The 144,179-nt window shown below is 42.5% G+C and overlaps 1 long non-coding RNA gene across 1 annotated transcript; it reads left to right on the forward strand.

Moving 5' to 3' along the window:
- The first annotated feature begins 17,241 nt into the window (after window positions 1-17,241).
- LOC109285759 (uncharacterized) lies at window positions 17,242-100,430 on the forward strand. The gene is made up of 3 exons (XR_002093588.2): window positions 17,242-17,475; window positions 95,677-95,767; window positions 97,701-100,430. It is a non-coding gene; the product is annotated as an uncharacterized LOC109285759 (long non-coding RNA).
- Window positions 100,431-144,179: the final 43,749 nt, after the last annotated feature.

Consider the following 144,179-nt stretch of genomic DNA (forward strand, 5'->3'; position numbering starts at 1 on the left):
AAAGGTCAGTGGTTAAGGGGCCTGACTTTTGGTCCCAAGATGATGAGCAGGGGGTGGGGCACCTGTCAAGGGGCGGGGCTACCCTTGCAGCCCTTAATGGCTTGCCAAAACTTGGGAAGCAGCCCTCTACTTGAAATAATTGCCTGTCCCTGATATAGAGGCATTGCAGTTACAGGCTGGGGGTGGGGGTGGAGTTATCAGGATGGTCAGGATATAGGCAGTTGGGTATAGGAAGGATCTACCATCTTGCTTGGCAGAATGGAAGCCTGGAGACCCTGTAACGGTTTCTGTGTTTCTTTCAATGCCAGACCTCCGGGAAGAAGAGGTAGGTTTCACTCTCTACAGTTTTAACCCTTTCACTACTAACTAACTAGCAGTAACTTTAGGCTAAACAGCTGTAAAGAGGTTAAACCTTAGTTCAAACTGATGACAAAGGAGTTGACTTCGCTCTTGAAATCAGGATTCAGCCATGACTCTGGAAAAGGCTTTTTTACTTCATTTTGCTTTCTCAAAGTAAGGCATGTGTCTTATTTGGGGTCATGTGGTGTGAGAAAAAATATGGTATTTGTTAATGGAAAACAGAACAGGGAAAATATATGAATGAAAGTCACAAACATTTCTGGTGGTTCTGAGAGCATTATAAAGGGCTTCAATACCTGTTTTCTGGGTCTCTCCAGGCTACTTTCTTGTTGCATAAAGAACACATATGGGAAACACAAAGCTGATAATATAAACCCTAATGAACTTCATGGAGTTCAGAATTCATAGCCTCAGAATTAATAGTTTCTTCAATATTATGCCCAGAAGCAAATTGTGGCTTTTAAGAATATACGTTTCCTGCTTTATAAAGGCTGCAGACCAGCACTGCAGAAGTGGTGGCTCCCAGAGATGGTCTACCTGTGGAGAAGAGTAATAAGAGAGATCTTCTCCATGAGTATGAACAAAACTACAGTGTGGATTTCTCCCTGCACAGTGGTGCAAAGTCAGATGAGCTAGACTCAGTGATGAGATTGGCTTAAAAATCATGATATTAAAAAAAATAAACAAGCTGCCTTCAGTTATTTAAACTCTTAGCATTCATATTTTCAAGCTGGGGAAAAGAGAAAGGCTTCCCCAAATTGGACTAAGAAAGCTCCTAAGATTTCATGTTATGGTATAATGCAAAAAAAAAGTGCAAAAGCAAAAACATGTGGTTTTAGAAGAACAGCCCCTGGAGGTGGGCTGACAAAATGCAGAAACTTTTCTGAGTCACCTGCATTTTAATCCAAGTGACATGGGGCATATGAATTAGGTGGACATGTTGGAATGGCCATTGGCTCCTCCTTCTTTTTCTTGAATAAATGTAAGAAATACATAGAAAATGCCAGAAAAGTAGAGAATACAATATTAAGAAAAACATATATTTAAATATATGTTGTAAAACCGCTAGATCCATAGACGACACGGAGGGGAGGCACGGGTGGGCACATGGCCCCCTGAGATTGGCTGAAGCTGCTGCCAGCTTCTGTGGGTGGTCACTGCTTGCTACCCGCCCCCTCCCCCCACCACTGACACCGCCACTGGCATTTGCGGGCAGTCCCTGCTAGCCGCTTGCCACCCCCTCTCATTGCCGCCAACACCGCTGCCAGTGTCTGCGGGCAGTCCCTGCTCACCGCCGCCAAGAACACTGCTGGTGTCTGTGGGTGCCCCCCCCCCCCCCCCCCCCCCCCCCCCCAGTCTTGGGAGGCACTAGTCGTTCATGTCTAGATGCCTCAAAATATCCTAAATATTTCTCCCAGTCATGAGAAGTGTTCCCAGGAGATTTCAAACATAACCAGCCCAGGAATAAGAAATAGCCCTTTTCAGATTTTGGAACCAGTCTAGTACCCACACTCATGGCAAGTTTAGATCTGGGAATTTGAACCCAAATCCATCCCCATCATGTTGAGATTCCAAATGTTTCAGATTTGAGGTCCCAGTTTTGGTTCCTCTCTATTGTAACACTTACTGAAGCATGTTGTAAAGCGCTATATAAAAATGCAGGTTCCTTTCAGTCTTTTAAACCACAGAGAATATGAATCCAGAGGGTAATTGAGTGGATAGTGTTTTTCCCTGCATTTCTTATGAAACTATTGGAAAAAGCTTAAGAAAAGCAAAGAAAAATGTTGAAACCTTTTCATCTTCTAGATTATTTATTTGCTTTTTTCCCTTTCATTTTCACTCCCAGGATAATAATGAGTTTTAGGAATGTAAGGTGTCAGCTCTGGGCTTTTGTGTTGAAACCTCTAAATTTATTATTCCTCTGGACATTATAGGCACAGATAATACATAATTTACAAACAGACTTGGAGCTTTCATCTTTCCTTTCCCACTCCTTTTCAGAGCTTTTTGTTCATGCTGTGATTTGTTTTGCTATAGTGGAAACCATATGCACTTCCAAATGTCAGTGGAGTGTGGAATTATGCACTATTGCCAGACTTTGACACTGAAATTTCACCTGACAAAATAACACAAACACCTCCTTTTCAGTCAAAAGAATTCAGTTTGCAGGGTTGTTCCTAGTCTGCATTTTTTCCGCTGAAAGTAGTAAGTATAAGATGATCAAATAATAGCCAGCACACCCAAAAACAGAGGTTCCTAAAGTCTGTGACATATTTTTGCTGTGGGAGTAGTTGGAAACACAAGGAATACAAATCATGGAAGGAAAATCAGATGTTCTTAAATTTGGTTTCTGAATCTGGCACTGATTGTGGGTTTGGGCAAGTCACTTGGGAACATAAGAATTGCTGTTCTGATTTGAACTCTTAGTCCCATGTCCTGTGTATGATAGTACCTAATACCAGATTGTGGCTAAGGAGCCTTCTTGTGGCCAGTCACCATATTGGCCACTCCTCCATCTAGGGCAGTTTGCCCAGTCTTGTCTGCCACAACTTGTTGAGATATACTAGATGTAATAAGCGGAAGGCTGCCCATTTAACACCCAATGCCAAGGGGTATACACAGGGCTCTGACCTCCCCTTTACTGTGTCCCATGCCTTGCAGATGGCATCCAAAATTGTTAGTTGCTTTGGCCAGAAGCCAGGCCAAACTCTGCCCCTTGCTGGACCTCTCACACACTAAACATACACTCCGCCCCCTCTCACAGGACCTCATTTACTCTGCCTCCATTGGGCCACTATGAACCTGCTCTGCTTCTCTTGAGTGGCCCCTTTGGTTTGCTTACTTTCACTCCAGGTGATCTCCCCACAGTCCTTCGGGTGCCTCCTGCAGCCTGTGCTATGGGTGACAGTCCTTGTGCTTAACACTAGGTCAACTCTAGCCACTAGCCCCTCACCAGGCACTAGGCTCTTCCTGCCCTCCTTCCTGGGACCACACTGTACCCCCTCACTGGGGTTAATTCTATACCCCCTTCCTGGGGCTTGGGGTCTCACCCTCCAGGAACTCAGGTACCTTTCCCTTGGTGTGCCCTGGCCCCTCTCTCTGTTCTATCACCACTCAGTAGTGGGGGCTAGGGTTATAAGGTGCCCCTACCCACCTTTCACTGGTGGAGGCAACTGGCCTGGCATTTCTGGGGAGCTACCCTGCTACAGGCAGCCCCACTAGGCCATCCTTCCCCAGCAGGGTTCAGTGTCAAGTCATACCCAGGACCAGGAGCCTCCTGCCATCCCCATAGTTCCTGTCCTTACCTCCAGAGTATTCCTGAGCATCTGCTCAGCCAAGTGTTATTCTGCCAGCTGCCAGCAACAGACTGCTGGCTCAGTCCTGAGAGCCTGATCTAAAATGGAGTCTGCTCTGCCCCCTCCTACAATCACATGGCACTTGCAGGGTCATGTGACTGCCTGATCAGGGCTGGCCTAAACTTGCTGGCTGTCCTGCTGCCACTCAAAGCCCTTAAAGTAACAGGCACCAAAGATGCTCTGTCACACACATGCTTAAGAGGAGAAACCAAGGAAACTCACAGGGGGATGGACAATAGAGGAATTAACCTCTAACAGAACTTTGAAAGTTCTTGTTCTTATAACTACTTAATTATTTAATGAAGCCCTCTTGACTTTATTATCTGGTGGCAGTGAGTCCCACAGATTAATTATGCATTGTGTAGGAAGATTATGGCTATGGCATCCAAACCCTGGTGACTTTAAGGAATCTGCAAGAGACAACAATATATGTGTGAAAACTCCTGCAAAACAGGCCTTACCATCACTTGATTGTGTTGCTTTTAAAGCCTATCTTCATTTAAATGGAGATTCATAGATCACTTGCCTGCAGCCTTGTATTAGTGATTTCTGCTTATGCTACAGCTAAGCTAAGAGTTCAGCAACCCAAGTCTTGTTAACAACATGGTTTATCCTTGACTCCCCAAATACTTAAAGCTTTGTTTCACCATGGCATGCACACAAGAACTGTGCCTACTTTGCTGTGCCACACACTGGGCATGGTTAATTCATGTAAAAGAGAACAACTTCCCAATATCAAGGGCCATTGTGTTGTAACTAGGGGTATTTATACATGTGGTCTGGGGGGTAGGGGTGGGGGGTGGCTCTTTAATTAAAGTGGCTCTCAGAGATAATTAAAGCACCCAGAGCACCACATGAATCAGCATTCCCACACTGAAAAATGGCAGTGGGGGCACTTTAACTAAAGCTTGTTGAACCAGCTTTAGTTAAAGTGCCTCTGTTCCCATTTTTCAGTGTGGGGCACTGATACATGTGATGCTGGAGTCTGCTGGAGTACGGTAATTACCACGTTCCAGCAGACTTGATTAATCAATTAATTGAGTCTGCTCCAATGCACTGTAACTACAACATGTTAGAGCAGCCTCCCTGCACATGTATAGGAACCCTTTGTGTCCTAATATGATTTTCATCACAGAGTCCCCTTTGTTGGCAGCTCACTATGTTGTTGAGGGAATCCATCCCCTAATCTTCTGAAGCCTGACCAGATGTGTCCCTGCTTGGGCTCTCAAGGTGCAATCCCTTTCTCTAATACTCTGTCCTGAGAGCTTGAACCAGTGGTCCAGCTGTCTGATGTTTGGGGCAAGGACCGACCCCTCAAACTCTCCCCAGGGCTTAAAGATGCCCCTACTAAAACTCGAGCCATATAGGTATTTTGGTTATGGTTTAATCCGGGGTGGGCAAAATATGGCCTGCGGCAGTACTGGCCGGGTCATTCAGGGGCAGTAGGACCTTGGGAAGCCAGCAGCAGGACCCAGGAACAAGGCTGGGCCAGTCTCGCCCAGCCCCCTCCACCCCTGCCCCCTGAACTGGAAGACTCTGTCTGCTGCTGCTTTCACTTCTTCCCTACCCACCTGCCGGCCTCCAGCAGCACGTGGCCCCCTGCTGCATCACCAGCCCACGAGAGCATGGGGCCCACACCGGTACACCAGGGTCAGGAGTGGGAGTGTGTGTGTGTGTGTGTGTGTGTGTGTGTGTGTGTGTGTGTGTGCGTGCAGTGCGGGGGGGACAGGGTGTGTGTGTTCATAGGGCAAGTCCCACATGCACACCCCACCCTATACATGCACCCACACACCCCCTCTCACTGCCATACATGCAGACCCACACACCCACACTCCCTCACACACCCTAACCACCCTCTCCCCGACACACATCCCCCCACAAATCCTATACCCATCCACACTCCACATATCCACACACACACATGCACATGATCCCTCACCCCATATCCATACCTCCATACCTATCTATCTTCCCACACACACCCACACTCTCCCCCACACTCCACATACCCACACACCAGCAAGAGTAAGACTTTATTTTAAGCTGTTGTATAATCACCTCTATGTACACTACACAAACACTGTACATCAGGACAATTTAAAAAAAAAATCAAATTAATGAATGTTGTAGATGTTCAAGTTTTAGAATATAATTTGGTATTTTTCTGGTTCTGAGATGGCAAAACCCCTTGCTGAAAGTATTTCTAGGGGCAAGGGGAGGGACTTCTGGTGGTAAAGGTCAGGGATTAGGGAGCAGGACTTTTGGTCACAAGTTGGTAGCCAGGGGGTGGGGCACCTTCCAAGGGGCAGGGCTACCCATGCAGCCCTCGACAGCTTGCCAAAACTCAGTAAGTGGCCCTCTGCCCGACATAATTGCCCGCCCTTGGTTTAACCACTTGATGAAGTGGAAGCCCATAACACACATACATATTTTGCACAAGATACCCTTGTACTCCTAAATAATATTCAGAAAACCACAACCATTCTAAATTCAGTGCCCCTCACTTTACCTTGTCCGCCCAGCTTTTTCCCTCAGAACGAGAAGACTTCCTCTTTCTCATCCCACCCTTTCTGTGTCTCTGCACCCTACCCCTTTTTCTAATACCTGGGTGCCTTCCGTAAATTTCCACCACTGAACCCATCTCCTTGCAGATGAGCCTAGTTAAATGGTGTTTCCTAGAATTCAGCTAGCCCATTGTCCCAAGCTCTTGCTACCTTAGTAGTTGTCTATTCGTATTTAATGTTTGACTCCAGTTCCTCCTTTGGAAAAGATATGACCGGTCTTATCACTCCTAAAACAGATAATCTTGGGCAAAGAGGTATTACTGATACCACCATTTTCAGTGGAACTATCCATTGGATATTGGTAATATCTAAATCTAATATCTATTTATGAGTCTAACATAGATTCCCCAAATCAAAAGTATGCTGTAAGTCTAAACTGTATGGTTTAGCTAAAAACAATTGCATGTTATAAATGCATCTGTTCACTTCGTAGAAAATATATTGTGTATGAGAACTGTCTCTCTTATTAAAATATGTAATTTATATGCAGGGCTCTCCCAACATATAGTTTCATTGGTTTTTTCTTAATTTAAAAATAGGATAAAGTTCTATAACTTTAATAAGCTTAATAGCAGTGTACTCAAAATACACACTGGAAATAAAGCACATCAGCACAAATATTCGGCCTGTCATAGTCATTTTTGTATAAAATATGACCCACAGGTTTGAAACATATGGTTACATGAGTTTTAATTTAAGTGGCATCTTCTTTAGTCAGCAAAATAAGGTCTGGCTTGCCTGTGGGAAGTGGAGTCAGCACCTTCACCTGCTGAAGTGAAAAGCAGCCCCAGTGGATCAGTGTAGGTTTCCACCGCTGGTGCCTGGTCAGAAAAAAATTAAACCCACATACTTGATATATGCAGGGAAAATCTGTAAGCCTTTCCTTTCAGTACATGAAAACTGCTGGAGATGCAACTACTCTCATACCTCACTGTCACACACCCTGTGGTCCTGCCACATGATGGTCACCATGTGGATAACCATATGCACCTTTATAGAAGCACTAAACTTCTCTATTAACCCTTGTGTTAAACTCTGTCTCTGTGCTGAGGATGATCTCAGACTCCTCTGTCTTAAAATATCTCCTCACAGCTCTTAACCTGGTTCAAAATAGTTTTACTGAGACATTGAAAAGATTAAGATCCTACTTAGTACTCCTTTGGTCTCAGAATGGAAACCCTATCTAATGCCCACACTTACAATAGACAACTCTTATCTCTTCTAAGGGGGAGGAAACATGACATGTTCTCTCAGTCCTGAAAACTACTGCTCAGAGACATTTTCTGCTGTAAAAGTGTCTTTGCAATCAGATTCTCTTTCAGAACTTCATTGCTCAGGTCAGGAGGTTTACATAGGGCAGGTCTGTCTCCTTTATCACTTCCTTTATTTTGTGTCTTGCTGTCTTCCTTATTTCTCTCTTGTCATCCTCTCTTCTCCATTTTTATTTCTATTAGACCATTATGGTGTTCATAATGGCAAATACCTTGAGCCACATGAAACATAAGCCTATTGTAGGCTTTGCCGCAGGTTCTGGTAGGGTTGGAATTCACTGTTGGGCCATTGAGTACTAGTGGAGCCATTTCATGAGTCACAACCCTGGAACTTTTCATGAAACATCTGCCTATGCTCCCCAAATTGCTATTCACATTGTGGGGAAGTGAGTTTTCAGAATCCTCTTTTGCAGTGTACAGGGGAACACAGTTTCCTAACACAGTTTGTCTGTGCCTGAGCAGTTAATTGAAAGCTCTGGGATTTGACTGTGTTTAGAGTTTTTGGAGCCTATGCTTAGGAGAACACGGAGAGATTTATTTCCTTCAGAGTAGCCAGAATTAACCCTGATATGGGACAGTAAACCACTTACTACTGGTCTATTCTGAACTCATAGTTGCTATTAATAACAAAAGGACATATGTTGTACAGAAGACTAAAACTATATTTTCTGCATTTTGTCATTTTTCTATTTGCATTGCTGCAATTAATACACACTTGGATTAATTTTAAAACTTTGTTTTTAAATTGTTGTCAGAGGGAATTTTATCAAATTTCAGAATCAGGCAGAGGCAGAAAGAAGTAGCTTCTCTTTGCTGCCTTTGTCCCTTTACTGAGCTGTGCCCTGTCAGTGAATTGCATAGTATCTTAAAATGACCTTTCCATTCAGTCTTTATTGAGATACCTTTAGTCAACTGGTTGGAGCAAGTGACCCCTGACCCCTCGATATTCACTGAGTGCATAGTGGTATTTTCTGCTGCTGATGGGTGGTCCCAGTAGACAGTGGCCACAGATGTCTGCTCCTGATAAGTCCAAAGTTCAACAAATGGGAGGGGACCTGTCATTGGCTTCAATGGAGAATGAAATATGTAAGCTAAAGGCAAGTGTTTCCATGGGCTTTTAAGCTCCATCATCAGCTACTAAGAATGATAACATTTATAGTAGCCTGCACTGGTAGGGGATGAATTTCACCCAGTCTTTAAAGTTTCCTTACAGCTGTTCTATTAGTGTGCTGGGAACCTCAGCACAGTGAATGCTACTTAAGATTATAAGGTGCTACCCTTCCTTACATGGGAATGGCCTACAAGTGCCCAGACCCTGCACAGTCCCAGTAAAGGGGCTTCCATTTGATGTGAGGGAAAAGGGGAGCATGCTGTAGTGGCAGCATTCTGTGTGCTTCCATCCAACAGCATTTGAGAAATGTGGGCTCCTCTCTCTTCATGGAAGTGGAAGGCAGTCTGAGATACAAACTTAACCAGAGCAAAGCATCTTTGCATTTATGCAGATTATACTTTTGCAGATCATTCACCTAAAAGACAGTTAAGAGCCTTGATCCTGCATAAACCTGCACAAAATACTATTCACTTCAGTGAGACTAGTCATGCAGGTAGAACTGAGCCCATGCATAGTTGTTTACAGGATTGGGGCCAAAGACATGAGCACCTCTCCTACTTTCACTGCATTTCCAAAACTCTTCATAAACTGATTTCATAATTCTCTGAGTCTTGGTAACTTGGAGCTGCCTGTATCAATGTACAAGTGAGTCTGCTACTGATTTTACTAGATGGCTTGTTAAATTGGCCAAAAGCAAACTTGGCAGAGACTGCACAGTTACTAATTAACCTGATTTATTTGAAATAAAGGTTTTCTTACAGTTGAAACCATCAGCTGAGAGCCCACTCACAGAGGGAGTTCTGCTTCTTTGATCATAGCACCTTTTCAGAGTACTTGGCCAAACCTAATAGCACTGCTAGCCAGCCCAGCTTACTCAACTCTCCCTGTTCCTCTTGCTGATCCTATTTTCTTTCTTCTTCTTGGTGCTCATCTCCTTTCTTTTGGTGCCAAATATATTTCTAGAGTATATTTTATGTTGCCCAAAGGCAGTAAATATTAAAAAAAATATGGATATCACTTTGCTGACTGGAAGAATAAGAGAAAAGGTGAACAACAATCATTTACTACTTCAGATGCTTGGTTCCCTTTGGCTCTCCTCTTCCTCCCTGACGAATTGCCAAATTATACTCTAGTTTCCCTTCCTAGATGAACTATATCCTCACATCTGTCTGGCTTGTCTCCAAGAAGTGCTAGTCAGTAGGAGTTGGGAGAAAATTTAACATGCAAATTGAATATGTCAACTTTTGGCTGTATTTATTTCTTGATGGTTTTGTAGAAAGAAGAAAGTTGGAAAGACTTTCTGATAAAAGACCCTAGTTTACTGCTTTTCTTTGAGAAAATGAAGCTTCTGACACACAGCAAATGTGGTAAGAAGCTAAAGGAGAAGAGATGTAGAGGTCAAAGCTGTGTTGGGGTTCAGTTTACAAATCGGTGACATGGATAATTGCACCTTTAAATTGTTTAACTTCCCAGACTTAGGAAGAATAGGGTATGGGCACGTTACAAGCAAATGTTATGTTAAGCAAAGGGAACTGGAACTGCTTCACTGAGTAAAAAACAATCTTTTTCAAGCATCTGGGGCCTGTAGTGATTCCTGAATACTCTTTAGAACCGAGGCTGAAAAGAAATCAAATGAAATTTCTGGAACAGCGCTTCCAGAAATAACCAATGCATAAAATGGACTAGCTATAAGTTCCACCAGTGCTGAAACTAAAAGATGCCTGGAAGAGATTCAAACAATGCTTCTCTCTCTCTCTTCAAGCAATGAGTGCTAGCCAGCCTTATTTCTGTCATTAGCAAGGTCTGACACATTTGATGTGTTTAATGACTTTTAATAAACTCAGCCAGCAGAAGTTAAGTACAGAACTTTCTTACAAAAATGAGAGGATCTGTGCATTAGCCTTCAGAATGAAAGACATCAAAGGTATGTTTTTCAGCTTAGAGTCCTAAGGAAATTAAACTATTGAAGGAACTGTAATTTTTCTAAGGTTAAGGACCCAATCCTGCAATTTTGAGGGTGGTAACTGTCTCCATATTAAGAGACAAGATTGTGACTGGAGAAAGGAAAAAAAAACCCTCAGTTGAGTCTACAGAGTTTTTTTGAATTGCAAAGCACCAGAAGTCTTCCTGCCTAAGAAGTAGCTTATTGAGGGTGAACAATGCTCTGATACTGGGAAATGAGAAATGATCGGGAATCCAAAAGCCACAGGAAAAAGTTACCTGAGACAGAAAGGCAGACAGAGCTCAAAGTCAAATAGCACATGGAGCCAAATGAGCTGTGGCAAACACAACTAACCAAGAAACTTCACATATGTGAAAAGAGGCATGAAATGCAATGGATTGCAGCAGTTTGCTGAAATTCACACAGCATGGACAGAGGGGATGATGACAACACCACTGGCTCAGATGATATATGCATAAAAGCAGTGGACTGGATGTCATCAGAAGAGGAGTGGATTGTTAAGCAGAAAGCAAATGCATCATTTATTAATTTTAAATTAAACACAGGTATACAGGCCAATGTGTTGCCAGAAACAGTACTATTGACATTAAAGGAAAATCTAGACTGTGGAAGATGAATGGGCAAAACTCAGGGATTAAAGTTGATTCTCACTAATATAATATTCTAAATAAATGCAATGATACATAACTAGCTAGGAAGATAAAAGTTAGAATAGTAGCCAAAGAAAAGAAACCATCAAAGTGCTAAAAGTGTAACCACTTCTTGATCTCGTGAAGAGGTGCGCTTATTGGATAGGAGGCCAAAACTATTGAGGAAGAGAGTATAGAATAAGAGTTGAAAGGGCATTTATTCAGGCGCTCCATATCTGCTCCAACGTGTTATAATTAAAACGTGTCAGATCAGACTTGATTAAACAAGTCTGCTGGAGCATGCTAATTAGTATGCTTCAGCAGCTTTGGTGTTATGAGTATTTAGCATGCCTGCACTTCAAAATGGCAGGGTGGGGGGGATGCTTTAAAGCTCAGTGTCTCTGCATGGGGTGAATTCCTTTCTTAAGTAAATTCGCTGGAGTTCTAGAGTTCACAATCCATTTTAATCCATATCTGATCATATCAGTTTATCTGGAGCTGTAGCCCATGCAGTACTGAAGTGGGTTGAATATTTATAGCCATCTATGCGCATATGAAAATATTTGCAATGTGACCTTTGATTGCTTCACTTGCTTCTGTAGTAATTATTTCTTTCCTCAGTCCAAACAAAAGTGAACCCACCCCTTCTTAAATAGCTTCAGTCTCTGAGCCAGGTATTCTCCCATGTCTTCTCCACCCTCTGCTTCCACAGCTGACAGGATGTCCTCTTTGCTGCCTCTGACAGGCCAGCGATCATCCCTCCTTATCCATAATACCATTACCAGAAGTCCTCATTAGTCTTGATGCTGACTGGTCTGGCAATCCACTGCTTCATTTCTGACTCTGCATTCTCCAGGGACAGTCATGGTCAAATCAAAACCATCTGCTTGCCTTCTAACTGATGAACATAGCACACAGTATGGTTTGTATTAATGGGAAACTTTTCAGCCTTGTGGAAAAATATTTGCACATCTCATTTTTCGATGTACTGTTATCTTTGTCTTTCCTGCAGCTGTTGGAGCTCCATGTAAGAAGACCCTTATTCTCTGCTATTTTACTCCATAATTTGGAAAACAATTGTGGGTCCATCCTTTGTTCCAGTGCTTTTTGCTCTAAATAATTTTTCAGCACTTTGGACGTGTCATTGTGTCCAGTGATACTAAGACTGATAACAGTGATACACTATGATTTGGGGAACTCACATTTTCCTCTGAAGCACGTGGTCACTGTGGGAGAAATGGTATGGGACTAACTGCGCTGTTGGTCTGGTCGAGTGTTGCAATTCCTATATATTGACACTCAGCCTAACAAAATGGGGCGAAAGGAATTTGTATCTTGTTGCATGTGAAAATACAGATTTTTGCTCTACCAATAGCATGCATTGTTAATAGCATTTTATAACTATGTAATTAATATAATCCACCTGGAGAAGTAAATTAAATGTCAAAAGAAATTAGGTCTTAAAGAAGATGCTGGATGTTTTGGTTGTGGAAGAGGTGGTGGGTGTGTGGACTGATATGGAAAGCATTGCTCAGCATGTGGTAGATCGTATGCAATCCAACATGAAAGAATGACAGTTGAAGTGATACCACCTGAAGCAACAAGTAGATTCATAGCACCTTCTATGGAAAGTGAAGTACAATTACTATCAGACAACATGATGGAGAGGGTAGGGAGAAAGAAGTGGTTTGCTGGCCCTACCTAGTAGAGAGGTCAAAAAAAGAACTGTCAGATTCAGAACATGAAAAGTGGTTTCCTTGTCCAACTCCTTGGCAAAGCAAGATTGCATGTAAATAGAATGATGTAACAGAACACTTCTGCGCAGTGCCATCACTGTTTCAAGCAGAAAACAAAGTTATATGGAACAGATCCTTGAGTCCTTCCTCCCCATGTTTAACTATTGCTGCATTGGCAGCTATCAACCTGTAATGCAGCTAAGTGCCAATTCTGGGTGCCCCACATGAAAAATGTTTTTGAAGTGTTTTGGTTTGGTTCTCCCAACCAAATAAACCATCAAAAGTGTCCAAGTTAATTTACCTGTACTAGGCATATGTTAACAGGAGTAAGACACCTTGGGCTGTTGTAATTTATGTGATTACTTTAAAAATAGAAAACTGTTCGTGGGGCCAGTTCAGGCTTTGGTTTCTTTTGAGATTGTCAACAAGGGTGCTAACTAATGCCATTTGTGATGGAAGAACTTGACCTTGTTATGCCTCTTTCTTCTTGCCTGCAGGACCCTAATTCAGGAAGGCACTTAACTAAATGCCCAACCTTAAACAAGGGTGTAGGTTGTAGCCGTGCTACTTCCCACTGATTTAAGCACATGCTCAAATGTATTCTGATTAGGGATGCTTTCTGAATCAGTGCCCATTCACATCTTGGTCCATTTTCTCTGGGTAGAGCCCACAGACATAAAAATGGCTATTTGATAGAGCTGTTTGTTTACATTTTGCAAAATATAAACTAAATGGGACATTTTTGTGACATCTACGTTTTTTCTGTTACTAACTCTGTTGTTTAATTTCTCATCAACAAGGTAAAATGGTAATGCAGAGGTTCCCAAACTTTTTCTTATTGTGTACCCCATTCCAGATTTACCAGCTGTCAGACATAACCCTGCCAACATACTTCTATAATTTAACCCCTTAAATGCCAATTATTATTATAATGAAAATTCAATCTACCATTACACAATTTCTTCCACATACTCCCAGACATGTCTTGTGTATCCCCCAAGGGTACATGTATGACAGTCTGGGAACTCCTGGTCTAATGGATAAGGCCACTATCTTGGACTTGGTAAGCCTCAGTTCAAGTCCTCACATCAAAGACTGGAAAGTGGTCAAATGCTATAGGAATAGGAGCCAGGTACATTTTTTTAGACAAAAGAGTATGAATGTTGCTCCTCTTCTCTGCCCTTGGATTAATTTTACTGTTTTTTTCTTAGATTATCACATGACAGGGAGTTGGTAACAAATGATGCTTCCTTCTCCCTCCTCGAATGAATGGAGTTTACTTGAAGGGGGTTGTCTGCTTCTCCTACAAAAAAACAGTTTTGTGGTTTGGATGAAAGAATGAGTTTTCACTTTGCTTCTGACTTTTCATTGATCTTTCTGTTTATTTTGCCTTTTCTTTTTTTGTGTGTCTTTTATGGCATTTTTAACATTCCTCCTCGTGCATACTATCAATACAAAGTGACTTGGCAGAAATGTGTGGCTCATGATGCATTATTAAATGAAAATTGCTGCTTACTGCACAGAGTTAAAGCAGTTTAGTTTGTTAGGCTAGGAACAGACATTACACATAAAGTGGTTTAAGTGATCAGAAACTGGTTTAAACCTGCAACAGAACAGACATACAGTGCACATAAACCAGTATCAAAATAGCTGAAACTGGTTTGAGATAAATCTGGTTGAATGTAGTATCAGACTTAACTGATTTGGCTCAAATCGGTTTATACAATGTCTGTCCCAGACCCCTTCCTGCTTTAAGTTAAACCAGTGTCCCCCAGTATCCTGGCATGCTCTCTGGGCTGGGATCTCTGCTTCAGCCCACCCATGCTGGCCCTGCTGCTCTGCTCCCCAGGGGTTTAATTCCCCTCTCTCTATCTCACTGGCAGGGACCTGAGCCAGGTCTGCTGGGCGCTCCCCCCGCATTGCTGCAGCTGCAGGGCAACATGGCCTCTGAGGCAGAGAGGGGAAGGGAGGATGGTTAGTCTCCACGCTATCCCCACTGGCAGCTGGGGCTGCCCCGTCGCCTCTGCGCTCACTCCCTGTGGCAGTTTAAGGCCCCTGCTGGCCCCTCCACTGGATGCTGGAGGGAGGGGGAATAACCCCCTGTCCTGTCCCCCCCCACATCCAGGGGCCCTGTCTGGCTGCAGCAGGAGGGGTAGGGCCCTTGTTGGGGGCAGCAGCCCCTGTCATAATGTTGGGGGGTGCAAGCCCCTTCCCTGTGGGGGTGCTGCATTGCGGGGCGGGCAGAGCTGCAGCAGGCTTTGTGTGGCAGCACCGGGGTCTGGAATGGGCCAGAACTCTGCAAGCTCCCCGCAGCTCCACCGTGCTCTGCAGCAGCTCTGCCAGCCTTGCAGTGCAGCCCCTGCTGGGAAAGGGCTCACACTTGGGGAAACAGGGATGGGGGCTGCTGCCCCTGTCATGGTGAGCTCCCCCCTCGCCACTCCAGTGGCTGGGCGGGGGCGGGGCCAGATGCTGCTGCAGGGCCCCTGGAAGGGGGCAGGGAGTGGGATTATTCCCTGCTCTGCCTCACCAAGTCGCTGCTCAGTCTTTACTCGGGGCAGTGTACGGTGGAATAAGTGCCCTTCTGCCGGGAGGGGGCTGGCCCTGAGCACAGAGTGAGCAGTGACTGCAGACTGAGGGGCAGCCAGACTTGGTCTTTGCTCAGGGCCAGCCCCCTTCTGGCAGGAGGGGGTTTATTCTGCCCCGAGTGCAGACTGAGTGGCGGCTGTAGCTGGACTAGGCAGATCTGGCTGCAGTGCCCTGGGGAAAGTGGGGAATAACCCTGTTCCCTGCACCCCAGGAGCCCTGCTGGTGGCGTCTGGCCCTGCCCCCGTCCCTACCCAGCTGCTGGAGCAGTGAGCAGGGAGCCAACCATGATGGGGGCAGTCCCTGTTTCCCCAAGCACAAGTCCCTTCCTGGTGGGGACTGTGCTGCGGGGCCGGCAGAGCTGCTGCAGAGCGCAGTGGTGCTGCAGGGGGCTTGGAGGGCTCTGGCCCACTCTAGACCCTGGTGCTGCTGTGCACAGCCTTCTGCAGCTCTGCCTGCCCCACAGCGCAGCGCAGCGCCCCCACCGGGAAGGGGCTTGTCACCCTAACATTATGACAGGGGCTGCTGCCCCCAACATGGACCCTGCCCCCTCCCAATGCAGCAGTGGTGTGGGGGCATGGCCCTAGGGGGAGAGCAGGGAGGGGGGTTATTCCCCCTCCCTCTGGTGTCCAGCGGAGGCAACAGCAGGGGTCCTATTCCACCGCAGGGAGTGAGTCTGGTGGCGATGCCAGGCAGACCCAGCTGCTAATGAGGATAGAGGGGAGACTGATTCTTCTTCCTGCCCCCTCTGCCTCAGGGGCCATGGTGCCCCGCTGCTGCAGTGGTGAGGGTGGAGCACCCGGTAGACCTGGCTCAGGTCCATGCCAGTGGGAACCCCCCTCCCCACAGTCAGTTCAGCCCCCCCAGCACAGCTTCCCTGCAGCTGAGGGCATGCTCTAGCACCCCGTGGCTCCTGGCCTGAGCAAGTGCAGGCATGTGGCTGCATTTCCTCAGTCCAGAGAGAGTGTTTGTCCTGTTACAAAGTGGTTCAACCTAGGCAGGTTAGACTAACCTAAAAAGGTTGACTCAGTTCAGGCTCCAGCTTTCTGAATGTCTGTCCCTAGCCCTGAAGTCAGTGGGAGTGGGCACTGGATTGTGTTCTGAGAGAAAAGGTCAGTAGTACCAAGCTCTCTTACCTACTGCTATTGAAACACACTGTATCCTGTAACTTGCTGTCCCTTTAACATTTAAAAGTGTAGTAGAATATTTTTCTTAAATTTCTAATTAATGGAAAAAAATCCAAAATAATTGGTACTTTGGAAAGATTAATATATACCAAAGCTATCCCCATGCAATTGCAAGAAAGGGTAGGGAATATACCACAGAAGATTGCTATTCACTACCTCAGAAGATGATGAAATCCTCTCATAGGTCAGAACGCCCTGATGATGAATCCAGACTAGCAACTAATTCAAGTCTGTGATTAGCCGTCTCATGTCTCCTTACCTGCTCTTATACTTGTATTTTTCAAGTCCGTAGCTTCTTGTTTGGATCTGGACTTCACAAGTCACTAGCTTCAAACAAAGATGGGAAACAGTAACAGTCCTCATCATGGAAAAGCTCTTCCCTTTGATTACTCAAAGAAAGGCCCCTCACACAGGCATGAATCACCACAGGGCAAATGTATTCATTTAGCTAGACAGAAAATCCTAATATGTCATCATGTCATGTATAGCAGTTTATTCCTTTAATAGTGTTATTCTTTTCTCTTTTTAGAAAGGAATTCATTACAATGAGCTTGGAAAGTACAGTCTACTGTATTATACATTTCATTATTCACAGGGACAAAAAAAGAAGGATCTTTCCACACAAGATTAATACTTCAGCTGAATACCAGAAGAGTTGACCGTGTGCTGGATGGGGGCCATCCATCAGCAATTTAACATCTGTGATCTAGCTACGGTGAGTCATTGTTAACATCATGAACAAATCATGGATGCTCTATAGTCTTAACATGGTTTATAGGCCTTGTATGAATAGAATGTGTGTTCTGTCTGGGGATTTCAAAATGAGGATGGTCTAAATTAGATGTAAAGAAAGGCTAGGGAAAAAAGAGGCCCAGCAGTTCTTAAAAAGTAGACCCATTTGAGAACTGTTTGCAAATGTTTTGGCCTTCAGCCCTTCTGTACATAGGAGAGCGGTGAGTAACCAGAGGAAGTTAAAAAAAAATTAAATAGCAGTTAAGAGAAGAAGGAGGGTGCTCAACTCCGGTACAGAGAAGTAGGCTTTAATCTATAAAGTCATTTATAGCTTTTATACTGGGCGTATCTACATGTGTATTCATACACTTTAGTTAATGTGCATCAAGTCCAGTGCCTCCATTGTGAGGTACTAGGAAAATGTTTGTTAGCCTGCCTTAATGTGAATGAGCTAAAGAGCATTTTTTTTAGTGATGCTTTAATGCACAATAAAATAGGCTAATGTGCATTAAGGTGCATGTGTAGATGTGCTGTAATTCTATCAACACAGGGGAATCTCTTACATGTACACTTTTGTATATACTCCTCCTCCCCCAGTACAGGGGACTGGTGTGGCACAGTGTAGTTCACGCTCATGGAGAACAGATGATGTTTTGTACAGCTGCTTATTCACTGCTGGGGTTCTGCCAAGTAAGGGCAGTTTTAATGTGGTAACGACTTAATAGGAGACCTGCTAGCAGGTGCTGCACAAGGCAGTGACTGGGTAATGCCCATCTCCTCACCAGCAAGGCCCTGATCCCTGCTGAATCCTGGGAGACTCTGTATGTCTTTGTGCTTGCCTTCTAGAGAGACTGTCTGATCTTAAAGGCCTCTGTCCTAGCATATGCTAATGGAAAGCATCATATCTCAGCATTGATTCCTTTATCCCAGCACTTTGTATCCATCAAAACACTCAAGCTAGCAGTACCCTGATTTGTGCATCTGGGTATTGAAAGAACATCTTTAGGGGAGAGACTTTATCTCTGGAATTTGCTTCCTTCCTTGGTCTGACAGGCAGAATTTGTTGACCTTCAAGCCGTTACAAAGTCAATCTATTCGCTCAGGGGGAAAACGTTTGTTCGGGAGTGTCTCCTTTTCCGTGGCTCAGGGAGTGTTATTGTGGATATTGTGTCAGTTTAGATTTATTTTATAATAGGTGCTTTAAAATATTGATTGCTTCTGCATCTAAGATTTTATTGTAGGCTTTCTGTATAGAGCAAATAAATAAATAAGTCAGGAGGTACAAGGTGCTGTTTGGGGACACTGAGCTATAGTAATTCATAATTTACAGCCTGTTCTGTCCCTGATGAATGAGCACCAAGTTAATCCAAGCTCTGGGTGCAGTTTTATCTGTGCCTTCGTTGAAAAGAAACAAGATATTTGTGTCAGTATACACTGGTCAGGATCACTTTCTACAAGTTTAGTTGAAGGGCAGATTCTGGTGGGGAACATGAATAGCTTTATAAATTGCCTTCAAAAGTAGCACAGAATCTTTCAGTCAGTTTTAAAAGAACTGTTTACCATTGCATATGGCAGTCATTATTTGGAATAATAAACCCTCTGAGAATCTGAACATTCATGGGCCAACAGATGGGTCAACCGGCTTAGCAATTTAACAAAGTAATTTATTTCAATCACTAGGACAGAGCACATGAAGATTACTAATTCACTTCCAAAGCTCAAGCAACAAAACACCACCGTCTCTCTCTCTCTGAATCTTGCAGCCATTATGGAAATGCACACCTGTTCAATTGGGTTTGGGACAGTTCTCACTTGGCTTAGATCTCTTTGCTCTCTAAGATATGCAGCAAATTGCTTTTGATACTTTCACAAAAGCTTGTTTGCTGATTCCCGTTGAGATGAGGTAAGAAACCCAATGACAGTCTAAGATACATAGCAGAGTAAGGTCATATGGGTTATATGTACTGTACAAAATGTGAACAGTAAGCAACAATAATAGAGAAATACTTACACTATTTTGAATTCTTACTATGCAGTCCATCTTTTTCCCAAGTCATTAAGGTTTTGTCAGCCAGAAAATATTTGCAATTATTTCTGATGGCAGCAAAATAAAACCTGCTACCTGTGTTTTACCGGCAATATTACCCATACAATACCCCACCTTTTCTCTTTCCAAAAGGTGTCTTGTTCATGAAAGCTGTTGAATTGACAACTTGGGGCGGGAAGCGAGGGAGGTGGAGGGAGGGGGTGGGGAAGGTCCCCGTTAATCCATAGAAGAGGTCCATGATAGGCATAAGTGGTTAGTGTTTCTTTACTGTAGCACCGATGTGCCTCTATCTTTGAGCTATTATCTCCAATTGCAAAAGAACAACTTGGTGTCCTTAGCTCTTTCATCACTTGAAGTTTCATCTGTGGCTGACAAAGGGGCCAGTTATTTTCAATTGTGATAATGTGGTTTTTTTGTAGTATGTCTTTACTATCGACTAAGAGCTGGCCTGACCAAGATTACCAACTCCTTGTTAGATGTGTGGGCTTGTAATCATAAGGAAATGCCAAACTACTTTAAAATGGGTCTGCTTAATTGACATGGGATAATTTCAGTGACAACATTTTAATAAAGTACATGCATTTTGTAAGAGAAAAGGGGTCTGTTTGAGATTGACATTGGTCTTGCACATGAGCCAATTCATGCTTTTGGCAGGCTGTAGAGCCAGCCTGGTCCATTGAATAGGAACTGGACTGAAATGAGACAAGAAATCTATGCTGTACTCTTAGGTCCACTACTGACAGTTTCTTCATCTGTAAAATGGCAATGATACTTACCTTCTGCTGTAAAGGGCTCTGAGATCTGTCAGTGCTATGTACCATGTAAGAATTAAGCATTATTATTAAAATATCACAAGTTTAATAAAGTGAGAAGTAGAGGATGTAAAATAATGCCAAAATGCAAACAGTGTTGCACAAAATTCCATGAAAATGTAACCCAGGTTCACCCAAGTAATGTGCTCCGTTCTCCAGATAGAAGGAATGGGTGGCAGGCAGGAGTGCTGTGAGAGGGATCTGCAATATGCAGGGCAGTTCCCTCTGCTCCCTATAGAGTTAGGCCAGGACAAGAGATGCTCAACTATATACAGATTTATAAATATATAAAAAAATCAATGGAATTGATATTAATGAACATTTATATACAAATATACAATTATCATATAATACTATTCCCTACAGATAAAAGCTGAAAGATTACACCCCTTCAAGTAGCTCCAAGCATTGTGTTGATAATCAGTTGATTTAAAATAGACAAACAACAGGCAGGTGAGCACATATAAATTCAATTAAACAACAGTGAAAACACAAATATACATAGGTAAGTATATATAACCATCAGGGAAGGGGTTCCTGCAAGGTCCCTTTGCAAGTTTATACTTAACACTCTATTGAGCTATCAAATACATAGATAAAAATGTTCACAACATATAAGACAGTCTCTCACAAAATGTAAGGCATTTCAATAACAGGTCAACCTCAATTCTATAATTACTCCCATGGCCCAGACTGGCTGTGGGGGCATGGGGTGTGCTCCGGCCTGAAGTGGGAGGAGAAACCCTCTGTGCTTCACAGGCCTGTGGTGGGTCCCAGGGATGCCTCCCTCAGGTAATTTCAGATCCTGGGAGTTACCTTTAGCTCAAGCTTCCCTAAGGATAACTGCGTCCCAGCTGGGGTAGCTCCCCTCTCCTGTGGGAATCCCTTCCCCAACAACTCGCAACTCTGTGGGCATGAATAGGTGGTCCTCGTTCCCTTAACCAAGACACTCCTCATGTGCGGGGGCTCCTAGGCCATGGGCTGTCCTTGGGCCAATGCCCGCAGCTGGCCCCATGCACCATCGTGTGCACTGAGGGCTCAGCCTTCTGCTCATAGTTGGGAGCTCAAGCCACCTTCTGTGGCTCTGAGGCCTGAGTCCCCACCTGGGGCCAGCCAAGCACCGAGTGTGCACAGCAGTCTTGACTGCGTTCCAGGAAAGGGTGGACATGAGCAGCCTCGAGCGACTCCCAGGGTTGGGGTCCCACTGGACCTTGCTGTGCCGCACTGCTGGCTCTGGGTTTCTGGCCTCACACTGGGGGTTGTAGACCCAAGCTGCCTAATGCAGCTTTCAGGGTCTGGGGCTCCATGCACCATTGCATGAACCGGGGTCCCAGCTACACACTGTGGTTTGCAGACCTGAGCTGCCTCATGCAGCTCCCAGGGTCTGGGTTTCCATGCACCACTGCATGCACTGGGGTCCCAGCCACACACCGTGGGTTGCAGACCTGAGCTGCCTTGTGCAGCTCCCAGGGTCTGGGCTCCATGCACCAGCCCGTGCACTGGGTCCCTGGCCTCATGTCAGGGGTTGCAGACCCCAGCTGCCTTGAATGGCTCCCAGGGTCTGAGCTCTGTCCACCAAACCACTGTCTCTCTGCAATCTCTTGGTTCTAATCCTCAAAGGGAATTTATAAAACACCTTTCACAGACAAACCTACAAACTTCACTTCATCAACCTACTAAATACAAAAAGTCATGGACTAAATATAGACATTGGATTTATGACACATTATAACCTGCCTAACATTTGATTCCCCAGGTACCTTTCCACTATGTACCAGCTACATTCATTCCCCTTCCCCACAACCTGTCTCTCACCCACTGACTCCTCAATTTACTTTTTTATGGACTGCTTTTCTTGCATGCATAGCAGCCTCTGTCTTCTTTACTCCTCATTCCATCCAGGAAGAGCACAGACCAAATTCAACTGCAGTTGCTTCCTCAGCCTAATGAAGGGTATTTATACCTGAAAGCTTGCAAAGAAGATTTTTTCCAATTATTTGAGTTGATATAATAAAAGATATCAGATTTACTCAAAGAACCTTGTTTGCCTATGAAAATTTCACACATTTCTACCCTATTTCACATATTCTATGGCATGAAAAAGCCATCAGTTGGTAACAATATTTGATCGCTACCAACTCAGGCCAGATTCAGACTGGTGACTAATCAAGTAACCATTTAAAAGAAAGTTCATTGTTTCGTAAAAAAATATGATACTGTTAAGCACACTAAAAATAGTGTTCTAGTAAGAAATCCATTTTCAGAAATAAGTAGGAAGCATATTTAAATCCATAAGCTGGTACAATAAGGATCAACTTAGTAAATCATTCAAAATCTGCTGGTCAAAATCAAATATCAATTTCTTAATTTTATATCACTAAGATGAACCCTAACATTGCAGTAATTCACTTATCAGGTTTTCTGCTATCTAAAACACAGGGGCATAAATCTAGTCCATAGGACACAGCCTCTGTAACTTAAGAAGGTCATCAGGGACTTGGATATAAAAGAATCATTCCTCAGGCTATGAAATCTGTGGTCCTTACTGTGGTGATGAGGAGAATGGCTACTGGAAGCAAGGAAGCAATAGGGCCACCAAATTTGGGTGAAATTTATTATCAAAATCTTTTGTTGAAAAACGCAGTATTGGGTTGACCTAAATGTTTTGCAAATTCATGTCAATTTTAGCAAATTTTTTTGGTCATGGAAAAAGAATCTGAAAGTCTAACATGTTGTGTTATGACATTTTCAAAAGGAAAGATTTTAATTTTTCTTTTCAAAATGTTTTGTCACAAAAATTACTTAAGCTTAACTAAGTAAAACTAAAGCAAAAGACAAAAGGTTTGATAGTGTAATGTTTTGTATGATCTGAAATGTTACTCACTTTTTGGTTTACTGGAATATTTCAAAACATTTTTGTTTGGATTGACCAGAAATATTTTTTTCTTCTTTTTTTTCTTTTTAGTCTGGTTACCATATGCAATAATCAGTTATGTGCTTACTTTTGATCTGCTAGCTCTGGTAGTCTCTCATTCTTTTGTATGCAGCTTCCAGATCTCAGCTGCATGCTGGTTTGTAGGGAGCTCCATTGGCCCTGCATTCTGTAGTTCATCAAAAGTCCTACTGCCAAAAGTCCTACTGGAGCAAGACTGGATTATGCCCATAATAGTGCCTTAACTGAATCCCATTGCAATGAAATCAGTTCCCAATGACATCAATGGATTTTTGGATCAAACCTTTAACATATTAGTAGGCTAGCCTTCTTTCTCTTTCACTTCTATTATTCCTACTATCCTTACTGGGCTTTCTGAAGTCATTCAGCTACTACACTAATTTACTCATTGATTGGCTCCTCATATTCAGCATTGGAGTTTTCTAACCCTTCCATTCTGAGTATAACTTCTTAATGAATTTAGAAGAGAAAAAGTTCCAGATGTTTAGCAAAATATCAAAATACATTGGTTTTTATAGGAAATTATTCACAAACCAATAAAAACCTATTTTCTTAGCAAACAGATTATGTTTCAGTTTGAGGTGTGAGACCTTAATAGAATGGTACAACATGCCATTTTGAAAAAAAAGGTTTCCAAATGTCACTACATGCTATCTAAACCCCTCTCACATAAATTCAACATCTAAAAATAAAATCAACCCAAACTGTGTCAAAGGACTGGTAGCAAGTATATTGACACACTTTTTTCATTACTTTTTTTGGTACAAGAGAGGAAACTTACCATTCACAAGGGCCAGACTTTTTTTTTCTCCAAATTTACACCAACAGAAATCTTTAGAACCAATGGATAAACTGTGCTTTACTTACTGAAAGCCTAAAGCAGGAGTTACAGCAAGGCAGAGGACAGGAGTTATAGTAATACAGTTTCCTGCATCGCTGTTATTAAATGTTAAATGACTGGTATGTTGACTTGGCAAAAATTACTTCTAGATGAATGTCTTATATAAGATTAATGAAAGAAAAGAACCACTTCATGGGAGTACTAATAATGCCTAGCTGTTATATAGCACTTTTCATCAGCAGCACTCAAAGTATTTTAACAAGAAAGGAAATATCATTTACTCCATTTTACACATGGGAAACAGAGGTGCAGACATTTATACAAGGTCACCCAACAGGTCAGTATTCAAGCTGGGAGTAAAATTTAGGTCTCCGGCATCTCAATCCATTGCTCTATTCATTATATGGTATTATCTAAAAGAAAATACAGGTGCACTGTGAAAGATGCAAGAGTGCTCTATGGAGGTGGCTCAGCAATATAGGACTTAGGTTATTTGTGCATAGCATATATGTGTTGTTGCTTTCTTATAGTTTGCAATTCTTCTGCTCCACTTTGGGATAGTGCATAGGTGTGGTGATGAATGCTCACTCAGAATTGAACCCGAAAGCTTGCTTAATAACTATTCTCCAACTATTTGGGTTGGTCTAATAAAAGATATCAGATTCACCCAAGGAACCTTGTCTGCCTATGTCCTTAGACCAACACGGCTACAACCTACACCCCTGCACTCAGAAGCTAACACTCGAACATAAGTCAGGCTCATTAGGATTTAGCATTGTCACCTCTGCCCAATATAACAAAAAGGATCCTAAAAAACCCTCTTGAAAGGGAGTTACCAACAATAGGTACACTGACTCAGGCGAGATCCTAGCATAAAGTCAACCTTCTTAGGGCTTTCCCACAAAAGAACTGTGTGGTATTGCACCTTTAAGATGCTCTGATATGACCCATTCTGAACCTCTGGTCGTTTGTGCAGAAGTTAATGTTACGTTCCACCATGTGATCAGGCAGAACTCAGACACAGGGAAGCAGATCTGTGTCACACTCCTTAGCTGTGAGAGGTTGCTGAACCCTACATGGATCCTTTCATTGACAAAACCTCATGAGTGGAGGATCAATGCCCTGAGTGGTAGCTGGAAGCCTCACCAGAACTCAAGTTCTTGGATATGTAAAGGATAACAGGAGTAGGTTTAGTAGTTCTTTAATCTTCATCAGCAAGCAAAGGGAGCCAGCAAAATGGAAAAGGGTCAGGGCATATGTCTACACCAGTGGTTCTCGACCTTTTTGGACTCAAGGGTTCCCTTGTTAGACTCGAGGCACCCCTCAGAAACTGCCAGCTCTTAGTTTTTATTTATTTTTTGACTGGAAAAATAATTGAATTTTTCTTCTGTTGCAAGAGAACTCAAAAAGAGCACAACAGGAATGTTTTTAACACTACGGCTTCCTATTTGAAATCTCTGGGTTTATCCTGTGCATCATGTTTGCACACTTGGAGGTTGTTGTTACATGTTGCAAATAGCATGTACTAACTCTAAGGAATGTTAGGTGTGTTAAAGTTAGCAGATGCTGTGAGTGGGCACAGTGTTAAGTGTTATAGATTCATAGATGTTAGGGTCGGAAGGGACCTCAATAGATCATTGAGTCTGACCCCCTACATAGGCAGGAAAGAGTGCTGGGGTCAGATGATCCCAGCCAGATGCCTATCTAACCTCCTCTTGAAGACCCCCAGGGTAGGGGAGAGCACCACCTCCCTTGGGAGCCCATTCCGGATTTTGGCCACTCTAACTATGAAGAAGTTCTTCCTAATGTCTAGTCTAAATCTGCTCTCTGCTAGGTTATGGCCATTATTTCTTGTAACCCCCAGGGGCGCCTTGGTGAGTAGAGCCTCACCAATTCCCTTCTGTGCCCCCGTGGTGAACTTATAGGCAGCCACAAGGTTGCCTCTCAACCTTCTCTTGCGGAGGCTGAAGAGGTCCAGGTGCCCTAGTCTCTCCTCGTAGGGCTTGGCCTGCAAGCCCTTAACCATACAAGTGGCCCCTCTCTTGACCCTCTCCAGGTTATCCACATCCCTCTTAAAGTGTGGCATCCAAAACTGCACACAGTATTCCAATTGCGGTCTGACCAGCGCCCGATAGAGGGGGAGTATCACCTCCTTCTTTCTGTTTGTCATGCATCTGCTGATGCACAATAAAGTGCAGTTAGCTTTGCTGATGACTTTGTCAGACTGCCGACACATGTTCATCTTGGAGTCCACTAGGACTCCGAGATCCCTTTCCGCTTCTGTGCTGCCGAGCAGGTCATTTCCTAGGCAGTAGGTGTGCTGGACATTTTTCCTCCCTAGGTGCAGCACTTTGCATTTCTTCTTGTTAAATCGCATTCTATTGTTTTCTGCCCATTTGTCCAACCTGTCCAGGTCTGCCTGTAGTTGTTCCCTGCCTTCCAGTGTGTCCACTTCTCCCCACAGTTTTGTATCATCCACAAACTTGGATGGAGTACACTTCGCTCCCTCGTCCAAGTCACTGATGAAGACATTGAAGAGTATTGGTCCAAGGACTGAGCCCTGCAGGACCCCACTGCCCACATTCTTCCAGGTCGATACCGACCCGTCCACCACCACTCTCTGGGTATGACCCTCTAGCCAATTCACTACCCACCGGACTGTGTAATCATCCAAGTCACAGCCTCTTAATTTGTTCACCAGTATGGGGTGGGATACCGTATCGAAGGCCTGCCTGAAGTCTAAATAAACAATATCTACCCCTACTCCTGCATCCAGGTGTTTTGTAACCTGGTTATAAAAAGAGACTAGATTAGTCAGGCATGATCTACTTGCTACAAACCTGTGCTGGATTTCCCTCAGCATAATTTTTCCTGCTGGGCTCTCACATATATGAGCCTTAATAATCTTTTCAAAGACTTTACCAAGGATGGAGGTGAGACTGACTGGCCTGTAGTTGCTTGGATCCTCCTTCCTCCCCTTCTTGAAAATAGGGACCACATTGGCCCTTTTCCAGTCCTCTGGGACCTGGCCCGTGAGTCACGTGTGCTCAAATATTCTTGCCAGTGGCTGTGCAATGACATCAGCCAGTGGCTTCAGTACCCTCGGATGGAGCTCATCCGGGCCTGCAGAGTCCTTCCAAGTGACTTTGCACTATCTCAGGATCAACGCTTGATGGTCTGGTGCCCTGTTGTTGTCTCTCTACGATCCCATTGTGAGACTTGTCTTACCCCTTGTTTAGGAACAGTGAGGCAAAGTTAATACTAGGCCTGTGTGAAGGAGCAAGTATTCAATTTGGCTTTGGATTCAACCAATTCGGAGGGACAGTGATTTGATTCATTGATTCAAATCACTGTCCCAATTCAATTAGGCTGATTTGGATTCGGAGGTTTGGCCACTGAATGAGGCTAAATCTCCTGTGAATTGAACAGGTGGTGGTGGTAGTGTTGGTGGCGGGGATGTAGCAGTGGTGAGTGGGCCCCCCCCACCTGCTTCCCCAGCCTCCCCCCATGGCTGCCCCACCCAGCCCCAGTGTCCCGGCTCTTTAAAAAAATAAAATAAAAGCCTGGCACTCACTGACTGCAGCAGCGGTGATCGGGGCCTCTGGGGGCTCATGGCAGAGCACCCCATGCAGCACGGGGCAGCAGGAGGCAGTGGGGAATCACACCCCCACCTGGCACCTGCACAGCAGCTGTCGCATCGTGCAGGTACAGTGCAGCTCAGCAGGGCACTGCATACTGTCCTGGAGCCTGGCAGTGCTCAGCCTGAGCAGCCCCAGCTTCTGGACCACGTGCGGAGCGCCACGGAGACCTGCCGAGCTGCACTGCACCCACGGGATGTGGCAGCTGCTGCACGGGTGCCAGTCAGTGGGGGCGGGGCTGATCCCCACTGCTCCCCACTGCACGGGGGTGCTCTGCCACAAGCAACCAGAGGCCCAGATTGCTGCTGCTGCAGCCAGTGGGGGCAGGGCTTTTTTTTTTAAGTGCTAGGATGCTGGGGCCAGGTGGGGCAGCCATGAGGGAGTCTGGGGGAGTGGGCAGGGGGTGGGGTTCCCCCCATGGGCCCCTCCCCACTCCTCCATTTTCCCCACTCCCTACTTATGGGCATGGAACCCAGGTCCAGCTCCCTGCGGCAGCGAGCAGGGACTGCCCGAATCTCCGAATTGATTCAGAGGCTCTCTGCCGCACTGACCCCTCCGTCCCTTTCCCCCTTGCTCCTCTTCCTTCCTGTCCCCCTCCCCCCACTTTTCCCTGCTCCATCCCCCCTCCCCACTAACCTATGACTGCCCAGCTGTCCCTGGCTATCAGTTTGGGGCTGTAGAGTTCTGAATAATAGCTAGTCCATGTTGTGCGGGCCGCGCCCCGATCCCACCTTTGTCGCCATATGTGGCAGTGATTCCGATCTCATTCCTGTCGCCATGTGCGAGCTGGGGGCGAGCCGGGCCCGTCTTTGTTGCACATGGGCTGTGGCCAGCAGCCTGGGTACGCGCGGCTGGAGAGAACCGCGGGGCGGTTTAGCGCACGCGAGTTAGAATTAGTTATGGAGGCGTAATGGTTGATTGAAAAGATTGTTTACTTACACCCAAAGATGGTATTGGTGTAGGCTGGACAGGTTTCCAGGCACAGCTCCCGCTTAGATCCTCGCTAGAGGAACACGACAAATCGATTGCTCTCACGGAGTTGTTCAGGCTCCGCGGGTCCGGTTCGGTTAGGTTCGAAAAGTTTCCCCGGAGTTACTTAGGCTCTGCAGGTCCGAAGTTACAGGAAAGGGATACATCTGGGATTGCGCTCGGTGAGGGGGAGAGGCTAGAAGCGAAAGCTCCATAGGCTCGGTTCTATTGCCTCTATTGCCTGCTTAGGGGAGGCGCGTTGGGTCCGCGAGGGTCCACAGCGCTTGGAGATCTTCACACAGAATCTCTCTCGTCCTCCCTCCTCTGGCTTGGGCGGAAACTACCCAAGCCTTTTGTACGGCTAGCAAGCCAATTGCTAGCCGCCACATGTGCCTACATTAGGAATTGGCCAATAATGTGGTGCGAATCCTAATACAAATGGCGGGAACTCCTTTGCAGCGTGTATCACTATAATGCAAAAGAAATGCACCCTGCAAAGAAGCTGCAATTCGGCGGGAAATCCCCGTTGCACCAGAGTTCTCTCTCGCAGCAGAGAACTCTACCGTGCAAAGAAAGCGACAAATTGGCGGGAAATAATTTAGCGGTGCCGAAGCACACACACAAACAAAAATTACACCTTTGGGTTGTGACATCCCCCCTTGCTGAGAGCATAGCTAAATTATGCCATACTCTTCCGAGCAATCTAGAAGTTTGTCGGGATCATCAAACGAGTAAACAAGCCATCAAACAAATACACAAACATAAAATTTGCTGTCCTGGGATCAAGTTACATAACAATCGAGAAATAATAATCAACATAAACACATAATCTGATTCATAACAAATTTGCATGATCAGGGCTTCAGTGGGCGTCATGGCGAGGTCACACGTCTCCTCACTCTTCTCAGTGATGTCATCTCTCCTAAGGCTCCTCTTTGCCATACGCTCTGAATTCCAGATCTGTAAACAGAAAACTCTCAAAACAGATTAATAACCTAATTTAACAAACTTAAACAATTTTAAACGATTCTTATGGCTTAATTAGACGAGATCGTCAAAGATTCATCATCTGGTTCTTCCAAATAACGGAAACTTGACTCATAAGCTAAATGCCATTGGCCTGCGTCCCCTAAAATCCAAAGCTGCCGCTTGTTAAGTCCGGAACGCTGTAGGAGAAATCCAAACATGTATCGCTCCTCTAGGGTTCTTGGTGGCAGTGGTGGGAGATCAGATCCACGTCGTCTGGTGCCTTGGGTCCTGGTCGGGTGTTGACAGTCCCAATCAAAAGACAATCTTGGCTCCATCAGGATACGCAGTCTTGGCAATTGACAAAGAAGATTACTCTTTAATCATGTTTAAATTCCGTAGCCATAAGATCTAGCCATGAAATTATAGCTTCTTCAGATTCCATCTCAGATTCTTTATACCATTGTTGTAGATCTGTCCAAGCACAAATGCGACTGATGGCAGTATCTTGTGTATCACTTGCTTGGTTGACTGTGGCTGTAGGGCAAGCTGCTTTTTCGGGAGTCGATGTTGTTAAAGGCTGAACTGCTGCCGCGGGGGTTACTGCTGCTGTCATTGCTTCAGGCAGGAGGGGCGGATGCTCTCCTCCGCTTGACTCTCTCCTTCATCGGCAGGAAGGCATGGTCGGCCGAGACGCTGCTGCGTTGCTAGGCGGGGTTGCCGGCGATGACGCTGTGTTGATGGGCGGAGTAGCTGACCGAACTCTCGCGGTTTCGTTAGAAGCTCCACCCTTCTTTTCTGGTTCTTCCATGCGGTCTCCCTCTTGATCAGCGCCATCTTGAACTGGCGTTTCAGGCTCCTTTTTCTCAGCCGCTTCTTTGACCGATCGGATCGCCATCTGCATCTGGGTTTTTAAACTTAAATTTTTCTGCGTTAGATTCATTATAGTACGAATGGTTGCACTACCTTCTCCCCCCTTGTCGTACCGCAAGGCCACTCTTTCATCCGCGGGGCATTCCTCCGTCTCCAGATCTTCGCGGAGCTCAGATGGAAGCTCGCGACCCCTTAATCCAGACATTATCATCCCCAGGGGGAACGGGCCGATGGGCTCCGGTTCTTCACTCTCCCGAGCATATCGTAGGCATCGGGCACACTCCTGGGTGAAAGTCGGGTTCATTTCGCCCGCCGGGTTGGGGTCGGCAAGGGACACAGTATCGAGGGGCCTAAACAGGACCCGCTCATCTCTCATTATACACCCGAACGCCACAGGGAGCAAGTACACTTCCCTTTCTCTCAGGGCTCCATCTTCGGTGATTCCCTCTTCTCCCTTTAGCGACAGACAGCCGCTTACAAATCTTTCACCCGTTCCACCCGCCTGGTGGTAAGCGATATGTATCTCTAATTCTTCAAAGCTTTTCACTTGGCATTGGTTATTGCGCCAAGGGCAGTTCCTAACCAATTCTAACTCTAGCGTATTCTCTCCTGATCCCGTCTGGGTTGCTACATGCGCATTCTCTCCCGATCCCACCTTTGTCGCCATGTGCGGCGGCGATTCCGATCTCATTCCCGTTGCCATGTGCAAGCCAGGGGCGAGCCGGGCCCATCTTCGTTGCACACGGGCTGTGGCCAGCAGCCTGGGCACACGGGGCTGGAGAGAACCGCGGGGCGGTTTAGCGCACACGAGTTAGAATTAGTTACGGAGGCATAATGGTCGATTGAAAAGATTGTTTATTTACACCCAAAGATGGTATTGGTGTAGGCTGGACAGGTTTCCAGGCACAGCTCCTGCTTAGATCCTCGCTAGAGGAACACGACAAATCGATTGCTCCCACGGAGTTGTTCAGGCTCCACGGGTCCGGTTCGGTTAGGTTCAAAAAGTTTCCCCAGAGTTACTTAGGCTCCGCGGGTCCGAAGTTACAGGAAAGGGATATGTCTAGGATTGCGCTGGGCGACGGGGAGAGGCGAGAAGCTAAAGCTCCGTAGGCTCGGTTCTATTGCCTCTCTTGCCTGCTTAGGGGAGGTGCGTTGGGTCCGCAGCGCTTGGAGATCTTCACACAGAATCTGTCTCGTCCTCCCTCCTCCGGCTTGGGTGGAAACTACCCAAGCCTTTTGTACGGCTAGCAAGCCAATCGCTAGCCGCCATGTGTGCCTACACTAGGAATTGGCCAATAATTGGTGCGAATCCTAATACAAATGGCGGGAACTCCTTTGCAGCGTGTATCACTATAATGCAAAAGAAATGCACCCTACAAAGAAGCTGTAATTTGGCGGGAAATCCCCCGTTGCACCCGAGTTCTCTCTTGCAGCAGAGAACTCTACCGTGCAAAGAATGCGACAAATTGGCGGGAAATAATTTAGCGGTGCCGAAGCACACACAGAAACAAAAATCACACCTTTGGGTTGTGACACATGTCAGGGGTGGGAGCGCACTGGAAGTGGTGCCTCCTGGGATACCTGAGGACAGGGCTGTCCCTGGGGGGCAGGCAATCGGGGCGACTGCCCCAGGCCCCATGCTTTGGGGGGCCACATGGAGCTGGGTGGAGTGGCTGCGGCCAGTGACTCCACATCACTGCTGCCGTTGGCTTTGCATCCAGCTTCTTGCCACCCCCCCTCTCCCTCCACCGCCCCCACTGCCACCGGCTTCTTCACATCCAGGCCCCACACAAGCTGATTTGCCCCGGGCCCCAGGCCCTGCACCCTGCTAGGGTTGTCTCTGCCTGAGGACTGCAAATTGGTGGAATTAGCCTCATGGAACAGACTGACATTGCTGAAGCACAAACTCCCTAACAGCAGTTGAAGATAATTCTTGCCTGAAAAAGGCTGTCTCTGAGATGCTGAGGGAGTATTTAGCTCATCTCTTCCTGCCTTAGTGTTCAGACACTTCTGTCTTAAGAGCATTTAACACATTTGAAAGGTAACATGTATACGTTGTACCAGTGTTAGCATTGCATGGCACCTCACAGTACCCATGGAAGGATCTCAGGGCACCCTAGGATGAACCATCCAAGGATCCTTTGAAATTGGTCCTCATGACTATGATTTGGGACAGCTAGCCGTTTGGGATTTACAGAAATATGAAAGAGCAATGTGTGTGGAGAACATGCAGGAAGCATACAGGACAGTTTTGTGTGACCTTATGCAGGGTATGTTTGTCCTCCTAACCCCAAGTAAACAACAGTGTTTCAGAAGCAGGAGAACCAGCACAGCTTGTTGGGACCATGAGAAAACCAACTCGAGCTCCAGATCTTCAGGATGAGGAAGCAGATATTCATGGATCTGTGCAAGCAGCTTGCCTCAGTCCTCCAGCATACAGCATATGCTACAGCATACAGAGCAGTGGTTCTCAAACTGTGGGTCGCAACCCCAAATGGAGTTGCAACATCAGCAGATGGAGTTGTGGGGGTGGGGGGCTGTGAGCTGGAAGTCAAGGACCATGCTGAGGAAATGGAGCCATAAATGGGGTCATGCTGAGGAAAAGTTTGGGAAGCACACTGGTATAGAGCCTATATCAGAGCAGAAGCACATTGCTATCACAGTCTGGAAACTGGCTAACTGCTATGAGTCCACAGCTAAGCAGTTTGGTGTTAGCTATCAACTGGTGGTCTGGTGGTGCTGGTAGTTTGCAAGGTTGTCATGAAAGTTGCTTACCTGTGGGTAGTCAGTATGAGGCATCTGCCTGAAATAATAACTGGATTTCAGCGTGGGGTTTCCCAGATGTGCCAGGTGCATACATTCACACAGTTGTCCTCTGATGAAACCAGAGACTATATTGACCACAAGGGCTATGACTGCTTGGTTTTGCAGGGCTTGGTGGTTGGCAGGTGCAGGTTTATGAATGTCAGTATGAAAGGCAATGGCAGGGTGCATGATGACATATTTTCACGTTTAGAACCTTATGCCCTCCTATGACATGGCTGTCAGTGGCATGTAGGTGTCAAATACTATCTTTTACGCCTTGCTTATGAAACTATAACCAGACAACATGGGGCCATACAGAACATGTAGTTACACTCTTAGCAGTTCCAGGATGGAAATGTATACCCATTGGGAAGACTGAGGGCAAGAGAGCATGGCACCCAAAATTGGATACCAGTGTTAGAAATTTGATATGTATTAATTGTGCCCACATGATATTTCCAGAGCTACACGTGTTTGTTTCCACAAGGAGTGGAAGCTGGGCACTGATGGTCTCCTTAGTTAATTTGCAAAATTGGAAAGCACCCCAAGTATACCGTAAGTACCCACAGTCAGGGGAGACAAAGAAAATTAGGAATGTCCACTGTGCTTGCAGCCATGCCATACATGGGAATATTTAATGCATAAGTTTCTGCTCACATGTGCTGTTTTACAGATCATAAGACCCCTTGGAACACATTATTCTGACTTGTTACAGGGTTTAGAATTGCAAAACCTCGAACTCGCATTTCTACATTTTTTACAGTGAAGTGGCTGCTAACCTGCAAGGGGTATCTTGTGCCTGTCGAGTTTTATGGCCAACTGTAAGCAAAGGGCTGATTTTTTTTTCTTGGTCAGTATCTACTGAAATGTAACTTTCTCTGCATGCTATTTTGCAGTCACACAGTGCCATTTCAGTGGCATATCTAGATTGTTGCCTGTTTCTTTGTCTTTCAGCAAAAATTTTTGGCATACCTGCAGCTTTCCATTTCATCATGACTGGATGGACAGCAATAAGTGGTTAAAAAACACAGAATCTTATTAAACTTGCAAATATATTTAGTGAAAAACTTCAGAGTGCAATCAGCCTGGTGATGGCTTACCAAAAGTTAGTGTGCTTTAACTTCAAAACAATGCATAAACAACACCAAAGAAGGCCCACATGAAACAGAATTAAAACTAAGTGCATTGTTTGAAAAGCTTAAAAGGAGTATCAGATGACTTCACTACCAGTGATGCCTGATGCTTGCGCTGTACCTCTTGTTTGGCTTTTCTTGTATCTGTGGTGTGGGAATGGAGTGAAAGGGGATCAGTTGGCTCCTTGAGTTGCTAGAAGTGTTCAAGTCCCATGGGCCTGTCTGTCTGCACTGTCTGCATGTCATGGCAGCAATACAGGGGAGGCTAGAGGAGCAAGTACTTGAAGAGATCCTAGTGCCTAATTCAGATCCTGGAGAAGTACCTATCTATGTAGCTGGTACTGCTTAGAGATCTACACCTCCATATGGGCTATTTCAAGCATCAGCATTAAAATATGGATATGTTTCATCAAATTTCTGTCATGTTTCATTAAACATGTTTCATCAGCTCTTGTCCCTGTGAGGCCCTCAGTCCCTGTGAGTGCTTGGATCTATTTATCTGCAATGTGAACAGTATCTTCAAGTGTTCCTAGTCCCGCTCCCTTTGTGTATTTTCCCTTTCAAGAGAAAAGCCTATTATTCCTCCAGTGTCAGCAGTCACTCTCAGCATTCTGTGCCACTTATTTGTGACGCCATTGACATTGCTCCTTCTTTTCACCCTCTGCATCTCAGGCCAATTGATGGGACATTTGGCTCAAATCTCAAACTGCTTGTGATGGAGTCTCTTCTTCAAGCACGCAAGCACCTCTTTGATACAGCAGGAATGCCCCACTGTATGGGTGGGGCATTACCAGGTCTCTGATTTATATTTTTTGCTTTCTGGTAGAGTTGTTCCATATGTATGATGTGCTTTTGGTATCACAACCTGGTCCAGTGCATACCCAGTTGAGTATGCTGCCTTAAAATTATATTGTGGTGCTGGACATTTCTTGTTCTCTGTCTTAAATCTTAATTTTGCTTGCTAAATTTTACTCCAGAGACTGACCAAGATTCAATTGTGCTCCTCTGCCTGCTAGTTCCCTGCTGGAAGCACATATTTGAATGGGCAGAGCTGTGCCAGAGTCTGGGGAAGGCCACAAAAAATTAGGAGTTAAATGCTGTCTTGGGAATGATAAAGTGCCGACCAAATTCAGGCAGTAGATGGAGAAAAGGGCATGTAGGAGGGTCAGAAGACACACCAACAGGGAACACAGGAATAGTGGAAGATTATGTGCTTCCAGCAGGCAACTAGCAAGCAGAAGAGCACAGTTTAAAAGCTTGTAAGTTCTGTGTCTTACAACTACAGGGCAACCACACTACAAATTGGCCATGTACAGAGGCAAGTCACAGATAATGTGGGCAGGCTGGAGCCTAAGCAGAGCCTTTGGGCTGGGAAAAGTGTAAAGGGATGTCTAATATGGGTAATTCAATGGCATGGGCACAAACATGAGCACAAGCCCACAGCTAACTATCAGCATAGATGTACCCAACAGGTTGTTTTATTCCAGACCATAGTTAGTTCTGAAGCACTCAGTGATTTTAATAGTCTTCAGTTAACTCAGGCAGAGGAAGCTAACTTTGACTTTATTTCAGAAATGTGAGGAGCAATGCACTCCAGATAACGATGAAACCTATGAGTGATCTTTTTTTTTAGTCGGAGGGTATAAAAAGAAGGTCAAAACAGGGAGAAGGTGAAACAACCAATCACACAATTCTGGGGTTTAACTGAGCCCTTCATTAGACCTGCTCATAACTAGAATGTGGGACAAAACAGTAAGAGAGAAACTCCCAAAAGACACAGATTTAACTTTGACAAAGCACACAGAATTTGCTGAGTAAAGGAAGTCACCCATTCCAAAATGAAGCTTACGTAGGGTGAATAGTGTTCTTGCATTGTAGAGGATCAAAAAGTCTACAAGAGGCAGAAATTCTTACAGATCTCAAAGTGCAAGTGCAGCTGCAAATGCAGTGGCAAACAACACAAGCCAAGACAATGCCCATCATTTGGAGAAGGATGCAGGAAAAATGGAGGACATTTTCCAGGGAATGAAGAAACACTGGAAAAGAAGCTGAAATGGTCCAACTGTCCCATGATTCACACCCCTGGGAAAGTTTCTCCTGTTCTAAGGGAGTAGCTAAATGTGGAACTGGAGTGCTACTTTGCTCTGGAAATCAAGAGAATGAACTGACAGCGTGATCCTTCATTGATCAATGTAGAGAAAAGGATGAAACCATTCACTTATGTAAAAGACGAGCAGAACAGGAAAAATACACTACAAGGGGGCATACTTCGCTGCCTGTAAGGATAGATTATTAGCTATGTTAGTCTGAAGTCAGGCAGAAGGCTAGGCAGGGTGGCACTTTAAAGACTAACTTGTACAAAAAGCCATAAGTAGACTGTAGCTTATAAAAGCTTAGGCCTTTCTGAATGAGTTAATTTTTAAGGTGTAACCATGCCTTGCCTTCTATAGGGAGAAATTCGTGCAGAGATGCTTAGGGCCAGAGGCATAACTAGCATCTGAGAGACGGGTGGAGGCAGGATGCCAAGAAAACCCTGCACCCTGCCTGCTGCTGACATAGTGCGGACGCCCCCTTTACATCTGCACGTGGGGCTAGTGCCCTGATTGTCCCCCCTTGTTATGCTACTAGCTGTGGCCAAATATTTTTCCATGCTTGATGCTTCCATGCAGGGCTCTGGCATGTGCTCTTGGAGAAGCAGAGCACATACCTGTGAAAATTTAACACCCCTTCTGGAAATGTCTGTTTCCTCAGATTGCCATTTGGATTGTGTTTCGTGTGTCACTGGAAAACACCACAAACCTGTGATGGTTTAGAGAGTGTTAAGGTTCTCATAGAGGATGTTTCAACCTGGGGAGAAGCCATAGAAGAACATGACCAGATGAGAGCCTGGAAAGAGTCAGAGCCATTGGAATAAAGCTAAACAAACAGAAATGTAAGGTCTGCCTCTCAGAAATCATACAGCTGGGAGACAAGTGATGCCAGCAGTGCATATGGGGCAAGCACAGTAAGTGTGAGACCACTGCCAGCACTCCTCCCTCAACAGGCAAAGAAGGGTGCAACAATTCCCCAGAAAGGGGAACAGTGTAGGGAAATTTGTGCCTTATCTAGCTGCCCAAACGAGCAACTAGAAAGTTCTTGAAAGCAGTTCTTTTTCATGGACGTGGGATATAAATCTCAATGTGAGGAGCTGAAGATTTAATTACTGAAGTGTCAGTCCGGAGGGAAGTAACACTCTGCATTATCCAGGGATGGTCCCAAGGATGGTAGGGGCAAGGATGGTAGGGGCAAGAGGTTTACTGTCGCCTGACAACAGTTGTGCTGAGAAGTGTCTCACTGTGTTAATGCTGTTTTCATGTTTGCTAATCGTTACAGTTACACTAGCCTGTGAAAGGAAGATGTGAGGAACTGTCCCTTAAAGTGGTTCTGGCCTGAGCCAGTTTCAGAGGGGGACTATGTTATGCTGAGGCCATTTTTCCAAAGCTGTTCAGTAAGAATGTAGATACACTGAAGCAGACCTCAGTACAACTCCTTGGCTCTGAGTGATGCCTGAAAAACACAGGAATATAAAATTGTTTTAGGGCCCATATTAACTGACATTGTATTACAAACCGGGCAACACTCACTGTAGATAAGGATTGTTATGTTTAACATGACGTCAGATAGCTAGAGTTAGTTCTATACAGCTGGGAGGGTGGAGGGTGTAGCATATTCCATACGTGCATTTAGCCATCTCTACACTGGCTGTTTACATAAATTCTAATAATCTGGAAGAATTCCCCTGGTTTGTTCTCTTGGTAGAAAAATTTACCCAGAACCTCATATACAGACATTCAATTACTGAAGCCATGAAGAGTAGAGAGTTTGCAGTGGTGACACTGTGCAGCCAGGGTGGGAGGAAAGCCCTGTGCACATATCTCAGGCTGCTCTCAGCCTCCCTTAGCTGACCCAGACTGCCCATGCCCTAATTCGCTGACTCAGACTGCCCATGGTCAGCCTGTGTTTCCCTGCAGCACAATTTAGGGATTTTAAGGGGGCATGTTATGCTCCCTGATGGAGCAAGAGTCCAATGAATGATACACTTTCTTCCTGAGAGAGTGGAGGACATGATGCTAGAGGATTATGTTCTCGTCTGTGAGAAGCCACAGCATGTACAGACATTCACTCTCCTGGGAGTGATTTAGACCTGGTTATCACCATGTTATTTTTCTCCTGGAGCATCCATTTTTACTCTGGGAGAAAAAGCCTGAACATATATATACTCATGATTTCTCCCAAGAAAGCACTGACTCTCCCAGGAGAAACTGAATGTCTGTACAAGATCACTGTCTTTCACCTTCCCCTTTCTTGAATGTTTCTGGATCAAACTAGTCTTTTGAATGTTATTCACTGTAAAACCCACCCCTGCAAACACTTATTATAGAGCCTATTGTTTTCTACTGTGACTGGCCTCGCTGAATTCAAAGGCTCTGTTCCTGGTATCAGGTTTAGCGTTTGCTTATTCAGTGGCCATAGGACTAAATCTCTGTTACAGAGTGTACTTCTCTGGATCATGTGAAGTCATTAGGCCTCAGATCCACTGGGGTGGCCTATGTCCAAGTCTCTTTCCCTATTTTATAGAGGCAAGGACCAGAGAGGAAAGAGTTAAAGGTGGGGGAGCACTTCAGCTGAATGCAGCATCCTATCAGGCACAGCTGCTGAATATAAAAGGAGGAGAAAGGAAGCAGTGGTTGTTGGGTGGGGGAAGAGATACTGATAAAGTGTGTTGCATGCTTCAGAGGGGAGTTTTTCTTGAGCTATAAACACTCATAATGCTGTGAGCTGGCAGGCATACATACATACATACTGGGTGGATTTGTCTTTGTTAGGTCTTAAGCAGGAAAAGAAATGCTTGTTTTTCTTGTTTATTTTATCTGCTTGTCTGGTGGCTCACACTGCTAGGGGTGCAGTGCAATGACAGGCTCTATTACATGGAATCACTTGACTCCAGGAGCTGGGGCTTTTAGGAGAGGTCCAAACCCCATTAGCTACATGACAGAATCTCGAGGGTCACTGATATTGTGAAATGTAGCAACTACTTAGGAGTGCAATGTAACTCTGCATGGTACCTTTAGTGTAGGAAGTGAGAGATATATCTTTCTCTCTGCCACTTTGGATGCTTCTAGCACTGTGCTATTTGAAACTTTCAAAGTCTTTAATATCTTATTCCTTACAATGCCCTTCTGAGGCAGGGGAGAAGTTATCCCCACTTCACAGATGAGAAACCTTGGCACAGAGTGGGGCTAAGTAAATCACCCAAGGTCATGTAAGTAATCTGTGGCAGAGATGGGAACTGAGTCCAGGTTTTCTGAATCCCAAGCTAGTGTCTATCCTTGGAGCTATGTTAAACTACAGAGGGAATTTTGAATGAAACTACAGAGTTGGTCTAAGGCCAAGCCACTAGGGCTAACACCTCTATAAAACAAGCAGATGGCTCCTACCCACTTCCCCCACGAAAAAATGTTCCTTGTTGTCTTCTGCAGCTGTTCTATGACTTGGCCTAGTGACTAGGGATGAAGCCAGTTTTAGCTGATTTACTTTGCTTATTGTAGCAGAAAGGATAAGTGTTAAAGGGGAATATAAGACAAAGAAGTTGACAGTGTTGCATCTTTTGAAATGTACACATTAAATGTAAGCTGATGAGACTATGCTGATAATGGGTACTCTAACCCACCCACTGTTGGCAAAGCCTAGGTACTAATACAGCTGCTGTCCTGGCATATGTCTCCACAAAAAGCACTAGGGGCTCACACTCCTGAAAGGAATACTGCCCTATTCTTGTACATTACATACTACTGGGAGAGAAGGAAATACTCAAGAAAACTGGGGGAGGATTAATAAATAAGATAAGAATTTGGCCAGGGAAATCTAGGCATGGGAATCCTTTCCTTAAAGGAGTTGGAAAAACATTCTTAGCATGTCTGGATTTAATAACAGAAATACTTGTTTCTATGCTTTAAAAAAACCCCAAACTTTCGCTTTTTCCAAGACACAGTTGCACTGACTCTTTCCCCCCTCTCTATTTTAGATACCCACTGTTAGCCATGAAAAACTGATCAGCACCTTTCTTATCTGATGTTCCCACCAAATTATTCATATAATATACTATAATTATTTATACTGCTGTCAGACCCAGATGCCCTATTCAGGTTCAAGGCTCCATCACCTTACAGGCTGAATAAAAATACAAAAAAAGGCTCTGCAGGGCCCGGGCTCTTACACTCTTTGGCCTTGATCCCACAACTTTTGCCTAGTGCAGGGTTCCACTTATCCAGTTAATTTTATATGGATACAAACATTTATGTATAAACAGTGTAAAAAAGAGCCAACTAGTTTTATCTGCCCTTCAACCTAGCCATCTTTAATTTTTTAATGTGCCTTATGACAGAGAGAAACGTGGAAGAGGGAGATGGAGGAGAAGCAGTGAATGGTTTTACAGATCAGCTGAGGGAGGGCTTGGGAAGATAACGGGGAAAGTGGAAGAACGCATGATGTATGTGCCAATGAAACTGGTGCCACTGGTGCAGGGAAAAAGATATTTAGGCAGCAAGAGGCAAAAGTAGACAATAGAAAGAGGTACAGTTTACAGATGTAAGGATGAAAACATTGTTTTCCAAAGCTGTGTCAGATTCAACTCAATTTGAGAAAAGACATATCTTCTTATGATTATTGATGGATACCAAGTAAGTAACTATTTATTGGGTTAATGCCAAGATAAATCACTTCTGCAATACTTACATGAATAGTGTTTACTCATGGAAATCATTCCATTAAATGTCATTGACTTCAATGGACATATTTTTAAATGGTTAATATATCCCATTATTTTCAAGATGATGATGATTTTCCCATATGAAGTCCTTGTGCCAGAGGGACTTCCTTTGCAATACTTGAATTTTCCTGGTTTTTCATTTTTATGGATTTTTTTGTTTGTACGAGAGACATAACTATAAAGAGTAGAATTCACTTTGTGTTCACAAGTAACAAGCAGTCCAGTGGAATAACTGTTAAGAGTGATAAACAGTTTGCAGTGAACAAAAAATTGTAGGGGAGTGCTGACAGAATGAAGGCAACTGTTTGCAGTGTTTGGTCAAAGTTTCATGATAAACTCATTCATAACACTGAATGACTGGAAAGAGGTCTGTGCTCTGATGAATATACAGAAGACACTGTTAAGTTAGGATCTGGCAGAAGCATCTAATTTAAAAGCAGTCTTTTATACGACCTATTTTGTAACCCTAAAAAATTTCATCACAAAAGACTACTGATGTTTTACTTAGAAAAATGTCCAATCCTTCGGAAATTTACGGAAGGAACAAAGCCAAAACCTGATTCACATTTGCTTATCTTTTGAATTTTCAAATGGCCAAAGCAGAAGCTAACAATATTATATGTGGTAAACCTTTCACTCAGAAGTAAGATAGCTGGTCCTGAACTAATTTCTCATATACTAAGGATCTGTAGTTTAAACTGAAGCATGAATAGTAATCTAATTTACATTTTTTTCCTGAACTCAGGAAACCCACATCATTCTTTTTTATACCAGCGAATTGAAACCTTTAGATAATACTGTTGTTTTCAGTAATCCAGATGTTAGACATGCTTTGCTGCAATGTGATTATGTGTGAATCTATTTAAGAATAAATTAGACTTTGCTTCTTAGACTTGTGGGTTATTCTTCAGGTTTCACCAGGGAGCCTGCTTAGTAGCATGGAAATGCATTATGGAAATGTAAGGTCTCTGTTGGCCCTCATGGAATTCTCAGCTGTGTTCCCTTTCTCCTTTTGTGTTAGAGGTCTGTTTGTAACGTCGTAGAAACATTTTAATCTTAGACTGAAAATCCCACAGCAGCGATTGGCTACTAGCTAGGGAAAGTCCATGTTGTTCCTTGTAGAAGATAGCAGTGAAGTGCTCATGTTCAATCCTAGAGACTGAAGTTGAAAATTCAGTGTATGCACTCTTCATAGTGTCTGTTGCTGGCCCTTCTAATTCTTCCATTTTGGCTAGAAACAGACATTCAAAAAGCCTGAGCCTGAATTGATTCAATCTTTGCAGGTTAGTCTAACCTGGCTAGGTTAAATCAGTTTGTAACCCAGAAAGACATCCCAGAAATGCAGAAACATGCCTGCAGTGGCTCAGGCTAGAAACTGGGGGATGCTAGAGCAGCCCTCCCATTGCTTCCACAGGGCAGAGCTGAGGGGGAGGGTGGCTAGGCCCTGACAGGAGGCTCTGATTATTCCCCCTTCCTTCTGAGCTGCCCAGCAGGGAACGTTTATAATCCCTAACTCAGTGTTTATCAACTCATTAAGAAAACAAAGCTTTTCTGGCTTCATTTGGAGCTCTTCTTAAACAGCTCTTCCAAGGAAGGACATTAAGCTACCTGTTGATTAGCTCCAAAAAGCCTGGCTGCCTCTGCCATCTCCCATAGCACAGACCATAGCTAGCATGTGGTCTGCTAACTAATGCTGAGGTGTCTGCATAAGGCAGAGGAGAGGTGAGGAATAATCCCTGCTTAGCAGGAAAAAAACAGGTAGATGCTCTGTGCCTGCAAGTCTTTGCCAAGCTCCAGCCAGGGAGTAGCGAGCCCTGCCCAGCTCTGCAGTGGAACAGAGCGCCCCGCCCAGCCCAGTCCAGCGAGCACACCAGGATGCTGTGGGTGTGTGGTTTTTCTTCCACCAGCAAAAGGTCTGGGACAGACATTGCATAAACCGATTTGAGCCAAATCAGTTAAGTCTGATACTACATTCAGCTAGGTTTATCTCAAACTGATTTCACCCATTTTCAAACTGGTTTATGTGCACTGAACATCTGTTATGTTACAGGTTTAAACCAGTTTCTGATCACTTAAACTGGTTTATGTGTAATGTCTGTCCCTAGCCTTAAAGGCTATGGGAGTGCTGCAATTGATTTAGATAAGGGTGGAACATACTCCTGGTCTGTATTTTATGTACTCTGCAATAAAGAATGGCACTGATTAAAAAAAAAAAAATTGTCATCCTTGTTTGAAGGACACTACACATGCTAGTCAAAATAACAGTTGGGTTTTCATGGCCTTTACACACAGGAGCCTTTCATGAGCTCCCACTGGCTGTTGTGGATCCTAAATAGTGAATAATGAATCCTAAATGGCTAAATCAAAATGTTTCATGCTTTGTATACTCTATACAATCCAGAAGCAAACTCCTAGAACTATATGACTTTAAAATCCTATATGTTGCCTAGGTTTTTATACAAAAAAAAGTCTTGACATGCCACCTAGTACTACCCTATCTCACACTGCGTCTATAACCAAAGATGCATAAACAGTATGTTATTGCCTTACTTTCTAAATGATAGCACTGTAAATAATTTATTCTCCTCTGTTTTGCTATTAAAGAGTCACCAAAGAGGCCTGAGCACTTGTTTTTCTCTGTTCTAAAATAATGTGGTATTTTACAAAGCAGCATTTGGCTCTTATTAAAGACATACTTGCCATTCTGTAAAGATCCTATCCTGCACTGAGGATTATGTTTAGAAGGTGCCAAAAGTAAGTCAGAATTGTTTGGACCTTTTTTTTTAAATATTTAAATTTTTCTTTGCACCCTGTTGAGCATTTGAATTGGTACTACCATGCATATATGTAGATCATCTGTGGACTCTGACCTCTTTAGAAACTAATGAGGTGTTCTTGGAATCCTAGTTCCCATTCCAGATATTTTTAAATGAAGATTCAGCCAGAGATTTAATCAAGTAAGATGCTCAGAGTTTTTGTTATTTCTAGCTTTTGACCAAGGGTTATTGTTAACATATTTACAACACTCCCCCCCAGGTTTCTCATCTGGATTATTAATTATATTTTGAACATTTCCCAGGAACGTGCTCTCACACATTTTAAACAGAATTTGCTTTGGCTGTATTTATGCTCCTTTCAGTGTTTTGTTTTCTGTGAACATTCAAATAACCCAAGTTTTATTCCCAGTATAACTGATGGCAAGTGAATTAAATTCACATGCTTAGGTATTTGTATTAGAAATGATATATTTTATATGGGAGGAGACATCAATGACACAGCAATGGATCAGGCTTCCCAAGCCACTTACAAGAGCTCAGGCACAGAGGCAATTAAAGAACACATACAGAAATCTGAGTACATGCTTCTCAGTTAGGAAACCAAACACATGCACGATTATTTCATGTCAATAACTGAGGTGCTGACAAAAATTACAACCAGTAATGTAATAATGCATCAAGCACATTGTATATGAGATGGGACACTGCTTATTAACAAGCCAAGGGTAGAGGGGTCATACACAGTAAGAGAAAAATACATTTAAACTCTGTTCCCAGCTAATAAATTTTACAGTAGCTTAATATTTGTAGGAATGTTGCTTCAGGCAAGGTTTATGTGGCTCCAAAAGGAAAAGGTTTTAAATGTTCTAAAATTCCCTAATCCTGTTTATTTGCAATCCCTTCCATAAGGTTGTTCTTCCTCAGTCAGAACCCTAATGGCTTATTGTAGAAGTAACTCATCTAGTCAGAAAACAGACTGAAAATGATTAATCAGTACAACTTTCAGATACCATTTATTAAATTCTTGGGCTATTTATAGCAAATTGCAGTTAATTCAGAGGTGAAATGAGTTGGAGCATTTACTGTGTAACTTTGAACAGCAAATGCATTCAAGGAAATCTCTAAGCAGTAGAGGGTAAATTTATTTTAAGAAAATAATTCACTACCAGTCATTATTTTCCTTTTAGCCCAAGAGCTTAGCTAGTATTTAGGGACTTGCAGGGCTGTAAGAAAGATAACTTGATTATATGAATCAGGTACATTCACTGATGAAATTTTTGTTTTTCTCCAAAGAACATATATACAAAATCCTGTTTCTCTAACCACAGTTAAAACAAACAATAGCAAGCACTTTTCTTGCTCAGAAATACCCAACCCTGCCTCTAGCAAACTCTGTACCAAGAAGTTCTGTCTCTTAGCATCTATTCAGGGTCACGCTTGTATTCCTGCTTAGGCTGGCTTCTGGTGCCTTACTTCTAATACATGGGGACACAAAGCCAAACACACAGCTTTGCTTGGGTGACCTCTTGGGGTAGGGCGGAAGAGAGGGGCACAAATCTTAGACCGGGTTCCACCATTTCTAAACTAGTCTTTCTGTGCTGAACTTCTGCTCTGTTACTGGTATAGATTGGTTTTCTGTGCTGAACTTTTCTTCTATTAGACTGGTGTAAGTGATCAGACTGGTTTCTGATCACTTATACCAGTAAAAGTGTAATGTCTATACATAGCCAAAATGTCATTTTACTTTGAGCCATTGAGAACTTCCAGCACATCATTATTCATCCATCTCCTAGAAATGACTGCCTCTAGATAGGGCCCAATCTTGCTAAAATGTAAGAATGTACATTTGTTCATGTGAGTGAGTAACAACTTCTACCATTAATGCTAATTATTTAGTTTTCTGTATTATTTCTAGTTCATGTTTGTCTCGGTGTTACTTATACACAGTTCATAGTCAGTGTCACTTCCTCTCTGCCATATACAAATAATTCTGTAGTGTCTGGGTGAGTCTGTCATGAAATGTTTCAAATCAAACAACTCGTCTCAACTGAATTGCAAAAAAGAACTTTTCACATCATGCCTGTGAATTCTGGGTTTTTGTGAAGTATTAGTCTTACCAAACCTAAATGAATCTCTAAAAGATCCTTTAAAGCTAAACTTGTCGTTATTAATATCTCGAAGTGCAGAGGGCACCTGACATTTTCTTTGAACCTTGGCAACAAGATTGAACTGGACTTGATTTGAAGGTTCTGGTCATTTGGAATCTAGCAGAAGACAAGTACTGGTTTTTTCATTCAGAGGCATTGTATTAACTATCTCTTTGAACAGGTGGATTTGGGAATCTCTTACCTTTTTATCTGTATGACACGAGTAGTGATAGAAGATATAAATTAGAGTAGCTTTCTTAATTTGAAGGCTATGGATGTCGGCAAGTAGGGTGTGGCCCCTCAGTAGTTAGGCCCCTGGTTCATGTTACATTTAAGGCCTGGTTAATGACACCATAAATAACAAAAGTGGTATACATGCAACTGATATATGGTGCCATAAAGTGGCCTCATATGTATGGCATCATAAATTGAATGTGTAGTATGTCCATTGGCATTGGAATATAGAGGTCTGTACTGGGACCTGGGACCCAAGCCCTGGCTTCCCTGCTGATCTAATCCCTGATCCCAACAATCCTGCCTCCTGCCACGCACATATGGCATGGCAGGAGGCAAGATTGTTGGGACTGGGGAATTAGTTCCCTTTGTGCTATTAAGTGAACATCTTTCAGCCCCCTTAGAATAAAGGACTTTACAGGCTTTCCTACCGCTCCACAATAAAGCTTGTTTAATTTTTTTTTATTCATGCCTGACTTTGTTCATTGAACCCAATGGTCACTACAGCATTTGCTTTTAAAATTCAGTCCTTGTGAATTGTGAATCTCACAATGTCTATATAAAACACTGGAAATAAAGTTGTCTACTGAACTTGAGGATATTCCTATTCAGCAGTTAGCCACGGTAGTTCTGGAAGCAGATGGGCTATTAACGGCCTGATTCTGAGATTTATATCACTGGAGTATGGCTATATGACACAGTAAAGCATTTTGCAGAAATACCTGAGAGAGCAGCTACCTTTCTAGTGGGACTGATTAGCCTACATGGAGCATCATGCTAATGTCGCTGTACTCTTTCTTGTACCTGAGCTAACTTGTAACCCTGGATGTTCCTATATGGCTCGGTACTGCACCATGGAGAGATTGCACCATGCCCTGTGAAGGGGGTTAGGATGCTTAGTGAGGATGGTTTTTACTAGTTTTAGCTGCTACAGTCAGTCTGCTGTTTGTATTTATTAATTTAATCAAATTTGAACAGGTTTTTACAAAGGCAGTGAAAGGCTCTTCCTTCTACCACGGCCACCCATACTATATTTCAAGTCCCTGTTCCAAATCATGGGAATGATTGGGGAAAAAAACACAAAACAAAAATAACACAACAAAAATAATTTTGTAATACAACATTTTATCCTAGCTTCATTCACAGAAATGTCTAAAACACCATGGCTGAAAGACAATATATACCAGTCTGTTTGAAACATCCAGCATGGAATGTTTCATCCCTAATAGTTATAAGTATGCAACTTATAAACAACTGAAAACAGGAGCTTATAATGTGATGTGTCAGCTCCCTTAATAATGGGCAGAGAGGTACTTTGCCCTGTTAGTCTCTAACACATCACCCTACCCTGACTTCTGCTTGCTTTCAGACTAACTGGTTCAGAGAGATTTGAGACTTTGTAGGCGATTTAGCCTCTGAGCCAGAGTGTCACCCTGCCCTGAGTGTAATTTGTATCAAAGGAGATTTGCCTAAGCATCAAGAAATCTGACAGATGCCACTTGCTCACGAGGGGCATTTGTAGACAACACATTAAAGCGGGTTAAATGACCTTTTGCACTGCTTTAATGGTGTTGCTGTTCGCAGGAGTTTACAAATTTGGCTGTGTATTGCGCGTTAATTCCAGCTGCTGTAGCAAATCCAGCAGTGTAACGCACCTTAAATTACTTTGAGGAGCAGCAAACTAAAACACCTCCGAGGAGTTTTAGTTTGGTACCTTACGGTCACAGAGGGAATCACTGGGCTCTGTGTGGCTCAGGAGCTGTGCAGACAGCCCCAGCCAGCAGCCCAGCAGCAGTCCAGGAAGGCAGGCTGCATTGAAGGAAAAAAAAAAGCTGAGAGCCTGATCTTATTATTTATTTTTTTTCCTTTTCCTGGAGCCTGCCTGCCTGATCTGTGCAGAGGCCCGGTGCTTCCCTCCATAGCTGCGGTGCCCCCTGGAACCGCCTGAGCGGGGTGCCTGCGGGCAGGTGCTGCCTGGGTGGGGGGCCCTGCTGCTGCTGTGGAAGGAAGCACCAGTGTCACTCCCTCCCCAGCAGCTCAGGGACTACTCAGCCCTCCAGCAGCTCACTCTCCCCTCCCTGCCGCAGGAGAGGCAGGTAAGGACACAGGCATACATGACACGGGGGTTTACTTCACCTTAAATGGAAGCAGTGATTTTTAAAAAACCACCGCTTCTGTTTAAAACTCCATGTCATCTACAAATGCCCAAGGGTGAGTAGCTGCAGTCTTAAAATTACAACTGAAAATTCTTTAGATGCCAAAATGGATATACTTTCTTTTTCCTTGCAAGAATAATTTGCTTATCTTGTTTGTAAGCATTTTACAATTGATTCTTGTGACTGATACAACATTAGTAAAAAAAAATCAAGTTTGAAATGTGGCTTTGCAGGACAGTGTTTCAGGATTTGGAGACTATAGTGCAACTACAAGCAGGTGTCATTCTAAAAAATCACCCTGAAAGATGCAGCACAATATGAGGTTAAAACGTCAAGCAATATGTAAAAGGCTGTTCCATTGGGTAATATATGGTAAGGTAATATATGTTGGTGCAGCACTGACAAAGGAGGCATAGCAAGGTAAAGATTGCCTTTTTGACATACGGTGCATTTTATATTTATTGATCTCTTGCTCTCTTCAGGCCTGACTTTCCTGATGTCTCCATTTGTAATAGCACAAAACCTATCACTTCAGCGTGAGCTTTGGTGGCAGTATTTTTCTTAGTTTTATTTGTTTAGGTCTGTGAGTAGATTATCATGTGGATTTGTCAAGATTTATGGCTGCAACATTTTATGTGTTTTCTTTGACAGAGCCAATAGCAGGGACCTGCACCAGAAGTAAACCAGTTTTCACATCTTAGTAGGCATGCATTAAAAAGTTTGGTCCCATCAGCCCACTCACTGTTCACTCCGTATCTTTCTTTTCATTGACTTTGACAGTTCATATATTTACTAGGTGGTCTGTAATGCTACAGTTCCCACAAGCTTAGACAATGGAGTTCTGCAAGTTTTATTTAGTTGTATGCAGCTTTAATTTTATTGCTGCCCAAGTTCAGACCACAGACCTGAGAAGGATGCTAAGGGTTCAGCTATTCTGCCCTACTTCTCACTCCCCACAAACGCAGAGTTCACACAATGCACAAGGTGCTATAGCCTCTGCAGCAGAGGGAGAGAGTGCAGTACATAAACTTGCTGGCCTAGCTCCCCTGCTATTGCTGAGAGGGTTTTTTGAGCTCTCCTACCACACAACCCCTTTCTAGAGAGAGGCCAAATCCAGATTTGGAGACAGGATTTAATTCAGAGAAGAGCTAGCTGCAACATTCAGATCTGGATCTAAGCTTTTCAAAAAGGTATGGCAGGGAGAGGGGAGGGGGTCAGTTGTCACTCAGGCCCATTTCTCCCAGCCCAGCCTCCCTGGCTTGGTGACTGGTGCCTCCTGGGTCTGGGGGAGCACCCAGGGTCCCCCTGTGGCTGATTGCCAAGCCGGGGGGCATGGGGAGGCCCCCCAGTGCACTTCCTGGCAGACCCAGAAGTGAACTGGAAGTACTTCCGGTCCACTTCCAGGTTTGCTGCCGAGCACACTGGCGAGCCCCCCTCGCTGCTGTGGGATGCTGCATCTGCTTCAGCACAACAACGATCACAAGCCGCGCTGCTACATCAAGGTATATAGAAAAAAGTTTTAAATCTGTGCCTGTGTCTGAATAGCTGATTTGCCAAATCAGCATCGAATCATCAGATTCGGATTTGGCTGAATTGAATCAGGGACAGTGATCCGAATCAACGGATCGAATCACTGTCCCTGATTCAGGCGGAATCTGAATCCGAATTGAATAGGGCCCATTTCGCACAGCCCTATTGTCTAGTTGCCTTTCCATGATTTCTGATTCTGAAATTGCCACGTATCAGTAAAGAGTCCTGTTTTGCAAAACTGCCATTGACTTGCATGAAGCTTGGGAGACAGTTGTTTACTGTATACACTTCTGTGGGCAAAATGAAGAATTACCTCTGCCAAAGAAAACATAATTTGTCATGAAGGTGTGGTCTGGGTTGGGTTTTCTGGGATGCTGAGTTCCCAGAATTCCCATTGACTTCAACTGGAGCCATGGGTGTTGCATATAAAATAGGATACTTAGTGCTTTAAGAGGATGGACATGACATTTCCATTGAAGTTTAGCAGAAAGGCTTTATTAATTAGATAACAAGTTTGTAGGAAAATGACAGGTAGGCTATTGCACTAAATGAATGAAGCAAGCTGTAACAGGTCCAGCATATCTCTAGCTGTAATAGTGTTTTTCTCACCAACACAGGCAAGGAAGCCATTCTGATCGTTGCAGCTTTCACTAGGCGTGGATCCATGGCCGAAGGTGGTCAGCTGGGCACAGGTTATGATGGGTCAAAATGGTTCTATACCCCTGGGACGAGTGCACATTGCTGGCAGCTTCACTCTTATACCTTTTCTTCAAAACATATTTTCTTGATGGACTGACAATCAGAGCCCAGGCAAAGCTGACTGTGTGGAGGATCATGGTCCTTTGGTTGTGCTGTGATAGTTAATGGTTCAGATTCAGCTTGGGTTGTTGTTGGTAAAACTGACATGCACAAAACCCTTGATTTGCTCCAGAGGTTTACCATTTGCTTAACCATAATAGAGCTTGAGTACTTGAGTCCAATATCCTGAGCTGGAGGTTTACCATCTACTTAATTGCAATAGGGCTTGATTAATTGAATCGAGCACCTTAGACCATGAATTGTGAGGCACTGTAGAGGTCATTGTTACAGCAGGGTAGATCCCAAAATATTTGCCAACTGGCATAGGCACCTAGATTGGTGAGAAATGTAGTAACAAGGGAGAGGGAATCACTTTGAAAAGGTAACCTATTCATAGTTGATCTGGGGTAGTTAGACCTGGGGTGTACTTTGTACCAAAAGCCAGAGATGCGATTAACTATATGGTATTTTTGGGTGGTCCCAATCATGAGCTTTCATTCTTGTGAAAAAGGCAATGTCATTATGATTTAATCATTTACATTTTGATGTAGGCTCAGACAAGCTCTATGTCCAGCAGTCCCTGCCTTGATGTTAATAAAGTATTTATGTAGCATCACCGAGATGTTCCAACATTACCATCAAGGCAGGTAGGTGCTACTACCTCTGAGGTTGCATCATCTTCTCCCCAGATACACCTGTGTGCTATAATTTACATTAATTATATTTGAGTCAGGAGGGCTTGTAGCTCCTTTTCACAAGTGCAGGACTCCATTCTTATGAGTAGCTGCCAGGTCCTACATGTGATGATGCATTGTATCATTATCAACAGCATGCCAGTGCTTAGAACCAATTGGGTCCAGGGCCACATGCAGAATGTTAGTCACAGTAGGGGACCACTGGAAGAGTCTTTCCCACCACAAAGAGCCTGTGTGGCATCTTTGGCAGTATCTAATAATGGATTTTAGATTTACTTGCAGGTTGTATAGTGACAACAGTGTGCTTGACTGAATCTTGGACTTCTTGGACCTTTTTATGCAGGTCCAAGTGTCTGATTAACTTCTGTAGTTCATCTGCTGACATTCCTAACTGAACATCATTTAAATCAGTCTTATTAAAAATGTGAAAGCCCCAAGTAAAAGACTGGTGCTCTAATGTTTGTCTCCTAAAATTAAAATCACACCCTAAAATTTCTACTATATTACAAAAACAATTAGACCTTTCATATAAAGATACATTTTGTGAATTAATTATTAACATATCACACAGTTCTAAGACTCACACACTCCTCCCCAATATCAACAATAACGCTTGGATTTGAATATTCTTGGTATATAGAATATTGGCATTCTGCCTGTTTGTTACTTAGACATACATCTTTATAATACAGAACATAGCTAGGATACACAAGTATGTTGCTTAATTTTGCATGAGTGAAAATTATTTTTTTTCCAGTGGCTTTGGACTTTGACTGCCCATTGTGATGATAATATGGGCATAAGGGTGGTTTGGTTGATAGTGCCCAGGGGCACCAATGGGCTGGCTTTGAGAATTTGTTGTGGCTGATACTTAAGAATGGCCAGGTTTAGCATATTGGTAGTGATGTTGAGAGTTGATATAATTAATTTTGCCCAGGGGCCAGTTATGTGCTTCCTTATGATTTCAGGAATATCTCCTCTTATGGCCTGGTTAATTACATTGTTAGCAATAATGTATTGCTACACCTGTGCCTGTATGCATATGAGGGCAGATGAAGTGTTCACTTCCAGCCATAAAATTGCTTTTGCTAGGATGGCGCTATCTGCATCTGCAGTTAGGGTATCACTTAAGCTCTGACCAAGATCTGCTAATTGCAGCCATAAATGACTAACTACATGCAGTCCTTCATGCAAAGGGATACCCATCTTTTGTATAATTGATCCCAAATTACTTAGTTTGTTGGCTATTGTTTTGGAATGAATGGAGTTAGGTATCCCTAAACTAGTTCTTGCAGTCACAAGGACTGTGTCTTAGGATCTTTTCCTTCTTTGCCCCACATGAGGACTTTCCCTTCTAACCATTTCTCCCAGCCCTTTTGTAAGGGGCACGTGAGACTTAAGCATTGAGGCCTTTCTTACTGAGTGACTGTGGAAGATAAGTTGATTGAAATGTTAAGTATATGAACTGTGGGTTGGATCTCCACATCAAGCTGCACATTAGTTTTTACCACTACCAGACCTACTGCATTGGAAAATGCATTGGATAGATCTAACACTGAGAACCATCTTGCCCCTGCTGTGATTGAAGCCATTACTTCAGGAAATTTGCCCACAGCTGGAGCATGAGTATGTGTGACTTTATTCAGGGCACAGTAATCAACAGTTAGATGCCAGGTTTTCCCATCTGCCTTTTGCACTGGCCAGATAGGACTATTATTAGGACCGGCTTGTTTCACCAAAACTCTCTGCTTAAGCAGACTGTTAATGGTCTCCTCAGTACTAATCTTTGCAGCTGCTGGGAAGCGATACTGCCAGTGAGGAGGTGGATCAAGTCCAGTTACTTTCTCTTGGGCATTAATACACCCACAGTCCAGTTTTGATTTTGCCCAGACCCCTGGGACACTGTTTGCCATGTTATCAACATCGGCAAGCCATTCCAGTCATTTTTAAGGGTTCTGGTGCTTTAAGACCTGAGCAGCAATGCATGGTGTGAATCAACACTGCTTCTGGCTTTTGTTTCATTGCATCACCCCCGAGCTGAACATAGATCACTGAATTAGGCAGGTCTATTGCAGCCTGGAGGGTGCTTAAGGTGTTCTTTTCCAGGATTCCATCTCCTCCTAATGGGGTGAGGGCAAATTTGACATTGCCTGCTGACAAGGCAGCCAGTTTGCTGATCCAAAATAGCAAGGGAAGGAAACAGGGATGGTCGTTGAATAACCATTAAATCCTTTGAGGTTTACAACATGTGGTCCTTTAAACTGAGAGATTTGGAACCCCACACAGCTAAAAATGGACAGTGATGCACCTGAACCAAAAAGCATTTGCTGCCTCAGTTTCCTCAGGGAGGTTGATCTTGTAAAAATGCTATAACCTCTGGGCATCCCCATTGATCATAAGTTATAGGCACTTTAATGGTTATAGGATGGACAGAGGAGACCGGGCTGACTTAGCATTCAGTGCAAGGGGACATATTTGCTGGAGTATTATTGGTGTTGCTTTGGATGGCTTTGCTTTTCATGTTTGGCCAGGCATCAAAGGAGCTTGCATGCAGGCAATCTATCAACAGCTTGTCTAGGCTCATATTGAAGTAATTGATGCCATACCCATGCTCTTTTAGGGTAAGAATCATTCATTCTTGACCCATCCTGGTTGGTTGGGTGGTAGTACCTACATCCATGACCACTACCATGGTAAGCACTAAGCAGCAACCTTTCCTCTGGGCTTTTGATTGCTCATTAAGGCAGAGGATGCACTATGAGTCGAGTAATCATTTTCTTTAGAGAAATGCCTTCTGGAAAATGAATAGCCACCAATTTCATTTTATTATTTTAAGGAATGTCTTACAGCTGTTTTGAACTTGGGGATATCATAATTATACTGTCTGTGAGCTGAAACAGAGACAACTCCAGATAGTTTGCTAATCATTTCTTTTTCTCAATAAAGGGTCTTGGGTGTTCACCTGGCTTCTGCTTTTCAGCATAAAATAACCCCAGCATAGTATCTCCTGGACAGAAATACTGAATTAATTGCTGTAAGATTTCTATGTATTCACCTTTGGTGGCAAACTTAATTCCATTAGGGTGTCCAGCATAATCCATAGGGTACATGGCTTCCCTGAGCAAGCAGGGCAAATCAAGCTGATAGTGGAATGTGGGCTTGCTATGAATGGTGGTAATCCAGTTCATAACTGTAGAGCTATTTAGGGGTCCTATAGTTTTAGTAAGAGCAGCTGCTTGGGCAGGAGAAAGGGGAGTTTTCCTTTCTTGTGGGTGCCTACAGTGGCATTGCTTGCATTGAAAATTTGGGTGCTATGGGTAATAATAGGGGCTACAGGCACACCATTGCAGGAGCAGAGGGAAGCATGTCCAACACCAGCGGGGTTAAAGATGTCAGTACTGGTGGGGTTTATGATATATAGTTACAGGACACATAGGATCTGGGGGATCTAGGCTACATAAAGGCAGGCTTGATTCTAACGTACCATCATTTGTATTACTTCAGGGTGGACTGCTGCAATGATTCCCTGAGAGCCTTTTAGCTCCTGCTTGAGGTTGACAATCTTTTGATTGCATTTAGTGTCATCTGCCCCCTGCTACCGTATCTGACAACTCTTCTCCAATACTTGTCTAATCCCATCTGCTTCTTCTGCCTTTGATCTCCAATGACCTATCTGACTTTCTAGCCCTTTAACTTTTTCCTCTGCTAACTTTGTTTTTCCCTTTCCTTTTTTGGCAGTGCGAATGAGGCTGAGGTTTTGGGCTGTGAGCATTTGTGCACTAAATTTCTAATGCTTTGCCTCCTTTTTAACAGTTACAACTTCTTCTGCAGCTTGATCTGCCATTTTGGATTGTAGCATCTCTGCCTCTTTTCTGGCAGCTACAACCTCTGTCTCCTGATTGGTAATTTTGGATTGTAATATCTCTGCATTTTTCCTGGTAGTTACAATCTCAGCTTCCTGATTGGTGACTTTGGATTGTAATTGAATGGTTTCCTGATGCAGGGCACCGCATACTAAAAACATGCCCTGTATCAATGCTTTTTTCTTGTTTTTCTTTCCAAGCTTGTGCTTAACTGTCATGGCTAGGGCTTCCCATTGACAGCACAGATTTTCCCAAGCCATGGGGCTAGCAAATCTTCTGGTCTCTCAAGGACCTTCTCTGAATTTTTCCTTTTGTATGAATTATTTAAGTGCAGCCCCCATGAACAAGTCAATTGGTGCTGCCATGGTACAGTAAATTTAATCAGCTTCCTCAGTAACTTTTCCAAGTTACACCAACGCTCCTCCCAAAGTGGGAACTGGATAGATCTTCTGAGTGTAGGTTGCTACCCTTTTGCTTCAAAACTAAAATACTTGGACTGTATCTGAGGGCAGGGAGCAACCCCACACTCCAGATAATAGCTCTCACAAACACTGCCCTCCTTTCCCTAGACACTCACTCACTATAAGTATAAGCAAAAGATACAATGTTGCAAGCATTTCCATAGGTCTCTCCCTGACCAGCCCCCAATTTGTTGCATAGAAAAAGGGATATTTGGTGCTTTAAGAGGACTGACTCGACACTTCCATTGATATTTAGCCGGAGGAACACTACTGAAATTAAATCAGTTAGAACTTGGTTAATAGAATTGAGTACCATACACCCTAAATTGTAAGACGCTGTATAGGTTATTGTGATAGCAGGGCAGAACCCCAAATATTTTCCAACTGGCAGAGACACCTCGATTGGCGAGGAATATGATAGCAAGGGAGAGGTAATCACTCTGAAAGGGGAGCTTGTTCATAACCAAATGAGAATAGTTGGTCATGGGTTGTACTCAATACTAGATCCAGAGATGAGATTAACTGCATTGTTATGCTTCAGGTGGTCCCAGTCATGACTTTATATTCTTGTGCAAAAAGGCACCGATATTATAATTTAGTTATTTAAATTTCACACGTAGGTCTGGACAAGCTCTGTGTCCAGCAGAAGTGGTTCTGATCATAGCAGCTTTCACTGGGTGTGGATCCATTGCCAAGGGTGGTCAGCCGGGCGCAGGTTACTATGGGTCAACATAGTTTTTCTCTCCTAGGATGAGTGCGCACTGCTGGCAGCTTCACTCTTCTCTTATACCCATTCTTCAAAGCATATTTTCCTGGTGGACCGATGATTAGAGGCGGGACAAAGATGACAGGTGGATGACAGTCACAGTCCTTTGGTTATTCTATGATTGTTAATGGTTCTGATCCAGCCCACGTTGTTGTTGGTAAAACTGACATGCACAAAACCCTTGATTGCTCCAGAAGTTTACCTTTGCTTAACTATAACAGAGCTTGATTACTTGAGTCCAATACCCTGAGCTGGAGGTTTACCATCTACTTAATTGCAATAGGGCTTGATTAATTGAATCAAGCACCTTAGACCATGAATTGTGAGGCACTGTATAAATCATTGTTACAGCAGGGCAGGTCCCAAAATATTTGCCAACTGGCTTAGGCACCTAGATTGGTGAGGAATGTAGTAACAAGGGAGAAGCAATCATTTTGAAAAGGGAACCTATTCATAATTGATCTAGGGTACTTAGACATGGGGTGTACTTGATGCCAAAAGCTGGAGATGGGATTAACTATATTGTATTTTAGGTGGTCCCAATCACAGTTTGCATTCTTGTGCAAAAGTCACTGTTGTTATGATTTAGTCATTTACATTTTGCACATAGGCTTGGACAATCTCTGTCTCCAGCACGGAGAATAAAAGCCTTTGGAACAGACTTCAAAACAAGGAAGCAGATGAGGGCACAGTCCACAGGCATTATAAATGTACAGGATTCTTCATTACTGATCGCTGTATCTTTGTATTGCAATAAAGCTTCAAAATCCCACTCAGAATGAGGTCTCTATGTTGTGCATTTCAAGATGTACAAATACACAGGAATACTAGGCTCCTGCCCTGAAGAATCTGCAAACAAATTCAAATGGCAATTCAAATCTTAGGGGCACCTGATCTGCAGAGGTAAAAAAAGCAGTTTGCTGGGAATGCAGGGATTCCCAAAATGAACTGCAGTCCGCTGGTGGGTTGTGACATTACAAAGCACCAAAATATCTACTTCTGCATTTACCTCCACATCCTTGATCCAGAGTGTGTCCTGTAAAGAGGTATGCCTGCTCAAGCATTCAAAGAGTGAAACGGTTTTATTGTAAACAGCATGAGTAATGCTGTTCCAAAGAGACAGCTGAGGGAATCAGTCCTTCACACTTTATTTTTCCTCAGGAGACTAATTCAATACACTGCAAATAGAAGAGTGAGGACAGAAAGGAAAGACTTTAAGAGAGGACAGTAGAAGTTTTGCTTTCCTCATTTTCTCTGCTTGTAACTGTTTGATACCAGAGCCCTTGGTGGCAAGTCAAAGACTTTGTTCAAACTTCCCTAAGCAAAGATGAAACATTACAGTCATAGGGGAGTGTTTGTTTTATCCGATTTACCTTCTTCCCTTGCGTTTATTATGGAAGTGCTGTGACTAGTGAAGTGTCTCAGACATGGATGTCCTCCATCCTCAGAACACATACAATACTCAGATTGGTAGTTCTAGCCACAACACTTTTTGACAGCTCTTTTAAGGTAATTAAAAGACATTATTTCACATGTTATATCATATTCATGTGCAAAGGTGACTATTAGAGAATGTGAGTGACTAATTCCATTGTAAGTTTGTGCTTTTAAGTTATAGTGATAATTGATATCTGTATTCCTTTCCTTTCCTCCAGATGTGTGCTATTAAATTAACTACCCTTCCATCTGGAACAGCAGATATTAGCCATTGCTATGGCTATTACCTTCACTCCAGTTCATTGTGAAAATTCCTCTTGTTAGGTTTCCTGCACTATCGAAGCAGTTACTGGGGAGAGGGTAATATAAAATGAGTTATGGTGACATGAACAGGGCAATAAGGATTATTTTCCTGTTTTGCTAGCTTGGACAAACAATAGTTAACAGATGAAAAGGGGTGATGGCAATGGAGTTGGAGAGGTGTGCAGAGGATATACACAATGACCAAATTCCTCCAAGGCAGCTCTTAACTGTTAGCACACACATTTACCCACAGATTGGCCGAGGAAGCTCCACAACACCCCAAAACCTGAGTTTAAGCTACCAGTCTTTCTACTCTCACCACAAATGAGACAACTTTTTCACAGCCTCCATACTCCTCTGCCCCCAACCCCCTAGAAAGCACTTCTCTGTTGCTTTACCTTTCTCATGCATGTTCCCTGAATTTATTTGGTGGTTGGCCTCTACTCCAGTTCCTTGTTTGGGTCCTCCCTTGGTCTTCATCTGCTGCCCGATCAACCTGTCAGATTAGGAAGTGGTAGTAGGTACTTGCATCACCTGTTTTGTGCACATTAGAGAGAAGGGTTGATTTAGTTAGACACATCAGGGCTCACTCTAAGATATACTGCTTCCTCAGTCCTAACTGCTGGACCTCCTTCTTTGCTTATTACTTGCAAAGCTTCTGGGTTTGCAAGACTGCCATGGGTGTAAACTGGAAATCTTAATGACTTTTCTAGTTGCAAAAGCCTTGTAATTCTTTGGAGGTGGTTGCTGTCTGCCATAAGAACTAAGGAAAAGAGCACCTATGATAAGAAAACATTGGATTTATGAGAATAGGTTAAAAATTAAGGAGAAAATTAACAAAAAACTAAATTGTTTCCCTCCAAGGGCACATCTTCAGTCAGTTTTCTTTCAGTGAAAATGTTGCATTAGTGAGATGGAAGACAAACAGTCTTGTCCAGGAAATAAAATGGATTGCAACTCATTTTGATAATTCCTGTGTTCAACCTACATAGGAGTGTTGATATTATTACGTGCTGTGCTTTGGCAGAGGCTTTCTTTATTGACCTATTCTGCCTTTGTGTTTTTTTTTATTTGGTTTTCAGCTTGAAAAAGGAACAAAACTGATGATTTGGGCAAATGTCACTTGAATGATGTGAATGATGTGAGGAGGGAGGAGTGGATTACAGATCTTCAGCAACAAAGCATTGATGTCTCATACAAAAAATTTCAATTTCTTCAGGAGAATAAGTGTGATGAGTTATAGCTTTGCTTGCTTTTATAGTCTATTGCTTTGGGGGACAAGGAGGTTATTGTTTGTTTTTAAGCATATATCACTTTTCTGTTCAATAACACACAGATCCCAAGCTAGATTTGTATGTGTAGGTGCATCCTGTGAGTCACTGCCCATCCTCTAGGCTTAACAGAGCAATCTCTCTGCAGTGTGCATTTACCACAGGTCTATCATATTATATCAGCTGGTATTGCACACTGGTGAGTTACAGCTCTTTGGTGCATTAACCTTAACTCTAGGACATTTACCAAAGGAGTTCTGATCATCAGATCCCATGGGAGACATTAGTATTATAATCTATATTGCAACCAGCATTGGAAATGTTACTGGAATGCCAAGTGATATATCTAGATCACTCAAAAATGAATCATTTTTGCAATTTGACTTTTAAACCATTAGAACATTGTTACCATAAACATAGCTCTATGCATCCAATAAAGAGCATCAAACATGTAGCTCTTTGGACACTCAAATATTTCAGTTTTCAGCATAAAAGGTTTAACAGCAATAAATTTGAATTCTATGCCCCTTGTCCTTCCCTCCTGGGATTTTTAAAATGTTTTTTATTACACAGCATCCAGTCAAATGGTTGAGGATGAAAACAAAGTTGGCATTTGGTCCCTCCTGTGGAGAGAGAGCAGCAGGTTAACGTTTTACATATTTGAAAAGTGTCTGTCCGTCTGTCTAGACTAGGTTTCCAGAAGAGCTAAGTTCCCTTTTAGGTTCCAAAGTAAGTGGACGCATTTTTCAGAAAAACTCAGTACACTAGATACTGAATTGTTTTAAAGATATGCCCAGAGTTGTTACAATGGGAGCTCAGAGTGGTGAATAATGGGGCTTAAAAAATCTGCCCCATTTATGATTGATAGCAGTCCTATAACTACACCCATATATGGCTTTATATTAATAGACAGACATGCATATTTCAACTATAGCTCATGAACAAATTACCCTTGTAACTCGCATGGAGTTTGACCAATATTTCTCAGTTACTTGGGCTTTTAAATTCAGTCTTTTTTTTCTGCACAGGTGAACTTTTCTGAAAGTTGTCAGTAGTTGAAATGCAAATTAGACGGAAAATGTATTGGAACATTAAGTATTGATATTTTGTTAATATAATCTAAATCTATTCCTACAGTGGCAAGATCAGTTTTATGGGTTTTTTGTTCTAATCTTGTTTCTTCATCTGTCTGTATGGTCATAATCAGCCATAGTTTATGAATGCATAGTCATCTTGAGTAAAATCTCCTCTTTAGATGCTTAGAGGTTTCTCTGCAATCAGGGCTTTATTACAAACTTTAACTTCTGCCCCTTACATTTCTGCATAGGAAAATCATTTTGTGTATTACTTTCAAAGTTGAATAGATCATTCTTGAGAGTCTGGAAGCAATTGATCCAATCAATATTAGGGATACTGAGTCATTTTGAAATTTTACTCTAAGTGCCTGCCTTTTTGAGGTCCCTCCCTCCTCTCCCCCAAACACAAAATCTTGATAGTAAATATCAGGCTTTACCTAGAGTTTCATACTATTATAATGTAGGCAATAGACTAATAAAAAACTTGTTTAGCTTTTTCAGATTAGTCAGTGCTGAAGCTCTCTTGGTTTTGTAGATATTAGAGAGCCTAGGTTGTATATTGGAATATGAAAGCTGTCATGTAGTATTTTGTATGTTGCTGGACTGCTTTTCATTTCAGAGGCTACTACCCTTCCACAGTATTCTTTGTGTGCTCAATGTTTCTCGCTTCATGTGGTAGAGAACAGAGACAGAACTGGGCAATTCTGAGCCTTGGGTACAGGGTTGCCAACCCTCCAAAATTGCCCTGGAGTCTCCAGGATTTAGCTATAAATCTCCAGGAGACTGCTGAGAGTCACCCAGGAATAGGGCATTCATTAAAATAAATATTAAATGTTGAATCTGATTTATACAGTAGTCCCATGGGTTTTTAAAGTGTAATAGTAATGTGCTTTTGCCTCCCTAATGTAAAGTCTATATACCATAATCTGTAATTGATATACGCAAGCATGTGGGCATGTTTGCGTTGTGTCACGGTCGTGTTGGCATTCCAGAAACCTCCTGGAAGAGATTCAGGGTTGGCAACCCTACCTGCGTGGCGGCAGTCCAGGGGGCAGCAGCTGAGATACTGACAGTGCCTGGAGGTGGTGGCTGATAAGTTTGCACCTCCCTTAAGTTGGCACCTGGGGCTGGTACCTTTAGTCACTACTCTTTTCCCCCTTGCCCTTAGTTATACTACTGGTAGAAAACATTTGAGAGAACTGTATTCTTAGAACATCTCAGGAATTTGATCTAACCTAATGTGAATGAATAGTAATGTCTCCTGCTTAAATGGAACAGTGTTCATATACATTTAGTAAAAATTTAAAGAAATTTTTAATAATAAATAACTACCTGTTGCATAAGTATGATGATATCCTTAGCTTTGGCTGTTGGGCTGATGCATTCTGTTGGTCCTAAGGCCTTGTTACCACCAGACTAATACTACCAGACTATGCAATTTTGGCACATAATTTCCAATTTTCAGCAAACCAGCCTAGATTCCAGTCTTTTGAGATAGTTACTGCATCTATCAATTTGCAATTAACTGAGGGCTTTTTAAGGTTTTTTTTCTTTAAAAAAGACCTGGAAAATAAATGTGGAATCTCTTGGTTAAACTCTGATAGGCTGCAGTGGACTTTGCATCAGGCCTGTAGTGCACTGGAATTCAGAAAAATATTAAAAGGCTAGTGTTTGACTGCTGAAGATTCATACAAAAATTCTGTGAATCAAACCATAGGAGTTGAAGTCCAGGGGAAAATGTAATGAAACAGCTCATCCACAGCTACACTCATGACTTGACCTTCAGTAAAACAACAAGAAATGCATATTGAGCTTGGCAATTAGAGTAGCATAACTACCACATACAATACTTAAAAAAAAATATACAATGATGTATACATGGGCCTAGAAGTACAGAAAAACTGTGTTGATATCATTGACTGTCCCAATTCTGATGCCCTTGCCCGTGCTGAGAAGTGACTAGCTCCACAAAGACTCCCACTGAAATCAATGGAATAAGATACTACTAAACCAGAGTGATGGTATCAAAATCTGGCCCTATAACAAACATTGATCTTAAAGTGAAGAGAAATGCACCTTTTCAGAGCTGTGAGCTTCACAGTGTGTCTGGCCAGTGTTTATTTTCTATGGAGCTAATGTTTCTCCGGAATGTCACTCAGAGACCCAATTTCTGGATATTTCATGGAATAATAGAAAATTAGGGTTGGAAGGGACCTCAGGAGATCATCTAGTCCAACCCCCTGCTCAAAGCAGGACCATCGCCAGCTAGATCATCCCAGCCAAGGCTTTGTCTGGCTGGGTCTTAAACATCAGGGAGAAGAATGAATCATTAAACTCTGTTTGTAATAAGGCAAAGGTTCTGCCCTGTGATAAGGAATGGTGTCCAAAATGTACAAAGTGATACTCTCCCCCTCTCCCCCCCCCCCAAAAAAAGTCAAAAGAGATAAAAAGTTAACCTATGACCTTTGAGAATATAAATAGAAGGATTTGACATTGGGAGCGCTATTCTGAAGTGGTTGTCTACATCCATATTTAGGCATTTAAATGAATCACCTGATTTTTGGAGGTGCCAAGCACCCAGAAGCCCCAATATGACCAATATTTAAATTGACCACATCCCAGTTTCTAAAAGATTTATTGTGTATAAAAACACCATTGAAACACAGGCAATGTCACTAGTCACATTGGCTCAAATGTGGATATGTGAAGTTAGGCAGCTAAATAGATAGCAGGAGATGAAAATCAAGTTGCTTCTAGTACTGTAAATGAGGGGAGTGGGGGGAGGAAGGGGGGTAACCAGGGAACAACCCTGGATGCCACCTTGTTTGGGGCAGTGAGGGGAGCAAAAACAGTTGCCAACACAGCAGCAGCTTATTGCATTGCTGTGGTTGGCACAGTGGCATGTAGCTAAACTGCCCCAGGTATGGAGCTGTTCAGCTATGCCTCTGGCTGCTTCCACCATGGTAGGTAACTTATCACAGATGACACGTTAAGAAATTACAAAAATACTTGAAGTTGTCATGAAATAAAGATGATTTTAATATTGTTTGTATAGCTATATGAAACATCTCATCTCTCTTGCTCTGGGTTCCAGCATATATGATACTCATCATCTTCACATTTTATGGATCAATAAAGAGTTTGTACTGGTTTAATTAAGAGAGAAATATGCTCCTGAGATGTCTGTCAGGAGCTGATTTTAAAAAATGTACATATAAACACCTGAAAGATCTGATGTTTGGCCTCTTAGGTATTACATAGTACCACATTCAGAGAAAATTGCTGGGTGCTGAGGACTCTTGAAAATATAGCCATGTATTGATGACTAAATTAAAGATTTTGTGTGCTGAGGTCTCTTGAAAATCTGTCCCCTACCCTATCTAGTACATTCTTTTGTTGGCAGAAGTTAAAGGTGGAGACATCCTATTGTATTAGACCATCCACTCTGTCTCTTGCTAGTGAAATCATTCCCTACCGTATGTTGTCCATTCCTATTATTAGAGTTCCAAATGATGGGACTTCTTCCACGGCTCCCCTTAGGAAACTATTTCAAAGTTTAACGGATTTCACCGTTTCATGAAATTTTTGCACTGAAGTGATTTGAAATTATCAGAGGGAAAAAGAAAATCCACAACTGTATGATCGAAGTCAAAGATGACAGTTATTTAGATTTACAGTGTCTGAAAACTGATAAAGAGAACAAGAAAATAAACAGATTGCCAGTGGTATTAACTATACATGCCAAAGGTTATGAGCGTGCATTATGTGACATTGAGGAGCAGAAGAATAAAATTGCCTCCACCTGGAGGATGAAACTTTAATAACTCATAGTCGATAATATCCAGTGAGACCATACAAGACCAAATAACTTATGAATCTCACCCTCAGTAGCAGTGATAAATTCATTATTTCATTCCCAAAGCTGTATATTCCATATGTGGCTAAACACTTCAGCACTTGAGACCACATCCTTTCTGATTTCATGATTTTCCCAACAGAGAGAGTATTAAAACCTGAAGGCTTGGATAAAAGAGAACCCTTGGCCATGTAGAGCTATAAAAGTCTAGCTGCCTGTGGTTCAAAACTTGGAAGACAATATATCCATTTACATTTTGCAGTTTCTGGAATCCTCATTCAGTGGATTTGAGACAGTGTTCTACAGTATAGAAATACTCTTTGCTTACCTACCCTGTGCCTCTTCCTCTTTCTAACTTCCCATGTAGAAATGCAAAAGCTCTTTTATTTTCCCTGAAAGCAAAGCTCACCCTTTTTATTTAGCAGTCCATTTTTCCCATTATACCATCTGCTGAAATCATATATTCCATGTGGGTTTTTAATCTTTTTTATTTTTTCTCAGAGTTTTCAGTCTTAGGGGGCACATCTACATGAGCTGCTACATCACCATAGCAATGAACTACGGCGATGTAGTATTGGCAGGCACTAACCATGACACCACTGCTACTGCACAGTAGCAATGAGCAGTCTGTAGTAGTACTGTGCAGTAGCTCATTGCTGCTGTGCCATAGGGTCAGATCTGGGCACTGGTGGGTACTGTATAATAATTTAGTACCTGATTTAGTACCAACTGCACAGTGGGGCACATGTGTAGACGTGCCTTATGTGTATCAGAATTAAGGAGTTGTAAGTGCAAAAGCATCTTTGGAAAAAATGGTTAGATTCATGGTAGTTTTAAATAGGTCTAATTCCATAGGGCATCAGGGCTACTACAAGTATCATATAACATAATGGGTGAAATGGTGGTCCAGTTGAAGTTAGTGGCAAACTTCTATTCATTTCAGTGTTTTACCCAAGCATTTGATGTGGTGGTGGTGGTGTGTGCCTGCTTAAATACTAGATGTAGGAGTGTAGCCTGCTACAAATTTCCTGTGTAACCTTGGGCAAATCACTGTTTTCCCTTCTGCAAAGTGGGGATAACAAAGACTCTCACAGGGGCTATCTCAAAGACTCCCTCAGAGGGATGTTGAGGGATAACTACAGTACTTTAAAGACAGAGCTCAGCTAGTATGGTGATGGGAGCCTTATAAATATTTTGGATGATGGATACTATATGTAAAAAATATATACAAATGTATAATTGATTATATACCTCATATAAATTGCATGTATTCCAGACACATTGAGTACTATCATATATAGACACTTAACTATATATCATATATAGACACCTACATGTACATCTTAGCACACTGTATCAAATCCTGCAGTCCACATTTTGTCCAAATTTTTACTGCTTTCAAATCAATGAAAATTTTGCCCGCTAAACTGGATCAAAGAGATGTTTGTTGCAAACATAAGCAGAAACAAAATGGTATATTCAAACAGCTTTGGGGTGGATCTGAATGTAAAACTGTAAATAGATCTAAATTTTTCCTCTTATTAAATGGTAAAATTTAATTCTCAGATCTATTCCTCCTATATGCACGTACAATGGAGTCATTGTGCACCTAACTACCAGGGAAGAGATTTGCAAATAATTTTTGTTTGTTTATGAAGAAATGCTTTCTGTTTTTCCATTTTTTGCCTTTTGGTTTTGGAACGCTCAACTGTTTACATTTTCATATTTAGTATGATATTCCAGAAGAATGATATCATTATTTATACTTTGCCCTCAGAAACCTGTTTAATATAATTGTAAGTTTTTTGGTTTAAGGTAAACATTACCATCTGATGAAAGCTCAGTCCTTTTCCCTCCTCCCTGGGTAGCTGTTTGTTAAGGTCTGCTATGGAGCAGCAGTCAAATTAAGAAAGTGGTGTTATTTCAACAAAGCCAGAGACCTTCTTTTGCTTGTAAATATTAGTACATCCTGCAAGCAGTGCTGAGTGCTGCCAGCCATCCTGTCATTTAAACAGAGTCAGGACTGATTGACGCCAACTTTCTGTCAAGATCTGAAACTCAATGCATTAGCTCAGGAGCTTGGTGTAGACATGCATACATTTTTATTTTCACATCTACTCTTTTTATGTCAACAAACTTTATGGGTGCTGGCTTCTATCACACTCCAAAATAATTAACACTGAAAGAAACATTTTATTTAATGTTTTAAGAAGTCAGGATTTGGTAACAGAATAAAAAAAAGCAGATCATCAGTTGACATCATGTAAAACACTAAAGTGACAGAACATTAATAGATGGGTGGCCCAGAGCTCCACAGAAAATATATATAGGTAAAACATTAAAATTAGGCCTATCATGAAGACTCAAACATGTTGCAGACAGGATCTCCCTTGGTCTTTCATGCAGAACTGGTAATGATGAAATCATGTAAAACATATAGCACTGTGAGCAAGCAGTGACTTACAAGTGAGTTATAGACAAAGCTGATGCTAATCCAAGTGCAGGTTCATAAATATGCTACTGAGAACTGGGAGAGTTAATTAACTTTTTGTAATAAAAAAAAAAGTTGTGGTTACTAAAATGTAAAACACTCAGCCACATTCCCTGTTGGCATACCTCTATCGACTTCTGCCACATTACACTGACAAAGACTTCCCAGTTCTTCTCTGCTCTCAGTTCTCTTGTCTGACTACTCCCTTTCCTCCCTTTCCATATTCTCAGCTTTGTGCCTTCTGCTGTGCTGGAAATCTCCCTCACCAAACAGCTTCTGTACCAAGCCCCTTCTTTTACAAGCTTGCTTTTGACCCATACCCTAGACCTTTTCTGAGGGTTTTGGGGAGGTTACGTTTATCTTGTCATGGTGAATGTGAATGTCTTGCTACAGAAAGCATTCCTTATTTATGTTTGTGCCATAGAAATGATGCAAAAGTGTTAAAACAATGTAGGGCCAAAGCCTAATCTCAGGAGCAATATCACAGGAGTGAAGGGATTTACATGGGTACAAGTGAAACCAGGCTGAAAACTTGTCTGGTTTAAATGACAACATATGTTATAGGAAAACCCTATGCTAATATGGAATGGTGGCTTATCTGAAGAAAAAGCATTTACCCTTACCAGTTTTAAATGAACTCCGTAGGCCTTGAGGGCTAAAATGAAACCATGTTGATTATTAGGCAACCCAACATAATACCATTCTGTACCCAATAAACCAGAGAGATGTACTTTATCACCGGTGTTGTCTATAATTGCAGAATATTGCATAATGGATGGATTCTTACCTTGGAGTCAGATATGTCTGGAAATTCTGTAGTGACAATGGCAAGAGGGGAATAGGCATTTATAATCTCATGTCCAAATCCTACCATGATATATGAACATATGCACCAAATTTATGGTCTTGACGACAGGAGTATTTCATGAATGTCGGTGGAATCACTCACCCATGTTTCAAATATTTGCAAGAACAGGACCTTGATGGCAAAGTATAGTAAAAAAAATAATGCTTACCCATATATATTAGAGAAACACATTAGGAAATGTGATTTTCAGCTATCCAGTTTAAATTGCATCATTAACAGTGCTTCTAATTACCCGCTAATCAAATCAAGCTCTACCACATGCAAGCAGAATTCAAGAGCCTCTTAATAAAGTCTCACTACATGATTACTCTGAGAATAACAATTAGATAGGTTTCTGTTCCTATTAATAAAAATGACATTGGCAGAGAGGGAAGCAGTTTGCTTGCTCACAAAATCATAAATGAACTTTTAAGTTATTGTGCTGTGACCCATAATAAGGTAGTAGGGGAATAAGCTTCTTCACTAAGCAGAATAATTTATCTTTATTTGAAAATATTAATCTTTGATTTGTCTGCTTAAAAATGTCAAGCATAACTGTTTTAGCCTCAGCTTGTAGTAGGCTGAAGCATGCCTTATCTGCATTACTTTTGTCAATGAGGCAGGTAATCTACTAGTGGCAGCACCATTTGGAGTGGTAAGACTGGGAATGTAGAGTATATAAAAAAAAGTGTTCACCTGTTTGTGTTTAATATGGTAGTTGCAAAGAAGTTGTGATCCAGCAGATAAAGTTAATCTGATGAACTTACTTTTTTGTTCATATTTCATGAGTCAACTGATTTTATTTATTGGTAGGTAAAACCATTTTAAATGGAATTTGGACGTCTTTGGCCTGTAACATTCCCTGTAGCGTGAACAAAACCCCGCTATCTTCTTTCTCTAGTAAAAAGTCCAAGCAATGTTTTTTTGCAACTAATCATTCTTACAACAGAAAAAAAAACCCAACCAGCCAACAAATCTTACATCATATTGTGCACTTTATAAAAGTTTCTTTGAATTCTTTTAATTCCAGCTGTGATGCAATTAGCAGTCGCATGTCATCTTCCCATGGCAAATATTTCACAGTAGGCAAGTTACTGAGTTTTAAGGTAAAAAAAATTGCCAAAGGAAATGCTGTTGTCACATGCCAGTACTAAATCTAATAACCTAGCCCACCTATTGTTGACACTTGCCTTTTTAGTGCATGTTGTAGCATTGCTTGACCATCAGCCATATGGCAGGTCTGTTATGTGGACAAGCTTACTATTAAAAGCTCACAGCTGGAGATACAATAACACATAACAATGACATTACACAAATCAACTAAGACACCTCCAAAAGATGCCTAAATTGTCCATTACAAACAGCAGTTTCAGGTTATAGTTTGGGCATACTAAACATGAATGTATGACACTCTCATGCAGAAGATACCATAGGTACCCCGGCATTCTTTATTAGGACTTTCTTAAAAGAATTCATTTTAAACAGACTCTTTTTGATGAGGAACCACATCATTTAAACCAGAAGCAATCCTAAAACCCAAAAGCTCAGACAATTAAATCACTGGATGCACTGGGTGCCTTCAATCCACAGTTTCCCTTCAAATCTTGTTGTTATAGAAGAGTCTGGGTAAGGTTTATGAACAGTATGTGCTGTGTTAACCCATCACTAAGCATTAAAATCAAAGCACTTGATTTTTGGTGAGGAATGAAAAAACAATCTTTATTAGGGATTAGGCAAAATTTTACTGGCTACCGTTCAGGGGTTTTAACCAGCAAATAAGCCACAAAATGTGAATTGCCTGCTTGTATGTCTCTACTGGTAAATTTATTTCTCCAATGTTTCTGTGCACTCTGAAGGAGAAATGATCCTGAAATGAACAGGATAAACCCAATGAGCTCAGTGGTTTCATGTTGTGTCTTATAAATCTCAGGTAAAATCTGAGTTGGAGCTGTCAAGCTATGGAATGATTTTCCAGGCATGCAAACTTGAAAGCACTATTTACTTTAATAAAAAGCTCTCCAAACTCTTAAGCTAATGAAGAGGTTAATTAAAGCTTATGGAGAAATGAAAAGTGTATGTGGGGGGAAGTTAGTGTAGACAAGAAAATAAAACTATTGCACGTAAAATGTCAGATAGCCAGAACTGGGCTTGTACCAAAACCAAAATTAAAAGTGCTTTGTTGGCTGCATAAACACTGCAATGTGCATTTTGCAGATTCTTCGACTTAGTATGTTGGATAGAGGGAGAGCAGACTGGTCCCCTTCACTTCCTTGCTATATTCTTTGCAATGATATGATGTGGCAAAGGGGCTAGAAACACAGCTGGGTGAACACTTCACAATGAACGGTTTAACTGAAGGGTTTAGCCTTTCTTCATGATTTTTCTGAGAGCAGACTTTGGTTTACAGTTTGATTATTTTTCCTTTTCCACTCCTTGGCAAATGCTTTGTGAAAGCAAATCAAAGCTTATGACTTGCTCATAAACTGATTCTTATCATTTGGGTATTTGAGATTTGCAATTGAATAGTTGCATCTCAATCACATGAGATTGTCTCATTCTTTAACGGAATGACCTAACTTTTATAAAGAGTTACAGGGCCTAATTAACCTATGGAGCTGTGAATGTCCTTTGCGGGAAGGGAATATGGAACAGGTTTAGGGAGTTTTAGAACAGTCCAAACCTTTCTCAGAATTAAAGTGTGGATCTTGATTTATAGAAGATCATCATTGATGTAATAGTAAGCTATGATGGGAAAATGTCTATGTATGCAAGAGCTTTCTAATACAATTCATGCATCCCTGGAAAAAAGTTCATACAGGTTCACTGTATTTTTATTTTTCAGAAGGATAAAAAGCAAAGAGCTCAGGATGGCATTAACAAGTCCGTGGTGTCATATAATATGTAGTATATTTTGGGAAAAGGACATACTGGCACATCTAAATGTGCTATTAATTCAAAGTAGGTTTACTGTGCAGTAAAAATGAGTAAGTCTACAGGGGAGCACATCTACATGTGTTCCCTTTTGGGAGCAGATTTTCTCTTTATGGGAGCAGTCTGCTCTGCTCTGCTTCCCTCTCCTGCAGCAGCCATGGGGTGCTCCAGGCTCCCCCCGCCCCATGCTAGCCGGGTGTTGGCAAGGGGCACAAGGTGGTACCAGTGGGCACAGGGCTAGGAAAGAGTTCTGCCTGCTGCAGTGGCAGCTGTCTCCTGGCCCCATGCACATTGGGTGAGGACCTGATGTGCACAGGAGTTCTGCAATGGGCAGAGCTCTCCTGGTCCTGTGTACATCTGGATCATTGTCGTTGGCAGTCCCTTGGAGTCAAGGATGACATCCGTCAGGCTTGATGGGTCCTCAGGTGGCTAAGGAGCCCGATTTCTGGATACATACGTTCTTCGGCCATGCACGTTGTTGCATGGGGGAGTGGGATTCGCAGACCTGGGTTGTCTCCTCCTCTTTCCTCCGCTGCCACTGTTCCGCCTCAGTATCAAGTCGTTGGGCCTCAAAGTGGTGCACGCCTTGGTGGACTAGGTGGTGCCACACCGAACCATCCTCGGTGCCACACCACAGATCTGGACACAGCTGCTAGCAAGCCCCCTACCAGGCAGGGGGTTTGGTGGGAGCTGTGCAGTGTGTGGGGCAGCTGCAGGTGAGCCTCGTGCCAGGCAGGAGGTGGGGGGGCACGGGGTTTGCCAGCAGCTGCCTCACTTGACAGAGCTGGCTGCTCCAGGGAAGGGGGTGGGGGGCCAGAAATCCAGCCCTCCCTGTCCTCTGGAGCAGCCAGCTCCATGCCATGTAGAGCTGGCTGCTCTGGGGAGTGAGCAGGGGCTGGGAATCCTGCTCTTGCTTGTGCCCTAGAGCAGCCAGCTCTGCCAGGCATGCAGCTGGCTGCTCTAGGGAACAAGCGAGGGCTGGATTTCCCCCGCTCACTCCACAGAGCAGCCAGCTCCACATGGAGAGCACAGACAAGGGGTAGAGAGCTTCCCAGTCCTGACCCTGACCAGCTCCTGAAGGGAGCCAGGGAGCTGAGCAGTGCCAGGACCAGGGACAGAGAACTCCCTCTCCTCTGTGGCCCACTACTGGCTAGGCTGACCAGGAGCAAATTTGCTCCTGGCCATGATCTACACCTGTTTACTACCTGTGTTTATAGGTAGTAGCTAACTGCACAGTATACTGATTTACTGCACGGTAAATGTAAGCACTTATAGATGGTGATGTTTTACTGCACAGTAGACTAATCTACTGCACAGTAAAGCATCTCATGAAGACATACCAACTAACTGTTGTTTATTAGCCTTAATTATTTAATATTTTCCTAACAAAATATATTCTAGGGCTTTTGATTCTTGCTGGTTGTAGGACACTAATATTATATAATTTCTGCATGCTGTACTAGGATTCTTGTACTTTACTCTTGATGTCCATATTCATAAATAGGAAGGGGAAAGCGAGGTAAAACCATGATCCAACTGAACCACTGATTCCAGCCAACAGTATTAACAGAAGAAAGTATCCAACCTACTGCTGTCCAAGGAAGAGTTTGTTTCTTAGCAAAGTTCTGTTTTGGAATAAAATATTATAGGAACCTGTTTATAGTTCATTCAATCATATTGCATTGCATTTATATTGGAATATGTCATAATTTGTTAAAATTTTCATTTTGTTTAAATGTTTGAGGTTTTTTTTTTATTCAGTGTATTATAGAAATAGATAGATACCAGCATAAGAATTGAACCAACTTAAATGTATACAGGGACCATTGAAATACTTCTGATTAATCAGGAGAATCAGTCTAATTTGAACACAAGTTACTGGAATGAATTATGCCAAGAGGATGGTGTCAGGAAATAAAAAACAACTGACCAATCCGCATACATCTGCCCATGTCACAGTAATGCACTGATCACGAAGAGTTAACAGTGGCAGTGCAGTACACTACACATGCGCAGTAAAGCCCCGGCCCTTTGTTGTAAACCAAGGCCACATTGGCTGAGGCCAACGGGCAAAATTGCTACATAACTTACGATTGGCTACTTCTAAACACTGCCCATTGGCAGACCTAAAATTATATCCACTTGGCAATTAGTGATTGGCTTGCTAAACATACAGTAGTAAGAGCAGTTTCCGCCTTCATTGGAGAACTCCGTATGCATCCCGGAGTAAACTTGGCGGACTGATCACCCACCAACAACTCCCCGTCACCAGTCGTACCTGACGTAACCCCACCCGGCGCGCAAAACCAAACTGACCCGGCTACCTAGTCTGTAACCACTGCTTACATTTGTAACTGCAATCAAAGCCAGCTTCTTCCTACGCTGCATACATCAGCGGCGTAAGTAAACAATCTGTTTGTAACCAATACGCATCCGTGCCTAGTTCCTCTCCACACATCGAAGTACCCAACCTGATGTGGCAGGCACCTTAAGAGGGCCCGCCTAACTAGCTGCCCCTCGCGGGGGGGAATCTCAGAAAGCGTCCGCGACAGATGGATGATTAGACCAAGAACTCTCTGGCAGTGTTAAGTGCCACTGAAATAGCAGGCTGAAAGGGAAAAAAATTAACCCCAAAACAAAAACATAGGCATGTAGATAGTTTCTTAACTGTATGGACTCACTTTTCATAGAAGTGTCTTAGTCCACTTAGGGGCCCAGTCTGGTAGGCAAGTGTCAGGTGTGTGCAGAGCATGTCATCAGGACTGGGTCCCTCAGCAAGTTCAGTCCTACTTGCTTTCTTGCTGAAGGAAGAAATAGCTGGGGTTGTGTCGTACCCACATTTTATATCATTGTTAAAGCACTCCCATAGGAAATGAGAGACAGATATTAGGCCCTCCTCACTTTGAGTGGATTCAAATCTATATCTTCCTCAAAGGTGCACTTGAGCAGTTCTGCAGCGTAGGTACAGGTAATGTCTGCGGCACGTTTAAGTCAGCACCCTGGGTCCGTGCCACATTCACCCTCTCCCCAGCCCCTTAGTTACTCTATTGATGTTTCTCCTTCCAGGAGAATGTCCTAGCCATTGGGATATAAGCCATTCTGGTCAGAAGAGGGGGAGCCTCTTTATACCCCTCTTGTTGAAGTGGAATGAATCCATCCAGGTCATCTGTTATCCTAAGAGTGACAGAAAGAAGTGTAGTTAGGGCTACCACTGTACCAGCCATTATTGTTTCCCACTCAGTGAATTTTCAGTGCCCCTTTTTCAGGGTCAGGCCTAGTAAATGCAATCCACAAATAATTAGCTTGTAACTACTAAGAAGTCAGACCTAATGGCATGTGGGGTCATGTGTAGATACATGTTTGTATACAATAATATACATGTGTATAGAGAGAGAGTGTATTAACCCCACTTATGGAAGTTGAAGAGGAAGCCATAACCTTTGTAAAACTCAGTCCCATAAAGATGAAGTTTGGTCTTGATTACAAATTTTAAACACTACCCTGTTAAGTTTCTTCTACCTTCTGTGTGCATGGGTTGGCGGCTCCCCTCCAAACCGCTCTCACTCAAGAAATTGTCAGGTGACATATTTTCCAGAAGTCAGCAAAAGCTCATGTTCAGCAGGGCATATCTGACCCACAGGTGGTTTAGTTTATATCTGATAGTCATTCCTGCCCCCCACCCCAAATCTGCTACTTGGCTAGCTAGCTATCACCCACAGATGTCTTTGGAGAAGGTGATTCACCCACTCTTAATATATGTAGTCATCCTCCCCTGCCTGCAGATGGATTAACTGGGACATTTTCCAAATACCTTTAAAATATCTTTCTATGCCTTAAATATTTAGGGAAAATCCAGGGCCCATCTCTCGGACCAAGTAGTCTGAGCAGATGTGCAGGAGGCAGGAGCCACTCCCCTGAACAAGCTGATGCTCCAAAATTCCTGAACCCCATCAGACATATTGCCCCCACTATGTGAGGGAGTGATGCAGAAGAACTTGCACTATGAGAGCATCCCATAGCTACTGAGGCAGGGGTTTGTGGTTAAATGATCTGTGCACACTGCTTTCCTCATTGACCTTGCTCTATAGCCAACTCTCTCATGCCTTAATAATACCTGCTGGTGAAGAGTGGGTGAGTTTGATTGATAAATATATTTCTCCAAAGTTCATGGTCAATACAGTAAATATCTTTCTTTGGTATAATTTTAGTCCTTTCATCACAGAAACTTTTTTTCCACTGATACAAAAGAATTATGGTTTTATCTAGGGACTTTTTCCCCATAATTCTGGGATAATAATAATAAAGGATCTAAAATGATCAGTCAACTACCACAGCACTCAGATACAAATATAGTCATGTTTCTGTTGGTGATATTGCCAACATCAGGTTTGTCCCAATTTCACTTAAAATCTTTTTTGGCCAGTGCCAAGATGTTTGCAGGAAAGATATGAGGTATCTTCTGGTTTGTGTATGGAAATTAGTACAAGGATAAAAAGGTACTATGTTATGACATTGGCCAAAGACTTTGTTTATCAGGTGATCCTTTCTCATATGCTGTGTCAGTCTTGGATGGAAGTAAAGGGCCAAATTATACTCAAGATAAATAATACTGCCAGTATATATTTTGCCTTTTCAACCATTTCTCTAGTCTGAGGACATGCTAGCTACTACAGTTAGTATTTGTCAGCTTGACTGCAGTAGCATCTCTTCAAGTTTGACTTTCTTTTGCATGTATATAGCTGTGGGATTTCTCTTTACAGGGTCTAGAGTTGACAGGATCTATTCCCTAATTGAAAAGTTCTCTAGAATTTAGCCACAAATGAACAGACTTTGTAAAATAAACTATAGAATTCTATGATGGATGTGATACTGTAAGATGGCTTTAAAATTCTATATAGAAAATATATTATTTAGCATTTCATTCTGAAAGATCTTAAAAACTTTCACATTATTGAGTTCTGTATAGGGTTGGTTACAGACTTTTGATGATTCCGATTATATCTAGTGAATCCACATTTAAAAGACTGTCTTTCATTACACAAGACCAAGTACATTTACTCTCAGTTACTCAGGTGTGTTGGTAAAACAATGGATCCATATTCCTGCAACATAGGTTAGCAATAGTCAATTTATAATTATACCTTTGGTAATCTCTTCCATATAATTTCCTATTTTCTGGATCACTGAGATGGTAGAAAACCAACAGTTCCTCTTACATTGCATGTTTAAAATTAATTGTGTACCAGCACAATCTCTATCTAGAGAAGATAAGTTTTTAGTTCCCAATTCTCCTTTTCCTGGTATCTAAAGGTTGCTAGTTTATAAGGAACAAAAATTCCACAAAACACTCATTACAAAAAGAAAAAATCTGTATCATGCTTATCTTCTTCTTTCACTGGAGGGGGAAAACTCCCACTAAAGTTTATGGCAATTTTGCCTAAGTAAGGACAGAGTGAAAAAAAGAGTAAACTCCTTAGGATTTGCACTAATACCCTTCATTAATTTTTTCCTCAACCTCTTGCAGCTGAAAACAGCTTTTTCTTTGGCCAATAAGCTCCAGGACTGAGTTTAGAGGCTTAGGAAATTGTACATAACTGGTTTGGTGCATTACTATTTAATAATAAGAAGAGAGAATGTCTTTAGTTTATAGCATAATTCAGGATTAATAATCCAGTTCCCCATCACTTAAGTATTACAATCCCATAAAAAAGTGTACAGATGTTTAGAAAATCAGCTTCTCATACAAAATACCCAATGTAGACAATGGATAGTTAATACTCTCATCCCTCCTAGGTGAGCAATTTGTATTTGGCTACGTTAGGAATCACATTTAAAGTCCTGGACTGATGCCAAAAGTTATGTATAAGAGCTTTCAAACCCTTTTGCAGAGCAGAAAATAGCAACCAAAATAACATGGTCTCATTATAGAAAAGGGGCAATGAGGCAATGTCCCGTCTGCTTGTGGTTAAATCCACCACTGCCATTATTACTATTATTTTTTTAGAAAGGCTAAACATGACTAGAAACTGGGTGTCACACAGTCAAACCCAGAAGACCCAACTAGGTAATGATAACTTGAGCCAGAAAAAACAAGTGAACTGTCTTGTGAGAAGTATGAGGGTTTGGATTTAAAAAAAAAAATTAAAGCAACGGAAATATCCTTCTAATTATTTGATTTACATCGAAACCTTGAACTTTCCATTATGCGATGGGGCCTCCAACTGCTGCCAAAAAAATTAGAAGTTTGGAAAAAACAAAATGGCTTTGTAGATATTCCATTAATTTCTGCACACGCTGAACACACACCAGTTTCCTCTACACAAACAGAAAAACATTTATGCTGTACCAAAGAGGACCAGTTGAGAACTTCCAAGAACACTGAGTCTTTCAACCACTTGTGTGACTTAATGTAAAATTTCCTTTAAAAACAAATCCACTTTTTTTTCTTCCTTTTTCCTTCTTAGGATTTGAATCTTGATGGTTTCCACCCGTTCCTTCCCACTCCTGCTACATTTCACTACCATTTTATTAAGAATCCACCTATCACACGAATACCACTCTTTCCATGTGGGTGATTAATGAAAACCCCAGGCCCATTCTTTAGAGGTTATCAGATTCATATTTCTTTGGATTTCACTATTATTCTAAAATTAAAATTCAGTGTCAAACTTTGCTTCTGTATTATTTGCTGGCAGTTTTATAGCTGACCAAAATTCATATTGGACAATGCTCTGGTTGGCTCCATATGTATCCTGGCTGTTAATCAGATTTTTTTCCTTTTTGGTTTTGGGGCAGGAAGAAGGTGAAGGGAATGGTTATGAGTTTGTTCTTATTAACTACAATGCCCTGCTTACTGTCATGGGCAAGTGCCTGTACTTTGTAACTATGCATTATATACTGACACATTATATTTCAAAGTGCAGCTCAATTTGGAGGCAAGTTTTTAATGATATTTTCCCTCTAAACAAAATCTTTTTTTTTTTCCTTTCCAAAGGTCACAGAAATTAATTTATTTTCAAGGGTCACTGCATGCATTTCTAAGCTTTGCTAAACCACATTTATCCCAGTGGAGTAAGTTATCAGATAGATTTGGTCAAACTTTGAAAAAGCGTGAACTTTTAAATGAAGTAAATGAATATGCCCTTATTTTTTTAAGGGAAGAAATAAAAACATTCCTGAATCCCTTATTTGATGCTTGGCCTGTTTTTATATGGCTGCCCTGAAGTAATCCCTCATGCTTATTTTTCTGTAGTATTAACTGAAACAAGACAGGTTTGCTTTAATCATCAAGTTACTTGTGTCTTTATCCTTTGGTATGAATGACTGAGTTGCAACGGGTATGTACATGAGCGTGCACATAAAATTCATAGCTCTTATTCAGGCAATATGCTTCTTTGGGGGAAAAAAAGTCCATCCGTGCTTTCTTCAATATCTCCTGTAGTGTAGAAAATCTGCTTACATAGGGAAATATTAGTTGGAGGGTGGGGATTGAGTCTAAGTAGAAATTTTTACATCTCAAATAGTTCCTTTCAAGACTCTTACGGCTGCTCAGGTCTGAGGAAACAAGGCTGGGTAGTGAGTGGGTGCAGCCAAATGGGTTGACTTAGGTTGTTAGCTCGAATAAGGACTGTCCTGTTTGTATAGTACCTAGCACAATTGTCTCAATTTCACAGAGGACTTCTGGCACAACTTCAGTGATGATAATGATGATGCAGATATGATTATTCTGCCTTGCTTCACTTGCAAGGATTTTCCTGGAAAAGATCATTCCAGTTCTGCTAGCATTTTCAAATGCTAAAACCCCTTGTTGCACTCTCTGAATCATATTTAGAGGCTTCCTTAGAGTGTTTAGGAGGCAGGCCCTGCCAGCACAACTGGCAGATGCAAGGCACTGGGAAGCCATTTTAGTCACCAAGCCCTCAAATCAATGGAATCCCTTGGAAATCCCAGAGCATGGGTCAAGTCCTATCTCTGCATACGCCACAGAAAGGTAAATCACTATACTGGAAAATTAAACAGGGATGGAAAGAAAAAATGGTTTAAGAGAAGAGAGCTGTTACTCCAGATGAAATCCTGGCACCATTGAAGTCGATGGTAGTTTTGCTGCGTGTTCAGTGGAGCCAAAATTCCACTAGAATTTTATTCTGGATTCTAGACACATTATGCTTGATATAAAATATTAGCTGACAACACTCGCCTGTGTGTCAGATGGTGAAAGGCTCCCTCCCTCCCACCCCCCAGCTCTGTTCACTTCTAATAACCTAATAACTGACACACTCTGATGGAGCTTGTGCTTCTCTTGTCCAAAAACTGAAGTCTAATAATATTATTATTTTATAGATTAATTTAGTACCTGTGAATCAACCCCAAGCCTGACCTGAACTGACCACCCACTCTGAAGGTGTTTATATTTTCAACCCCAGGCATCTTGCTAATAGCTCTTTGGCAGCCTAAGGCTTTTAAATGAGGATTGTACTTCACTTAGGATTGAGCAAAAGCCCAGTAGACTTTTTTCATTGATATCCTTCTTCACTTAATTCACTTAATCAAAAGTGGGTGAACTTCCATCTGTTCTGGCTAGATAAGAATAAAAGTTTGAGAAGTGAATAATACAGGAATTATTCCAATAAGTTGTCTCAATACTTTGGAAAGTGAAGTACCTTTCTATGTTGTTAATATAAGGTCCTGCTCTTAGGAAGAAATTTCATTCTTTTACCTAGAATGAAATTTAAATGAATGAAACAAATTTAGCTTTACTGTTAGATGTAATGCTCATCAGGAAAAGTTCAACTAAAGCAGAAATCCAAATATCTAATTTCAGAGCCAGATAGAGAGAAATATTTACTCCAAGACTGGAAAAGGATCAGAAATATTTTATTTCATAGCAAAAACGGGAAACTGTCTTTGTTGTAGTGTTTTGTTCTAATTCCCTGGTAGCACTCTTGCAATGACTTCCCTTACAGAGTTTTTGTAGATAACACAAATCTGATTATGAAAGTGTAGCAAAATAAATTCCCTGGGCCTGATTCCTCTATTACTTTGTTATGATACAAGTGTCCCTGGAAAATCAACTTTGCAAACCATATAAGGTTTTGCTACCAATTTCTCTTGAATATATTGGTGATTTGGTTCAGCCCAGGTAAGAAATAATGTTATTTGGTAACTATTGCATTCAGATTTTCATTGTAGACTATTGTTTTACCAGGAAGTGAACCCCAAAATAGGAGTGTTTTCTCTTACCTGGTATTAAAAGCTAAGTGTCCAGACACTCATCCATAATGGGTCTCAGCCTCCACCCATTGATTCCATAGGGAGTTTTGTCTTTGACTCAGTCAGACTAGGATCAAGGTTTAAAGATATATCAGAAAAACAGATATTGAGTCAGGCTCTGCTGCTATCTGCAGCACTTTAAACACAGGGTAATTCAGTTGACTTCCACATAGGTGCTTAGGGAGCAGATTTTACCCCACTGTTGATAGTGCATGCATTCAAACTCCTAGTAAAACCCTGACTTGGTGCTTTATTTTAATTATTCTTGATTCCTTAAATGTAAAATCCTTTTTCCAAATGTTCACTTAAGTGGCTACTATTAAGTCTTTATCAGTTCTGAGCATTTCAGCCTCTTGCATGCAGAAATTTCTCAATCTGACAGAATAAGAAATGCATTTACATGGCCTAAGCTCTTAAATTGTCCCTTTCAATTAATGCCCCATCATGGAGCAATCTGGAAACTATTACTCAGTAACTCTTCATTATAATTGCTTGCAGCTGAGTATCCAGGCCTTGGTAATATAAGAATAAAAGAAAACTCAGTTAGTAACAAGTGCAATTGATTCCATTCAGAATTCCCCTGGTGCCTTGCCATGTTTGGCCTGCATGAGAGGAAACAAGAGGGTTTTTTTTTTCCAGGGCCAGGAAATGAATTGGCAGACATAAGATGGTCTGTGTGCTGCTTGCCTTCATTTTTCAGCTGGTCCTTGTTAAAAATGAGACGGTGGGGCTCCTGCTTTTTTTTTTTTTTTTTTAAATAGAGGGCTTTTCTGGTAACAGATAAAACTACAATACCTCAATTTGCTGCATACTAACAGCAACCAGAAACTGTCACCTCCTGTGCTGGTAGTCAGTGCTGATAGTTACTTCACCTAATTTAGGAATTCATTCCTAAGATTTTGTTTTTTCCTTTAGCTCTGCTTTCCAAATATTGGAACAGTTCTGAAGGGGTGGAGTGGGAGAGACACTTCCTCCTCCCCCAATAAAAGGAAACAATAAAACCCAACAGGAATATCCGTGCCCAGAATATCCATATGCCTTGTACCTCTTGCACAGGTGGGCGGCGTGTCTAGGAGCTGTAAATCACGAGTTACGGAAATTCCATTGTATGCAGCTATAACTTATGAAAGATTTCAAGTGGTTTCATTTTATATCATGCAGAGTCTTGGCTTTCAAAAATTAGATATGGGAATTTTACCACCCACCCACCCACTCTTGAGGTTTGTTGCTTCTGATCAGTTTATCACAATATTGACAGTTAGTGCATATGTGAATGTACAGCACTGATATTGAACCAGTGTAACAGTGCTCATGATTACTCTGTGTGTATTTACACACACACACACACACACACACACACACACACACACACACACACACTAATCGTTGTTTCCCTCACTTTATGCGGGTTCTGTGTGTGTGAATTCGCTCTTATGCAATGACCTTTTTTATACCAAAAATTCATTATATGTGAGGTAAATTCACTCTTATGCGAATGGTGTGGTAGAAGCCTGCAGTCAGATGCTTAGTGTGGTGCATTGTGGGAGTGATGCGCACCAAAATATAGTGTCCTGTATGGAGTTGTGCTCCTTGCTCGTCTGCAACACATGTTTCTGTAGTTGCCATCCCCGTTATGGCTTCTAAGAGTCCCACTAGCTTATCTCCTACCCCTCTTCCTGGTCCATCAATGAAGACTTCACTACCCCTTCTTTACACCAACCAATCATTCACCACCACCCTGTGCTTGTGCACTGTCTGCTGTTGGTGAGCAGCAAAATTGTCTTGTAAAAGTGGTAGAAATGGATCTGAGGATCAGTACAGTCAAGATCTTGAAACGTATCTCTATTTGTTACATGGTAAAGTGGGTTCCCTTTATGTGAATTCGAGTTATGTGCTGTTTTCCAGGAACACATGTACAGCATAAAGTGAGGGAAACCCATATGTGTACACACACACACAGAGTAATTGTGTGTGTGTATAATTCACTCACTCACTCACTGTCTGTCTGTCTGTCTGTCTGTCCTAGTGTTAACAATGAACATCAGATACCATGGGGATATGGTAGTTTTATAAGTGGAAGTAATAAGCAGCATTAATAAGGTGTAACAAATGTCTTCTCTATTATTAGGCACTAATGAAAAGATCCAGCTGCCATGTATCATAACATATTTAAAAATGTTTAGCTATATTTTGTTTTGTCATACATTTTCATTTTCACACACCATTAAACTTCCAGGCCCAACTGGGAATAGAAATGTCAAAAAAAATAAAATCCCAAACAAAACCCAACTGTTATTTATTCTTCAGGACCAGGTAGTACCTAGAAATATGAACAGGCTGCCTGTTCATATTTCAAAAATATGAGACTGCCTGTATTTTTAAGATTTCTCAGTGATAAAAGCTGCTCCTTGGGTAGGGAGCTTCATTTCCCTATGTACGTGCATAGTGCTTCCTTGGTGGTATCTGTGTGCTAATATGCTGCTAGGATAAGTATCTAAAGTTTGTGGATGCTTCTCCAAGTCAAATCTTTTTTTGAGGAATTCTCTTTAAGAGCAACAATGCATTATTGTACAGCGCAATGCTGAAGAGCAAAAACCATGCTTTCTAATGATGTATAGTGACATCACATGATCACATTTCTCGGGACTGACCAGAGTGTTTGATACTGGTGCCATGTCAGCTGCAGAGTCACTTTTGGGAAGGCCCCATCGGAAACAAAATAAGGAGACCGAAGGAAAATATCATTTTTGCAGGTTTTCATAAAAAATAGTATTTTCTACTTTTTTCATTAAAATTCTTCTGAAATACTAAAGGGATTTTGGCTGCAGAGAAACTGCGACTTTCTAAAATCTGCTTTTGCTATGCTGATCTTTTGCTTTAAACAAATGTGTCAATATTTAAGCGTTTTCCTTAAAAAGGTAAACTTTACCGTTTTTTTCCCTCATGGGGTCAGGACTCAATATTATTGTTTCACATGAATTTTTCGTAGACTCCCTTGAATGTGATGAAATAGAGATAATGCACTTATTTAAAAATGGGTTATTCACCAGAAGTCCTTTTGGCCACCTGCAGGATGTAAAATTCTAGTCCTTTTGGTCACCTGCAGGATGTAAAATTCTAAAATTCACTTCTAAAATTTCCTATAAACTCAGGCATAATGCTTCCATGCAGTTACTACTTTCTTTACTAAACATGTAATAACTCATTGGAAATATGCTGTAATTTCTTAGGGCTTCAATGGAGTGGAGTCGCTTGGGCGTAACTGAGAAAACTTTGGCTCTTAGTTAAATTGATAATATTATTATAGTGTGCAAAAATATATTCTAGCTATGGCTTTACTATTAACTTGTGACTGTGAATTGCCTGTCTAATTTATTGTTCTTCTAAGTCTTCATTAATATGGTGTATGAACAACCTGGGATGGGAGAAGTACCACTAGCCCCATTTTTCAGAAAAAAGAATTTAGGCATAAAGAAAAAGGGTAGAGCTTTCTAAAGAATTTTACATGATTCAGGAATTTAAGGTTCATCGTCTTTCAAAAAGATTCAGGCTTCAAAGTCTCTGAGGCCAGATTGGTAATTCCTCTGTGCTAAGCCCTGGAGCCACCACCAAGAAATGTGTTTAGAGAAGCCCTGACCATACACCTCATCATTAGTCATGGCCTAAATCAGTTTTAAAAAGGGAACATAAGTGTTTCCCAGTGGTTCCCAGTTTTAAATGGAAAATCTGGTGGAGCAGGGAATTGAGCTTGGGTCTTCAGAGTCACAATATTATTCCCCATTTGATGGGCTGATACATTCTAAACTCAATCACCCCGGCCCTGTTAAGTCTTGGCACATTGTATGGGTAGATCCTGCATCCCTGACTTAGACCAGTAGTCCTTTTTTGGGTTATGTAGTCCCATTGATTTCACTAGGACTATACACCTGAAAAGATTTGATGAACTGGTGCATAATGAAGTCAAAATCAAACCCATGTAAACTTTCTTCCTATAAAAGCTTTTTCTGGGTAGTTTTATTTCTGTAAAATCACATAAGATAAGATTATTCTAGAACTAGCATCAATAAACAAAAGTTGGGCTAGGATTAACCATAAAAATCAAATCATTCCCAGGACATCAGTGACTATAATCACACCTATGCATTTCTTCAGAAGAGCCATATTGCAGTGGCATAGATCTCCATAGGGGCTATCTCGCTTCATTTATTTCCTAAGGCATAGCACTGTCATGAGCTTACTAGTATTCAGTTTTGAAGTTTATTTATTTGTGTTGGGAACATATAATGTTGTCAAAGAAGCAAACTGCCAAAAACTTTTCCTTTTGCATTCTCATGAAAAGCTTAGGGGGAAAAGGTCTAGGTGTGGGGGTATGTGTGCATGTGAGAGAGAAAGAGGATATCTTTATTTCTTTTTGTAAGAAAATTTCAAAATTAAAACTATTTTTTTTTCATTTGGTTAGAAATTGCTGACTTCATACTATGATCGCCTAATTTTTTATTTAAAAAAATATCTGTCATTGGGGGATGTGGGTGGGTGGGCAAGTTGACAGGTCCCATTCAGGGGACACCAAGTTCTTGATCTCGGTGATCTTGACAACAATGGCAGACAACAGGGTAGCTTTAGCTCAGTATTTGGAAATTGTACTGTTAATGCTGAAAATGCCACATTCAATACTCTTGATTATGGTATCCATAAGTATCTGGTAGGGGGGCACCAATAAAGATGTTCTTGGCTGATACTGATAGCCAATGATTAACCAACCATATTGACTGATGCTGATCCAATAACTGATACTTAGTAATAGTGCAAGGCATTTTAAACTACTGACATAAACCTGTTTCATTTTGCATTTATAATACACACCCCTCCTGCCTGCTCAGGCTGTCAGTGAGGAAGGTGGTGACCACCTTATTCCCACACATATCACTCCCTTTCCCACGGCTCCTCCTTGCTTCCCGCACAGTCTGTGCTGCCATCCTGGGTGGTCAGGGCAGATTCTCCCGTGGACAGCAGCACCCAGCACATTTGGAGCCCCAGAGCAGGCTGCTGCCTCAGAACTGGTGGGCCCCATGCAGCTGAGCTCCTGCAGCTACTGGGAAGAATCCACTTTTGCAAAGGCACCCAGTGCCCGGCAAAACTGAATGTCCTTGTGTGGCACTTTACCCCACCTGCATGCAGCCCAATGTCTCTGCGGCAGCCCCGGCACTCAGGCCCCTGCTGCATGCATGGCATTGCCATGGCAGTGGCAGCAAGAGCTGGTAACGGCTCCTTTATTGCTGAGCACAGCACCCTGTGACGGCTCCCTGGCACCCCCTTCCCCTCCTGCTGCTCACCAGGACCTGTAGTCTGCCGCAGGCTCAGGCCAGCAGTGAGGTGCAGGGACTGGGCTACACTCACCAGGGTGCTCCAGGCACCCAGCCATAATTATCAGCTACAACCCCCAAAAAAGCCGATAGCCATTAACATCATTTATCTTTTTATCAGTCCTGATCCAATAGCCAACTAATATATCGGTGCACCCCTACTATCTGGACACTATTATTACACAAGCATGAAAATTAATTGCTTTAAGCTATCCAAGAAGTTCCAGTTAATGATTTTAATTTGATTTTGTTTTGTTTTGTTTTTTTGGTGAGGAATGGATGTCATCTCTCATTCTTCTGTTGTATAAAAATGGAGGTCAGACTAGACAGGCTGAAGATGGCTCAGCCAATCAGTGCTTTTTTCCCCTGAGGACTTCATGTTGTGGCCTGCTCTCTAGACTTCCCATAATAAGCATCTCTGGTCTTTAAGGTTATAAAGAGAATCTGCAGAATGTAAATTGAGTGTAAACCACTGCAGGGTTGACATCTTTAGTCTGCAGGCAGCCTGAAACAAACAAATGAGTGGTGAAAACAGTCTCAGTCCATTCCAAAAGAGTTTTTATTCTTTATCCGCATCATTGTAAATACACTATTAATATGGCTAACTATTTTACTGCTCATTTACTTTTGGAAGGAAAGAGTGCTGATCATATTTTGAAGAGCTGTGCAATCTGCTAGGAGCAGTAGCTGTTTTTTTTTTTCTCTACAAGTTGAGTGGAAGTTGGGTTGTTGGTGAAACTAAGGAAATACCACTACTTAATTTTTTTCCAGTCTGATCTCTGTATGGAAGCTTCTGGGGCAGTATAGCAATGTGTTACAATAAAGAAATGGGAGAACCTTAGCACCCCAAAAATGTAATGCTTAAAGAAATCATTGGGGTTTCTTGCTGAAATTTAGCCAGGTAAGTCCCATTTCATTGTCAGTAAAGCTTGATTTGGAAATGGGCTGGTCTCTAGCCCAAACCTTAGGGTGTGATTTTAACTAAACACATGTGTGCACCTCCTAGCATGCTGGATCAAATAGTATTTTCAATAATTGAGTATGGAATTTTGGCCCATTGTAAGTAGATTGAAAAATAGGGCAAGGAACCTGAGGAGAAATCCAGCTAAATTACATGGTTTTGTGTAAGTTGTGTAGGTTTAAGCTGGTAGTGAACAGAACACATACTTGCCCTTTGGTGGTAGGGGTGCAAACCTTAGACCAGGTCCCACCATTTCTAAACCAGTCTCTGTGCCAAACTTCTGTTCTGTGATTATAGACTGATTTCTGATAACTTATACTGGTAAAAGCGTAATGTTTGTACCTGGCCTAGGTGAGTAAATGTTAATTTAGAAAACCTTGACACACAGTTTTGGCCAGGAAAAAAAAAGGAAAAATCAAAAACATCAAAATGATTAATTTTTGTCACAGTTGAGCTATTCTGTTCCAATTTTCATGTTCTTGTCTTCTCTCCCCTTCTTCCCACTGTACCCTGTACCCTAGGCACTGACTCAGAATACGGGAGACAATGCTTCAAATGGCCTCTCTGCTTGATTTATTCAAAGCTATACTAGGAGAGTCTGAGGTGTCTCTCTCTCAGTAATAATTTTCATTTCAGTTTCCAAAGTATCAATTATTTGCACAGCTCTAGTGAAACCATACTATCCAATCTGCAGCAGCTTGTACCAATTTCTGTGACAATGTTTTTATGGGTGCACCCCCTGCTGCAATACAGGACACTTTTACAATGGTCCCCTACTGCATCACGTATGTCTTTAGCAAACAATGAATCTAATGTTGCACTTGTAAAAGATTTATGATTTAGAGAGCAGAAGATAAATGATTCCAGTCCCTGGGTACTTTAAGAGCAAGCTCCTTTCACTCATATGGTTAAAATTGATCTATCCATTGTCTCTTGTATGGAATGACCAAAACTAATGATGTTAGGTAATCAATATGAAAAGCTGTGCATAAAGAATTAAACCAAGAAATAATGGATTGCTGTGTCAAAGGCCCCCAGACAGTAGGAAATCGGTGCTGACTGGACAAGTCATACCAGTCTAGCTCCATGTTATTTCAGCTCAGCCTGCAGCCATGTGTGGTTTGAGCACATGGTTTTCTTTATGTAAGATGAAAATACACAAAGGGCAAGGAGCCAAATATAGGTACTAGCATAAATAAAATGCAAAACTTGATCACTAGCATACCATCTTCTCAGAATTAAAAAGTATCTCTAGTCACAGTCAGTATCCAAGGCTTGTAAATACTCATTGTAAAGAGGCCCAAAGCTTGTTAAGCTTGTGATGATGTGTAGCATTTCATGGAAGTATCTGCAATAAGGCTAAGCATAGACCATCAAAAATCCTGAGGCTGAATCAATTTAATCTTTTCAGATTAGTCTAAAATGCATAGATTGAACTGATAAGTAAGTGAACAGACATTCACTTTTGATTCCAGAAATGCAGCCACATGCCTGCAGTGGCCCAGGCCAGAAGCCTGCCTCCCTGCTTGGCATCTGTTTTGACCTAAGCAGATAGCTTAGGTCAAAACTAGGCTACCTACCTGGGGAGGGGGGCTGGGTGTTTTGGGGAGGTGCAAACCATCCTGGGAAGCTGGGGGACTGTGAGTTAACTTGAATCTGGAGGGGATCTGGGACAGAAGTTCAGTAAACCAATTTAACCTAAGTCAGTTAGGTCTGATGGTATATCCATCCAGGCTTATTTTAAATAGGTTTTGGCCATTTTTGAAAGCAGTTTATGTACACTGAACTTCTGTTGAGGTGCAGATTTGAACTGGTTCTGATCACTTGTGCTGGTTTATGTGTAATTTCTGTCCCTAGCCTAAGTGGCAGGAGAACACAGGACGTGGCAGCATATTGTTTTTCAATCCCTTTGCCATCTGAAAGGAAGTGTTCTTGCCCTTGTATGGAGAAGAATCCTCCAGCTTTAGGAATCCACTAAGGCAATTACAAATGCAACAATATGTGGATTTCTATAAATACCAAATTATTTGCAGTTTATATAACCAGTAATTACACTATGCTTTCCATAGTAATTTATCTATTTTTTCCTTGGTAATATTTATAAGACTTTGTTCTCACTACATCTCCTCTTTGCACATTTTCTCAGAGTCCTCTCCCTTCTTCAATCTGGATCTTGGGCATTGCATCACAGAGGTTTTGGATTGCCCGACATTTTTCAGATCAGTTTTTATCTATTGATTCTAATGCTTTCTCTTCATTCCGTGGCGCACAGACTGCTAAATTATATAATCCACACAGTGGCTGTCATGCCAGGTCATACCCAGCCAAGTGTACCAATGGAGGGAAGCCAGAAACCAGGAGATCCATCTGAGGAACTGAGTCAGAGATCCAGAGGGTCAAGCAGAGTGCAAGGTCAGGAGGCTAGCTAGGTCAGGTATCTGGAAACCAGAATAAGGTCAGGTATCCAAAGGATCAGGCAAAACTCAGGGCAAGCTGGGTCAGGTATGCAGAGTCTGCCAGGAAGCCAGTAACAGCACAAGCCAAGGGTGCAGCAGCTTAGGTACAGGGTTGCACCTTGTTGCTCAGACACTTCTGTTTTGGGGGTTTATATGGAAAGGGATTTAGGGTCAGCTGACCTAGGCTGGCCACTCTGGTGGCAGGAAGTGGGTGTGTGGCTGGACCCAGATGGAGGGTTATGGCAACCTACGCCCACCCTAGTGTTCTGTTGGGGAGGTGAAAGACTGGGATGGACAGCTGTGCCAAGCAGACGAGGGCTCTGGGTTCAAGGCTGTAGCCTGAAAGTGGCTTGTTGAAGAGCTGACACAGTGTGTTTTCCACTCTTCTTTGTTGTGTCTCCAGTACAACCTTTCTATATGGTCTGCTTCTAATATTCTGCACAGGCCACTGCTTCTGGTGTTGGTGTTGCCAAATCTTGTGGGGTGTTACAGGGCATCTCAGGAGATGATCCACTGTGTAAGTGCTTTTGGGCATTTTGGTGGAAGATGATTTGGTTTGTATGAAGCCAAAGAATTTACTACACTTTTCTTGCATATGTTTCTGCCAGAGACAGGTTTGAACCCAAATACTGGATCCTGGTTTGTCTTAGTTTGTATCTTGAACCTAAATTTATGGATGAAATTCAAAGGCTGAAATGTTCAGATTTGCTTTCAGGTTAGACATTCCCAAGGATAATAATGTTCTCCCTGAGCTTTATCTTGTGCTGTTGCAGAATAAAAAAAAATTAGGATCAGCATTAAATTTTGAATTTCGGTCTGGCATTTTGGCCCAGGATGGTCTCTACATTTTAGAGAAGGCATGAGAAAACACCCCCAAATTGCTTTACAAATCTCAGTTTAAATTCACAGTACAATTACTTGTTATTTAGCTCTGATGTAATTTTTTTCATCTATAGCTGTGAATGGCCTTTATAAAGGAAGGTCAGTATTACTGGCCTCATTTTATAGATAGGAAACAGAAGCAGAGTGAAGTACTTTTCCCAAGGTCACGCATCAGAGTAAGGACTAGACCATGAGCATTGTGGCCCTTCATCTAGTGCCTCTAGCACAGGAGTGAGCAATTATTTTGGGCAGAGGGCCGATTACCAAATTTTGGCCAGCTGTCCAAGGGCCACATGGGTAGCCTCACCCCTTGACAGGTGCCCCGCCCTCTGGTCACCATCTTGTGACCAGAAGTCCCACCCCCTAACCCTTGACCTCTGCCACCAGAAGTCCCTCCCCTTGCCCCCGGAAGTACTCCTTTCAGCAAGGGGTTTTGCCATCTGAGAACCAGAAAAATACCAAATTATATTCTAAAAAGCGATCATCTACAACATTCATTAATTTGATTTAAAAAAATATTTTGGTCCTGATTTACATGTGTTTGTGTAATGTATGCAGACATGACTGCACAATAGCTTAAAATGAAATCTTACTCTTGTATATTATGGGTGGTGCATATAGGTTTGTGGTGGCTGTGGGTGTGTGGGTATGTGGGGTGTGGGTAGGTATGGGGGGAGGGTGACTGGGGTTTGTGTATGGCAGTGTGAGGGGAGGCGTAGGTGCATATGTATGGGGGGTGGGACTCACCCTATGAACACACACACACACACACACACACACACACTCACACACTCTGCCCGTGCCTGCAGACACGCACATACTCTGTGCCTGTGCCTGCTGACACGTGTGCGCACACACATACACACCCCTACCAGCACGGTCCCTTGCTCCATGGTCCAGGGATACAGCTGGGAGCCACAGCCACCTGGTGCTGGAGCAGGGCTGTGGCAGGAAAGCAGGGAACTGGCTGGGTGGGGCTGGGCTGCTCAAGCCTGCTGAGGGCTCCCTCTGGGTCCTACTGCCCCTGGGTCCAGTCAGCTTTGACAGGTAGCCGGGGTGAATAAATATAAATTTACTAAATTTTTTAGGCACTCCGTGGGCCGGATAGAATGGCCTGGCAGGTCAGATCTGGCCCATGGGCTGTATTTTGCCCGCCCCTGTTCTAGCGTGGAACCATGCTGCTTCCTTGAATAAATTACTAATTTTATTGGCTCTGCATAAGCTGTAGTGTCCTCCTATCTCATTCTTCCACTTCCACTTTGTTCCTTACCTTCTCCTGTAATGTTTTCCTTGAACCTAAACCTTGAATATTATTCCCTTTGAATGGCTAAATGCAGCTAGTAACAATTAATATTCTGACCTCTTAACACCACACTGAGGCGACTAGCCAAAGTTAGTGACTCATCAGTTCATGAAAAATCATGAGTAATTAGACTCTCTTCATCCTTTTCATCCTCCTCCCCTCATTCCCAAATAACATGTAAAATAATACCACAGCACTAAATTAAACCTCATTACCTAGTGAGCCTCTCAATCCAGACCTCCCTTACACCGTAATGAGGTCTGATTTATAGTGATCATTATTCGGGCATTACAGGTCACTAAATAACATGCTCTGCCCACACATGTCTTCTGAGCTAATAAATATCCTTATAAGAAATACTTTTGAGTGAACTAGCCGTCAGGTTAGTTCAATAACATAAGTCACATTAATTCTGTTAATGCATATCGCACTTTGATAGGAAAGCTGCAGAGGTGGAAGGAAAGGAGGAATAAGAAGATCCCCAAACACTGCCTTTCTCAGAATAGGGATTCTGAATAAAAGATGGGGCTGTGGTACAGGGAGGTGACAGCAGATAGGAGTGGAAATACCTTAGGAAAATGTATGTTTAAAAACTGCTAGCTCCTAGGGCTGAAGTCCAAGGAAAGAATGACTCCCATTGAATGTAACGGGTTTTGAATGATATTTCCGTTGTACACACTAATACGTTGTAAGTATACAGGTGTAGTATATTTCATGCATATGCACACACAGCTATGTAGTTTTTAAACTTCAGTGGGGATTGAAGGCATTAAAAAACTTGCAGGAAGTACTAGGAATGTCAGAAGATCACATCTTTAGAAAAGAGCACAGCTTGATAGGAAATTTCATATAGTCTCAAATGTTAGTATATTTCTATACTAGGCACATTTAAAGTGTTTGAGATCTGAAATGACAGCAGTCTTTGATCATATATTGCTGTAGGCCAAAATCTTCCAAAGGATCCATTAGTTTTGGTGGAAGGTGGCACCCCACATTAGTAAACACGTTTGAAAATTTTAGCTGTATTTGCTTTACAAATGATATCATGCAAAATTAAAAAAAGCCCACAGAAAAAATGTATCATGCTAAAAGGATGATTGTGTTAGAAGGAAAGCTTTTAGACAGAAGAAGAAAAAAAAAATCTCACCAGCCCATTATAAAAATGCTATTGTAAGCTATCCATAAAAAACCCATAACACGTTTACATTATTTATAGAAATAATTCTGGATTATTTTGCCATAAAGAAATTGGATTAGACCATTTAAAAAATTATAGAAATTAGATGAAATCAGGGTTTTTGAATTATCCATGAGCCATTGGGTTAATATAATCAATACTTCAGCCATTACAAGTTGACATTACATTTCAAGACTATTTTTAACTTAATAAGATTAGAAATAATAAACTGGTATTATTTCTTTGTGAATTGGGGCCTCTGACCTAGTAATTTAATAGCTTCATTATTACAGCCACGAAATGTAGAAAGACCTAGCATGTTCCATATAATCATGACTGTGTTTTGCTCAAATTATGTGATTAAAAAAAAAAAAACTTTTAAAAGGGATGAATTTGACTTTTTTTTGATAGGCTTGACATGGAGTGTGCCAGATGAAAGAGAAAATATTTTTACCTTTTGATCTGCTATTCTGTACAAGCAAAATGATATCTTGAAATAAACAGTGTCAAAAAAGGAAACATTATTACATACAGGAAACCCTTGGTATTCGCGGGTTCGGCATTCACAGTTTCAAATATTCGCGGATGCTGAATCCTCATCTTAAATACACTTACAGGAGCAACTTGGGAGCTCTGTGCTTGCCGCCACTGGGCTCCCACCACCATGCTCCCACCACAATGCTCCCACCATCACCAGTGCAGACATGCCCACCCCTCCGAGCCACCGGGGAAACTGCATTCATGAATGCAGACAGCGTTCATGAATGTAGTGCCGTATTCACAGATTTCGCCATTTGCGGGGATCTTGAGAACGTATCCCCCTGAATGGCAAGGGTCGCCTGAATTGTCCCATTTAATTTGCACATGTTTGGAATGTTAGTTGTGTATATATCTACAGCTATCTATGTTCTCCCATTCTAGGGACTATTTAAGCATATGCAGCTTAAGCTGTTGGGTGAATTGAGCTACACAATTCCTTGTACAGAGACAGGTATCTTTCATGAACAGCACCTTTGCTGTTAACACCTTTTGCTGGCCATCTCACCAGAGGTAATCCTCTGACTAAGCACAGGAAATGAAGACACCTCTCAGTCCAATTAGAGTGAGTGGAGGAAACCTGCACAGCCACTGCTGGTCTGTGCCTGTTATATGGAAAGAGGACATTTTATCTCCAGAGCTCACACCAGGATTTTTCACGAGAACTAAATTTTCTTCAGCGCTTTAGCAAGTTGAAGTAACAGCCAAAGATGCAAAATAGGATGGTAATGTCACGAGTAAACAAAATCGATCATAACATAGGTGTTAGGCTGTGACTGTAGAGTTACTGCCTCGATGAGAGAAATGGTGTATAAGGACATACCACCTCCACTGGCAACAAATTACCAAGGACCAGAGTGGCTTATGCCGGGGGCTTCCTCATTGCCTAGCCCTGTGCCAGTTTAGCTTGTTTGAAGAGGTGTGCAGCTGTGCCCCTGATGGGAAGGTCCAAACACCTAAGATAGTCCTTTCTCTCCAGAGAAAGCTAACTCCTCTCTCAGCTATAGCCAAACAGAGCCCTTGTAGCCAGGGAGTGAATGGAAAAGGACTGTATGTTCCTTTCTCAAGGTTAGAATAAGAAGAGGGTAGTGTCTTTTCTCTTGTTTTTCACACATGTGCAATCCTAATCAGACTTTACCATAAATGTAAGAAAGCAGTATAGCCTTGGCATCCAGCTGTCATACAGATATATAGATAGATACAGCATAATTCATTTTTTCTCTTTTCTATATTTCCCTTGGTACCACTTCTAGAAAAAAGAACTGCTACGCAATTGCCACAAATTAAAAAAAAAAATTATTCAGAGGATTTCGATTCAGCTTCTCCAGCTATATATATTAATCTTTTTAAAGATTTATAAAGATCTATAATCTTTTTAAAGATATCTATACCTATATCTTTCAGGGTCCTCTCAGGCTATCCAGGCTGATCTTCTTCTCTTTCTCACCCAATTGTCTCTCCTAGTCAATATTTTTTTAAAGGGAACATGACCTGAAATGATAAAACACCAAGGAATATTGGAGGTCTGTTAGCTGTCTCTCCAGACACCTTCTAAAATGTCTCTCATTAACAAATGGGAGAGCCTGAGGAATGCCATGTCCTGAGATAATTATTCTCCCAGTAACATAGTCTGAAGGCCAGATCCACAAAACATACTTAGAGTAAGGTGAAATAGTGGTATTTTAATAATATTAATATTAGTTTCCTAGATTTTAAGGTCTACTTCTATGACTCAACAGCCTGTCCATGATATTGAGCCAGGAAGGGGTGAGTATTCTCTGAAAACATATCAAGGTACTTCTTCTGCCCAGCATTTCTTCTTATAAAGGATGAGAGAGAGGTGTCTCCACGCTTCATTTTGTCAAAGGAAGAGGCACTGGTGGACTGCCTTGCTTTTATCGGACAAACCAGATGGGCCTGTACAGTGGCTTGGAGTTGGATGTCTCTCTCACGCCAGCTCATGATCTATTGTACCCATGTGATGCTCCAGTCACATCAGCCAAACGTTGACCATCTGAACTGGTGCCTGATACACATCTGCTATTGGCTGGACTTTCATGCTCATGTTAATGCAACCCTCTTAGGTTGCCACACACATTTACCAAGAGAGAGCAAGATAGAGAATACAGCTAATAGTTCATAGACAAATGTTATGTTGCTTACACTGTTAAAGTGTGTCTAGATTTAAACTGGAAAGCAAGAGGGAACAGAGTTAAGACAATGGCGAGTGCTTTTTTAAAATTCCACCCTTTATTGTTTAATGTTCATATAAGAATTGTTTCATTTCATGATAATTTTAATCCTAATAACAGTTACTTACTGCTGCACAAACACTACCTATTTCCCCCCTAGTGCACTATTTTAAGTACACAAATGGGGGAAAGGTGATTCAGTGAGGCTCAGTGATTCATGCAATGCCACAGAACAGAGCTGTATTTGACCTGGGTGTAGAAGTGTGTTCCTGTCCTTCAGCTCTGTGTTCAGACCACTAGATAACAACTCAGCCTTGCATTTTACTTTGGAATGGAAAGAGCTGATACATGTGCTTCTGATTTTATTTGTTCTGTTCTTTCTGTCTGATTGCTGTCCAACTGGCCTGTGAGGTCACCAGCTAATTAAAGCCTCCATCATGGGTCAGGAGGACTCAAGAGTTTCAGCTACATAATGAGATTCACCTGACCGACAGTGCTTTTGTCCAACAACATAATCGTTGTTTTAAAATTGTTTGAAAAAGCGTTTCTGCTGTTACAGGGGAAAGAAAGAAGGAAGAAAGGAACGCTTCACGAATTTGCGAAGGAAGAAAGGAAGGAAACAAGCAAAGAACAAGAAAATCACTTGGATGGTGGAGACAGAAATAACAATAATACTGTTTGTTTTTCAGTATGAAATTTAACCCTGAGATGGTAGAAATATATTCACTGTAGTGCTATTGTTAGCTTGATGAGACTACTAATCTTTGTCATACACAAATACTGGTGCTTTTGATGACATTATATATGGCCACTCACCTGGGGCATATGCCCAATCCCTGCATAAGAATATGGTGCTTGGTTAAAGAGCCACTGAAAGCTTCAGGATTAAAGCAGCTATGTGACTCTGTCTGCTGCAAATACTTTAGACAGCACACACAATGCACCTTCCTTGAGTAACTGAGACTAGTTTCTGGTTAATGTCTCTGAAACAGCCTGTTAAGACTGTTACTACAAATTAGAGTCTGGATCATTCTAAAACGAAAATAGACTTCTTTCATCTTCCAGATGGCTGTCTGATTGGGAACTGGGCAGGATCACATTTCAGGTTGTGACTTAATGATTCAGGACAATATTTATGGTTATTACCTGACAGAGGGCAGTGAGGAAAATTAAAGCACAGCCCCATGCTTCATTTATGACAAAAAACAAATTCATGACAGTTCTGTATATTAGAGGTGGCATCTTTAGCTCAGGGCAAAGTCCAGGCATAGCTCCACATCTGAGCCAGAACTGCCAAGTCCTGCTATTAGAGCCCAGGATGGCTAAGTGAGCCATCAGAGCTTTGATATACTTGTTATCATCGGAAACAATCTGGTGCAGCCCTCGGAGGAGGTCCCACACATACAAGATACAAATATGAGTGAGAGCTTTCAGAGAAGACCAATAACATAATTGTACAGTGTATTTGTTAGATGGTTGCACTTGTCTGAAATATTGTTCTTTGGGGCATATGTTTTGACATTATTATACTGGTAGATAATCCCTTCTGGAGAAAACACGGAGTAATTATACTTGCCATTTGTGGATGTGATTTTTGCATTATATTTTCACTGCAAGTAATGTTCTTTATGATATGATGCAAGGCAGGGGTGCTATTTTTCAGAAAAGGGAGACGATTGCAGGTTGAATGCAATTTAAGCCACAGCTCCCATAAGTAATCATTGCCTGCCCCGAAAGAAGGATATTTTGCTTGGTTAATTCCTTATTTGCTTATGAAACAAGCAATCACCTTTTTAATTAAAAAAAGGAAATACCATTTATAAAACTGACCTAACTGGGTAGTTTTTAAGCCTCATGCAAATTAGTTATGAACTGCCAGACTTCTTAATAAAACAAACAATCATCTTGGAAAAAATGTGGAAAGAAAACATAGGAGAAATGGTAATGCTTCCCATTGCTAAGCTAAAATAAGTTCTTTGAATTTTCAGATAGAGATAAAGGGAATATTGTTCCAATTAAGAGCGTCTTATTTTCAGAGGGAAAAAATACACTGTACACATCTGTAAAATATTACCTCAAATCCTACAAAATATTTATTATTTAAGAAACATTTTTCCCTTGTGAGGGGAGCTCTGAGTTCTTTGTGGAGTTGCACCTCTGTGCCCTAGTCCCTATAATTTGTTCCAGTGCTAACCTCCCACTCGGTCAACCAGTTCTTCCAGTGGGAAAAGGCTGGCTACAACATTCCATGGAGAGTGATACTATATGCTCCTTCTCCCAAACTTGAAAGCCACATTTTGATACCTTCTCCTCCACCCGCCAAATAGCAGAACATTTTTCTTGTTTTGGACCACAGAACAGTGGGTTTGGGGATGAGTCCATTAGGAAATAGGTGTCCAATCCTCTCTGGGCAAAACTGAAATATCACCCATAATATTGTACAGAACAGACATAATAATATGTTTACAGTAATTTTGTTGGTGTATTTTAGTAAAGGTTTCTATTTTGAGGATGGTTAAGTATCTTTCACCTTTTTAAAACATTAGATTAAAGCATTGTCCTGTTTTATTTTGTTCCATTCAGGTTCTTACATTGCACCTAAGACCAATATATTGGAGTTCCTTGTTGGTGGACAACTCTGGAGACTGATCCCCAGCCATTTGACTTCCTGGGTATCTGAATCAGACCTGTCATGTGGGACTTAATGCTATGGTATATTCAAGCACTGTGCTTTTTGAAGAAAGATGCTACTTTCACTTTAACACTGACCTGCAACATACCTGTGGCAATATTCTTCTGGAGAGATCTCCAGGGGTAAACTACAAGAACTGGAACTACTTGTTTGTTCTGATAGTCTGATTATTCTATGGGGGTGCTTTGTACCAAACCCCTCTGCATTTGAGTGACCACCGGGCTGAGTGAGATCTGCACAATCAACTCTTCTCTAGGATATATTTCCACATCTCCACCGGGGCCAGACTTGGTCCCAGTACATTAACTCCTATAGCAGTTGCCTCCTCTTGCTATTCTTTCTGAATCCCAGGAACTAACAGTGCTCAGACACTTTAAACACTCTCTTAATTATAGCATGTTGTGCACCTCACTAACAGCAAGACCACAGTATATAATTAAAGTAAAAATATATAAACTATTTGATGTTGTCAGTATCTCTAGCTCAATGTGAAATTATACTAGGAACAGAAGACTGTTGTCTGAAAATCCATTTTATTGTCATTTTTATGGCTATGTTAGATAATAAAATCAAGAGAGAGATGACTGGAATAACAATAGCATCTCATCCTAGGAAAAAAGGGAAGGAGGGTGTAGTAATACAGAGATTGATGTATGAAGCCTCTTGTCTAAGTAAACAATCTACATACATTTGCATTTGCATGGAATCATTGTTATAAAATGTTGTCTTCATTAAAGTGAGGATCTGATGATATATGTTATTTCCCCACTCTGGTCCAGCTGCCTCTTTAAAATCAGAACTCAGGATTCTTAAGCATATCTAAGCAATCTAGGTTCTATCTGTTTGACTGTTATTTCAAGTGACAGAGAATGGGAGGTTGACATTAATGAGAGTTAAATGCCCAGATCAAGGGAGAATAAGTCCCAATTATGTTTTATTGGAATAAATAAGGGAACCGGTCACCATATGGTAAATCAGAAAATATGCTCATGCTAATAGCAACTTTTGGAAGACACATCAGAGGGCCATGCTCTGCCTCAGCCTTATGTTTCATCCTAAACTGTCCCCCCACTACATGAGATGGGCAGACCCCTACACTTTTGAGAATGTTCATTGCCCAGATAGGAGGAGGCAGAACCACTCACCCCACTAACCAGTCAGCAGAGATGGTTGGACACATGGAAGGCAGTATGTTGCATCTCCTAGGAAAGCTACTGTCCTGGGGTAGTGTGCATCTACTCCTTCCTGTGAAAAATCAGCTCTTGAATCGGAAGACTGCTTTCTAATAAGCAATATGAAATCTGGATTACCCTGCTATTTCTGGAGATGGATCCAGCACAGATTTGGACTTTGATTCCATCTTTATGCATCAGTACCACATTCAGAGGGTTTCAGATCCTGGGTTTTGGTTAAGCTCAGTACATAGGAAGAGGGGGTCATTAGGAAATTCTAGGTCTAGAACCAGTTTTTGATCCTGCCCCATTGAGTTCAACAGGAGGTCAAACTGAGGGCTTGGGTGTTATCATTGCCATCTATTACCATCCTACTACCCGCATATAAAGAGCCGTAATTCTATCAACAGATAAAAGACAAGCTTTGTACTATGTATATGTGTATATTATGCAAGATTTCACTTGCTAGGATTGTATATTAGCATACACAGTTAAAAGAGCTAGCTCATTTATCTCAGTGAATAAAATGAGCATCCCATCACCCTCCCAAGCTCTCTTTCAAAATATGTAGCTTTTTACGAATGAATAGTATAGTTAATTCAAAATGTACATCAGTAAAATCTACTCTTCTTAATACAGTGCTATTTATGTTGCAAAGCCAAACAGTCCAGAGAGATATAATGAGCCAGATATTCAGTGGTGTTTTCAAAACAACATTTTTTCTTAAATAAAGAAAAATTATTTGAATGCAAGGCTCTAAACAACCAAACAACCTTGCAAAATGAATGCAGTAATGAGGCATCTGGGAGAGGGAATCATGGACTGATGGCTTTCAGAAAAAGCCTAGATGCTTTTCAGATTTTCAAAGAAAAATAAACCGATGACAAAAGAATAGCAGCTGTGGACACACTAAGGAAATTAGTTGGAGCAGACTTGCAATTAAGCATTGGAAACTGATCAAAAAAATTATCCCTTTCGTTTATACCATGGATTCTATCTACCACAAAATCAATTAAAAAAAAAACAAACTATACATGCTGTCTTGGTTTCACACATGAATGTATCCCCTCAAATCTTTGGAAAATGCAGAAGGGTGTACAAGTATGTTTGTCTTTTCAATCAAATATGCAAAGTAAAAACCGGAAAAAACTGAGATTGAAAGGGGAAAAGAGAAATTGGGAGTGAAGTTTGGCAGAATAATTTACTCTCAGTCACATTTTTCTAAAGAAAATGTTTGTGCAATGAGATAAGCAGCTGTGGGTTTCTTTTGGTGCGTGTGGATGAATTTTTTCCTTTTTCCTGTGTAACACTCTCAGAACAAACACGACAAACTGATGTTCATTCTTTTTTTAACCATAATTTAAAAACAATAAAGAAAACTTTAGAAAATGAGAACTTTGTAGGCAATTGTATATAAAAAGGTCAGACACATCTTTGTCGGTTGAAAGTCACGTTATTCTCATTAACTATAACAGGAGTTGAATGCATGAATAAAAGAATATAGTATTTATCTAGGCTGGGATTTTCATAGGAGACTAAGGTCTGGCCTACATGCATTATTTTGTACCAGTTTCTGTTGCAGTTAAGGGTGTGATTTTTTTTTTTTTTTTTTTTTTTTTTTTTTACTAAAAGAGTTACGTTAGTACAATCTCTAGGGTGAATGCAATCTCACAGTCTTTCTTTTATAGAAATAAGCCATACTTACATATGTAAATAATATAACTGCATTCACCTTAGGAGAAAGCACTATAACTGATACAGATAAAATTGGCACAACTTTTTATATGGGCAAGGTTTTGGATTTCAATGAAATTTGAGTAACTAAAACTGCTTTTGGCTTGGTGTTTTAAAGTTGTGCCAACATAGCAATGTTGGTCACGAGTGTGAAAAATAATCCAGGCTTGACTGATGTGGCTGTGCCAACAAAAAATCTTAATGTAGACACAGTTTATACCTTCATGAAAGTCCCTTTTAACAGTATAACCTTTTCCACTCAGGGAATTGGCTTAATTTAGACCAACAAAAGAACTCATTTGCTACTGTTGGCTGCTTCTAGATTAGGGGAATGGTACCTACAGGAAATTTGACTGTACAATTGGCAGCCCTGAGGGACTAACCGATCTGGGCACTGCTCCTCCCAACACCAGGCCAAGTGGTGGGTGCAGTTTTGTGGGGTTGGGGTGGGGAGAGAGCCCAGGCAGCACTGAATGGGGGGTATCTGCTGCATGCTGCAGCATGCAGCACATGAAGCATGGGGCCCCGGGGGCATGCAGCCCCTGAAACATGTGGCAGTCAGTGTGTGGCCCCTGACCACTTAGAAGTTGGAAACCTCTTCTTTAAAGTATAGACAAGCTTTTACTTACCTTTGAAAATCTAGGCCCCAACATCTAGAAGATACTGGTATCTTCTAAAGGCCTATCATTGATTTACTTCTCACCACATACCCCTTCCACATGCTCCAATGAGCAGAGAAAGTAAATGTTATCGCATTTTTGCAGATGACATAATACAACTTTCTTGAAGTCTGGAGCAGAACTGGTAGTTTTAGAATGCTGAAGCCAATAGACCATATTGTCTTTCACCAGAGGACAGAAAAGGTCTTGGGGTAAAAAATGCAAAAACTAAGAGATCTCAGATATATTCTTGGTTTTGCCACAGTCTGGGGCAAGTTGCTTAGGTCAAAATTTTCCAACCCAAGAGTTTAAAAGAACAGATCAAAGTAGGACAGTTCATCCCTCTAAGAGCTAGTCTGTAGCTATTAGCAGCCTTTAGGCTATATCTACAGTGCAATCATAAGGGATGATCTGAGAAATACTGGAGCCATCATGAATTTAGCTAGGTTGAAAATTAATAGCAATGAAGATGCAATAGCATAGGTTTCAGCACGGACTGCCTAAGGCTGCTGAGACCCTGGGTGTATATGTACTAATCAACTGAAATCTGTGCTGCTTCAGCTGCACTGCAATTGTTACCCCAGCTAGCCAAATTGAAGCCAGCTTGTGTATTTCCACACATGATACAATTGCATTTCTGGACTGTCAGCTAGACATACCCCCAGGAAGACATTGCTTTATTAGTTACTTTCAATTTGTTTTCAAGGCTTTTTTTCAAAGCCACATCACCTAAAGACTTAGTTTTAAAATATGAAATTTGAGATTGTAAAAAACAAACAGACAAACAGCTTGGAAAATATGAAAGTACTGCTGGGTACCAGCCTAATTTGAGCCTTGCTTAAATACCTAAGCCAATATTTAGGCATTGAGTGGCAAGAGCAGAGGTGTTATAAATGGACAAAACTATTTGAAGTCAAGCCCTCTGAACATCAGGCTGCTTGCTTACAGGCTTAAATGTGAACTTAGGAGCCTATTTTTAGGATTCTATAGTATATATAAATCACAGTCATAATGCTTGTAAGGCACTTTGAGCCCTTCAGATAGAAAACAGAGTAGAAGCAAAAGGTATTATCATTATTATCATACCATGTGCATCAGCAAAATATATCAACATGTGAAAACACAGAAATAAGGACATAGACAGAGATGATGTGCCTTTAATATCTATGAAGCACCAGAAAATCTTTCATGAGCAGGAGCATGACAGAGTTCATCAAAAGGTAAAGCCTAGAATAAATTATGAAGTCCACTCCCTAAGAGGTATGTATTAAATACCATATGTAGGCAAAGGCTTTCTTTAGAAAATCACTTTGGTAGTGGCAGATATTTCCTCTTCCAAGGTTATGTTCTTTCATGTCAAATTTATTGAGCTGCAAGACCCCTGCTTCAAAACCATAAGGATTTTTTTATGTAACAGATACTGGGACAGATTCATTCCTAAAGTAACTTCACTGAAGTCAATGCAGATACTCCATGTATAAATTGATCCCCCTTCCTTTATTAATTTATATACCAATATTGAATTTATCTTTTATTTAACTACAAAGGCGAACATATGCATATATATTAAATACAATAAATTATACCAAGGCCTAACATTTGATCAAAAATCATTGTTAGACACTGAAAATCTATCTAATTGTTATTGTCTTGACGTTCTCAATTTGGACAATTCCCTAAGTACTCGGCCAAAGTTGATGCTTTGAAATATTCCAGCCCAAATTTAAACTCCATTGTAAACAGAGATGTTGTTGTGCTGGGTAGTCTTTGAGCAACAAATATAACACAGCAGGTAGATGTTAATGCAAAAGTGATATTAACTCTGTCATCTCCATTGGCCACCATGACCCCACAGCCTTTGATGCTTTGTTAAGATCGCAGTTATAGAATACTTAGGGAACAACACTAGTGGAGCAGGAGTGAGGAAGCTGAAGAGTGAACAGACTTTGTAGATGAGACTCAGTGATATTATTAGCTTTGACCTTATTTTAGGGAATCAGCAACTCAGGAATAGGGCAGAAGGAGGGTGATGGGAAGGGGACAGATGGAATAGGGAGACTGGGGAAAGAGAGCAATGGAAGGAAAATAGGAGAAAACTTGGGGAAAGTGACAGAGAAAAATAGCAAAGGGCAATGGACAGGCCTTTTAGAAATTAATTGGAATATATTTGGGTTTTTTAATAGGTATGTGGGGACTTGAATTGTGGTGTAAAATTACACTGCAGATTGTGATTGAGAATCAGGTTAAGACTGATGGTGAATCAGGTAATGTAGTCCCAACATGTGACAAAGCAATGACAGAGCTCAAAAACACAAATTTTGTGATATAGTATCACAGCAGGATTTTGAGCAACTGAAAACTTACTCTTTCCCCAACATCCCTGGCTATTGCTGACTTGACTGTGTGAACAGCATAGGAGTGCTGTAGGAAAAAAGGTTTCATTCACTCCTTTCAAGCAGGATTTAGGGCGGCATTGATTCTCCAGTTTACCACCAATATTGTTTAGTGTATATGAGAAGATACTCAAAGAATTGATAAGAATGGATGAGATGGTATGGTGTTGGATATATATTATGCCAATATGTGGATGATGCACAGATCTATGATATTATTGACATTTTCTCTCTCAGCCCTGTCTTATTACATGACTGAGCCTGCTTTAAATTTGAATTATTTGTACAAAAAAAATTAAAGACATAAATAAGGCCACATTGGTTGAAATTATGATCTGTAGATTTGACACCATTTCAGATGGTTCGATTTTTTCTCCTGAGCGAGGGCCAGTGATTCTAAAATGCCTTCTGCATCTATACATCATGAACTTCCTTCAGGATAAGAATCAGTCAAGATTTGGTTTCCATTTTTAGCTCAGTTGCAGGTATGTTAGGTTGTGGTTTTCTTCATCCCAACCTCTGGGATTTAATTCTACAGGACAGTACCTTTAGCTTGTCAATTATGTTTGTAGTTTTGCAATTTACATTTTTCATTAAAGGTCTCACTTAACGCCACATTGACTTGTTTGAGAGTTAAGACTTCACCTTCAGTTTGAGACACTGTGTCTTAGCTATTTCAAGGACAACTTGTTATCAGTGGGACAGACATTTAGACGCATATAGATGCATTTAAATGCATATAGATTTATATCCATAAACTCTTGCATGGCCAGTTGAAGCCAACAAACATGCTGATAATTTTCTGCTTAGGTTCATTTCCATGAATCTCAAGAAAAGAAGCTAGAAGACCTAAGTGGTTGAAATAATTGTCCGTATACCATCCTGGGCTGCAAATACTGTGGTCCTGTTCAGCTTTCTGTCACCTCTCCCTATTCATTCATTCCTGTGTAAATTCACCCTAACCATTCCTGGCTGGAAAAATAGAGTTGGAATGGCTGCAGTTGCTGCTACCTTAGGAAGAATTCCATTGAAGAAGAGGAAGGATGGAGAGGGGAGCAAAGTTCTCTGAGGTGCTGTGCTGCTAAACTTTTACTGGGTTCCACAACATGGCATGGGGCATATTTTATAACTGCCATATTTTAGCTCTTTAGTGGGCTTTTTCCAAAACCATGCTGTGTGTAGTGTCACAGAATGCACCAAAGGCAGGAAAGCTGTCCACAGTTGCATGTAAGTTGAAGAATATGGAAGATGCGATTAAAGGCTGGAATTAAAATTTCTCTGATTTATTATAGAATTTTGAACAGATAAGAGAGCTAGAAAGATAAGAAAGGTCTCTCTTAACCTATTCTCTGCATCAGAGTATTGATCATATTTCAAGGTAGATATGATGCCATTAAAATGTTAAGATTAATAAACAGATACCACATGTACATGATTTCCCCACACACTTCAGTGTTTTTCTAGTCTCGGAATAGGAAAAAAAAGCATAGTATTATTCTGTGTTTTATGTTTGCACATTTTGGGACAGCTTTGCAATTTGTGTAAATCAGAAAACTGCCACAGGAATCAGTGGAGCTAGCCTTTTACACCAAATAAGAATTTGGGCATGTCATTGCTATAACACACATATTCTATAGATATGTGTGCATGGTCTTCTATGTCTAAGGAAAACCCTCACAGTGCAGATCTGGAACTCCAAAGGTATATCTGGAGATTCACTTTTTACTGTGCTTATAAAAAAATAAAACTTTCCTGTTTGAATTTCCATTCATGGGTGAATTTATGATGATGACCCATCTGTAGGAGGGCCATTTTTTTCATAGCTATTGTCTTTAAGGCTTCAAGAAGTCACAAGTGATTAAAGAAGTTATTTAGCTGGTTGAACCTGCCAGAAGCATCACAGCAGAGATCAGTGATGGGACTTGCAGAATTTTGCTGTCTGCTGAAGCTGGAAGAAGAACTTGCTCAGTCTGCTTATTTATGGCACCAGATTAAACCTGACTCCATGCAGGATGCACTCCCCTAAGCTCTCGGAGAAACTCTCAGTTGATTTCAGACAGCTTTTTAGTTTTCATTATATTTTTCTACTAGAATTCTCTTTCTTAATGTTAATTTGCTTTTTCCCTGTGGGGAAGCAATCCTAATATGAACATCGCAAGACAACTAATCGCCAATAGTCATGCCCCTTCAAACCTCACTGAATTTCAGTTTTTCAAGTATCTTTCCTTTGAATATATCAGCCATAACATGCAGTCACTTTGCAAACTATGATCTCAGCACCAGGAAAGAGGGTGTTTTTTGGTTTGCACCCTGCTGTACTTTCTGGCTTGTGTTTCTGTTTTGTGCAACAACTTTTTTTCCCTTTAGTCTCAGCCCATTGCTGTGAAGTCACCTTCGAAATGGAAAAGGTGCCAGTGTTCTTTGGAGAGAGGTGAGCAAAGGTTCCAGAAGTGATTCGTTTAGGCTGAGGCAGACCTTCTGTTCAGTACCTGCTGCTTGGGTTTGCACTTTCTGCCAAAGTGAAGTCACTCCAGTGCTCTGTTAAGAGCCAGGCTTCAAGAAAAGCAAACAGTGTTGGGAGAGAGAATCACTGCCAATTAATAGGAAGGTCAACATCTATTTTCTTTAGCTGAAATGCAGCTCTGAGGGAAGAGAATAAAATTGTTGAGACTTGCTTTGCAAAGGCAGAATGTGCTGAAGTGCAACTGCGAGGAACCCCTCTGGGTAGAGACATCACACTTATAGCCAGTTACCAGTCGAGATTATCTAAAGTGGATGTCCTGAGAGACCAACAGGAATTCCTTTCCACCAAAGACTGATGAAACCTTCCCATTCAAATGTTTTAAAAGCTGTAGAGAATTAAAATAGAAGCTGTGCTTAGGGAAGAAAGAATCCTTTGGGGGGCACTTTGTTTGCTTTGGTTTATATCTCCCTAGGTTGGAATGCAGTAAAAACCTGAAGAAATTAAACAGCAAATATAGTGACTTGCAAAGAAATGTAACCTCCCACAAAACTGAAAGGCAAGGAGATCATTTTGTGTTCTGGTTTTATAATCAGTTCTGTTTATAGTAGGAAAGAAATATCCCCTTCTTGAATTCAACATATGCTGCCTTTTCCTAGCTGCTTTCTCCTAAAGTAAACATTACAAGGAATATGTCTTCACTAGGTTATTTTTACATACTGGCTAATGTTAAATTCAGGTGCACACTGCATGCACAGCCCATTTTTGTACATAGACAATGTAAAGAATGAATTGGATTGTGAGCTTTTGGTGTGATAATGTTTATTCATGCAAATGAAGCTGTTCAAAACTAAAAGCAGATAGTGGTGATAAGGACTCACTGAGAATCAGAACACAGTGCAGCAAACTAAGGATGGGAAGATAACCAATCTAAGCTTCCCAGTCACATTACAGAGGTTTTGACATCTCTACAGCGGCCTCCCAGTGAGATAGTAAATTTCCTCTAAAGTGGTATTATTTGCTATTAAGGCTCTTAATTACATTGGATTGAAATATCTTTCGTATTTCTGTTCTGTTTATGTTGCTCATAATTCTCTAAGGTCACAATCTGCAGACTTAATGGAGTGGAAGCCAGAGACATGTGGGATGCCTGCCGTTAGCATGGTATTTATGCTCCATGTTTATAGAACCATTTGCCACATTTTATTTGGAAAGTTTATATCTCTCCAAAATTTTAAATCAAATTAGGAAAGAGACAGGATAGAGATATATATACCTATATCTATATCTCTATATCTCTATATCTATAGATATAGAGATATAGATATACACACACACACACACGAAAAAGGATGCGAACATAAAGGGTTTTGGTTTTGCTGGGTTCTGGTTTTCCCTATTTGTGGAAATGATTTTTGCTCACAAAATCTGCACCCCCAAGCATTAAATTCTATTTAGCTGCAATCTTTAACCATCTTCTCTGTATCACAGCCAAATAGGCAGAGGTAGAACTGCTCAGATTTGTGACAAAAACTGTGCTCAAGGAAGGGAAGTACAATCTTTCTGGAAATACACCTCAATATTATGAGGAAAAACTATATATCCAGTCTTGTTCCCCCTGCATTTTTTCAAGTTTGGGTCAGGTTTTATAAGTCTTCCCAGGTAGGCACCATTCTCTCAAAATTTCATGTCTTTAGGTGGTTTCCTCTCTTGTTTTTTTCAAATATGGTCCTGTCTTAGGGTTCCTGTTGTGATCTTGCTGGGAGGGAAAACTGTCCTTTAGGTAAAGGAGACTGTGCTTTGTGTTTCACAAAGAAACACACAGCATCTGTAGAGATGCATAGGCCCCATTTTTAAAAAAACCCACAGCAACAGTGAAGACTTTCATTAAGCCATGTAGGGGAGAAAACATACTTGCCTCCCATTTGCCCTCAGGCAATGATTCTCAACCCCTTTAGACCCAAAGTACCCCTTGCTAGACTCAAGGCACCCTTCAAAATGCCAGCTTTTAGTTTTCACCTGATTTTTTTACTATAGGAAAACAGTCGATCAGTTCTTCAGTTGCAAAGAACTCAGACCACAACAGGACAGGTTGTTTTTAATACTATGAATTCCTGTTTGAAAACTCTTGGAGTACATACAAGCATTACATTTGGATCACCCTAACCAAGCCTGAGGCAATCTAAATGGCTGAGCTTTCAAGCTGACCTCAGAGCTGAACTAACTTTAGATCACCCTGAGTTAATCTGATCTAAAGTGGATTAATCCAGCCTAACGAACACTTGCATGGATCCACAGCATAGCCCTGGGGCTAGGAAAGCCCAGCTGCTCACTGTGTTGTTCTCAAAGGACCAAAGAGTTAAGCTTATAGAACAATAAAGCTTGTTTATTCAGAGCAGTACCTTGCCTAGGGTTCTGCTGTTCCTTCCTGCAGTCCTGGAGCAAATGTACCAATTTATAGTAACACTTTCCTTGTTCAGATTATATCATGGTCCCCCAGCATGCTTTCCAGCCCTAGGCTAGGTTGTGCTGTCTGCTCCAGCAGAGAAGAGTAGGAAAGAGGGAGAGGCAGGGACTGCCCTTCCCCTCAGCACACCCTGGCTGGGGTCTGGGGCAAGGGAGAGGGGTTAAACTTCCTTTCTGTTGGGGACATCCATGTTTCATGGGTGTTAATTTAAGAATGACAGAAAAACATTGGCGTGTGAATCTGTAGCTTTTTAAAAACAATTTCTTCACTATTTGTACTTCTTGTTCCACCAGAAATATTATTTAGGACTTGAAGTGTTATGATGGAATCCATATTTGCTTACAAACTCTTTAAAATTAAGACAGCTGACTTGAGGTCCATTGTCTGTTCTTACAATTTGTGGAATCCCATGTCTAGCAAAAATCAATTTGATGTGAGTTATGACATGGTTTGCTGTTGTGCTTTTGAGCAATGCAATTTCAGGATAGTGAGAATAATAATCCAGCACTAATACATACTTTTTTCCTGCACGTATGAATGTCATTATTTATGTTGGGCCAATATAGAGCTCCCCTTGTGCTCCTTTTGCATTTTTCAATGCCTAGGTGCCCCTCATGTATTCTGTTTAACATGTCTTTTTTTAGCACTGCTGGAACAAGAAGTTGTAAGACTTTGAACAAAATACCATCCAGTACTGGCAGCTCTTCCTTGAACTGAGACTAGGGGCTAGGTGTATGTTTTCCAGGCCAACCAGCACAAATAGCTGTTATTAGGGCTGTGCGAAATTTCAACATACGTTTCATTTCAAAGCTGCTTCGACGTGTTTTGAGCTCAAAATGGCAAAATCAAAATGAACCAAAAGGCTTTGAAACAGCTTTGAAACCAAATGAGGGCATTCAAAATGTTTTGAAAGGTTTGCAACGTTTTGAGTTGCAAAGAAGCCCGGTGGCAGGAGGTGGGGGAGAGCCAGGGCTGTGCTTTGAGTGACTCCACCAGTCCCATGGAGCTCCCACCACCTCCCGCCACTGGCCTGAGCTCCACGGGGCTGGTGGAGCCACTTGGAGTGCAGTGCTGGCTCTGAGCGCAGCCCTGGTGAGCACAACCTGGTGGCTGGAGGCTCCACAGCCCCATGGAGCTGAGCCTGGTGGCAGAAGGTGAGGTAAAGCCACTGGTCAGGGCTGCACTCCAAGTGGCTCTGCCACTGACTCTGCCACCTCCCGCTGCCAGGCTCAGCTACATGGGACTACGGAGCCTCCAGTCGCTGGGCTGTGCTCACCAGGGCTGCACTTGGAGCCAGGGCTGCGCTCCAAGCTGCTCTGCCAGCCCCATGGAGCTCAGCCTGGCAGCAGGAGGTGGTGGGAGAGCCAGTGGCAGAGCTGCTCAGAGTGCAGCCCTGGAGAGCACAGCCCAGTGGCTGGAGGCTCTGCATCCCCATGGAGCTGAGCCTGGCAGCAGGAGGCAGCGGAGAGTCAGTGGTGGTGCCGGTTGGAGCACAGCCCTGGCCAGTGACTCTCCCCCGTCTCCTGCCACCAGGCTCACCTCTGTGGAGCTGCAGAGTTTCCCACCACCGGGCTGTGCTTGCCAGGGCTGCGCACTAGGTGGCTCTGCCAGTGGCTTTCCTGCTGCCTCCCACCACTGGGCTGAGCACCATGGGGCTGGTGGAGCTGCTCGGAGTGCAGCCCAGCAACAGGAGGCAGGGGAGCCAGGGCTGCGCTCCAAGCAGCTCCACCAGCCCCATGGAGCTCAACCTGCCCTCCCAGCACTGCTGGACTCCTCTCAGGGGTGTAGGCCCCCATATCTTTGCACGGGATGATAGGAGTTTGCCAGTGCTGCTTGGGGCCAGCAGCAGCAGCAGTCTTCCTGGCACTGGGCACGGGAGGCAACGGCAGCCTCCTGTCATCCTGAGTGCATATTCAGGGGCCCGCATCCCTGGGAGGAGTCTGGTACAGCCCCACAGCCCTCCCAGGGATGCAGGCCCCCAGATCTGCATGTGGGATGACAGGAGGCTGCCGCTGCCAGCAAGTGACACAAGTTTTGCTTTTATAAGTTTGAGGTGAGGTTTACCATAAACCCCCACACCTATCTCTTTGAAACTTGGCAAGCTTCATGCCCTCAGAAAGGGCTGCCATCCATGCAATCTTCATCCAAATCAGGCAAGAAGTGACAAAGTTATAGGCACTTTCATGATTCCCCATTATAGCCTATGGGTGAAATGTTGAAACACGTCAAAACAACGAAATGGAACAGTGCGTCGAAATTAAATGAAACGACAAAACAAAACACCGTCCCCTTTGAAATGGCAAAATGGAAGTCCAAATGAAACAGTGCTGTTTCGCACAGCCCTAGCTGTTATCACTTTTTGCAGTGTGGCATCCTGAACAGTAGCTTCTGCAATTAATGCCCACATTATATCTGTGATAGGAATCACTCTTAATTATTCATAGTTTCATAGTCTCATAGTTGGTAGGGTCAGAAGGAACCTGAGTAAATTATCAAGTCCAACCCCCTGCCATGGCAGGAAAGAGTACTGGGGTCAAATGACCCCAGCAAGGTGTTCATCCAGCCTCCTCTTAAAGACCCCCAGGGTAGGAGCCAGCACCACTTCTCTTGGAAGTTGGTTCCAGATCCTAGCCGCCTTGACAGTAAAGTAGCGCCTCCTGATATCTAGTCTAAATCTACCCTCTGCCAGCTTGTGACCGTTATTTCTTGTCACTCCTGGGAGTGCTTGGGGGAACAGGTACTCCCCCAATGCCTGCTGGTCCCCTCTAACTAGTTTGTAAATGGCCACAAGATCCCCCCTCAGCCTTCTCTTGTGGAGGCTGAACAGGTTCAGGTCCCTTAGTCTCTCCTCATAGGGCCTGCCCTGCTGACCCCTGATCATGCGAGTGGCCCTCCTCTGGACCTTCCCCATGTTGTCTACATCCCTCCTGAAGTGCGGTGCCCAGCACTGGATGCAGTACTACAACTGCGGCCTGACCAGTGTTGCACAGAGGGGGAGGATCACCTCCTTGGACCTGCTTGAGATGCATCTGTGGATGCATGACAAGGTGCGGTTAATTACATTAACATGTACTATTTCTGAGTCTGAAATTCTGTCATTTGCTGGTGTCATATGTTCTGGCCAATGTATCTGCAATAAGTAAATGTCTTTTCTGGCATATATTGTATGTCTAGATCATACATTTGCAGTTGAAAGAAAAATCTCTGTAATCTGGGCGGCATATCTGATAACCCTTCCTTTGCTATAGTTATCAAAGGTTTATGATCAGTTTCAGCTATCACAGGCTTCCTATAGATGAATGTATGACATTTCTTACAGCCATATAGCAGAGCTAAACTTTCTTTCTCAATTTGTTCATATAGACACTCTGACTTAGGGAGTGCCCTAGATGCATATGCTACTGGTCTCCAGCTATCCACAGGTTTTTTCAGCAAAGCTGCTCCAGTGCCTTCTTTAGAAGCATCTGTTGACAATACATCATCAATATAAACCATACTTTTATCAAGATCTTAAAAATTTGTTGCACCTTCTGGTGAAATAATTCAGATGTGGGACACAGTCCAAAAGGAAGCCTATGAAAGCAATGGACCAGGCCTATGAAAGCAGTGGCTTTCATAGGCCAGGTACATAATCTAGTGTTATTCTTTTCTAGGGGAACTTGACAAAACCCGGAAGTGACATCCAAAGTGGAGAAATATTTAGCTTCTGTCACATTCCCAAAAACCTCTTTCCTGGTGTGAATGAGAAAACACTCCCTCTTTATGTACCTGCTCATTTGCTTAGGATCCAGACACAATCTCAAGGATCCATCTTTTTTTTTCTATTATGACCAGTTAATGAACCCAAGCAGTTGGTTGCTCTACTTTTTCTATTATGTCCATGTTAACTAATCTATCTAATTCCTTTTCAGGAGCATTTCTTGGAGCATGTATGGTGGGAGTATTTGGTTCTCTTAATTCTATCTTGTACTCAATTAACAGTTTCCTCGTGCCTTGAAAGACATCATAAAATACTACTTCTATCCAGATGCCCCACTTCTATCTCTGGATGTTCCTCAGTGGCACCCATTCTCTTAATCAAACCTAGAGGTTTACACGTTTGCAACCCAATAATTGGCACTAGCTTTTCTGGGACTGTTACAAACTGACATTTTACTATTTTACCCTTGTGTCTAACATGCAGTGCACAAGCACCCTTTGTTGCAATCCTGTTCCCATTGTATGCTCTAAGTCTCACTTTCTTATTCTCACAGTACACAGGTTTAGTTTTCATTTTTTTGAATAATATATTCTGGTATTACATTGACCTGTACCTCTGTATCCAATTTAAAAGTTGTCACAACCCAAGGGTGTTATTTTCGTTTGTGTGTGCTTCGGCACTGCTGAATTATTTCCTGCCATTTGTAGCTTTCTTTGCAGGGTGCATTTCTTCGTTGCAGCAGAGAAATGCACGTTGCAAGGAGTTCCCGCCATTTGTATTCAGATTCATGCCCCACTGTTGGTCAGTTCTAAATTATTCCTATGTGGCAGCTAGCGATTGGCTTGCTAGCCGTATAAGAGGCTTGAGTGGTTTCCACCCAAGTTGGAGGACTCCACGACTATCAGGAGGAAGAGAACTTCATGTCTCGCGAAGATCTCTAAGCGCTGCGAGCCTATCAGACCCAGTGTGTATCTCAAGAAGGCTATAGGGGTCTGATCAACCTCTCGCCTCTCCCCATCGCTGCCTGATCCCTCAACGTACCCTTCCCTGCGCACAAAGTTCCACAGAGCCTAGCAAACTTCGTGTGAGTGAATCCAGAGCTCTACCTGGGGTTCGAGTCCTGCAGTTTTTTTCTTCCCGTCGCTGAAACCCCATTGCGACGTACTCCTGAGGTTTTTGTTCATCTCCCGTCACTGAAACCCCATTGCGACGTACCCTTACGTTCTGCAGGTTCAAGTTTTTTGTTTTGTTTTGTAACTGCAACTCAAGCAAGTTTTCCTGCCTGCACCGCGACCATCTTCGGTGTAAGTAAAATAATCTTAAATCAACCACTAAGCGTCTGTGCCTAATTCTAGCGTGCCGCCTGTCTTCCCTGACCCGGTGTGTCCGGGCTGCTGGCCACAGCCCGCCGCGCGAAAAAAGGGCCTCGGACTGCTCCCGGCCCGCGCATGGTGACGAGGATGGGATCAGGGGAAGGCACGCTGGAGCTAGAATTAGTTAAGAACTGCCCTTGGCGCAGTGGAAAATGCCAAGTAGAAAACTTTATGGAACTGGAGGCGCATATCGCTTACCACCAGGCGGGTGGAACGGGTGAGAGATTTATTAGCAGACGTCTTTCGCTGAAGGGAGAAGAGGGAGCTTCCGAAGACGGAGCCCCGAAAGAGAGGGAAGTGTATTTTCACCCCGCGGCATTTGGGCGTATAACGGGTAATGAGCGGATCCTGTTCAGGCCCCTCGACACTGTGTCCCTCGCCAGAGTCAATCTGGCGGGCGAAGTGAACCCGACCCTCACCCGGGAGTGTGCCCGTTGCCTAAGATGTGTGCGGGAGAGTGAAGAACCAGTGCCGATCGACTGGTTCGCCCCCTTTATGCTGGCATCGAGATTAAGGGGTCGCGAGCTTCCATCCGAGCTCCGTGAAGATCTGGAGACGGGGGAACGCGCCGTGGATGAGAGGGTGGCCCCGCGGTATGACAAGCGGGGAGTGTTAACTGCAACTTTTCGTACTGTAACCGATCTAATGCATAAAAATTTAAGTTTGAAAGCCCAGCTGCGTATGGCCGTTCGAGCGGTCAAAGAAGCGGCTGCGAAAGAGAATCCTGAAACGCCACGCCAAGATGGCACCGAGCAAGAGGGAGACTGCGTGGAAGAACCGGAAGAGAAGGGTGGAGCTTCGGAGGAACCCGCGAGAGTTCAGTCAGCAACCCCGCCCACTGACGCAGCGTCGCTTTCGGCGACCATGCCTTTATGCCGATGAAAGGGAAAATCGAGTGGAGGAGTGCATCCGCCCCTCCTGCCTGAAGCAATAACAGCAGCAATGACTCCCGCAGCAGTAGTCCAGCCTGTAACAACAACTAACTGAATTGCTACTGCCTACTATGCTCGCACCAGAACTGAATTACAGGATTTGTGCAGAGAATCAAGAATCCAACCTGAAGAAACTCTAGCTGTGTGGTTGGGACGTTTGGTCGTGGAACTTGGATCCGACCTGCTAAACCAGGAAGAAGCAAGCTTCTTGGTAAGACAAGCTTCGTGGATTAGAGGACATGTCACTGACATAGACATGGTAGCGGTTAATGTTCACTAGCCTATTCCACTGCCAGCGCTTGTTGCAGGACTGATCTGCCAGAAAGCCCACGTATGGCATGATGGACGGCCAGAATATACCGGCGCAGAGCATCTCATGCTAGCAATCATTGGAGTCTTGTACTGTGCTTGGAACCCCAGAGCGTGTGCGCTGGGACTGACATCACTCCAGCGAATAAGACCATGGCCTCACTGTCATCTACGAGATCCTGGAACCGTTCCAGTGACCATTCACAGCATAGATAGTTGTCTTGAGGTTTATGGGCAAAAGAACATCGTCATCCTCCGGATTCTGCTCAACCCAATGGTGAACCAACCCGTGAGTAACCTCCTTCGTCAGTTGTCATGACTGTGTATCCTAATGGAGCCAAGATTATCCGGTGATCAGGAACGTTGACACCCAACCGAGATTCAAGGCACAAGACACCGTGAATCCGATCTTCCATCATTGCCACAGAGAACACCAGAGAAGCGATACATGTTTGGATTTTTCCTACAGCGTTCTGGACTCAATAAGCGACAACTTCAGATTTTAGGGGACGCAGGCCAATGGCAACTGGCTTATGAGTTAGGTTTTCATTATCTAGAAGAATTAGATGACGGCTCCTCGACGATTTCATCTAGTTGAGTGTGCAAGAGAGGGTAGTTTAAAGTGGCAAACACCTGTATTATATGTTTTAGAATTGATAGTATAGTTCCATGGAAATTTTGTAAATATTTTGAGATACGTTAACTTATTTTTTGAGAGTTTTATTTACAGATCCGGAATTCAGAGTGCGTGGTGAAGATAAGCCCCAAGAAGGATAATATCATCGGCAGAAGTGAGGGCTTGACGCGCGACTTCGCCATGACGCCCACTGAAGCCCTGATCGTGCAGTTTTTCGTTATGAATCTGATTATGTGTATACGTATTTGTGTTGGTTATTATTTGGTTCGATCCCTAGAGGACGAACTTCTTATGTTAGTGGATTTTGTGTTTACCCATTTAGTTCGACGACCTGTGGTAAGAGCTCTTGATAACCCGAGTGACGAGCGTGCAGCATAATTCAGCTGTGCCTTCAGCAAGGGGGGATGTCACAACCCAAGGATGTTATTTTCGTTTGTGTGTGCTTCAGCACTGCTGAATTATTTCCTGCCATTTGTAGCTTTCTTTGCAGGGTGCATTTCTTCGTTGCAGCAGAGAAATGCACGTTGCAAGGAGTTCCCGCCATTTGTATTCAGATTCATGCCCCACTATTGGTCAGTTCTAAATTATTCCTACGTGGCGGCTAGCGATTGGCTTGCTAGCCATATAAGAGGCTTGAGTGGTTTCCGCCCAAGTTGGAGGACTCCACGACTATCAGGAGGAAGAGAACTTCACGTCTCGTGAAGATCTCTAAGCGCTGCGAGCCTATCGGAGCCAGTGTGTATCTCAAGAAGGCTATAGGGGTCTGATCAACCTCTCGCCTCTCCCCATCGCTGCCTGATCCCTCGACGTACCCTTCCCTGCGCACAAAGTTCCACAGAGCCTAGCAAACTTCGTGTGAGTGAATCCAGAGCTCTACCCGGGTTCGAGTCCTGCAGTTTTTTTCTTCCCGTTGCCGAAACCCCATTGCGACGTACTCCTGAGGTTTTTGTTCATCTCCCGTCGCTGAAACCCCATTGCAACGTACCCTTACGTTCTGCAGGTTTGAGTTTTTTGTTTTGTTTTGTAACTGCAACTCAAGCAAGTTTTCCTGCCTGCACCGCTACCATCTTCGTTGTAAGTAAAATAATCTTAAATCAACCACTAAGCGTCCGTGCCTAATTCTAGTGTGCCGCCTGTCTTCCCCGACCCGGCGTGTCCGGGCGGCTGGCCACAGCCCGCCGCACGAAAAAGGGCCTCGGACCGCTTCCAGCCCGCACAGAAGTTACCATTAGTCCAATGGTGTCCAGGGTAATTTCCCAATCCTCAGAAGAATTAACTTCCTCTTGCATTGTGCCAATGAAGAATTCTTCCTGTTCCTCAATGTGTAGAGCATGCACCTGCTGTTTCTTGTGTGGAGCATCATGCTCCTTTCTACAAACTCTTGCAGAGCAATTGAATCTTTTTCATTTGTTGCAGCACTTACCAGATGTAGGGCATTGAATGGGTTTGTGGTAATCCCCACAGCAACTGTGGCTGACCATTGTTTCTTCAAGCAATTCTCTTTGGCCTCCATTTGTCTGCTTCATAGTAAGGTCTTCCTTTCTGTATTTGTGTATTGCCATAGGTTTTTGTAGTCCTGTAATCCTGTCTAGTTCAGCATGTTCTGCTTTTTTCCTTTAGCTTCTGTAGCCTAGCACTTATCTCAGCTGCTTGGCACATTCTAACTGCCTTTTCCAAATTTTCCAAATTTAAGCTAAGGATCCTCTAGCACAGGGGTTCCCAAAGTTTTTATGCTGTGGCCCAGCAAACCACAGCCCAGCAGTCATAGCTGACTGTGGCCAGAATTTTCATTTGGAACACGGGCAAGGATACCTGAACCCTTCACTGCCATGAGCCCTGTGGAAGGAGTTGCGGCCTCTCTGTCCATCTCTGGAGGGGCTGCAGTTTGCCAGTCTGTGGCCACTTCCAGCCCAGCAGCCAACTGTGCTGTGGACCAGCAGCCAACCTGCCATGGCCCAGCACCAGGCCACAGTCTGGGGAGTGAGAACCCCTGCTCTAGAAGTGTTTTCCTGAGGCTTGTATCCCTTATACCTAATACTATTTGGTGTCTGATCATGGACTTTTTTAGGTCTCCAAAGTTGCATGTCTGGCTCAGCAGTCTGAGGTCTTTGACAAACTCCTCTATTGTCTCACATTCTTTCCACTGTCTCATGGAAATTATACCGTTCAATGGTTTCATTTTGTTTGGGTATACAATATTCCTCAAACTTTTTTATTACTGTGCCATAGCTTTACTGTTCTGGTTCTGACAGTTGTAGCCTATTATAAAGAAACAGAGCTTCTAGGCCTGCTATGTTTAAAAAAATAGCTACCTTGAGTGAATCTTCCTTCTCTGTAGCTCCACTGGCCATCATATATATGGTGAAGCTCTGCTTAAATATCTTCCAGTTTTTTGCTGCAATGCTGTACAGCTTTAACTCCTTTGGAATTCTGAGATGCTCCTTTTGTTTGTTTGTTTTTCTTCATACCCCACTCCTGGTACCATTTGTTGTTCTCAAAAAAACCAAACAGTTGAGCTTATAGAGTGATAAAACTTGTTTATTCAGAGAGCAGTACTCTGCCTACTGTCCTGCTGTTCTCTCCAGGAATCTCTAGGCAAATGTAACAACTTATACATAACACTCTTAAAGGTATCCACACACTCACCACAGTCCTTGGGACTGTGGTATTTCAACCCCCTCCAACAATCCCCTTCCAGACCAGGAAGGCCCCAAATCCCTCCCACCCTCCCTCGCCCCAACTCATTTACCGCTGGCTGCCTGCTTAAACATCCATCTGGACGTGGCAGAACCCAACACAGGTTTAGGTGGCTCAATTGCCCAGCCTGAGTCAGGTAATTTAAATACTTGTTTGCACCGTTCATTTATTTTGTGATTTCGTTGTGACACTTTACAGTGCTAATGTTGTGTGGCATCCCATAGCACCCTTGAAAGGAACTGAAGGTGCTCCCAGTGCCACATCACACCAGTTGAGAATCACTGCCCTAAGGACTCTGTCTAGCTGGGGGGTAGCGGAGGGGCAATCCATGACCATGATCATTCCAATGCAAAATTAGAAAAAGGAGAAACTTATGCCCACAATCCACAGGCACTAGACCGTGAGCTTCCATGTACTCAGTCAGACTCTCAAGTGCATAGTAAATTCTTATGGTTCATCAACCAAATGCAAGTTAATCGGGGAGATGCTGCTATTACTGCTGTAGCAGAATGAGATGCCTGCATACATTAGACTGTGCAGTAAAGAAGAATGGCACTAGCTACAGACACTTGCTACAATGGTAAATTGCTCACACCTGCTTATCGTAAGCGCAGGGCTTTGAAGATGTTACATGCTATATAATTGCTAAGTATCATCACAATTAATCATTTCCTGTATGAACACTGGAATGTGTTAAATATACTGGTCGCAACTGAATATTATCACCTGATGCAGACACGGCTCACTTCACTTGGCTGCTTTTACCAACAAAGAAATGCATATGATGCCACAGTCTTCCTTTTCTGAGCTGGTATATGAGGAACCGTGCATTTCCCTTTCTGAGCTCTCTCCTGGTTTTCCATTTTCTCCTGTTTACTCTGGGCCAGGTTCTGTTCCAAATGGATTCAATTGAATTTAGTGGGAGTGGTGGGCTTTTTTCTTCCTTTAAGTTCTGCTGCTGAGGTGCTAAATTTGAAGCAGAAAATAATAGCTTCAACTTCAACCACATCTTTTCCAGTGAGGAGGCAGCCTGCTAAATAGTTGCTTTCAGTTTGCTTGCACTTGAAGTTTAATGGTACCCACAGATTCACAGGCTATGTCAGCTCTGATCTGTGTCTAGTTACCATTCAATGGGTAAAATTAAATTATCTTTCTAATACAGTTAACTTATTAAGTTAAAATAATTAATAAATTAATACAGTTAGATTCTGTTAATATCATACTTTATCAAGGACCAAACTTGATCTTGTACCAGATGAAATCAGCAGCAAAACTCTGATTAGGATGTAAAATCCACATCTTTTGTCATGCTTACATTCTATGCTTCATAATGGGCAAAGTTATGTAGTCCTCACTCCAGCAAAGTTCCCTGAGAAGTTGGTCAGTTATGACTAGGACTGAATTATATGGTTCAAGAAAAGTAAAAGGGTTTCTGAAAAGAAATGCTGAAGATGAGTGCAAAATTCCCTTCTTAGATTCACTCAGCAGATTTTATTTCTGATTTTATGTCCTTGCAGCTTCAGCTCAAAATTAGAAAGCCTTAAATTGTCCGAGTTCTACTGCCTTGCACCTTGCGGAGTCATTACACATCTGTAAGACGGGGATGAAATGGCACCAAATCAGCATGGTAGTGCATATCAATCATTTGGCACTCACTAAGGATAGCTGGGTGTTTGACTACATGAAGTGCAGTGAAATGGAGAATTAGGACTGCTAATTTCAATAGCATGGTATGACAGGGGCAAATTCCCAGGCCTGATCTCAGTATCAGCCTGCCACCTGTCTATAGGCAAACCGCCTGCCTCATTCACCTACCATGCCTCATTGTTAATTGATCCTGATGTTAATTAGGTGGGAGGATGCCCTTTGAGTGCCCTGATGTACAAGGGCGATAAGTACATGCTCCGACCTTCCCTTAATGTGTCCCATGCCTTGCAGATGACATATCATTTGTTCTATCTCCAGCTTAAGGCTGGGTCAAACACGAATGGCTCTGGCTCTGCCTCTTGGGTCTCTCTCATGACCCTCATCTGAGCGATTGCCAGTCAATTCACCAACTACAGGCTGCTTCTGCCTCTAGCCCCTCACTGGGCCACACCGCCCCTTGCTCGGTCCAACATTGTCCCTACTCTGGGGCCCCAGCGTTGAATATCCCCTTCAGGCTCAGGTGCTCCTCTCTGGACCACCACTCTCAAAGACCCACCAGATGGTGGGTGCTGGGGTTAAGGTGCCCCTACCCACCTTTCACTGGGGAGGTTAGCGATCCTAGCATTTAAATGGCACTGCCTCACCACAGGCAGTCCCACCAGGCTTCCCTACACCAGCAGGGTGCAATTTCAGGTCATGCCCAGGACCGTGGGGCCTCCTCCTTCCCCATAGCCCCAGCCTTACCTCCAAGATGTTCCCAGAGCAGTAGCTCAGCTGGATGATGCTACTCCCTTGGTGGCTGGCAGCAAACTGCCTTCTCAGCCCTGAGAGCTGGGCTGTAAAATGGCCACCCTAATGAACCACCTGCCAGCTACCTGCTCCAACTCTTAAAGTGACAGAGCACCAAAGGTATGGGTAACATGAAGTTAAAAATTTTAGGTCTGATCCATACAGAGCTCTTGTACCTTTTTGTATATATCAGGCCCTGGATAGATGATGTAATTAAGATGAAATTAATTGGTTAGTCATGTCGTAAGTAGTAACCTGACCCCATGTTCAATCAATTAATGGCATGATAAAATGAGGAACAAGCCACAAAGTTATTACACGAAGTGATTACACATATTTTGTGGCTGGTTCTTATCATGCTTTTAACTGAATGTGTAGAATACATTTTAGGTGTATTCACAGGGCTCCTCCTCCCCTACACCCAGGTCCATCACTCACCTGATCAAATATGTTAGGCAACAGGCTTCAATTCATAGGTTTCACCTGGGTTTTCCTCTTTGTTGATCTTTTTAGAATGTTACCCCAAAAAAGGTTTGGAATCTTTCATGTTGCAAACCCCAAGATGGGAACTCAGAGTAGCTGATGGGGCCATCAGCTAATGGGGCTCTCAGCCAGGGAGTGCATGGTGTGGTCCCTTAGCTGGGAGCCAAGCCTGCTACTTGCCAGTGCAGATTAGGCTCCCCCTGCACTGGCATTATGGCACAATGGGATTTGATGTGGGATTCCACAGTCATGCACCCTGCCATGTATGTGTGACAAGGCAGGAAGCATGGTTGATGAGATCCTGCATCAGATTCCATTATCTTTAGTTTAACATCTATCAGGTGCCTCAGTGAGGGAAGCAAATAGTGAAATCAGTACATTTCTCTAGGATGGTGTGATAGAAGTCATCAGCTTAACCACTGGTCACCACTTTTGTCACCTCTCTGCTGTCTTCTTTCACCCACCATGCTGAGATGTTGTTAAAATGAACAGGAGGAGGCAGATGTCTTGTTAGTGGCTTGAACCAATGGAAATACTTAAGGTGTATTCACAGGGCTCCTCCTCCCCTACACCCAGGTCCATCACTCACCTAATCAATTATTTTAGGAAACAGGCTTCAATTCATAGGTTTCACCTGGTTTTCTCTCTTTGTTGATCTTTTCAGAACTTTACCCCAGACAGGCATATTGTAAATCCTAGATCAAATAAATTCTGGGTTAAATTAATTTAAATCAATTATCAATTGACTCAGTTGTCCCACTTGGGTCCTCCATAATCTCACTAATTCATATGACACAACACTGGGTGTGACAGCAGTCCTTCTTAATTCAATAGACCTCTATAATTACTCAATTTTCCTCCATAATCAGTCTCTAATTAATTTCAACAATTCATATAATACAGTCCATGCTTGTCATTAATTTGTGTCAATTTCTCCTTCACCTTATTCTGGCTCCATAAATCAATTTGAGGCCCAGAACATACTCACCTTCAGCGTGGACCAGGATTCCCCTCACTCTCTGTAAGGCAAGAATTTCTTCTTTGTCGGACTGGGATTAGTCCATGGGGCAGCAGTCTTGGCATCAGCCACTCTCCTTCAGTGGCGATTGTAGTGCCATCCTCTCTCTGATCTCCACTTCTCATTCATGCTTCTACACAAAAATGCAAGGTAATCGTTCCCCCTTGTTCCCCCCTTTCCAAAGGACCAAGGTGTCAAGCCACTTCCCTTTATGAAGGAGGACCAAAACTCCCTCTGTCCTATAGGAGCTGGCCCTGGTTGCACCTGTCTGTGGTGCATGTGGCTTAATCCCTTCAGCACTAGGCCATAGCTTTTCCCTGGCTTCAGAACCCTCTGTATCTATACTTCTCAGCTGGCTTTGTTTCAAAGGGCGTGTGTAGCAGGGTCTGGATTTGGCACCCTGTTACAGATGGTCATTGTTGATGTAATTTTTTCCCTTTCTTAAAAGGCGATAGTTGTACCAGTATCAAAAGTAAAATGTCTGATTGAGCCAAACAGCCCCTCAGGCTAGGGTAGTTAAAGAAGTTTCTGTAGCCAATGCCACACAAAGGAGTGCTGTGGCTGGCATCACATCCAGCTACCTTGGATTCCTCAGCTCAAGTGACTCATTTAAAAGTGGGTCAATTGTGGGGCATCCTTCAGTAGGAGTCTGGAGCTAGATCTTTTGCATCTGGAGCTACAGTCAGACACTTTATCCACTCTGCTATCACATTCTACTTGTACTGGAATAAGGTATATTTATACCCATCCACTTTGCTTACGCTAGTGGAGTAGGATTGCTTTGATTATGTGGCTATAGCTATGGTAGTACAGCTTTTGCGTGTAGACAAGATATTAAGGTTAGTTTGAATTAAAAAGAGCTTTGTCAATAAGGCTACACAAGCACAGCCCCCCAGTGGAGGCACAGTGTATACTAGTGAAATGAGTTCATATGTTCATCTCCTTGGACAATATACATTATCGCTGTGTCTGCATGAGGTCAGCAGACCATCTGTCATGTTGGATTACCACTAGGGGGTCAAGCTTTCCATGTAGATGTTTGGTTCAGTGTGGGCTTGAGAAGCAGGTCCATGATCAATCCTAACCATCAGTTAGGATTGATTCTCTCCCTGTATGTATAAACCAGCAATTACTGCCACTGATAGATCTTCAACACACAAAAAAGCTAAGTCCTGCCCTAGCTACTGCTGGAATGGGGAGAAGGAAAGAATGACACACCATCCCTCTTAACATGTACCTGATCACTTTGTAGGATGTTATAGGGACAATAGAAGTGTATTTTTATTTGCAGCAAAACCAACATGCCCATCGCTTCTTTTCAGACATGGCTTTTTACTGATGGCAGCTATGTAGGTAGCTGATTTGGGAAATAAGACATGCCTCCCAGGCCATTCTCATTCTGGCCCATTAGCTAGACCCAGCTCTCACAGCACTGCTTTACATTGTAGTACGAACCTGTTGAAACCAGAGACCTTACATCAGTTTTGGTGAGCTTTTTGAAGGAAATGGGCTTGCTACATCCTCTCTCTCACCACCTGCACCTACCAAGAAACCAGACTGATCTTTTGAAATAGCATAGCATAGAGATTGATATTTGCTGTATAACTCCCCTGGGTGGATTTTGCCCTTGCTGTCTTCAGTTTTTGCAGAGCTCAGCAAAACACTGGAAGCCAGGTGATAAAAATGATTCATTCTTTCTAAAACTGGCAAAAACATGACTTTTCTCACAGTTCTTTTTCCAAGAGCAAAATGGTCTTTTAAAAAAAAGATGGCAGCCAGTTATGACTGTTTGAGACAGTAATTTATATCATATAAAGTGTGCACTGTCAGCAAAGGTGGCGTGATCCAAGTGTATGTTTTTTTAAATAGCCAGTTGCTTGGATGTTACAACTGAAGTTTCCCCCATGATATTGCTTTATAGTCTCTCCCTCTATAAAGTGTAATCAGCAAGTGCCTGTCAAATGTTCCTTAAGCTTGTTCAAGGCCTGTTTTTCTTATCTGCTTACTATTTCTCTTTCCCTTCCTCTTCTCTTTTACTACTTCACTTTCTATACTTTTTTTGCAGTTCTATACTTTTATACTTGTCTCATTGTATGTTTTCTCCTTCCCTCAGTGGAATATCTATTTCTTAGGGATGAGAGGTAAAGATTCTTTGCAATGTCTTTTAGTGGGTCACATGTATAATTGGAAGAGCTGTTGAACACACTTTTAGGCATCCAGGTGCCTTTCCTCAGGCCTAAGAAAGAAGCAAATAATGGCTGAGCTAAATAGCAGAGAAAAGACTCTGAGGAGAGACAGAATAGGAACAGGAAGGAGCAGTCTATGGGTGTTGATCTCGCAAAGGTTGATCATTGTTACTACTGTCTTGGAGTTTGGAACAGTCATACCTTTAGTCTAGAAACCTCCTCTGACTGTTCCCCATCTGCACAGCTGTGACTTGCCACTATAGTCCTGGTGAGCAGAGGCAGTACTAGGAGCTGCAGCTGTGAGTTGCCACTAGGGCTAGGGACAAAAATGACACATGTACTGGTATAAGTGATCAGAAACGAGTTCAAATCTGTAACAACAGAAGCTCAGTGCACATAAGCTGCTTTCAAAAAGGCCAAAACCGGTTTAAGATAAACCTGCATGGATGTAGTATCAGACTTAACTGATTTAGGTTAAATCAATTTATTGAACTTCTGTCCCAGATCCTCTGCAAATTGAAGTTAATTCACAGTCCCCAGCATCCCAGGATACATCGCACATCCCCCGCAAATCTCCCCTCACAGAGTGGGTGGGATAGCCTTGGCCCAAGCTGTCTGCTCCAGACAGGCAGGGAGGCATGCTGTAGCACCTCCTGGCTTCTGGGTTGGTCCACTGTAGGAATGTGGCTGCATTTACGGACACAAAAGTGAATATCTGTTCGCTTGCTTGCTGATTCAGTCTACACAGCTTAGACTAACCTGCAAAGACTGAATCAATTCAGCCTCAAGCTTTTTGACTGTCTATACTTAGCCCAGAAGGCTGGTGAGCCAGGACAGACTTCTATCCCTGCTCTATTGGCAGAGGTGTGACAGATCCTGGGATACTGGAGAACTTCAACTTGGCAGCACATCTGTGGGGAGTGGCTACACCTTAATGAAACAGGAGCTGGGTACTGTGGATCAGAGATAATCCTTCCCTGGAGTGGCATAACTTTGAGGTGCATAACAAGTGCTTAAAGCCACTTTAAGGTGTTAATATGCTTTCAATCCAGGGTTTAAGAGCTCCAGGAGCCACCCAAAGTTACCATGTAACAAAGCTGTGTAAAAGCAGAGCTCATGCTCATTGGTAGTAGACGGAGAATTCTTCTACACGCCTACATCCACTCCTTTCCATACCGGGCGGCCGAGCGGGCCACGGTCAGCCTGGCCAACTTCCTGCTGGGCCAGGCCAAGATGGCCACCCTGAAGAGCCGGCGAAACCAGCTCAGCGGCACCGGGATGGTCGACGCCCTGCAGCTCTTCCGCCTGCTGGTGCGGGCCCGCCTCTCGTTCGAGTTTGAGCACGCTGTCCTCCGGCGGACGGTGCCCGCCTTTGAGGAGCGCTGGGCCCTCGGGGGGGTGCTGTGCTGGGTCGAGGCGGGACGCCTGATCCTCGTTCTGTGATGCCACCGGCTGCTCAAGCCGCAGAGACGCGTCAAGCGGGCCGAGGCCCTGGACTTTTGCTCGTGCGGGTCGACCCCGGAGGCCTCCATGGGTGTCCCTGCTGGCAGAACTGTAAATACTGTAAATAGTCCTTATGTGCATTGTGTTGGTTGTTTTTTTTCGTCTAGCGTGTACGGGCAGGCCTTGCAGGCCATGAGCCCAGGCCTTGTCCATGAGGCCCAGAGCTTCGGGCATCCTTGTACATGCTTTTTACTGGCTCCGAGTCATCACCCTCCGGGGAATAAAGGTCTCTTAAAAGTCAAAAAGTCTACTGATGGTATTCAGTCATAAGCCAAGAAGATCTTAATGAAGCAATTAGCAACCTGAGTCTCTTCATGGTGGCATGCTTTAAAAAATATTTTCATATAAAAAGTGCCCATGGTAAGTGGCATCTTTTCACATCCTGCAGATGAGAGGGTTTTCACAAGAAGGTGTCACAGGGTTAATTAGGAGCTCAGTGATACATTTAGACTCAACCTGTGACAAAGACCTCTAGAACTACCCAGCCCCAGATGGAGCTCCACCTGGGAAGGGTATCCCTTCTACAGGAGTTTGCTGAAGTTGGAGGACCAGCTCCCATACCTTCATATCTACAGGCATGGGAGCATGGATCATTGGAGCCCAGGGCACTGGCTTGTTCCTGAAAAACCTCAGTCATTTCTGAAGTAGCAGGTAGGAGCAGCATTGAAGCTACTCTAGCCCTTTACCCAGGCCTGAAGAGGGCACTGGGACACAGTTGGGCATGTCTAAATGTGTAATTTAATGCACATTAACCTATTTTAATGTGCATTAAAGTATCACAAAAAAACCCCATGCTCTTTAGCTAATGCACATTAAAATAGGCTAATATGCATTTTTTCTCATACCTCAAAATGGGAAGGGCATTTTTACACATGCTTTGGGGTTGGGGGAGGGGGCTAATTTAATTAGAACAGTTCTGAGAACTACCCTAAATAAAGTGCTTGGATCGTCTCATGTATCAGCATCTCCACACTTCAAAATGGCAGGTGGGGCACTTTTATCTAAAGCTTGTTGAATGAGCTTTAGTTAAAATGCCCCCGCTGCCATTTTGAAGTGAGGGACACTGATACATGAGACGCAGAGGCTGGTTGGAATACAGTAATTACCACACTCCAGCAGACTCAATTAATTGAATCTGCTCTGCCACACTGTAATTACAGCATGTTGGAGCAGCCTCCCAGCTCATGTATAGGCACCCAGAGGTACTAGATTTAATGCATATTACCTAAAGCACATTAATTGAATATGTAGATGCACCCAGTATCTCTGCCCCTTTTTGCTTTATGCTGGGCACAGTGGAGAGTCTGACTCTGGAAAGTTCACATCTGCTGCAGTCAGTCTGACTGTCAGGAACTTTGAAACAACAGCTTGCTCAGAAATAAGAAACACTGCAGGCATGCATAAGGGATACAATAAGACCATGGCAGGGGAAGGGGAGCAATAAAAGCTTTGCTGACATTATGTTCAGTTTTAAGCATTTATCATGCACAAGAGATAATAGGGAACTCAAAAGAACTGGGTCATGATGACCTTGGCTAAGACTTTCAAAGGAATGTAAAGAACTTGGGTTCCCACTGACTTTTAAAGAGATTTGGGACCTCACTTGCAGCTGAAGAAGAGCTTTCATTTGTTAGTGATGTCATCTGTAACAGTTGGTGGATCTTAACATTATTAAAATTAAATTGAAACAAAAAAATAATTAAATGATATAAAACACCTAGGAGGTAGAGGGACTTCTTTCATGTTGCATGGAGTTTTCACTTCTTGTGTAGAGGCAAGTAGCTACGTAAAAATGTCTTCACAATGAAGAACACTGTAGAGTGGGTTAAACAAAAAACAGTGCTTTTGCAAAAGGCACTTCATTCTGTTCTGCAATGTTATAGGCTACATGGCAAGAAAAGATACTATTTCTAAGACTTTTTAACTTGTAAATCATTTGACTACAGAAATTAAAATCTCTATGGGGAAGGAGCAGCTACAGAATCAGACCTAGTGAGAACTTAATTTATGAAGACTGTCAGGTTATATTGCACCCACTTCTTATGGTACCAGAATGCCAAAAATGCACATGTTGAATTGGTTTTAAAATTTAAAAAAATAAGCCAAGTTCTGATTTTGATCACACTGGTACAGCCCTGCTGACTGGTATAATTCATTCCAGTGTAACTGAGAGACAACGTTGTTTCAAGCATACAAGAACTGACCCTCTGTGTGATCTTGTTTATGTAACCCTGTCTAGCCTCTTCATATTGAGGCTCATCCTCAGTTATGTCATGTTTAGATATTAGACAGACATCTCTTCAGAGCAGGGGCCTGTAAAATATTTGTTCTTTGAGGCACCCAATATTTTTGGCTTCTGTATAAATATTGGACAATAATAATAAGTATATGACACCACTGGTGTGGGAGCCCAACATCACAAACTGTAACCCAGTTTCTATCCTGTTTACCTGCCGGAATAAGATCTTCATTCTTTAAGCAGTAAGTTTTTAAAAATATGGCATGCCTCAGACTAATTTTTCTCAACTGCTGCAAAGAAAGATGGAAATGAGGTTTCCTTTCTCTGCAGTGACCTGCTCCAAGTTATTTGCAGCGGGCACAGGACTGGAAGGGGCTCCTAGGCCCTCAAGCCCAGTCCCCTGCTTTTGCAGATAACAATTCAGCAAGAGTCCTAAAAATCTTCCACTCTAGCCCCTCACGTGCACCACAGCAACAAAACAGTCTGAGAAAGCAAACCCCACAATACCCTACAGCATCTCAGGGCTGTGTCGAAAAGAACTTTTATTAATTCTATTTAATAATTAATATGAATACTTTTCTTGATATTTAACAGGGAGGCAGAACATATGATAAAGGCAGTTTTGCTTAGTGAATTTGAAGGCTGGGCTCTATTCCAGCTCTGCCACTGCGTTTCTGATTAACCTTGGGCAAATCATTTCACCTTTCTATGCTTCACTTTCTCCATTTGTAAAACGGAGCTGATGATACTGGCCTGGATTTGGATCTATAGCAGTGAGAGCAGATTTTATTCCAAGCTCCCTATCCTAAGGCATGTACAGTCGAATGCTGCTGGGGTTGCTCTCTTTCCAGCACAGAGGGAGCTGCCAGGATGTACTCATAAAAGAAAATTAAATTAAAGAGGTCATTTCCAATCCTAGTATAAATTATCAATTTATATATACTGGGGGGAAGAGCTTTCACAACTCTCTTCTGAGTGTTTATTACAAAGGCATGAATAAAGGCTGGAAACTATCTGCTTTAATGAAACTTTTAGTGTAACAATCTACTTTAATGAAAATCTCTTAAAAATCATTGCGATTGATCAAAACAGTTGAGTGCTATTGTAAACTGGAGGATTTAGGACTATTATTGCAGTTTGGTTTTTAAGGGATATTATACCTTCTCTGTGGGCTTTTCAGATTCATGTTAAGCCTATGGCACATATTAGCCATGACTACTCTATTACACACATTTATTGAATGACCTCAGACCCATCAACTGCCACCTCCACCTTCGCCCTGCACAAAACAATATGCTGTGTGTTATTTAAGAGAGAGAGAGAGATTTTTCAGAAAAAAGATGTTGCTTCTAAATGATAATGTTTAAGACCTATACCTTTGCAGGAAACATAGATTTGTTTTCCAGCTGTTTTGCTTTTCTAAGGAAGAAACTCTCTTGGCTGGGAAAGGCTTAAAATGAAGTGGAACTGCAGTAATTGTGGTGGGGGAAGCAGTATGTTGAGATACAATGATGATGGACTCTACAGCGCTCTCTGTTCAAAGTTAGGATTTCACCAAGCAGTTAATTTTTAGAGCTGTTTCAATTTTGCAGGAGTCTAGAACTATGTTCAGTTCTATCAAAATTTTATATTTGTCATCAGCATTTTACATAGACTGAAAGCTGGACTTCTTGAAAATGGGTTTGTTGGTAAACACACAAAAAGATCTCTAACATGATCTTGATCAAAATGTCAAAAACAGGGTACTTAAAATGACCATTGAAATATTGCAATAAAAATGTAAAAACTGGAAAATTTCAATGATGTGGACCAGATTTAACACATTTTCATTTGTGGAAAAAAATACCCATTTTTTTAATGAAAAAAAACCTTTTATTTGCCAAAAATGTTGAGCTTCTTTGTCTCAGTTTGTGGGAGCATGCACACAAGGAGCCGTGTAAACTCTGAGTCCCAAAACTATACTTTAAAATATTATGCTGAGGAACAAAAATCCACAGAGAAACTACCCTAGGACTCTGGGAGTTGAGGCAATGCTGTGTGAATATTCATGTGGTGCAGACATGATAAATAAAGCTCCTGGTAATGTGGCTCACCATCAAGTCTGTGTCTTGATTTAAGGAGCTCTCCAGTAACCTGGGAGATAACATGGTCCACACTAGGATGGTATAGTGGCATCTTCTCATCTGCCATATGGGTAGGTGAACTACTCAGCTCTGCTTCATAGTTTTCTTCCCATACAGCTTACAAGATGGTACTCTTGGACCATGGGGAGCACCCGTGAAAATATGTTTCAATTTATATAATGGTCCATCTGCCTGCAAAAGGTGCTGCATAAAAACACAGAAGTCAGGGACAGACATAATAGAAAAGGACTCCATATGGCAATGCAAACATTAAATGAGCAACTGACACTCTTGAGAATGCTTTTAGGACTGACAAGGGGTTAAAGTGAATGTTGGTTCAATGCTAAATTCAAGTCTCAAAAAGGAAAGAACCCATAGACTTGCAAATACCATGTATGACTGTGTTTTAAAATAACACTTTTAAACAGCCACAGGGACTTTATGCAGGAGAGACCGAAAAGTTTTGAATAATGCATGCAAGATAATTTACAAAATCACTCCTTAACTAGTACCACATTCTTTTCACTGTCTCCATATTCATGATTCACCATTTGTTAATCCTGATGCATAAGGAATGAAGATAGCCCCTGTGGATAAGACCTAATGGACACCATCCTGCAATAATATACAGAGCTGAACTTCCAGACATGTGTCTTCAATTTAAAATAATTCAGCAATCATGTTCAACCAGAACCTGATTACACAAAATGGGACTTTTTAACTCCCAGACTTGGATCAAATTTTAAGGCCTGGAGAAAAAAAAAAGTGCTATGTTTATACATTCCAGATACTGTGGCTGAATTATTTGCACACAAATTTAACTGTTTCTTTGAGTCCCTTATCAGCTCATCTGCAACTATGTTAAACGCTTTCGCTTTACCTGCCCTTTGATTTTTTTCCCCAGACATTCCAGAATGCTGATGAATGAATTTCCTGTACTTGGAAATTAATTAAAAATGAAGCTGAGACACCATGGTTCAAAGCATTAAATTGTAGATTAAAAATAAACCTGTTATATTTTTGTTCTTTTCTTTTTTTTCTCACTGGACTCTGAAGATACAAAAGATCTGGTGTCAGTACATCAACATGACAAACCCTGGCAAATTTTCCTTCGCAGCTACTGTAGTACCAGTTTCTTCTCTGGTTCCATTCCTTCTTTTCTTTGACAGCTGCCTTCCATTCTACAACTTGTGACAGTAATGTCCAAGCGAGGCTATTAACATCTACATCACCTGGAATATAACAGAAGCTGAAATGACATTTGACCCTTTAGAATATCTGCAGCTGAGATGGCCTTGAGAAGGGTCACAGGCAGGCAGGGGGCAACAGCATGCTTGGTGAACAGAAATACAACTTGTTTGACTGTTGGTCAAGGGCTTTGCATGAAATCACTGCAGTTATGACTCTAAAGCTAGTGTTACTGTGGAAGGGAATATGCTACTACAGGTAAAATGCAACCAAACAACCTGTCTCCCAAACTAGGGTTATTCTGCTTTGCCTTCATAGCATGATTCTTTCCTGGTTATTTTATGTTTTTGCAAATTAATGGATTTCTCAGTTCTATTCAGAAATGTGAGTATCAAGTACTACAAGTAAGATTGCTCCCATGGGACTTCGTTCTTGATCAGAAGCAAGACTTACAAGGAAACTTGCAACAAAGCTTGTTCTCCTGTCATGACATTTCCAACCTTATCATGCTCCACCAAGGGATTATCATTATATTTGCTGAAGGTAGGGCCAATCACATCTAAGCGGTTTAGGACAGTTGCAACTCTGAGGAGCAGCCATTCTGAGAGATGGGTACTTATATGACTGGGGAAGGGGAAAACAAAGAGGTTTTGTTTTGCTTGTTGTATCCAGATCCATACTACATTTTCAGAAGGCAATACAGCAAAAATATTGATGTGAATAGTTAAGCTAATCATTTACACATTTTGGTTCATCTCCGAAGGAAAGATCTGCCCTGAGCCTAATGTAACCCAGTGTCCTCATCCATAGGAACAATGGTTATGTTGGCTTCTCAGCATTTAATCTCCACACCATGCATCAAACACCAGTCTGACTCCACCTCCCAAGTAGCTTACCCTACATACTGCTTCCTGAAGGAATAAAAATGTGCTCTCTTAAACTGTTAAATGAATATTAAACATATTGCCAGTTCTACTCTATAGTGATTGAAATAAGGCAGCCAAAGTCAGATGGATTAGCTGAAGTTACATAAAAGCAACAATACATATTTTAATGAAGGTTTTTTTCTACATTAAAGTCAAAGGTGTCTGGCCACTGTATTCAAGAGAAGCAAGATTTGACTCAGGAAATGGTTGGAGACACCGAGTGGCAGGCAAGCTGTCCCTCCAGCTATATGTTTAATTAGTCGTCTTTTAATTTTGGTGGTGTATGTTGCCATGTAAAAGGTGCCATGTCTTTAAATGAAAGGAAGTTGTCAGCCTGTTTGCTGGTACAACCTCCATTTTGAAGAGAGCAGTTGACTCCCTGGATATGAGTCCTGTAAGGGAGGGACTCCGACGGTCTTTATTGTTCTCTCGTAGAAACATTGTACCTGCAACATTGTCCACCCAGTGTTATCACAAGACTCATAATACTTCATGGTGTTCAAAGGCCTCAGCTCTAAAATGTGCAACTATCTCAACTTTCATTTAAAATGCAGTGAGTTTCTGGCCTCATAGCTGTGCAGAGAAGCTGGAGAACATGAACCCCTGTGTGTGTTCAAAAGACTTCTAAACTAGCAGGCAAACAAATAAATGCTAAATGTAATTATTGGGGGAGGGGTATTCGATTTTTCTTTTAAATCTCCATGATTTTAAGACAATTTCTTGATATTGTGGAGCCTGATTCATGGATTTTGAATTCTAGAGGCAACATTACTGCATTTGGTCTTTCTTACAACAAAGAACAACCATTAAATAACCATGGTTTATTTAATCTAAATAAAATGCATTGATTGGTTGAAAATACCCAACTTCTTTCTGTGTATGGAGAAACTTTATTGAAACAGGATTGATGTCATGTGCTCCACGCCTTGTCCTCAAGTGTTCTGTAGAAATATGATCCTTCTTTCAGTAAAGCCGGGCTAGAAAGGCCTCAGCCAACAGCTCAACAGTATCAGAAGAGATTGACAGTAGAGTTGAGTGGAAACCGTCTTCGTATCTTGTGATCGTTCCAAGATTTCAGGAAAAATTCCCATTCAGAGATAGGACTAAAAGTCAAAATCTGAAAAAATCTGTTCCTATCTACATTGATAACATCTGAAAGGCTTAGTTCAAACGTTGATTGTAAAACTCCTTGTTTAAATCAACTCAGTTTCAATGAAAAAAGTGGAAGGGTTCTCCTTGCTGCTGTTTTGTGACTTAGTGTTAAGGCTAAGATGACAGCATATTACAAAAGTAGTGGATTTTCATGGGCTTGAACAGTGTGGAAACAGGATCACACATCAGTGCAAGCACCTAATAGGTAGAATGAGATCTATTCCTTTTTGTTTTAATGTTGACAACACCATCATTACACTTGCACGATTTTGCAAAACTCACATACTGCTGAGAGCTTGAGGGGAATTGCTTGCACTGACCAAGCCATACCCTTGACCTCAATGCTGCCTCAGGATCTTCTCAGCATATTTTAGTGCTGCTCTGAAATGCTATTGCTTCCTCTCAAAGATCCATCAGCAGAGTGCATACATTTTAACACAAATGTAAAAGATTTAGAATATACTGTGCTCTTACTCTGTCTTTTGCCTCCAAGCAGCAAAATCACAGCCAGAGTAAGTAATTCACTCTTTTTTTTTTCTTTTTTAAGAAACAGTATGTTAAAAAGAATGATCTTTACCCTCTTTCTCCTCCCAGCTGCAGGATCCTAACCAATGAGTTCTGTTATTACCTTTAGTTCAATAAATATTTAATATAAAAATTTCTGAAGCCAGCCTCTCTCCAAGTCTTCTTCCAAGATGACTGCTGCTCTCTCATGCCAATTTCAACTTAGCGCTTCATCATCAGAACAGAGTCCGGTGCTCAGGCATGAATGTCACTATGGTCTTTCTGTACTGGACAACTGCCTAATGGGTAAATAGCAGTGAGATCATAAGATGGGGAGGGGTTTGTTTTGACAGTATGAAATCTCTGGCAAATACATCCCAGCCAAGAAAAAAAAAGTGACTTGTTCCCAAAGACATATATGGACCAGCTAACTGTCTGCAGAGATATGGGTAATGTTATGAGTTATTGGTAGTGATTATGTATTGTGCACTGTAAGTGTAACCTGCAAATGAGTACCAGAACAAATTGTCCCAGATGCTTGGCGTAGGTTACTCAGGCAGCAAGAGCCATTTCAAGTTCTGTTTCATTTGCAGTCTACTTACTTAGATTACTAAGTGATCCTTACTGCTGTACAGAGCAGTGGATACATACCATGGTAGAGATGGACAAAGAAAAGGTTTAGATAACATCATACATCTCAGTTCCTCCTTCTACAAAATGGTTATACAGTATAATACAAAAAGTGCTGGAATCATTGAGATCTATACGCACACCCAGGCTTTTAGAACCAAGCCTTTTATGATACTGTATTCTGTCACATACAACACACCCCAGAATATAGTATGCACCTTGCTTTTGAAAAGCAGAATAAAGAAAAAAGATTTTCCAGGTTTATGCCTGCCTAGAGCAGGACCAGAACTTAATCTTCAATTGACTTACTTTCCCTTTCCTGTTTAAAGAAAGCTGAAACCCTAGCTGCTGCTGAAAACTGGTCTCCAAAGCTGGATCTATAGTTTTAAAAAGAGCCTAAGAGTCTCCAGAGCTGTGAAATAAGAAGAGAAACAACCAGGAGCAGCTATCAGACAGCAACATTGCCCAAAGAAAGATTAATTTTATTTGTAGAACATCAAGATCATTGAAAAGGGGAGATGTTTGTTAACACCTATGGAATGAAGAACAATGATCCATTAAGTCAACTGGGACGCTGACAGACATGCAGGCCCCTACTCTAACCCATGGCACTTTACATCATGACTTAGAATGCCTCCCCCAGCCTGACCCAACACATGTCCACCTGCTAGGTTGGAGGGGGTGGGGTGGATCGAGTCTGCCTGCAGGAGCCTGAGGAGCCAGCCTGCAGCCGAAAAACCACCCCCTCCCTCAGGTCTGCTCCCCTCTCCCAGCTCTGGGGCTGCCAGCAGGAAGGGGGAGAGGGGAAGTGAGCTGCCTGCTGAGGTTTGCCCAGGCTGAGCTGGGGACTGAGGGAACCCACAAGGTTGGGGGCTGTGATCCCCCACTCCTCCTGCTCTAGTTCAGGTTAGGCAAACCCCAGGAGGCAGCTTGCTCCCCCTTCTGCTTCTCCCCTCAGCCCGGCCCTGATTGTGCAACAAGTAACCATAGGGAACAAAAGTTCCCTAAGGCACTCTAAAGTGGAGCACCTTCATCTGATATCTCATTTGATGAGGGTTAATTTGTCGTGCAATTAGTCATTTGAAAAATGCTCAGCAGCCATGCATGTGTGTCACAGCATGGCTTTAAAGCACTTTCAGGAAGCTGTTCACATGAAAAACATAACTTCTGTCTGTGCCCCTGATTTCCACAGCTGTCTGAATAGTAATGTGACAGCTGCTACACTATGGAGCAGGAATCAAAGCAGAAAATCAGCTTCCCCACTTAATACATGCAGCCCAATATCAGAATTTTGGGGAAAGTCTGTGCTATGTGCAAGAAAAGTATAAAAAAAGCTATGTGCAAGTACAGTATTCTCAGTAAGCACCATAACTCTTGGTACCAGTAAAAAATTCAAAACCTCCATAACTTATTAAAAATTATGGGTTGTCCATTCTGGACAAATCCTTGTGCCAAAAATAGAATCATTCAAACCAAACCCCAAACTTTTTATCATATCTTTTGGACTCCATGTACCTGGGTGACACAAGTTACCACAGTAGTTAGCCAGCTAGTGCTAGGCTTTCATATTGCTATGTTAACGTGATCAGAAAAAATGTTCACTGGTAATAAATACCAGGAATGTGTGATTCCTCTGTTGTCAAGATAATTCATTCTACCGTTGGAATGACAGGCAAATTTGACACAAGACTCTTTCCAATCCCCAATTTGCTTTGAGATGTCATCGTTACAAGGAATGAGAAGAGTGGTTTAGTCTGCACTGGGGTGTATTTTTAATTTGTGTGTGTGTGTTTTACAGAAGCAGTTCAACTTTGCAAAATGGAAGAGGAGCAAGAACTGCAGGACAAGAGAACAAACTAAAAGCAAGAGAGAAGTAGTGATGTCATTATGCTCAGCAGCATAGCACTAAATCTCTGAAAGGGCAATATCATTATATTATTATTGTTATATAGACTCCTAAAGGGGTCAGGCACAGAGAAAATAAAACCCTCTTGGAATATTCAAGGCCGTATCTTCTTTAAATCAAGCTACCCTTTAAAAAGAGGAGAGATAAACAGACTAGTCTAATGACTACATCACAGAAACAACACAGGCTAAACAGAAGACTCTTATTTCCCGCTGGCCTTTCCTGTTTTAAAAAGGATTTGAATAATGATATGTTTTAGGACAGTGCAGTTGTGCTAGGAGTCCCTACATTGTATCAGTAGCTGTATAAACCCAACAAAAAAATGGTCCCTGTTCCAAAAAGCTGGCTATTTAAGCACTAATGGGCTGGTCCTGCCTTGCATATCAGAGACTGTAAAGGGGTTGTGTGCGGGCCGGGCCCCGATCCCACCCTCATCGCCATGCGCGGCGGTGATTCCGATCCCATTCTGGCCGCCATGGGCAAGCCGGGGGCGAACCGGGGTCGTACCGGACCCGTCTCTGGTGCACGCGGGCTGTGGCCGTCAGCCTGGGCACGCGGGGTGGGAGAAAACCGCGAAGCAGCTTGCGCACGTGAGTTAGAATTAGTCACGGAGGCGTAACGGTTGATTGAAAAGATTGTTTACTTACACCCAAAGATGGTATCGGTGTAGGCTGGATAAGTTTCCAGGCACAGCTCCCGCTTGAACCCTCGTTGGAGGACTCTGACAAAATGATTGCTCCCATGGAGTTTGCTAGGCTCCACGGGTCCGGTTAAGTTGGGTTCGAAAGTTTCCCCGGACTTATTCAGGCTCTGCAGGTCCAATAAGTTTTCCCCAGAGTTTGCTAGGCTCCGCGGGGTCCGAAGTTACAGGAAAGGGATACGTCTAGGATTGCGCTCGGCGACGGGGAGAGGCGAGAAGCGAAAGCTCCGTAGGCTCGGTTCTATTGCCTCTATTGCCTGCTTAGGGGAGGCGCGCCGGGTCCGCGAGGGTCCACAGTGCGTGGAGATCTTCACACAGAATCTCTCTCTCTCATCCCTCCTCCGGCTTGGGCGGAAACTACCCAAGCCTTTTGTACGGCTAGCAAGCCAATTGCTAGCCACTACGTGTGCCTAAATTAGGAGTCGGCCAATAACATGGCGCGGACCCTAATACAAATGGCGGGAACTTCTTTGCAACATGTATCACTACAGTGCAAGAAAGAGATGCACCCTGCAAAGAAGCTGCAATTCGGCGGGAAATCCCCTGTTGCACCAGAGTTCTCTAACAGCAGAGAACTCTACCGTGCAAAGAAAGCGACAAATTTGGTGGGAAATAATTTAGCAGTGCCGAAGCGCGCACACAAACAAAAAATCACAACTTTGGGTTGTGACAGGCTGCACTGTGAATCATGTCCAAAGTAATAAGAGTTCCTCAGAAATAATTAGGATGGATCTTTTGGCTATCCAAAGCTCTGGAGGTGCATCCTTTTCCTCTCCACATCCTTTTTGCCAGCTCCCCACTTCTATTTTTATGGTCTTACCAAAGCCAATTGTCCTGTTTTAAATCTTTAGGTGCCAGTTTGCCTGAGGAGAGCTAGGGCTTCTACATCCTGAAACTCTGAGAACCTCCAGAATATTTCCTTTTGTTTTTAAATTGCTAAAACTATCCCACAATGTCTTTCATGTAGCCCCTGGAAGAGTTGATATGAACATTCAGGTAGGCTAAGAAATTTCTTGGTTCCTATAGGTGAAAATGCTGTATACTTAGGTATGGCCAGAAAGAAAGGTGCCTTCTCTGTTCCAGAGTGATTGATATGTCAGGAGAATACTGTTGGGTTTTAGCTCCATGATGGTTACCAGCATTATCTGATCATTCCCTTCTGTCAGCCATTCTTTTGCAATTCAATAAAGCAATTAGTGCAATGCCAGGGGGCCTGGCATATGGCTTTGTACAAGAGGCAAGGAAGTGGGTAAGATTTGTTTGGATGTTGCTATTGGTACACCATGCCTAAAAAGCTTGACTTTCAGTGACTGGTTGTCTCTAGGCCCTGAAACCAATCATTCTACAGGAGTATTACTTTGCCTTTTCATTGCAAGCAGTGAAACTCAGTGCTGGTGGCATCTCATATAGTATGACTCAAAAGGCTCCCATGATTCGCATTCCCATGATCACTGGTGGAATTAAATGTACCATATGTAAGGCAAAGATATGCTGTCTGGAAAGGTTTTTGTCAGTACCAGTCTAGTGGCCAAAGATCAGCAAGAGTACAGTGAGCTTTTGATTATTCCCCTCTTCCCAGCATGCCTCTCTTTTATCCCTGTAAGCGGGTGTGCTATTCCACCCCACTATCATATTGGAATTCCACTGACTTCAGCCTTTTCCTCTCACTCCCATGGCATGCCTTCACAGAAAAATGATGTTCAGGAGGATACATCTTGGCTTATGAGTCAGTCTGGCAGCATTGCTGGTCTTCTGCAGGGATCCACCTCCACTACACCCTGCCCCTTTCCTTCCAGGCTGATGGTAGCTACTCCCCGATAATAGCGAGTGGGGAATACACAATGATGTCACTTCTTGGGCTCGGTCAAGCTCTTTTATCCAGAGCACCTCAATTTTTTTCCTCTCAGTGGGCCTGTCTTCTTTTGTTTCCTCAGTTGGTCTCCCCCAACCATTCTCATGGGTGTATTTCCCACTGAGTCCCTGCTCTAGGGTACTTCTGAGATGACCCACAATGCCCCTCTGTCCACTTTTACTTATCTTTCAAGGAGAGTGTAGGTGATCCTAGCTCATAGCTTTTCCTGCTTCTGATGGCTCCTGAGGGTCTGGAATGCAGGGGCTACTTCTTCTTGGATCTTCTCTGCTTGCAGTCTCCTACAATGGTTCCCACTCCAGGGGATGCTGAATGCTGAGGCTCTCTTTGGCGTCCTCTTTTAAGTAGCCCAGGTATCTTCCCAGGCCAATTGCGGTTCACTTCTTGGGGCACATGTTCTCATAACCCTGGGGCCTGCTGGTTGCCCTGCTTTTTCCTGGACTGTCTTTCCCCATGCACCAGGGACACACCACCCACCTGGACCTGTCCCGGTAAGTTTCCAGCCAGCGTGGCTGGTCCCACAGGAGCATATCAGGGGGTCGGCCACAGTCACTGCTACAATCCCCAACAAGTTCCTTAGCAGAAGCTGAAAAGTCCACATTGCTAACAACTTTTGACGTGGTCCAGAGGAGGGCCACTCATATGGTTAGGTGCTTACAGGACAAGCCCTATGAGGAGAGAGTGAGGGACCTGGACCTCTTCAGGCTCCGCAAGAGAAGGCTGAGAGGAGATCTTGTGGCCGCCTACAAATTCATTAGGGGGGCACAGCAAGGGATTGGAGATAGTCTGTTCACCAGGGCACCTCCTAACAAGGAACAATGGTCACAAACTGACAGAGAGCAGATTAGGCTAGATATCAGGAAAAACTTCTTCACGGTAAAGGTGGTCAAAATTTAGAATGGGCTCCCAAGGGAGGTGGTGCTCTCCCCTACCTTGGGAGTCTTTAAGAGAAGGCTAGATAGGCGTCTGGCTGGGGTCCTCTGACCCCAGCACTCTTTCCTGCCTAGGCAGGGAGTCGGACTCAATGATCTGTTGAAGTCCCTCCCGACCCTAGCATCCATGAATCTATGGATAAGGGCCAACTGAGCTGGCCCTAAATACTTATTTGTAACATGATTACAGATCATGCAGTTTTCTGAGCTGGCTGTGTATGCATCATCTTCAGGACAAAAATCCCTAAAACTTGGATAATAGTGATATTAGCAGGCTGTTATATTGCATGTGGTGACAGAGTACTGCTACCCTGAATGTGCTGGTGCAGAATTTTCATGTTATCTTTTCATTACAAAAATCCCACTGATGTCAATGGGGTCACTCATTATGTAAGACGTAGGTGGAAAATGGCCCACAGGAAGATTTTTATAGATATTAAAAATAGCTTTAGTTTTCAAAGTGTTGTTTCCCCTTTCAGACTTGTGAAAAAGCACTCTCTCCCTATTAGAAAAAAATATTTCCAATTTTCTTTTCAGCAGCATCACAGCCTTTTTTAAATAGTTTTGACTTTAGCCATTTAATTTCTCCTTCCAAGTAAGAGATTTCCATAGAAGGCTGGCTTTGGAAGATTCGGAAAAAAGAAATGCAGTGAGATTAGGCTGTTTTAATCATCTTTGCATAGTGTCTTTGCAGTGGATTGTCTGAAACTGATTCTTCCTAAACTTTCAGTCTAAACTCATGCTTGTTTTTTTTTTAAATACTGTACCTTTAACAGGCCAGGGAGGGACTGTCAAAGAATACTGGTTCCTTAAGAAAACCCTGCTTGTATAACATGGTCTTTTTAGACATGATAATTTTGGTGCAGTCATTATGGCAATCTCTTTCTGCGCTTATAATAATTTACATCGGGGATGTCTAACTTCTAAGTGGCTGAGGGCCACATTCCCTGTGGCCCTCACTTGTGTAAAGCACACTAGTAAGGGCATGGGCCTCTAAGGTTGCACACCACATGCTCCCCTGCTTCACCGTGTGCCCAGCGTCTCCACCCCTCTAAACCACATGTCGCCCTGCAGCACTAGGTGCTTTGGTGACCCTCCACCTGCTACACTGTGTACCTGGACACCTCTCCTTCCCTCCTCACCATGCATCCAGGGACACTGTCTCACCTTAAGCTTACTGGTAGGCTGTCCCATTGCATAATGCCTCTCAGGTGCCCTGGGCTACAAGCTTCCACAGCACTGTGGGCTACACTGCACTGCCCTGCCTGCTTCCTGGTGGAGAGACAGGGAAGCCAGAGAGAGATGGAGCCTGGAAACCCTGGCTGCTTCTGTAGCTGGAGCAATGGCGGGGATGGTGTGGGGGAGAGGGGGAGGACAAGGGGCTGTGTGAGAGTCTGGGGGCCGCAAACATCTGAGGATTCGTAAAACCTGCTTGCTGCCAGGCGGACAGCCCTGATTTACATCTTCTCAACTGGCATCCAGTATGTTTTAAGACGTGTCCACTGACTATAGTGCTTATACCATGAGGTTATTTAATGCTGTGTCTTGGAAGCAGTGCAATTTTGGGGAGGGGAAGAGCCATGTCTTATGAATGGTATGTAGCACTGGAAGCCACTGTGACATTTAGTAAAAAGGAGTACTTGGGTTGTGTGGTGTGTGGCACTTGGTAAAGGAGATATCCTGGGAGTCTGGAAGTGGTATGGCTTTAGTGTAGGTGAATTAAGGGTCATGGCTACTTGTATGAGGTCTGGCACAGAACAGGGTATGATACGAGGAAATTTGTGAGGGTTGTGACACTAACCGCAGCACAGGGAGGGAGCATGAAGGTATTTGAGAAGTTTAACACTAAGCAGGCTAACATTCATGAAGAATGGAGCACTGGGAAAGTTAAAGGGAGCTTATGAAGTGGGATGCCATAGACCTCATACAAGTAGAAGTGAAGAAACTTCAAGTTTTTGCACTGGGAGTAGGGTTTCCATATCAGATGGATCCTTGGCTAGACATGGATGTTCCTCTGAAACAGTTTTGTCTTCATCATGTCCGAGACAGCAAATATTTTACAAAGAGTTAAGGTCACCGCTGAAGTTTTGACTTCATTTACTTTGAAATTGCTTAAGATGAAGTGATGTAGCTGAGCATAACATATAGTGGAGTGAACTGGATGAGTGTCTCAACCATCTCAGCCTTCCAAACAGGGAACACACTGTACTGGAGGCTGGGCAGATTCCAAAATCATTATTTATTTCAGAAATGTTATTTAATATGCAGTTAAACACACACACACACACAACCCCCCTAGTGTAGACCCTGAATTGAGCAGACGTGAACATAATTTCCCCTAACACCCTTTGCGAGAGTGGCTGGCCACTGCCTATTCTGAATACCTTTGAGAATTAAAACTTTTAGCTGGCCTCACTGTCAAAACCAAAGGATGCTTTATTTTAGGTGCCACGCAGTTCCCAAGACACATCATACCAAATGTTATATGAACCTTGACTTACACAGATCTTGAGGTGTGCCTGGGTGGGGTCTGATGATTTTTCATAAGCATCCTAATAATATAAAATAAAAATAGTTCTTGGCTGCAAGCAATGTAGAACAAGGCCCATTATATGTAGCAAGAATGTTCTAAGGTAGTTTTGATGTGTTTTGAGAATGAAGCAGTAGGAACAAGCAGTAATGTTAAGAGTGGCTGGCAATCTCTGTTATGTTAAGTTCTTAACTTTATTTTCTAGTGTAATATTATTTTGATACAGATTTCATTTCTGTAGCTCCTGGACTCATTGGTCGACCAGATTGTTCAGATTTGCATTCTTTAAATATCTTTGATACTCCCAACTGGGCATGCAGTTAAAGGCTAACCATTTCTTTACAACAAGGGTATTCAACCCCTGGCCTGCAGGCCAGATCCAGCCCCCAGCACTGTGTCATCTGGTCCATGGCGCTCCCCATGGATCTGTGGGGAGCCCTGTGAACCATGGCCCTGCAGGCTAGGTCAGGTATGCAGAGCAACAAGGGGTCTAATCCCAGTGCACAGAGCAGTGTAGGGCCCTCAGAGTCTGATCCTGCTCATGGGACCAGGCAGGGGCAGCACAGCACTCCCTGAGCCCAATGCTGGGCAGAAGCAGCACGGACTGGGCAGAAGGAGCACAGAAACCTGGAGCCCAATTCTGGCACATTGGGTCCACTTCGGCCCATGGACCAGCCCCTCACCTGGCCAAAATATTGAGCACCACTGCTTTATACTACACATTAGGGCAGCAGTTCTCAAACTTTTCAGAGCCACAGCACCCCTCACCACTGTTTTGAATGTGGTAGCATCCCTGTTTGAGAACCACTATTGGTGCTGCCTCAATTTACCTCAGTGCTTGTCATCGGGGTGTTTCTGCTTCCAGATAAAACTGCTCTGTGCTTGCTGCACAGCTATCCTGGGATAGTCCGTGGCACATGCATGCTCTCTTGCTGCATTCAGCCTAAAGCAGGCAGGAGCTGCTGTGTTGTGGAGCCCTTCCCAGTCCAGCCTCCCTACACTATTCCTGGAAACAGAGTTGCTCTGAGCAAATTGTCCCATATTCCTCTGTTGCCAGGAATAGCTTATGGGTGCTGGAGTGGGAAGGGCTATAGGTGAGCAGGAGTGCCCATTGGGCAGTTTTACTTGGTTGTAACTGTAGCATACTTGAGGAGGAGTGGGGGGTTCATGACACCCTTGGGTGCCCTGGTAGAGAACTACTGCAATGTATAGTGTATGGCTTGAAAGCATAGCAAAGGTAGCATTTTTTCCCCCATAGATCTTAAAGCTTGTTACAAGGCAAGGTAAAAAAGAAATAAATAAATTACAATTTTGACCAATTTTTGGTAAATTTTGCTGCAGCAGGAAAGATGTCAAACTTCTTGAACAGTTTCCTTGTCATTTACTTTGTCCTAAGTCAGTAGTGGACAATGATAGACAGAAGAAGATGACTTACTAATCATAACTAAGGTGAACTGAGGTCCAGAAAAGACCACTCCAAGAATAAAATTTGCTTACAAAATAATAGTTT

This window comes from Alligator mississippiensis, chromosome 5, assembly GCF_030867095.1.
Source record: "Alligator mississippiensis isolate rAllMis1 chromosome 5, rAllMis1, whole genome shotgun sequence".
Taxonomy (NCBI): domain Eukaryota; kingdom Metazoa; phylum Chordata; order Crocodylia; family Alligatoridae; genus Alligator; species Alligator mississippiensis.